The sequence below is a fragment of the Platichthys flesus genome, chromosome 7 (genome assembly GCF_949316205.1).
Source record: "Platichthys flesus chromosome 7, fPlaFle2.1, whole genome shotgun sequence".
Taxonomy (NCBI): Eukaryota; Metazoa; Chordata; class Actinopteri; order Pleuronectiformes; family Pleuronectidae; genus Platichthys; species Platichthys flesus.
In genome coordinates this window covers 3976716-4120894 of record NC_084951.1, presented here as the reverse complement: position 1 = coordinate 4120894, position 144179 = coordinate 3976716, and the positions used below count along the sequence as shown (strand labels likewise).

At 40.9% G+C, this 144179-nt stretch overlaps 6 protein-coding genes across 10 annotated transcripts; 5 read left to right on the top strand and 1 right to left on the bottom strand.

Annotated features, from left to right (window-relative positions):
• The first annotated feature begins 7038 nt into the window (after positions 1 to 7038).
• On the top strand, positions 7039 to 19474 carry rbbp8l (retinoblastoma binding protein 8-like). 2 transcript variants are annotated; one of them, XM_062392979.1, is made up of 15 exons: positions 7039 to 7145; positions 9097 to 9190; positions 9342 to 9384; positions 10930 to 11025; positions 12029 to 12141; positions 12398 to 12473; positions 12566 to 12747; positions 12835 to 12878; positions 14029 to 14114; positions 14429 to 15003; positions 15118 to 15161; positions 15264 to 15363; positions 15450 to 15514; positions 15966 to 16077; positions 16741 to 19474. In XM_062392979.1, exons 2-15 carry the CDS (start codon positions 9130 to 9132, stop codon positions 16800 to 16802), a joined length of 1659 nt encoding a protein of 552 aa, XP_062248963.1. In that variant the 5' UTR covers positions 7039 to 7145; positions 9097 to 9129; the 3' UTR covers positions 16803 to 19474. The 2 variants fall into 2 exon arrangements, with proteins under 2 accessions (XP_062248963.1, XP_062248962.1); XM_062392978.1 differs by having other exon boundaries at positions 14429 to 15161.
• Positions 19475 to 21661: 2187 nt separating this feature from the next.
• Positions 21662 to 39802, top strand: hck (HCK proto-oncogene, Src family tyrosine kinase). Of its 2 annotated transcripts, XM_062391804.1 has the most exons (13): positions 21662 to 21842; positions 26891 to 27024; positions 28232 to 28256; positions 28735 to 28831; positions 28972 to 29067; positions 29346 to 29449; positions 31188 to 31331; positions 32015 to 32167; positions 32261 to 32443; positions 33053 to 33129; positions 34401 to 34554; positions 34875 to 35006; positions 36684 to 39802. In XM_062391804.1, exons 2-13 carry the CDS (start codon positions 26896 to 26898, stop codon positions 36884 to 36886), a joined length of 1497 nt encoding a protein of 498 aa, XP_062247788.1. In that variant the 5' UTR covers positions 21662 to 21842; positions 26891 to 26895; the 3' UTR covers positions 36887 to 39802. The 2 variants fall into 2 exon arrangements, with proteins under 2 accessions (XP_062247788.1, XP_062247789.1); XM_062391805.1 differs by lacking the exon at positions 21662 to 21842 and having other exon boundaries at positions 24989 to 27024.
• A 532-nt stretch (positions 39803 to 40334) lies between these two features.
• Positions 40335 to 62060, top strand: tm9sf4 (transmembrane 9 superfamily protein member 4). The gene is made up of 18 exons (XM_062391631.1): positions 40335 to 40386; positions 45496 to 45606; positions 47205 to 47304; positions 47471 to 47627; positions 48180 to 48330; positions 48878 to 49001; positions 49090 to 49211; positions 49617 to 49728; positions 50557 to 50627; positions 51941 to 52073; positions 52386 to 52467; positions 52585 to 52660; positions 54910 to 54993; positions 55322 to 55497; positions 55628 to 55691; positions 57613 to 57732; positions 58381 to 58470; positions 59041 to 62060. Exons 1-18 carry the CDS (start codon positions 40369 to 40371, stop codon positions 59188 to 59190), a joined length of 1941 nt encoding a protein of 646 aa, XP_062247615.1. The 5' UTR covers positions 40335 to 40368; the 3' UTR covers positions 59191 to 62060.
• A 4991-nt stretch (positions 62061 to 67051) lies between these two features.
• plagl2 (pleiomorphic adenoma gene-like 2) lies at positions 67052 to 107300 on the bottom strand. The gene is made up of 4 exons (XM_062392236.1): positions 107090 to 107300; positions 75169 to 75334; positions 74591 to 75084; positions 67052 to 73428 (listed from the first exon to the last, which is right to left on the bottom strand). Exons 3-4 carry the CDS (start codon positions 74923 to 74925, stop codon positions 71976 to 71978), a joined length of 1788 nt encoding a protein of 595 aa, XP_062248220.1. The 5' UTR covers positions 74926 to 75084; positions 75169 to 75334; positions 107090 to 107300; the 3' UTR covers positions 67052 to 71975.
• Positions 107301 to 115319: 8019 nt separating this feature from the next.
• Positions 115320 to 122763, top strand: pofut1 (protein O-fucosyltransferase 1). Of its 2 annotated transcripts, none has more exons than XM_062392618.1 (7): positions 115320 to 116845; positions 118472 to 118593; positions 119602 to 119784; positions 120053 to 120165; positions 120322 to 120514; positions 121207 to 121449; positions 121706 to 122763. In XM_062392618.1, exons 2-7 carry the CDS (start codon positions 118525 to 118527, stop codon positions 121898 to 121900), a joined length of 996 nt encoding a protein of 331 aa, XP_062248602.1. In that variant the 5' UTR covers positions 115320 to 116845; positions 118472 to 118524; the 3' UTR covers positions 121901 to 122763. The 2 variants fall into 2 exon arrangements, with proteins under 2 accessions (XP_062248602.1, XP_062248601.1); XM_062392617.1 differs by lacking the exon at positions 115320 to 116845 and adding an exon at positions 117445 to 118246.
• A 244-nt stretch (positions 122764 to 123007) lies between these two features.
• LOC133957156 (kinesin-like protein KIF3B) lies at positions 123008 to 137557 on the top strand. Of its 2 annotated transcripts, none has more exons than XM_062392612.1 (9): positions 123008 to 123265; positions 123834 to 125312; positions 125504 to 125605; positions 128549 to 128671; positions 129062 to 129180; positions 130651 to 130767; positions 131974 to 132079; positions 132820 to 133031; positions 133899 to 137557. In XM_062392612.1, the coding sequence occupies exons 2-9, from the start codon at positions 123912 to 123914 to the stop codon at positions 134002 to 134004; spliced, it is 2286 nt and encodes a 761-aa protein (XP_062248596.1). In that variant the 5' UTR covers positions 123008 to 123265; positions 123834 to 123911; the 3' UTR covers positions 134005 to 137557. The 2 variants fall into 2 exon arrangements, with proteins under 2 accessions (XP_062248596.1, XP_062248597.1); XM_062392613.1 differs by having other exon boundaries at positions 123831 to 125312.
• Positions 137558 to 144179: the final 6622 nt, after the last annotated feature.

The following is a 144179-nucleotide window of genomic DNA, read 5'->3' as shown; positions in this document are numbered from 1 at the left end:
GAGATTAACAAGGATTTTGCCTCGTACAATCGGTCCTAAAGCCAAAGATGAAGGTGATTTACAAACATTGTGCAAATGCGCCAGTTTATCATATCTGGTCCTGTTCAGGGGTCTTGTTCTTCCTACAGTGACATTACCACAATGCTCATGCCAGGACAATGTGCTGTTATATGTGGTTTTGAGATTGTAATACTAATGACACTAAATTATCCTTTAATTTATCAATTATTTAAATATGTAGTTAACTTGCAAAATTGTCAGGGTTAGGGTTAGGTTTTTTTTCCAGCGCTCTGCGTTGTGCTTGATGTTTCCTTCCACTTCACCGTGGGGAGTGAAAATATAGAATGTATTAATACTGGCTTCATACAGAGGGTTGACTAATTAATAGTAAAATAACAAAATGAGTGGACAAACATATCCAATCCAGATAACAATGAAAACGATGTGAATAAAATGCTGCAGCCTTTACAGTCACCAGATAAGCATCTAAGAGATTAGAACAAGCATATGAGATAAAGCTAGCCACCACCATCATCATCAATGATATAAAGTAATAAAAACATTTATCTCCACATATGTTTAGTTCTGTCTGTGGCTATTTCTGACGCTGTTTGTCCTTCTGTAATATCTGGCAATATTTGTTTACCTGCTGTAGTCAGGTCACTCCCACAAATGAGATATTGATCTCAGTTCGATTACCTGATTAACCCCTTACTACCTGAATTAATTTCCAATCATATAAAGAAGTTATTATTTGTGTTTTTGGCTGTCGTACAGATGCTAAATTAAGTGGAGATTATTAATTTCAATATAGCATATTCAGTACAGTACAGTACAATTAAGGTATGAGTCAAATTAGCGACATTAGGCATAACGGGGCAAAACTTTAATTTAACAAATTTTCCAGTCTCTGGTATGTAGATTGATGCTGCTTTGATTGAAATTGAATAACAACATATGTTTCTGTACAATCATTGCTGTTCCATCATCACAGTATTTAAAATACAGCTTAATACCTTAAAATAACTTTGCTGCACAGTCTCAAGGGGCTAGTATGTATTTTACACTCCGACCACTAGATGGCGGCAGAGTGTTTCCAATACCTTCCTTGGTATGTGTAGTATTTGCAACATCAGGCACAATCGTCACCTCAGCGGCATTAAGACCGGAATGGTGACGTTCGTCAACAAGGGGTTCAAGTTTGTATTTTATAAATGGGGGAGTATCTTTTTGAAAAGGTTCATCTCTCTGTGGAGTTCCACAGACTTTGCAGGGAACATTGAGGCTGGATTGGAGACCCCCCCCCCCCCCCCCGCCCTCATTCAGTACTAAGACACAAAGTGTTTTTTCCTAAAATGTTTATTCTAACTGACGTTAAGATATGATCATTAATGCTCAACTCTTGTTTAATAAGCATTTATCTGAATGGGACATGTGTCTCTGCTGCGTATCCCCTTTAAGCATAATAGTAAGAGAAATACTTTACAACATAGTTTAAAGAGTTTTTAAGTTCTTTTGACTTTTGTAATTCACATGAAATGTCCTTAATGTGAAAAACTTTTTTGGGATGTTGGCTTAACAGGATAATTCCCCCAAAAAATAACACATTTAGATTGAAGAGCACTTTTCTTCCACACTATTTGTCCATGTCCTCAAGTCCCAAATTTACAAAGAATAGATTTCTTTGGTTCCATAAGCACACAAAACTAACACTGTATAACACTTGCTTGTTTAAAGACCCTGAGCAAGAGTAGACATCATTCGTTTGAAGAGTTGTCGACCACATAGAAAACCTGGTGATGTCCAATGATAAGGATTTTATCTGTAGTACACTACTGGGATAAGTACGACCCCCGATCATATTTCATTTTTTTTTGTTACATCTAACAGTAGAAAAATCTCCTATCTCCTTTTTCAGATTAGAACCATGTCTTAGAACATATCGGTGCTCGCCACTGCCTGAGAGCGAAGTCAAACATCAATGTTGTAAGCCGTGAAACCAAAAACATGAAAAATACTATAAAAGCTCTACAGAACTGATGGGAATAAAGTAAATTACTGAAACGAGTAAGCAAGGAATTGTTTTTTCTTTGGCCAGAATTAGTTGCTTTAACCTTTGATAAATGTGTCAATAACACTAAAAGCGAAGTCCAGACAGGCAAACACCCGCTCACACCCACGTTCAGTCACTCGCAGACCGAGCTACAGTCTGTGTTTTGGTACCCGAAAGCCCTTGAGACAGACTCACCCTGTAAAATACACACATACTCTGATAGGATTGTGCTGTTGCAGCTTTTTGTTTGTTCATGTTACTCATGTTCCTCTTGGATTGGCTATGCTGAACAGAGGACCGGCCTCACTGAGCTGAATTTCACTTCTCCCCTATCAGTTTATTCCATGCACAGCCTAAAACTGGATGGAAAATAAATATTGCACTGTGCACAAGAAGTGACACAATCGACTGTGAGGTGGCTACAGATTTCTGGGAGGAAGAAGTCTTTTGCAGCGTTAATTATAAATAATCAGAATTTTCTCAGATTTTAAATATGATCATCTCAATCACCGATAGGTAAGTAGTTGAGTGAGGTCACCGGAGAAGACCAAACTGGAGAGCTTGATCTTTCACCTCTGGGTCACTGCACACTCCACTCACAACCTGATCCAATTACCAAAACTGCTTCACCTTTCTCAACATGATGTCCGTTCACAGGTTCGATCATTTATTCATAGCCCTGCTTAGTGGAGTATGGGTACGTTTTGAGTCATCATAAACTGAAGAGACCCGAAAAAGAACACATTCTGAGCAGACCTGGGTTTAGGTGCCTCTGCTGAAGGCTCGATTAGGCCCTCTTGTGGAGGAATGTAAAGATTACATTATAATGCGATATTTGTTATTGTATTAACTGATGTAATTTCAAAAGAGCTCCAGATACTGTTGCTAGAATTTGGACAAAAATTGCTAAATCTGACCATTACATATTATGTTAATTTCACATTATTTTATTTTTCCGAATCCACATTACATCAGTTTGTGTTCTAAGGTACAACTAATGAGTCATAAACTTCCAGATAATTTATCCGGCCCCCTTCTATTTATAAATATTTAAAACTTAAATAATGTACCTGTTAACATAATCACTCTGATTTCAGGTTGGTCTCAGTCACAAACAGAAAGATAAGGACACATTTTGTGACTCTTTGTCTTCGCTTTCTGGTCACTCTTTATGGTAATTACCATATCTTCATAGTTTTTGGTGATTATTTGGCTTATTTTGGATTTTGGGTTGAATTGAATGATAAAGTACATTCAAAAGTAAATGGCAATAGTATATATTCATATTTAGGGCCTGAGCACTGACAGGCACTGACAGGCACTGACAGACGTGAGGCCCTATTGAAATTGTAAGGATTATTATTATTATTATTCAGGCAGATGAATTGGCTTTTTTGTTGGCTTTAACATGCTCAAATTCTTACAAAAATTTGCGGAAAAATAGAAAGTGGTGAAATGTACGTGTTCTGGAGGAATTTTCAATGGGCGTTACAAAATGGCTCAACGGTGCCCCCCGAGACCCTCGGAACGTGTTCACATTGACGATCTTCACGCCATAAAAAAACAATGATCTGTATCATGGACATGCATGGACCTTGATGCTGTGCTGTAAAAAAAACAACTCCACTCCTGCAGAATCAGTGGTCAAATATTAAAGGAATCTATATGTCTTGCAAAGGTTATGTCTCTCTCCCTCTCAGAATTGAGAAATTTCCTCAAACCTTGTAAACATTGAGGTACGGCAAAGGTTCATCCATCGCCAAATGGTAAATGGTTATTGGCTTTGTATTTACTGGACAGGTGTTTTGAAAGATGGAGGGAGATGGGTACAGTGGTACTGGACCAGCTGTTCGCGGGAGGTGTATTGAAGTCATTTGAACAGCTTTAAGAGAAATATGAGTTACCAAACCAAGACTTCTACAGATATTTACCAATAAGACACTATTTACATACACATCAAGAATGGGAAAAGCTCTGCTCACTACGATCCAAAATGGAACACTTCTTCATATATTGGCGATTGAAGGAACAGTGAAAGCAAAGCTCATATCACATTTATACAGGATATCACAGGAAGAACTAAAGGTGAATAATTGAGATATTAAAGAAAAATGGGAACTAGAGATGAACATAATAATTTCTGATGAACAATGGGAAAAATCATGCGAGCAGGGGCACAGAGTAACCAATAGTCCTAACTAGAGGAATTTGTATGGAAGATTAAAATTAGATTCTTCAGAACTCCACTTATAACGTCTAAATGGAGCAATACTTAAGCACAATGTTGGAGGGGTTGTGGCAAGGTGGGAAACCACACACATATATTTTGGGACTGTCCAAAGTTAACAGAATACTGGCAAAAAATACAAAGGGAAATAAAAACATGTTTATTTATAGACATACTGCTAGAACCATCACACTTTATTTTAGAGATACTGCCTGATAACCTTGAAGAAAATAGCCAGACAAAACTTCTGAGAGCCCTACTTTTATTAGCAAATAAAGTTATAACAGCCTCCTGGCTGAAGCCACATCTCCCCATAATAATTCAATGGAGGGACAGAATACAAGATATGTACAGGATGGAATACCTGACTTCCCTATTACAACTGAAAACAGAGGTATTCAAAAATAACTGGTCCCCCATTGCTCTACACCTCCATTTGATATGAGCAGAATATATAGATATATTTCTTTTATATTTCTTTTATTTTCTTTTAAGCAGTGGACATCTGCAGGCCATCCTCTTTCAGAATATTGTCTCGATGTAATGTCATTTGAGATGTACTGTGTTTGTGGACAATGTAAATGTGTAAACTCAATTCTGATATGCTTGGATCTTGAAGGCTTGGGTCCGAGACGTCCATGGACAGTTAACCCCACTAGCCTAAGACTTGTACCTGTGGCACCTAATTTCATGTTAAAAATGGCCGGATGTGATGTACTCTATGACTGTATTTGATAAAAGGAACTAAAGAGAAGTTAAAAAAAATTGGCTTTTTCAATAAAGTCTGAATGGTGGCTTTATGGTGGCTTTCTTAAAATAGCAATTCTGAGAAGGCTAGGGCTAATAGTTCTGATTATTTATTTTAGGAGTGATGTGGGTGGGATGTGAAGAGAGCTTGAAGACTAACGCGTGTGCAACACATTGTCGATGAAATCAGGAATTGAAACTTCTATGGGCAGTAGAATGGGACAGGCATTTCACTGTCAGTATGTAAAGTGGCTATAAGGGCTGAAGGAGCAGGGTTTATAAATCTATTGATGATTTCAAAAAGTAATCTGGGATTATGTCGATTACTGGTGATAAATTTGGAGAAGCTCTTGCAATTTTACTTTTGATATTATACTGTTATTTTGTATTGATGTATTTTTGGGCAACGTGGAACAGGGAGTCAAATAAAGTGCAGAGATGGTCAGAGACAAATACATTATCTAAGGTCAAGGAACTGATGCTCAGACTGAGGGTAAAGACTAGATCTAACGTGAAGCAGTTATGAGTTGGACCAGTCACAAGTTGGACTAGATTAAAGGATTCTGTAATGTTGAAAAATTCATTGGTTGGGTCATCAATGTGTACATTAAATTCACAAACAATGACAGCTCTATCATAAAATTAAAACTTAAATTTTCAGACAATTCACAGGCAAAATAAAAACTTGGACCTTACATTGAGGAGGGCCAGTTGCACAGGTACGCTCTGGCCAGCAGAGGGAGATATGGGGACAGAGATTAGGTGTTTGGACCTGCAAGCAGTATATATACGTTTTTGGTTTGGCCTATAGTTAGTAGGCCAAACAAACCCGTTGTTACCTATAGTTAGTTACACCAGGGACACTAAAACAGTTGACCAGTCTGCATGGATGCGAGCTGGATTTGCTTCTCCTGTAAACACTGTAACTTGATTCAGTCGTGCTTCTGTTTGTCTGTTTAGGGGACACTTTCACTGGGCTCTGCAACACCCACAAAATGTATCTAAGCAACACGTTACTGAGAACAAGAGAGGGAGGAGCTGTCGCCAAAGGTGAGACCAGCAAAGCATTTGTTTTTTTCATCTCGCTAACCAGAAATCAAGATGCTTAACCCCCAAATAGACCCTAACGGCTGTGCACAGAGAAAGAGTGCTGTCAGACTGTACACCAAATACGGCATAAAGTTATTTGTGTACATGTTCCTTACTGTAACTTTAAGTAAACTCAGTGGTAATGGAAACAGGTCGTCATACGTCTCTGCAGTTCGTCCGCTCATATCTAATGGAGGTGTCGAAGGCATCCGTGGCATGAGGGAGCGGCAGGAAGAAGATGAAGAGCGACGATGAAGACGCCGCCTCAGCCCTGTCAGGCCAGTTGTGAGGAATCTGGTTCAGCAATAAGGACGTGGAGTTTATCAGATCAATCACGTATCATACTTTGTTTCCAGTGTCCTTGGCTTTCCATTGTATTTACATATAAGTACACGAGTCACTGGGTCCACCACACCCTGTCACATCAAGGTGGTTCATTACAAGCCTAAAGCGGCCTTCATATATGTATTGTGCAAAGACAGGGTTCAAGGTTTATTGTGGATTAAACAGTTAGTATCACACGCCATCTGATCAGGGAGACAAAAGTTTCTCATACAATTTATCCCATTGTCATGCACTGACAGCCATGAATCACACCAACATTTTACGTTTATTTATAAATCTGATTAAAAAGGAAGAAAGTTTTTCTTCAAATTCAATTGCACCATTAAAGAATTCTGCTTCAGACATTTCTCCTCCAGTCAGTTTCTGTCCCTCTATCCCCACAGGGCTTTATGGGGCTGGTTAAGCCGGTTATGTGGGATTTCAGCTGAACTGGAATATCAAGGGAGAACTTGCCCAGGCCTCACTGTTTGTGTTGCTCAAGGGGACAACTGCTCCGACCGGTTTTCTGGGGTGGAGAGATGAGAGAGGGGAGGGTGTGGGGCGTTCTCCCACACCTCATTCTCCTCTCTCTCTCCATTATCGTGCTTTTTCTCCTTCTGTCTCTGTATCACTTGGTTCATCTCTGAAGTCAGAGCGACAAAAACAGCATCCTGCAGTGTCTGGAACAGTCTGCAACCTTATGAGGTAAGACTATAGGATATATTGGATAGACTGGCTGACAGGTGGGTAGAATAAGTGCAGGCATAAGTGGCTGGGAGAGAGGCAGAGGCCTTTCAAACCTTCCGTGGTCATTTTAGTGTGTGTGTGTGTGAGAGAGAGAGAGATAGGGAGAGAGTGTGTTTCAGAGAGAGAGAGGGAGCAAGAGTGTGTGTGTGTGTGTGAGAGAGAGAGTGAGTGTGTGTGGGTGTGTGCGTGTGAGAGTGTGTGAGTGTGTGAGCATGTGTGAGAGAGTGTGTGTGGGTGTGAGTGTGTGTGTGTTTTTTGAGAGTGTGTTGGACTGTGTGAGTGTGTGTGAGCATGTGTGAGAGAGATTGGTGTGTGTGTGTGTGTGTGTGTGTGTGTGTGTGTGTGTGTGTGTGTGTGTGTGTGTGTGTGTTTGTGAGAGTGTGTTGGAGTGAGTGTGTGTGTGTGTGTGTGTGTGTGGGTGTTTGTGTGAGTTTGTTGGAGTGTGTGCGTGGGTGTTTGTGTCAGTGTGTTGGAGTGTGTGTGTGTGTGTGTGTGAGAGAGAGAGAGAGAACGTGAGAGCTTTAGAGCCAGGTACAGCACTTTCTTCACACCATGTTGTTATAGAATTTACTCATACAACACTTACAATATTCAACAAGTCTGCGTAAATCTCCTTGTCATTGGTATGATATATGGAGACTTTTAATTTAGCAAACACAGTGCCCAACGGTGCAACTCCCAAACCATTTACATAATTTGAAGGTCTGATGACATTAGGGATGAGAGTTGTATTTCAAGTTTGTGTGTGCATAGGGTGCAGCTCAAGTAATCGTATAAAGTCTTAATAATAAAAACCTCAACTCATACACTGGACTCTGCGTTTAATCAAACAACAAACCTCTCAAAGGATGTGTCTGTGTGTGTGTGTGTGTGTGTGTGTGCGTGTGTGTGTGTGTGAATTTGCGCACATGTGTGTGTGAATAATGATCTAGAGATAGCTGAGCAGGCACATAAAGCAGACAGGTCTTTTCTTGCTCTGCTCAGGTGATCTGAACACCCAGTTGCCTGACATATCCCGACATGTCGAGAGAGCCTAATCCACACTGATCAAAATGTTTAATAGTATTCAATGCATCTATTAGTGTTTGTGTGTGTGTGTCTGGGTGCATTTGTCTATCTTTAGTAACGAGGGCCAATTTTGGTTCAATATCATCATTCTGAGGAAATGCTGACGTTGTGAGTACATTTTAGCTTGACCTCACAAATTAAATTGGCTTTTTGAGGATTAAGACTTGGTTGTGGGGTTAGGGTTAGAATTAGGTTTAGGTTGGGTTAGGGTTAGGGCTAGGGAATGTATTGTGGCAATGAGTTATCATGTGTGCGTGTTTGTGTGAGAGATGGATGGCAGAAGTAACACACATTAAACATGTTGCACGTTTGTAGTGAGACAATCAACCAATGATCTGATGTGATTATACTACTTTATGGCCTCACTCTTTTTACTTGTCACCTTGTGACGCACATTTGTACACACACAAACACACAAGATGTAAAGGCTTTGTTTAATGTGCTTGTAACACAAACTGCTGAATTCGGTCCCACACCTGGAAGGACCAGTCAAACTAGTTTTTATCATCGTCAATATAACAACGCAATTTGCTCCCACCATTGAGCAACAGAGGCGGCTTGCGAGAGTGCCGTGCCAGCAGTGTGTGTGCTGTACTGTACTCTTTGTCCTCAGATGCACAACAGACCTCAGGGTATAACGCTTGTGCACATGACAACTGATTTGCTATGTTTTCACTTGGGAGTTTTATTATTTTGTAAAAGTGCTGGATTTACACAGTGTCAAGTTGAGTGCAGTCAAGTCTGCTAGATGAAAAATGAATTTGAAAGCATTCAGTAAAATGTTGAGCTATCTATCCAGCATATGGGAGAGCATTTTAAATCTCTCTCTTTTCTTCTACAGCCAGACTCAGGGTCAAAGGTCATCGCAACAGCAATGGAGTGCTTCAATGAACTGCTCCTTAAACTGCAGGAGGTTCGCGAAAGAGAAGTGGAGGGTGAGTGGACATTTTGATTAAAGACCAGCCACTACAGGAAAAACAAACAAGACCATCAATTGTCATTCAACTTGAATAAATGTGTTTAAGAGAGTTTGCAGAAACAATTTCACCACAAGTCCTCCCAACCAGATGTTTCTTTGACTTCTAGGTTGGCAATTGAAAGTCCAAGAGCTGTCCAACAAGAAAGGATGGTGAGTGGCTTCTTCACCTCCTCCAGATTTGGATGGTTGTTGTGAGAGAATTTGTGACCATCCTCATACATTAAAAACTGTTCACCATGAAGAGCATGGCCTAGGGGATAGAGTGGTGCTCTGCAACAAGAAGGTCGCCGGTTCGAATCCCACTCTATCCCATCTGCATGCCTAAGTATCCTTGGCAAGATACTGAACCCCTAGATGGCCCCTCATAAAATGATGAGTGTTCTAAAAATGTCGCTTTGGATAAAAGTGTCAGCTAAATGACATGTAATGTAATGTAATGTAATGTAATGAACAGACTACAGCCAGACTCATTCCACGGATACTCCCTTCTCTCTCCTAGTAGTACCAAAGGTCACGTTATGGATAAAGGGACAACCAGCAGTACATTGCATTATCTACGGCCATGGTCTTTCATATCTAATTCAGATGCCCAGACAGAGAGGCACCAACTCCAATTTGTTTGCGTATTACATCAGTGGCTAGACGTAAAGGTTAGGTATGCATGCTTTCATGGATGTGCTGTTGGGATGGGTGACGCAAGAAAAGGGACATAAATTGGGAAGCTGTGGGAGACGTCTTCAGACTTGGGGGTGACAATCGCACATGTTACTCTGATAGTGTTTGTATATTGTTCCACCTTCTTGTCTCCTGATGCATCAAGTCTACATTAAAACCGTTTGCATAAGACATCAGCTGCTGCCTGAATTCTCCTTTCACCAGCTTCCAGAAAACCTCCATCACAGTTGTGACTAGACAACACTGTCAAGATAATCAAGTTCAGCCATACACAGGTTCAACGGCTCTGTGAGCTCCACACAGACCTGAAGTTTTTGTTCACGAGGAAGCATGCTGGAGTTGCACCTGGCCCTGTGTTCGCTCATGTCATGTTTGGCTTGTTAGGAAGCTCCTGTCGTAACAAGTCATTCAGTCTGGAGCTGAGTCACATTAACTTTGTTGGAATACAATTGACTCCAAGGGGAATATGAATGTCTGACCATGGCCAATAGTTGCTTATTGCATATTGCAATCTGACACTGTTCACTGTTTTGCATTTCACATTTTACTTCACTTTTTAAATCTTTTATCATTCATATATTTTTATTTAAATGTGTTTATGTCTAAATAAATGTTACTTTGTATAAATATTAGAAAAGTGAGTAAACAAGAGGTAAATAGTGATCAATATATATTGTTTCTTTATTGCTTTTCTTATGTGTGTGGTATTTATTGTGTTTTTATGTGTCTATATTCATTGTATGCACCAATAACCAGATCAAATTCCTTGTAGGTGTAAACCTACTTGGCAATAAATACTTTCTGATTCTGATTCTGATTCTTAGATATTTTAGTCTGGGCTTGAGTAGTGATTCAAAACACAAACTATAGCTTCTGTGGATGAAGTTCCAGTACAGTGGAACCCACTTACAGTTTAACCACTCCAAAGTGATCACTATAAGCAGTTGATTACCATAAGCGAATTGTGTATCCTCTGCTCGTCCTGACCCTGCTTGCTCTCTTTCTCTCTCATGAAAACAGTGATACTAAACGAATGGAGGAACTGTTCACCAGAAACCAGCAGATGAAGGAACAGCACAGATTACTCACAGAGAACATAAAGACACTCGAAAACAGGTACCGTTTATCTCTTTCACTGTAGCATGTGTGTGTGTGCGATTGCGTGTGTGTGTGTGCAGCACAATAAGGGTATCAAGTGAGCAAATAAGGCCTCAATATGAATTTGGCATTGCTAAATAACCATGAGACCAACAACAAGGACAGGCAATGACATGACAATGGTACAGACAAAAAGAGTTGTAAAAGTAGGGAATAGTAGACAGGAGGGAAAGCTCATCAAGTTTCTTGATGAGCTTGATGAGCTCTTGCACCTAACGTGGTCTCTTTCCAGGAGTGGGTGTAGAGATGGTCATTCATTTAATTTGGTATTTAATAAAGTATTTTGAGGGCCACAAACACTGACAGCTTATTTCTTAATTTTTTCAGTCAACCTTATTATTATTGGTGGCCATCGAGGCACGAAAAGAATTTCCAAACTCAAAAAAAAAATACTACTGAAACAAATGACCAACTCTATTTTGAACTTGCATGCATCTGGTATTTAATAAGTAGGCTAGTAGCAGTAAAACTGTATTGAAATGAGCAATAGCGCGTTTTGTCACATATAAGTAACATTCTTCAGTTGTAAAATTAAACTTGTTTTATTTCTTCTTTCAAAACATACACATTCTCTCACATAGTCCTGCTCCAATGGATTGTCAAATCCAGTCGGCATTTGTGCCTTAGTAGAGAAAGAGTGTCGTCCACAATCCAGAAGGTCGATCCCTGGCTCCTCCAGTCTGCAATCTGAAGTGCCCTTGGGCAAAATACTTAACCCACAAAACTACCCTAAGCGCTATGCCAACAGAAAAAATGCTGTGTATAGAGAACGCTGTGTGAATATGACTATGATGAGACAGGAAAAGAACAGTAGAGTCTATTTCACAGTTCATTTAGTATCTTTCAAAATTCACAGGCTGATGCATTTTGTGTGTGAAAAATGTAGCATTATATTGTTTTCAAATGAGTCTTTTTATTGGTTGTGGATGTGATATTGTGTGGTCTTCTGCTGCCTGTGCAGGCTGAGAGCAGGGCTGTGTGACAGGTGTACAGTGACTCAGGAGGTAGCCAGCAGAAGACAGCAGGAATTTGAAGCGTCACAGATGCAGAGCTTGCAGCACATCTCTCGACTGGGTATTCTGCTTATGTCTTTCTCATCAGTGATCCAACCACACATATATCCATTTCACACCCACCAGTTGTCTTTTATGTAATATTTCAGTCAGTTTAGTACCCCTATTGAAACAACATATTTCTTATCAACTCTTTGCTTTCTGGCAATTGTTGTCTTTTGCACATTTCTATCAGATATTTGTTTCACCCAAACATGTATTTTGAGCCCACCTGTGCTGTTAAGTGCTCTGATCCTGACTTGGTTTCTGTATTGTAGTGGGAGAGATGAACAACCTGAAAAGGGAGAACAAGAGATTCAGAGATGAAATCAGGAGTTTGAAAACAGCAATAGAGTAAGTATAATATGTTTGATTATAGCTTAATGTTTTAGGGGGAGTCTTCTTAGATTCTTAATTAATTGTGGTTGTGTGTGTATGTGTGGCAGAGGTCACAGTGATCACTCCTCAAGCAGCAGCACCTTCACAGAGATCAAACCAAACAGCTCCCCAGACTTTTTGCCTTCTTCTGGATCTGAGGCACTCATCACTGCAGCAACCAGCAGGGCCAGCAACCTGTCATCAGACAGTGACATTGGGAAGAAACCCGAAAGGGACCAAAGAACAGAGGGTGAGGATGAAGAGAGCTTGCTTTCTGTGTGAAAAATGTCATGCCCTCACTCGCGCACATTCACATATTTTGTTTCTGATCTCACAGAAGCTGAACACAGACAGATGAGAGGGATGAGCAGAAGCCACTATGTAAGTTTCCACTCTCTTGCTGAGCGTTACATCAACAACATTCTCATATCTGTGTCTTAAATGTGAGGGTGTAGCTGGGAGATGGTTAGCTATGGTACGTGCCGGTAGATTCATGCTGCACAATATCAGGAGAATACGTCCCCTTCTCACTCAGAAGGCGGTGCAGTTTCTGGTCATCTCATGCCTAGACTTTTGTAACTCCCTCCTGGCAGCTCTACCTGCTAGTGACACCCGACCTCTGCAGCTCATCCAGAATGCAGCAACTAGACTGGTCTTTAACCTAAATTCACTCACACCCTTCCACTCCTCCGCTCCCTTCACTGGTTACCAGCAGCTGCCCGTATCCGTTTCATAACATTAGCACTTGTGTACCGTGCTGCGAACAGATCGGGTCCAGTCTACATCCAGGACATGGTCAAACGTTACAGCCCAGCCCGTTCACTCCGCTCTGCATCTGCCAATCGGCTTGTTGCTCCCTCACTACGAGCTAAACAATCTTCAAAATCACGACTATCTGCTGTCCTGGCTCTTAAATGGTGGAACGAGCTCCCCATTGACATAAGGACAGCAGAAAGTCTACACATCTTCCGCCGCAGACTAAAAACATACCTTTTCCGACTATACCCTGAATAAAAGTTTAACCTAACAATTTCGTAGCAATTAAATGGCACTTACTTATAGCACTTTGTAGTTTAGCTTTTTTGAAGAAACTTTACTTTCTTGATTCTTGTTGTTCTGGGTTTGTACCCTCATAGTTGAGTGCACCGATTGCAAGCATCAGCTAAATGAAATTTAATGTCATTCAAATGCTAATCATAAAGTTGCTTGAGACCGAGCCGGGCCAGGCTACCTGTTTCCCATATTTCTGTTCTTTCTTTTCATCTGCATGCTTAACTAAGCTCCTGGCTTCACATTTCAATAAGAGCGCCGAATAAGCCCAAATATTAAATTGTTTTTCTCCCAATGTCAAATGATTACCTCAATTTATGGAAAGCCATAAGAATTTCCATCAATCAATAAAATTCTATAGCATATATTTCAACCAACATTTGTGTCATTAAACTTAATGAGGTGTGCCGTCCTCTGACCCTAACCTGTAACAAGACATGAATAAGTTCTCTCTACTTTATGTCCATCTCCATTCTCCCAGGAGGCATACAAACCCCTTATATTGCCATCTCTTGCACCGCCACCATGGAAGGCAGAACACAGTGTGACCCGTGCTGGAGAAAGAAGGTGAGCCTGACAGACAAAGGAGATAGCAAAATGGACTGTTGTGCCAGTTTATGAGGTGTGACTGGGCTCCAGCCCTTTGCTTCAATTGTTCATCTTAAAGACCACAAACCAAGGCAAGAGCTATACTTTTATATTTTAGTCCTAGAATGAATTAGTTGAGCTACATTTACTTCTAGATCCCATACTCAGATCCTCAAGGACTTTTTTAAATGCTGCTTGCTCAGACTAAACTCAGAGGAGGTTTGCTCAAACTCTTGGGTACTGTGTGGACAATTTAACCTCTCCCTATCTGACCTGTGTTTCTCCGAAAATAGAGCTCAGAGTATGGAAGGACTGGACCCGCGATCCCAAATCGTTCCTCAAGCTCTCCTTCCTAAAACAGCTTCTTCTCCCACCGGTGAAGTCATCCCCAGTAGACATGTGCTCCATACTCCTGTCCCCTGCCGGCCTCAACCAATCAAGAGTAGCCCTCTTAGTCTCCCCTGGCCCTTGTCTGAATCCTCTGAATGGGTTTCTTTGGCAGCAGCAAGAGCCAGCCAGTTGATGCAACCTTCTTCAGAACCAAATCCACCACGCTATCCCAACCTTATCCCAAATAGCCAACATGCCAGTCCTAGAAGGCCGGCTTTTGGGTCTCCCTGGCCCAAACCAAGCACCAATCCGCCCCCAGTAAAAGAGCCAACTGTGGTGTTCAGGTTCAGTAATTTGTCAGACCACCCAGAGGGTCAAATCAAGCCCCAGGAAAAGAAGGACATTCAGCCAATTAAGAATGAGAGTGTCTCTGGAGAAGTGCATAAGGAGATGCATGAAGGGCCTCTGGACCTTTCAGATCGAGGAAAATCTAAATCCGGCCAAACGCCAAGAGATGATTCCCCCTTAAACTTACAAGGTGGAGAGAGAGTACGGATGAGCCCTGACAATGCACTGAAAACAAATACACTTGCACATGTACCAGTTTCCTCACCTTTATCTGTCTACCCATCTTCCTCTTCTAAATCACCAGTCAAACAACAAGAGGAAGAACCTACTAGTGAGCACAACAACAAGGTAATTTTTCAAATAACCATACAATTTAAAGACAAAGAAATGGGTGCAAGGGTACAAGAAGGGACAAACAGGTCTGATGGTGTTATGATGGTCTCATCACAGCAGGTAATCAAAGATGAGGAGCACAAAGAGGATGTGAATGTAAAGACAGACCAGACCAATGAAAAGAAGGTGCCTGTCCTCACCATATCTTTACGTCCAGGTGAAGAGCTTTGATTCTCATGTATCTGAGTTGTGTTTGCATCCATGGGATCAATAATACTTACTCAACTCATGTTCCTGTAACAGTGGTAGTGCTGGAGACTCTGAATTCTGCCCTGCAAAAGAAGGAATCCATATTGTCAAATGGCAAGGTAAGGTCATTCAGTCACTTTTTTATCTTTTATCTCTAAAGTGGCACAGATTAACTCCCGGGTATACCCAGGCTCCCCCAACAGGTAGAATGTGTAATTCACCGTCATAAATATGAGTTGCAGTCTGAGCCTCCACACACCCACAACTGAACACATGTGCATGTATTGACAAGCAGACGAAGAACAAACCCACAACCGGCTACCTCTGAAGCTAAAGTCGGTCGAGACAAGGTTTTTGGAGTCTGGCTGTAAAAATGTACTGTATGCAACTCAGATTACAACAGTAGCACACAATTAAACAAGCAAAATGACAACCAATATCAATTATTTGGCTTACTTGCTAAACCTCTATCGAAATGGGTTTACCTTGCTTCCAATGCTAAAGTAGCGACTCAACAGCTTAGTTTGCACATCCCAACATCATGCTTGTGTTTCCTCTGCCCCATCACAGTCGTCATCACCAGCAGCTGAACCAGGAAGCAGTTCAGACGAGGAGGACAAGGAGGGGATCCAGGGCTGCAAGAGGAAGAGGGCATCTGTTGAAACGGACTCAGACACAGACAGTAGGCATCAGTTCATATTTAATGACTTTGAGTGTCAGTCATCCGTTCTTCCTTCTTTTTTTTCTCTTGTGTGTTATCTTCAAAACACAAATACATAGATAGATAGATAGATAGATGGATGGATGGATGGATGGATGGATGGATGGATGGATGGATGGATGGATGGATGGATGGATGGATGGATGGATGGATAGATAGATAGATAGATAGATAGATAGATAGATAGATAGATAGATAGATAGATAGATAGATAGATAGATAGATAGATAGATAGATAGATAGATAGATAGGTGAGTAGGTAGGTAGGTAGGTAGGTAGGAAGGAGGAGAGAGATATAGAGAGAGAGAGAGATCCTCACACCTAACTCATTCTCTCAAGACACCACAGTAATGCTTTTCTCAAATTGTCAAACTGTTTTTAGAAGGCTTATATTTCAATTAGAATTACTGATAACCCAAAATATTGCATGTAAATAAGATTGTTAAAGGGTTAAATTGATATCAACTACTTTTAGATATAGACACTATATGTCCTTCAAACTACTTCTTTCTCCTCAGCCTGTATTTATATTTATAAATGAACAAAAGTAACCATAAAAAATCGAATTCTTTCACTCACCACAAAAAGGAGCTCTTCTGAACAATTTCCCTTTCGTCCTCGCAGACCTCCAGTACGAAGGAAGCCGAGGAGGGGAGCCCCACCAAAAGAAGATGACGTCCCATTGATTTGGCGATCACACTGGAACCTGTGTTGAGTGATGGTTTTGGCCACTTGGGGGCAGTACAACATGCTGAAAACAGAACTGAGAAACAGACAACAATGACAAATCATCGCCTTATAAAATTGATAGAGGTAGCAGATTAAGATTAAGATGCATTTATTAGTCCCAAACACATGCACAGACATGCAAAGGCACACTCATGCAGGTAGGGAAATTTAACCTCTGCTTTTGACCCATCTGGTGCAGGACACACAGAGCAGTGAGCGACCATGTACGGCTCGGGAGCAGATGTTGGGGGAGTAAGGTGCCTTGCTCAGGGGCACTAGACAGGGTAGGGAGACCCTTGGATTTTTGGACAGATCAATCCAGGTTCGTCTTTTGTTGTCTCTCCGTGGAGTCACACCAGAGACGAACCAGAGACCTTCTCTGCCCATAGTCCAAGTTTCTGCCACTAGACCACCGCCTCCCAAACACCGTTAAGTTTACTTATTGAAAAATGTTGAATTAGAGGATGCTAAACATCTCCATATAGTTCAGGAGAGCAATTAATTTCACATTATACATACAGATTTGGTCCACTGTTAATAAAATGATGTTGTGTATTGTAGCTTTAATATAAAACATATTGAGTAGAGTAGATTACATTTTTTCTTGACATTTTAAAACATCAGGGTTCTTTCTTGCATTACTCATTTACATCTGCTCAAGGGTTAATTAAGGGTGGAACAACAGATTATATTTTTATATTCTTTTTATAAATTCAAATGTGGTTAAGACTTTAGTGAGTATTTATATATTGTAAGTACTTTTCTTATTAGCTTCTCGTCACTTCCTTTACCAGAAAAAATTGGAACACACTTTCAATATGACAGAGAAACCCCAAAGTTCCCACAAAGTGTAACACTTTGTTAACTGTAGCGAGAATCAACTCCCTCATTAACGTGAAGAAACCTCTACCCATTTACCATATATAATTGTTGTTGGGTAGTGTCAAATCTGTATCCACCAGGTCTGGATTCAAAGATACCTGCAGAATATGAGAGAGAGAGAGTGAAATGTCTCTGTTGCCATAAAGTCTTATTGAGCCAATAACCGCCTTGCAGAATGAATAATTATATGTTTAATATATTCAAATGCCACAAATTGAGCCTTTAAAAAGAGACAGCTGTGCCTACTCCATGTAGTGTCTGCAATTATTGGTCCTGCTAAGATATTAATTTGCTATTTGGGACATTCCAGCATTAAACAGTTCTTTATTTCATGTAAGCATCATAATCTGTTGATTATTGGGTTTGTGGATTCATTGGTGAAAGAAATACCACCGTAATGAGAATGAACCATTTTATTTTTAAATGCCTTTACTCGAGTGACACATTAACCCTGACCAAGGCTCAAGAGTGGATGCAAATGTGCCTGTACCTAATCATAGTGTTTAGCAGTTTGTCACTGTTCGGTGAAGAACTGAGAACTACTCAGGCTGAGAAAGTCACACATTGTGCAAAACGTACCAGCCCATTTCCCCAATGTGCAACTCAAGCTCCATGTATGACCCACTGAAGACGAGTGCAGAAACCAAAAGACAAATGGTCAGATTCAAATGACAGTGTGAATCCTGGCCTGTCTCCTCTCAGTTGAGGATTGCTCTAATCTTTTCGCCACACAAATACAACTAGCATTATCAGCGCTATCATTATCTAATTCAACAATTCAATGCCAGTAACCAATGGTTAGAGTTTCCATTACCAACCAATCAGTGTTTGGGTCTGTTAAGTCTCCAACACTCATCACCCACACTAATTATACTATCCTACTATTTAGAGTTATTTCACTTAGCCGGCATTGCAGTCACTGCCTGGCTATTTTTTGCCACAGAGCCCCCACCACTTCCCTCCTCCACCCTTTCTCTAAGTGAACTAAAAAGAAAAAAAGAAGAGAGAAACCTGTTCCGCTTCCTCTTTTTCAGAATGCAGATATTTTGCAAGTAATAACTTTCCACCCACAGCTGCAACAGCTTGTCGTAAGCGGGGTGGATGGAGGAGATTGAAAGTGTGAAAAGTGACAGAGTCGGTTAAATAACTTAAAGGGGATAGTAATTAAAATTGACTCTATATCTACTCATCACTATGCTGATGGAGGGGTGGGTGAAGTTTTTGTGAACTATCCCTTTAAACCTTTGTGGCTACAGCACTGTAAGGTCAATGTGTTCCTTCTTCTGATAGATTAAATATATTCTCTCTGAGGAGATGTCTTAATTAATGGGCAGAATCAGACAATATTAACTTGAAATTAATTAGATATGTCTCTCTTTTCTTTTTCAAAAATTAGCACTTTTTACTCTCCTGTGTGTGACAACTCCAATGCGTGCAGTTCTAATGCATGTAAATTGATTTCTAATGTTTCTGTCTGTCTCTTTAAAGCCATTAGAGTCCATTAAGTACAGTACTTCAATTGTTCAATGGTCAATGTACAAAATAGCCTTCCAGCCACATATCTGTGTTAATTAAAATGTGATTGACTGCAATACTAAGTCCGTCCTTTTATGCTAATCTATCAAGCTGTGTTGCTGTGTGGTCTCATCGGATATTTTGTGCTCTAAAATTATCAAACACACACTTAGAAACCTCTGTTTGAATGCACTTCATCTTATGCTGAAATAAAAGTTCATTCTTAAATGCTGCTCCTGTTGCTTCTACTTTATATTTACCAGAAATCTACTACACACCTCTGATGAGCATTCTGGGAAACACAAGTAACATCATGTCTGACATCTTGCTTGAAACATCATGAAAAACTTGTGGTGTTATGTAGAAATCTTCTAAGGTTTGTCACGTCATAGTCAACTTTACTGTTACAAGACATGAGCATCACAGAAAACCTTTCTATTCCCTGATTCAAGTAACACTAAGACAGAGTGTCAGACGAAGCCACTATCACTACTACATTGGTCCAACACAGCACAGCACACATTGGGTTGTGTGCTTTAGTTGAATTTAAATCCTGGTACTCAGGAACATCAAAGCCATGTCACAGCAGTTGAAGAAACTGTTACATGTGTGGCTATGAAGGATTCACTATCTGTCAGTCACAACCAAATAAAGTCAAGACACAAATTCAAAGAGCAACACAGCTCCTGGTTTACAAGGCAAAAGTAAGTCTAATGAATAAGTTCAGACTCAATCAAGAGCAGCCAGTCTGAAGGAAGTTAGTACTGGGCAAGTCCCAAATAAGTATTGATGAGACCCAAGTCAAGTCTATGTCACTAGCTTTGTGTTTTGTATTGAAAATAAGTCACATTTCACTCAACTCAATACCGTTTTAAATGTTAAACATTTAATTAAAACATAAGATTAAGAAACTAGGAAATGATCTACAGGGATGTCAAATAGTCACCAAATGCAGGAAATTGGCAAAAAAAGCAACACTCTGTCCCAGTGAGCAGTGAGCAGGATCTCTATCCAGAGACAGCTGGGCTCACTAAATCACAGACAGTGAGCTCAGAGGACATGACCACTACTATTTATTTTTCAGCAAATGTGTGAATGACGTAATTTTAATACCTTTATTAGTTTGTGTGGTGTCCATTACTTAGCCAAAGCTGTGTCTTACATGCGGTCAACCTGAGAGGCCTTAGCGCCTCTCCATTGGAATGTTTTAGATGAGGGTGTTTTATTTTTTGTGTTAGGAGGTGCCATCCTGTGAGTGCAGCTCAGATAAGAGGCTTCAGTCATCTCCACTCTAAAGAAAACTCTAGTGAACCAGACTTGTTATCGGCTCCCTCTCATATAATATAATACCTCAACTTGTTCGGTTTGATGGTTTGCTTGTGAGCCGTACCAGGAACTTTTCTCTGTTGACATAATGTGTCATAATAAACTCATATTTTCATGTAGGAAACTAAGGCCCGTAATCAACTTGATTCTGTCAAAACCAGAACGTCATGCTGTTTTTTTTCTTCACCGTTCTGTTAGCCACATATGCTGCAATCCCCATATTAATAATTAAACCATCTGGATTTTCAGCCTGGTTAATGAGGAACTCTGCTTACCCTGAAGTCTGAATACATTGTGCCACGAACAGAGGCCTGTTTGCCAGTGCTACAGAATCATTGAGGCCGCGCCCACCAGCTGACATAAGGTCATCTGCAGCTGTGAACAGCTGCTAAACACAAATAATTTCTCTTCCATGATATGATTTCTGTCAATCTTGTAATATCCTTCACCATTTTCTCAAACAATTACATTCTTCCTTTCTCGGTTTTCCCCCTGATCTCTTTCATGCCCCTGTTATCCTGACCTTCCTCCCTTCATCATCACAGCCTGGGTTTCAGAGCAGACCTGGTTTTCTAATCCTGACTGTTGATTAAGGATTAAGCGAAAGAGCCGGGAGCTTCCTCTGATGTGATATTGCTGAGCTGCTGCTGTGGCTGTGGAGGAAGAACAGCCCCCCCCCCCCCCTCCCTTCTGTGTGCCTGCCTGCCTGCTTCCACCGAGAGGAGGCACAGAGGATGGTAGCTGTCAAACTCTCATTTGAATACATGTCAGGGTTGTCATGCATATAATGCAAATCAGACTTGTGTCCATCCACCCATTTGTCAGTTTCCTGATTATCCAACCATCGTCTCCTCCATCCGGCAGTGACATAAAGTTACATTTTGGATTAGGGAAGAAATGTTCACAATATGTTGGTCACATCACCGATTTTATACAACAGTTAGTAGACACAATGGCAGAAATGTGTCTTCATGTAATGAAATATTAACAGATCACCAGCTAGTGAAACCAAGAGTGCGATTGGTGTGTGCTTGTTCCTCTTTCCGTCGCCTCAGTCAGATGCGCACATCTCCAACTTCCTCCTAAGCGTCCAGTGCGCTGCGTTCTGCTGCCCCGGCCACATCTCCAACCCTAACCCGGAGGAAACAAGAGCGACTGTGAGGAGGATGGGAGCTTCTTAAATTAAAAGAAATGAGGAATATTCTCGCCGCAGTCCTCTGAGAAGACCACAGACCCGTACAGAAATAAGAGTCGAAGTGATTGGTTGAAGAGTGGTAAGTGTCCTGTCTTCATGTGGGTCTGCCTGTGAGGAGAGGGAGTGTTGAGCCGAACTGTCTGAATGTGGGAAAAAGAAAGACAGGCTGGGATGTCTCGGACAGATTCAGTAAATAAAGTTACGCTTTGATGATGGACCTATGAATATACAGTTTTTGCAATGAGGATGCCCACATCCAAAAAGAGGAACTTCAGGGTCAGTGAGTTGAGACAACCACCGCCTAAAAACGTCGCCTTGCATGTAGCTTACAGAGGACTTGATGAAATGAGTGTGTGTTCCTGTACTTGTATATTTCTGAGGACCATTTTAAACATAGTCCCTAGACAGAGTGAGGACACCTTTGAAAGTGAGGGCATTATGCCCGGTCCTCAATTTTTCAATGGGCTGTTTGAGGGTTACGACTTGGTTTTAGGGTAAGGGTAAGTATTGGGCATTTAGTTTGGATGGCTGACGTTAAGGGTTAGGGTTAGGGTTATTATTATGTCAATGAGTAACCTAGCTAAAATAGATTTACAAACATGTGTGTGTGTGTGTGTGTGTGTGTGTGTGTGTGTGTGTTAGACTTGACTAAAGCAGAAACCAACGGATGCAGATTACAGATACATGAACAGATACGTGAATATACATTGCACAGTATATGAAGATTAATTTGTGCATCCCTTCAAGAGATATAGTGTGTAACATGTATATTTCATTAATGCTATATTCCCTCATACCCCTTTTAAGTTAGTATCAGTCTATCTGAATATGTTATACTGCCAATCAACTGACTTTTTACTCTAAATGTTGAGGAATAAAGTGTTATCGCAAGCCCAAATAAAAAAAGACACAACAATTATGGTTGGTTGCTCAAGTGTTTCTTTGCTTTGACAGAGTAGCAGAAATTCAATACTGGAGTTAAACTCCGCTTCCTGTTAAGAACAGCTGCAAGAATTATACAGTGTATGTCGATGTATCGATTTGTTATTCATTATTCAGTCAATATAATGACAGAATGACAAACTGCCCTTGAAATATGTCTAAAGGGCCCAAGTTCACTTTTTTAAATGTAGCAGTGTAGCTTAGAATAAGACTAAATGAAATGAAAAAACTGAAAAAAGCTGCAAATCCTCATGTTGTTAAAAGCTGATGCTCATATACAAAATACTGAATTATACACTTACAAATATTTGTTTTAGGCATATAAATAATAGTGCAGGAGCTAAGTGATGTCTACAGCTGTTGAATCATATAATAACTACAAGTAGTAAGAGACTGACATGGAGACACTGTTTTTTCCTGATAAGTATCATAATCACAAATCATGCATCTTTCTTTCTTTCTTTCTTCCCGTTGGCAGGGTGCCAGACTGACAGATGACGTTGTTATAGCCTGAAGCGAAAAACCCAAACAGGGAAACATTCAGCTCAGCAGCAACAAAATCTATGAAAATATCCCCCTCATAACACAACCCATATAAATTATTACAGAGGACTGGTGGACTTCAGCTTGACTGCCAGACAAGAACTAGCAGCGGCCTGGTGCCTGCTCACTGCTTGGACATGGTGCAGATAAACAAGGATGCAGCATGATAGCTTACAATAATGTTGCATGGACATCATTTGTTTGATGGTCATGTTATGTTGCTATCCACAAACCCAGAAAGTTTTAGCTGGACGTGGTTGCCTTATGGTCCTGTCGATTTATGAACAAGCAGCCAGCAGCTTACAGTGGTCATCTATTTGCATTTAGTTATTTAATTTGATTGTTGAACTGGGTCTATATTTTGATTCATGTGGTGGAGTGGTGGTGATGGTATTTCATGGAAACATGGTATTGGGTGTATTTTATTATTTAACTTGTTATACGTTCACTTGTTTCTATCTTCAAGAGGTTAACCCTAGATCTTCCCACTTGAGTGCAGAATCTCACCTACTCTCAAAATTCTATAATATTAGTTATGTAAAGGTTAAGTATGCACTCTCTATACTTTGATCAAAATAGGTAGCATGGTTGCTTTCATTGTGGTTGACTAGAACTGCTGTCCTGTTTTAGACGTTAGAAGTGCTAAAGCATTTAATAAGGGGTAAAGCATATTCTTCCTCTTTTAAGATTGGAGTTGAATGCGTGAAAAAAGAAAATTAAACACACCCGCATATTTTGCTGATACAGACTGACTTGGACTGCTATGACCAGCAGCTTGTAGTGGCTCATTTAGCACATTTTAGACTGTTGCTGTGTGACTGACATTACTGGGTACATTCACTAGTATTATATATCTTGTTTTGCATGGGCTTCTGTTATAGTAGATTTTACTGTGTGACCCAATGATGTCTGTAAAGGTTCAGCAGGTAGTAGTAGATTTTTATATTGCAACTAAGTGAATACGTGTCACCTCACCATCCCCTCTCAAGCATGTAGGAGAGCCTTCAGGACTCAAACACGAAAGGCTGTTCCATCTGATTCAGAAACAAGGCAGACAAAAATGTATTTTTTAGGTAAAATGTAAAGATGACTTACTTCCAGGTGATTATACACTTGAAAAGCCTCAGCATTAACAGCTGCTTAGCGCTAGGAGGCTGCGGTAGGCAAGGATCAGGAAATCCATTTTATGCTCTTTGGCCATATTTACGGCTCAACTAATAGGAAATGAGGCCACCATTCTGAAGATCTGAACTTTCACAAAACGCTTTTGAATTCTATTCCTCAATGAAAAATACACATTCCTGCAGAGAGCTGAAATCCTCAAGTGGAATTTTAACACTTCTTGATTTATCTATTGATAGATTTCAGAATAGGCCAGACTTTAGTCCACAGACTGTTGGCACGAAGCATGGATGTGAGATGTCTATTTTTAAGGCTGATATCAATAAGTCACATGTCCGAAAGAGGTGGAGAACAAACATGAGAGAGGAGAAAACAGAAGCACAGAAATGAAACTAATAGCGCAGTCGGAAAAAAAGCTTTTGTCTCATAGATATTTCATTAAAATGTCCAAGAAGGGGGAAAACTGCTCAAGGCTGCATGAAAACACAAATTTACCAACTGGAGTCCGCTTTCTTAAAGTTGTGGAGTTCTCTTATCTAAAATCTCATGAAACCTCATCTGTTCATCAATGACTTTCGTTCATGCTCAATACCATAGAGTCTCATTATGCTCTAATGGGACTCTAAAGGCTTAATCACCTCAGTTAGAGTAGTGCCATTCCGCACTGGTGGTGTTGTTTGTAGTTTTGGTATTCTGCGCAGGGAAGAACTATGTGTGACCTTATTTCTACTGCTTCAGTCAAAGATTGGGCGCCTGCTCCTATCCTGCTGTTAAGAGTGGTACAAATGTCACATCCTGTGCCGATGTGTTTCCCCCTTGGTATGTGTTTTATACTTCGAAAGAAAGCTGGAGGTTTGAGAATTGTTTAAGGTTTACTGCCCCTACCTTCAGCTTAGTGCAGAGCAATGGGTTACGCTGTGTCTGGATGTGTGGGAATTATTGAGGATGCAGAATTTGAATCACATATTGAAGCTGTGTGCAGGCAGATTGAACAACAGTTTAATTTATACATAGCCAAACAACAATCAGCTTCATGTTTTGCATCAGTAATAGTATCTGGGCGAGCTTCATCCTTCTCATTGCTGAAGAGAAATTGCATCAAAGAGTTTTAGGTAGAGATCCAGACCGTCCGACGGCCTCTTTTAAATTAGACATTTAAAGAGGAACACGGTTTACGAGCAGAGCAAAAAAGGAACCAAATACATTAACACCATCAAGTCTTGACCTCAGAAACTTCCTGTGAGAAAGCATTAAAATGAAACATTTTCCATTGCTGACAGGCAACATAGCAAGAGGCGCTTGCAGAAACATTGACAGTGATGATGTTTCTTGTTGCTTGTGATTGAAAACAACCAACAGAGGATGTCCGTGGTAGTTTTGGTAATTTAATGGTGACATGTGACATCTAAAATAAACTTTTAACAATAATAATCTGTTTGTGTGATAACAGGGTTCTGCTGTGTGGCACTTATGATAAACATTACTGTCTTTGTTTGGTGCAGTGAGCCGCTTCTCTGAGTTAAAGAGAGATAGGTTACAAAGTATAACCCTCTTCTGTCCACTGCAAGAATGTGAGCGAACATGCGCTATAAAACCAACTTCTATCTCCCGTAACAGTTCCCTCTTTGTTTTGGATTCTGTTAGACCTTGTTCCAAATTTACATAGAGATTCAAAGAGAAAACTTCACTTGATGTCTCATATCGAATGTTTGGCTCCTGGGGTAGTATTTGTATTGCCACAGAGGCTAGAAAGACCTTCAAGTGTTTATTCTTGGAATATCTTAATAGTGCTCAAGAACAGGTCACAGCAGTTCTCCAGCTGGTGTGTTCCTGGGATCTTTAGAAATTCATTCAACCAGAATAAACACTGGCAATGTAGAGAATGCAGAAGCAGTACTGATCATCCAGGAAGCTGACTGAATTAGCTGTGAGGCATATTTGTCTTCTCAAAATTGTCCCTGTGGCAAGCAATGTCTAATGGCATCATGTGATATGCCATTTTCACGCCAGCTCCACCCAATGTTATAGACGTTTTTAAAACACATTAACACTTAGCTATAGCTGAAGGTAGTGATGAATAGTGATGATTCATTTCTGTGTCACTGAGCTGAAAGGGTCAAAGTTTGCAAAGAAATTCATAGTGGACAATGCTGCTGACAAGTCATAATCTGCATGTTCTAAACACAGTAAGCAGGGGGTTGTTCGATGCCCAATCCAAACAGACTGCGACACGATAGAGGGATCATGGGGCTGGATTTAAGAAAACCATATGAACACGTGTAAAAATAAGAGAATCTGAAATAAAAGTGGACAGTGGCATTATGTGTAAGTATGCTGTACAATTCCTATACAGCATAATTTAAGTGTATGTGTGACCTCCGATGCATCCCATTACTCTAAATAATTGAGGACACAGAGAACTTTGCCTGATTATTGCATTTAACAACCCAGTTGCCTTTTCCTGCTGCTGCTAACCACACGTGACTGGCTGTTTCTCCTCATGTCATCCTGCTGCTGAAGGCACCATGGGCTGTGTGGGCTCAAAGGAAGAGCATGAGCCTCAGGGCAAAGAGACGGGTATCGATGAGCTGCAGAACCGCGTTCAGACGGCCCACTATGTCAAAGACCCCACCGCAGGAAACTCAAGCAAAGCTGTAAGTGATAACATTGAGACAGTTACTCGTTTCTGTTGGTGTTCATCATGTAATTTAAAGTAAAGTAAAGGTATATACTTTGCTACATTAGAAAAAGTTAAGTTCAAATACAAACTGAAAGTGGACATATTATATTTACTTAAATAAATACTGTACTTTCATGACTAAACAAGATTTTATATCTTAAGCCTAATTATTGTATATTTAAACAAAAAGGTACATTTTGCCAATAAAAATGGCACACACACACACACAGTTGGGTCTACTGACTTTACGTTGACCTACATTCATTCCCTGGAAAATTACTCTAACCTTAGTTAACCATAGTTACTACTTGCCTAACCCTAACCCTTATCCTAGCCTTAACCTAAATCCTTCCTTAAAGCGTATCTTGACCCTAAAATGTTGAAATTTACATTGTGAGGACTTACAACTTACAACTTACAACTTACACTCTGAGCATGTTCATGTGGCCTTTCGTCAGTTTGCATACTGACCAGAGTTTCGATCTGTATCACTGCTGCATGTAAAGTGCGGTTCCTCTGGCTACTGCTTCCTGTGGGCTGACTGTAACGCCTCTTTTACCCTCATGAAGAAAGAGGAAGTGCCCGAAGCAGAACTAGAGTTCTTAGGCAGGGGATGTTTAATCAAAACTACAAGATTAACCAACACCTAAGACGTATCATGTATTATCTCAAAGGCTGTCCAAGTTCCCAGTCTGCTGCCTGTCTGGTGCACAGTTCAACTTAGTGGGCTACACCTTCGCACAAGCATTCCACAAGCATTCACACCTTCTCATAAAGGGAAAACCCAAGCAAAAAAATCTAAACTAAAGTTGCACCGACAACATCCTGATATTTGAAGTTGATATGACAAACTCGTACTTTACTTCCCTCCTTTGTTTTCTTTGCAGCGATTCAGGCTGAACTTGGGTCATAATGTGATGCGGACAAATAATGATCTTAGTTTGCTTCAGGGAGAAAGTAGAATTCAAGTAGACAATTCTCTCCTTTAAAGATGATGCTGTACATTCCATATAAAGTGTTGAATCAACTCATAAACATAACGCCAGATATATAGATGTGAATGTATACTGTATATTAACAAAATAAACAGATATTTACTGTATGCATATATGTCAATGTTTGGTAGAACTGGCTGCTTATCTTTGGTTTACACAACCATGTCACTGTCTATCTCTCCACAGAGCAAAATGCCATCCAATTCATCTGGTGAGTCAACACTTTATTTACATACTGCTGTACTTCAGCCTAGGCAGTAATACAACCTTTAATCACCTGCATTAGGTTATGCATCTTGTTTTTTACTGTCAATTACTCATGAGTTGTTATTGTCAGTGGACTGCAGAGCTGTTTCATACCTCGCACCATAGACAAGACAGTTTAAACAGTCTCATGCAGGTCAGTGCTGATTGGACACAGAGAAACGCTGAAGCGCAGCACAACATGGGAGAGAGAGTGAGGAAGGCGAGTCAGTGAGTGGGTACAGAGCGATAGTCTCGCTCTCAGCCTCACCACACAGCTGTACAGAGGCCTGACTGCTATTTATATCAGTCATACTGTACAAGGAAGTGAGTTACACAGTCAAAGTGGAAAGGCAGACGCAGTTCAGACAAGTGTCCACAAAAAAAAAAAAAATATTCACACACAATGAAAGCATGCTCACACTGTGCTTGTACTTCTTGTACAGCAGGGGAAAGTATTGCCATGGCGCTGTTTGACTATGAGGCCATTCACGATGGAGACCTCGGCTTCAAGAAGGGAGAGAAGCTCAAAATTTTGGAGGAGTAAGTGGAACGTCAGCAGTGAGAAAGATCATTTTGTCTTTGTTGCCTCAGTTCTAAATTTAATTGGTGGTTTTATTTGTCGTACATGAACTAATCACACGTGTGTCTTTGTCCCACCTCCTGTCTCTCTTTCTCTGTAGGATGGGGGAGTGGTGGAGAGCTATGTTAATAAGTACAGGTCAGGAAGGCTACATCCCCAGCAATTATGTAGCCAAAGATACTCTGGAGGTAGAGGAGTAAGTGGACTCACATCTAATTTTTTTCTGTCTTTGAATATGAAATAATATAGTTAAATGCCTTTGGTCTTAGGAAGGTGCAGAATCAAATCACAGTACATTATTACTGCTATTCTTAAATTAATTAATAAATGTACCTTATACTAGCAGTATCATGTGCTATATTTACAATAGGTTTTCATGAACTGTACTGTGATTGTCAATGGAAAATAAAGGCTTGCACAAGTTGAGCCACTTGAGAGGTTTCTGTACTAAGCAATCTGCTTCCTGTTGTTTAGCTGGTTCTTTAAGGGCGTGAGCAGGAAAGATGCTGAGAGGCAGCTGCTGGCTCAAGGGAACAAAGTAGGATCCTACATGATCCGAGACAGTGAGACGTCCAAGGGTGAGTAAATAAAGTAGATGGTTTGTTCTGTGGTGGAGTATTTTTTTCAGTAAGCATGTAGGAAAATGATTGACACCAGGGTTCGAATTACACAGTGGCTTTATGGTGAAAATTGGCCCAATTATATTTTTATATTTTAGGAACATAATGTACATAAAATTAAATATAATCTCGGACATAAGAGTGAACACTTATGAGAGCCCCCCTAAATATCACAGGGAAGGCCTCTGTCCTTTTTCCCCCACCACCACCACCACCCACCCCTAGCAATCCCCCAGCTACCCTGAAATTAGAAACCCTGATTGACACCAAATATTCCACCTGACAAATTATTCAGCTGGATTTTAGCAGTTACTGCTCCAACAAAAATGTTTCTACAATACAGATAAACTTTATTTTTCATTTCTGTTACCTCACAGATTTTGAGCCAGGGTTATGCTAATGTACAACACAAAGTGACAGTACTGCATACAACAGAGTAATTATTTTAACGTTATCTAGTGCACTGCACATTCTAAACTTGTGTTAATGCTCTGGAGCTACTTCAGAGTTATTCCTTGTCATTAGTGAATAAAAAGTTCTACACTCACTGTTTGTGTGCTGGACACTCTGTGCAGAAGGTTTAATAAAAGTCTTTGGTGCAGAATCAGGTTAGAAAACTGTGATCATCCTACCTGGTTTATCTTCAATTAAGATTTGACATCCCATTACATAGCATATCATTTATCTGAGGCTTTTATCCAAAGCAAAATACAATAAGTGCATTCAACCAAGAGGGTACAAATCCAGAACAGCAAGAATCATTGAAGTACAATTTACTCCAAACTAGCCAAACCAAAAATGCTACATGTAAGTCTCATATAAGTGCAACTAACTTTAAATATAAACACAAGAGTTGACGATGGTTATTAGAAATCATCTTCTCACCAAGGTTTAGTCAGAAGAGATGTGTCTTCAGCCTGCGGTGGAAGATGTGTAGACTTTCTGCCGTCCTGATGTTATTGGGGAGCTCGTTCCACCATTTAGGAGCCAGGACAGCAAACAGTCATGATTTTGTTGAGTGGTTAGCTCGCAGTGACGGAGCAGCAAGCCGATTGACCGATGCAGAGGTGGAGTGGACGGGCTGGGGTGCCACATACAAAGGAAACAACATTAGGATACTTTAATGTATACTTTTATCCTCAATGTTTTACATACTGAATTATGTGGGTAGTTTAAGGGGAACTTTACATTTTTGGCGAACAGAATTAAGTTAGCAGTAATGAGTAGTACTCAGCCTGTGAAAGCAGTTGTAACATGTTTTCTCTGGATTTAAGCCTCAAGTTCTGAACTACATAATGTTCACATGGGGAAAATAGTTTTTGGGCTTGAGACTTAGATCATGGAAAAGTAAGGATCCAGTTGTTTCCGAACTTGACTTCCGAAACCACAAGTCACAGTATTGGAGTTGGACCATTATTTTCTTTGTTTGTTTGTGAATATTTATGAAGTATAACACTTCATCACTGGAGTGGCCCTTTCAGAGCTCTGTGTTGGTCTGCAGACAATCCCAGACGTTTTTCTATCCTTACAAGAATAAACATCTTTGTGAAATATAAGATACATTTAGTTGGGTAACATATAAATACATTTTTTTTGTAATTTTTAACCATCTAAAAATATAAGCCAGTGTCAGTAAAATGGATATTGGTGGTGTGTATATTGTGTATCAGATTGTTTTTTTTCTATTTTACAACAGGGAGCTACTCTCTGTCTGTCAGGGACAACGATGTCCAACATTCAGTCAAACATTATAAGATCCGAACTCTGGACAACGGAGGATTCTACATCTCTCCTCGCATCACCTTCATCACGCTGCAGGAGCTGGTCAACCATTACAAGAGTAAGTGACCACTGTCAGTCTGCTCCTCTATAAGTAACTTGAGTGGTCTTGTTATCATCATTAAATTAATATAATGGGAATAATCGAGGAATCCAAAGTCATTATTAGGGATTAATTGCAACACACAACACACTCTGGAAAATATCCGTGACACATACTAACTTTATAGAATTTTACACCTATTTTGTACCACTTTCATGAACGCAATAAGACTGTAACACTGACAAGGAGTTTTATTAATTTTATTCAAGCCTTCAGTTGGACTCAAGGATGAACTGATTAGGATTTGGCGGTCAAGGTCTATAACCTCACAAGACATATTTGCGGCTTTAACTCAAACATTTATACTTTAATTATAACACAATTTCATTCAAATGTCTAATTGGTCACATTTTATATCCAAAAGGTCAAAGGTCAACTGCACAGTGACGACATATACTTAGCATCATTTAACGTCATGAATCAAAAATAGACGGGGAAATTAAGACAATATATCCTGCAATATGACTGGTTGGTGGAGGCAAACCACCGTGATGCAATTAGTACAAAACTTATATCGAATTGATTTATGATATTACATAATTTCCCCTAAAAAAATAAGAACAACGTAGTTCTGATCAATAATGTAATAATGTATAAGTAAACAAATTAAATCAGGAAATTTAACTTTCTGTTTATTCCAGAGCAGGGAGATGGCCTCTGTCAAACCCTGACCAGTCCGTGCCTGAGCCCCAAGCCTGACAAGCCGTGGGAGAAAGACGCCTGGGAAATCCCGAGATCATCTCTCAAACTGGACAAGAAGCTTGGTCAAGGCCAGTTTGGAGAGGTCTGGATGGGTGAGATAGATCAGAAGTGCTTTAGGATCCAATCATTTGGGGTAGCAAAATGAAGTTAGTAATTAATTTTCCAATGCTAATTTTTGTTTCAAGCTACATACAATAAGCATACCAAGGTAGCAGTGAAGACCATGAAACCTGGCACCATGTCAGTTGAAGCCTTTATGGGAGAGGCCAACCTGATGAAGACCCTTCAGCACGATAAACTGGTCCGACTCCATGCTGTGGTCTCCAAGGAGGAGCCTATCTATATCATAACTGAATACATGGAGAAAGGTGCGTGGGTGTGTGTGTGTACAGAGGAAGTACATTAAAAACATAGGTGTACAGTTGGTTTGTTCTTTTGTCTTAAGTCAATGTTAGCGGTTCATTCGTTCATTTATTTAATTTATTTATTTACCGTATGTAACAAATCACAAGGCAGTAATTTCCATCAGGGGGAACTTATGTCCCTGGGGGTCTTTTGTAGTTGGATGGTGTTAACATGAAAAGACTGTGGAATAGCTCAACTAAAAAAGAAATTAAAACGGAATCTGTATATCTAGTCATCTGCTACATCTGAACATCTGCATTAGAGAGTGTTCAAAAACATTATAGCTAACAGACTTCCTTAACAGTTAGTTTGAAGTAACGGCTACGAGAAGTAATAGTTTGGGACTCTGCCTCTCCCAAGTAATGGTGCAAATGCATTCATTGTGCACTTGCTTTACAAAACTGTGGCCATTTATATATCTCCATTACTAATGGACATGACATTTATTTAACATTACATATACCAGCTGAACCTTTTTATTTGTATATTTTTTTGCAACCAAGGTACAGATATTTTCTTATAGGGTGAGTGTTGCATGTGTTTCTTGATGTATTTGTGTGTGTTGCCCACAGGTAGTTTACTGGACTTCTTAAAGAGTGATGAAGGAAACCGTGTCCAGCTCCCCAAGCTCATTGACTTCTCTGCCCAGGTGAGAGTCATCTTCAGTCTATTCCATACCTCAACTTGTTAGTCCAGGTTCTCTGGTTGAAACTGAGATGTGTAATTCTGCGACAATCCATTTTTTGAACATTGATGACTATACTTGTATGCCAGACTGTCCATATCCATAAGCAACGAAGAGCTTCATTTTATATGTATGTGGTGGTAAAATGCAGTCCAAGCTGAAATAATGCTGAACTAGTGGAATATCACTGAATAATCATCATTGTTGGGACTGAATTTGAACTGCATCCAGTCACTCTGATCCAGCTGCAGATACACAGTGCGAGTACTTTTAGATTTGCAGTTCCATTCCAATCTGTGCCACCTCTTAGAAAGTAACAGCTCATCGCTGCGGATGGAGACATACAGTATGGGAAAAAATCTACAAGAAGATTCTTTAACTGGGATAAATAAAATAGAACATTTTCCAGCATACATATGGCATAACTTCGAAGTGTGAATGAGATTATGAGGGAGATGGCCCCCTGCTGCATGAAGAGGGAACATGAGGGTTATCATTCAGTTTTTTTATGTGAAATGATTCATCAGATAAGAGAGATTGATCTTATCCACTCTTATCTAGTCTTACTCTTAAAGGGGACATATTATGAAAATTCCACTTTTGTAGTGCTTCTACACGTTAATTTGGGTATCTGGCATATCTACCGTCCCAAAAACTCTGTAAAAAAACAACTCCCGCGATTTGTTGTGGTTCCTCTATGTAAGAAACGATACGCTAGAGTGCGTCGAATGGGATTACGACCGAAATAAACGTCATAGTCACACCATGCCCATGTAGGGAGTCTCGCTAGATGGACTTGGAAGAGCGAGCTAACACCAGGTGGAGCCCGGCTAGCGTTAGCTCGCTGCTGCTACCCGTCAGACATTTAAGTGGCCGCATAAACAAGGAAGCCCCGGGACACCTCTAAACGTTGACTCAACAGTGTGGAAGGATGCTGCTGCTGCACCAGCTCAAGCTCCCACTGCTCCCACTGCTCCCACTGCGGGGCTGCGCTGGGGAGCTGGGGCTCTCGCAGCCAGGCTCACCAGGGGTAAGGGGCGCGGGGCACTCAAAACAGGTCAATCTGAGGAGGACTGTTATAGACAGGGTAAAAAGGGTTGCTGTTTTAAATGCTCCTTGTGGTATTTTGGCCCAAAATATGTTACAGACATTTCATTAAGACCCCAAGGAACCATATCAACTGTGGTAAAATGGGCAAAATATGTCCCCTTTAAAGGTTTACCTCTTGTCTCCAGATTGCAGAGGGCATGGCCTACATTGAGCAGAGGAACTACATCCACAGAGACCTGAGAGCTGCCAACATCCTCGTCAACAAGGCTTTAGTTTGCAAAATTGCTGACTTTGGCCTTGCTCGTATTATTGAAGACAACGAGTACACAGCCAGGGAAGGTACAACACAATACTCTCTGTCTCACGTTGTGTATCCACATCAGCACAGGTTATTGAGAAACTGTTGATGAAGTGATGAAGAAGAAGCTCTCACTGTTCAGGGGAAAATAATTAGTGTCATACAGATTTCGTATTACAACATGAGGGACAAAACTGTTGAAAGAAGATGAGAATGACTTAAGGCTCACTAAATGGGCCGAGGAAGTTAAGTGTTTGAGGGGATGTGAGAGCATCTAGGGACCCTCTCAGCAGTGTTATTAGGAGCCAAGTAATGCCTCAAAACCATTTCTTAAGAATTTGAAATTTCCCCCAACAACTAGGAGCCAAATTCCCCATCAAATGGACAGCCCCAGAGGCCATCAACTACGGATCTTTCACAATCAAATCTGATGTCTGGTCCTTTGGCATCTTGCTGATGGAGATTATCACCTATGGGCGCACTCCATACCCAGGTTGGTGGAGCACTGATTTCAGATTTGAGTTATTATTTTCAGGAAGGCCTCTGAAGGAAAATGGACACTTGTATGTCATGTCCAATTGTATACTTCCTAAACTTTAAAAAAATGTTTTTGTTCAGAGCTATATTGTTGATATAGTTTAATTTTTTTCTCATAGATACCTCATTTTTGTATATTTTTGCCTCTCTAACGCAGGTTGACAGTACATAGGTTAAAATCAGACGAAGATGGTCTGAATACACCAAATATTTATTTTCGTCTCCTGAAGTACTAGAGTACTCAAAGGAGATATTATCAATATAATTCATTTTAATTACGTTTTAAAATTCTATGTAAATCTTTATTACATAAGTTATCCCATTTAATGAAGTGGTTTCTATCATGTTGAGTTGGTCTGAATAAATCAAATAACTTGAGTGATTTGGTTAAATAAATACATTCTGGGGAGGTCAAGAACCGCATGAACATCCTTGCCTCTGAAGACATATATCAATCATTCAAATCAATTAAATTATACTTGTAGAGCCCATATTCACAAATCACAATTTGTCTCATTGGGCTTTAACTACGTGTGACATCTTTTAACCTTAACCCTCAAAGAGAGTATAAAAAAGACGTAGAGCCACATGTGAGGGATCCCTTTCCCAGGACGGACAGAAGTGCAATAGATGTCAAGTGTGACAGAGAACATCAGCAACATTGGTTAGAATAAACAGTTTTTAGCATAATGTAAAGTAAATGAAGTGAGGAGTTATGTCAGTGATGGTAGAGTATCTGGGTAGGTATATTGTATATCAAGCAGTCTTGTTGAAAATAAGAGGTCCACGATCAGCTGCCACCAGGATCCACGATCCATCGTCATGATCCACTGACACTATCAGGATCCACCACCACTATCCGCCATCAGCTGCCAACACGATAACTCCCCTCCTGCAGGCTCAAATGTTTACATGTATATTCATTTTCATACTTCCACTCTGATCCATCTCAGAGGGAATTATTGTTTTTTCAACTCCATTACATTTATTTGTCAGCTTTAGTCCCTTTTAAGAAGAAGATTTTATATTAATATAGATAATTAATATTTCCTACACGTGGCATCTATTGCCCTTCTGTCCGTCCTGGGAGAGGGATCCCTCACATGTGGCTCTCTCAGAGGTTTCTATGTATTTTGACCCTGTTAAAAGGGTTTTTAGTAGTTTTTCCTTACTCTTGTGGAGGGTTAAAGACAGAGGATTTCACACCCTGATAAAGCCCTATGAGTCACTTGTAATTTGTGAATATGGGCTACACAAATAAAATTTGATTGATTGATTGATAATATAATTGACTTTTAAAATACAACACAATGTTGAAGACTCTACCTGAATGAATACGGTCTGTGCCTGATTACAGCGGAGAATTCGTTGGTGTTTTGAATGTGTTAGCTGAGAACCACTGCTGCATTGTGCACATGTGAAATGCAGACTAACCAATTGTGGAGAAAGTCCAGACCCAGTTCTGCAGAGATCCTGAACAGTTGTTTAGATATTGGAGTTTGATTGCTGATCCAACTGAAAGACATGACTATGGTATCCAAGTCATCTAACAACAGACTATAATTTGTTTCGTTTTTAAAAGATTGAGGCTCTGCAGCCTGTCCTTAACAAAATCCCATGCTCTTGTTTTCAGGTCAGACCAACCCGGAGGTGATCCGTTTCCTGGAGAAGAACAACAGAATGCAGCGAATTGAGAGCTGTCCCCGCGAACTCTATGATATCATGCTGGAGTGTTGGAAGAACAAGCCCGAGGAACGTCCCACCTTCGATTACCTGCAGAGCGTGCTGGAGGATTTCTACACAGCCACAGAGAGCCAGTACCAGCAGCAGCCATGAGACTTGACATCCACAGACAAGTTTTCTCAGAGTGATCTTCCAGTCATACTTAGCACCAGTGCAGTTCAGGGAGTCCTTTAAACTGCACTCAACCATCTTTTTTTCTCTTCTTAATCACATGATATACAAGGGACTGTACAAAACTTATTGGGGAGATTGATAACGTCTTTTTATTATATATTGTATTTTTTATCTAGCTACAGGTATCTCTATATTATAAAACTATGCTCTGACTAGCATTTTTTCAATATTTTATTGGGCCCCTCTCCTCATCAATGAGTTAGAGCATTATAAAGGTATATAATCACAGTTGAAAGCTCAAGACAATAAAATATATAGATTCAAAATACACAATAAATACTGTCTGATTATTATTACTGTTATATATAAATGTATAAACAAATAATGATATAAACCTTGGACACTAGAATGACTAAGGATGGAATACCTATGATTGTTCCCTAGCCAAGGACTGTGGTATTTCTAGTTGGAGAATCATCACTCCGTACAAGGTCCAAATAATCCACATCAAGAAACCATGTCCAATATTCCGAATTTGTATCTTCATCAGGTTGATACAATCCAGTCTAAGAAGTTAACCCTCTGATCCTGAGGTTTGCTGGAGTTTTGTTGAACTCCACAGTTTCAGCTGAAAGTTGTCCACTCGAAGAGGAACTCAGACAAAGAACTCACACAGCTCACATCTCTATTTGCATACTTTGTGGCCATGTCCCCCTCCATCACTTCCCTCCCACATAAGGTTAACACACACACACACTCTTACTGAAGCAGCCACACTTACATCCTGTGTTAACTGTACCATTACGTCATACCAGATGTTCAGCAAATCATCACTTCACAAAACAGCACGTTCTTCTTACAGTGACCAGGCAGAGGGGATTCAAATCTTCTGGACGATGTATATAAGTTAAAATAGTAAATATGCTTGGATAAGCAGACCAGAAACACTGGGATACTGAGAGTACCCTGTGGTAAATTAACAGAGGAAGGGCAGTGGTAAGTTTGGTGCGATTTGAACGTGAGATATTCACTGTTGATATAATTTAATAAACAGGCGCCCAGTACTCTTTAGCAGACAGTGTGCTCACAGTCAGTCTGTGAATAGAGTTGAAAATTTCTAGTTCTACGACCTCAGATAAACTACAGTATCGGGGCCAGATCATTTAAATTTCATTTCCAGAGGCATCAATATTTGTAGAATCACTTCCTGGTTGACAATTGGTTTTCAAAGTAAAAGCACAACTTTTCGTTTTATTGCTGCAATGCTTTATACTGAGCAGAATTACATAGCTTTTAATTAAAAAGTTGTGAGCTTGGGTCTGGAGTTTGTGTGGATGACCTCTGAAACAGCTAACAAGCAATGTATGAACAAATACCACCATTTAAGTCAATTATTCCAACTTTTATATAAGCCACACACGTGAACAGTAATAAAGCTATTTCTGATTCATTTTATGATAAACATTGACTATAAAATCTTCACTACAGATAAACTACAACTAGATTAAAACAGACTTTACTAACTTCCCTCTCAACCATAGACTGTTTATAAAAAGCTCTTCACACAAACAATAAAAAGTGACAAGGAATTGAAGAACTGTTTGAGGAATACACACTAATGACAATGAATAATTCTGATGTAACTCCAGAGCTTTAACACACGAAAAGAAAAGAAAACTGCACTAGTTTTAAAAAATCTGACAACTTCCTTGAATTGAAATTGATTAACCATTCTTCCATTTTTCCAAATCTCACCCACTGTATAATGTTTGTGCAGTCCCTAGCATTGCAACACCTTCTGTGTAACATAAAACGTCTGTGTAGAAGGCCAGACTATCCAGTACATGCTTTTGTAAAAGCACAACTATCTCAATACTTCAACATAGTACAAAGATCCAGTCAGAAAACTGGATTCTGCTGTTCTGCTCCAACACACATTTTTCATCCACAAGGTACAACCACAACAAAGATTTCCACAGTGAAATATGTACAGTAAGCAAAGCTGTAAATTGAACAGTGCTTGACAAAGTGAAGGAAAAGTGAATACTGTGACCTGATTCCATAGATATGTTTCCATTATGCTGTAGCTTGATTCCGCATTACTCCTTGATAGTGCCTTTTGCAGGGAATTTGTCAGCAGAGCAAAAATGTAATAATATATTTTATATGCTCCTTATATATAGACGTATATAAGGAAATAGAGTTATTTAGAACAGGGTCTGTGAAGCCATATTAACACTTGATTGTTGGTTCTTCTCTACCGCTATAAGGATAGTTTTATGCATACATACATGTCATCCTTTTTGTGTTTTTGAAAAATAATGGATGTGGAAATAGTAGATAAATGTGCTGTACATCCTTGTATGTGAAATGTAATGATCAGCTCAACTGTAAATGCTGTGTTGTTTTCTACACTGTTTGTGTTTCTCATATTTTTGTAAATAGTATTGGCTAAGATTTGTTTCACAATCACTCAGTGCTGGGATGATCATCTTTTCGAAAATGTAATTGAACACAAAGCAAATTGTGTGATTTCAACAATCTAAGTGTTGCTGTGACACACAAAGAGTTGATAGGTGACAACATTGTTTCAAATCCCAGCTCTGTACATAATCTACTATGTAAGGTGTCGAATATTTTTGTGTTTTTCTCCTTCAATAGAAAACCCTTTGTTAAGTTTGTTAGACGCTTGGTTCAATATGACTGGGATGAAAATGTTCTAATATATTGTTTTCAACTATTTTTAATAAATTCATACATATAATAGTTTACAAATAAGAAGTTAATGTTATTCAAAGAATGTTGTGGAGATTTTTTATCATTATGCTACCAGCAATGATTAATTGTCAGTCAAATTGTGTATTTTGGGTGCATCAAATAAAAAAAGTCAAGGCAGTTTTATTCATTTATGCAAATGTCCTACACAGAGGTAGATTCAAGGTTTCAAACAGGCACATTCATTAACACAGAGATACAAGTTAAAGAAATCTATTTAAATCAGAAAGCAATTTTCAAGTTAAATAAAAGATTAAAAAGAGCCAAAGAGATTACAAAATAAATAAAAAGCTATAGGTATAAAGAATTCGAAATACGTTGAAGGAGAACAAAATAAAAAGTAGATAGAAATGTGTTATAGTAAATAACAAATCAGAATCAGTATCAGCATTCTTTTATTTGCCAAGTATATTTCCACATACAGGAAATTGCCTTGGTGTGGTTGGTGCACTGTATATAAAACATAAAAAACAATTGGACAACAATATATACAGTAAGACAACAATATTTACAGTAAGACAAATTTCGAAAAAGAAATAGGATCAAATGCAATACTGTTATGACCTTGTAAGATAGTTTGGTTAAAAAGCAACTTTGACTTTTCGATCTGTCTTAAAAAATCTAAAAATTATGAGTTGATCGAAAACCGACACATCGCTCGACGTCACTAATGACACGTATTCAAAATGGCGGCCGCGGCTATGGTGAGTAAAAGCGAACTCTTTTCCTTCAAACTCCACATTTGTGCTGCTGTGGTCCCCCAGTATCTCTCCGCTGTGGTGGATCAGATCAGGTTTCTCCCCCGTCTGTCACCACCGAATCGTTCACGACTCGCTGGTTTACACGAGTTCTCTGCTGTTCGAATGTTGACGATCTGGCTAACTGCTCGCTGGAGTTAGCTAAGTTAGCTAACGTTGCCTAGCTTAAATGTCAGTGAGCCGTGGTTAAAACACTGAATGTCGTCGTTCGTCCAGTATATTGCAGCGCACTGACTGAGTGTGGGTGAACACACGCACAGTGTTCGGGCTGTCATTCAGACTACAGCAAGGGCATATTGGCTATGCTGAACTTTGGCTTGACGTTAGCTGTTAGCAGCGGAACCATGGAGCACCGATTTAAGGTTGTTGCCGGTGTTCCAGTTTAACTGTGGATGAAGGCAACTGGCGAATTGTTGTCTTTATTCCAGATGGTCGCAGACTCAGTCGCCGATTCGTCATTTTCACAAAGCGCCCGTGTGTGAAGTGAGGTAATCTACTAAAGTTGTCGTTGAAATAAACATCAAACAACATAAATCATATGGGTTAACAAATTAATATATTAGAAAAACACTTGAACTGGACTCGAAACGACATGGTAAAGCAGTTTTAGCTTCTGGGCTGATGAAGATCGCAAAGTCCCTTCGTTGACGCTTGTGACCATTACAATGCACACACCCAAAACACGTGTCATGTTAAAACATCCCTTAAAGAGGTGGAGGCTTTTGTGATTAAAGTTGGAGAACTTGCATTTATTGGATGGGTGAAGCTGCATGTGTCCTCCTGACGCTGCTGGATTCATCTTTGTGGGTTACTGACTGGGTAATTATCCTTATGATGGCAATACCATGTTCAGTGAGGAAGAGGAAATGCTCCTCCACACTTTAACCACTTGATACACAAGCTATGCAAACCCCTGATAATGCCCAACATAGGTCAAAAAATTGTGTTATTTCATGCATGGCTGGGTGTTTCTTTGCTATTATTCCTCCTTCGTTCTGTAGAAGGCTTCTTTGATAGAAGACTCTACTCCTGGTCATCAATGGAGCCATATCAACCTAGCAGATCTGGATTCCAAGCCACACCCACAGCTTCAGTTTGATCCTTTGAAACGTCAGAGATTTCATACTCAGAATCAAGACCCTGTGAATTGCTTCCTCATTTTCCTCATCCTGTTCCTTATCCAGCATCTTTATGAACATGTCAACTGTGCGCACTTTACCAACCAAGTCTGAAATGATTGTGACATGCCATATTAACAGTCGGGATAGAGAAAATCAAAAGCATATTTTCATAGTTTTATTGTGTTGATCTAGCTTTGGTTAGCTAGCCAGAAAATAAGCTAGCTAGCAAACAGCTAGTTAGTATTGTACATATTCTATTCTCACTTGTAATCGATTGTAAAGTCAGTCTTACATCAGATGTGCAAAGGCAGCTGTGTGAAGTTAATGGTAGGTGTTCAGTAGTATTGGTCTTTTTTTTTTAAAGTGGTGATGTAGAAATACAGAAATTACATTTGTTTATAAAGTAAGAAATGGAAAAAGAAAATACTGATTTGTGGTAATCAAAACCAAGTATTTAATGAATACCCGGAATTTAAATATAGCGAAGAAACACTCAGCAATGCATGAATTAATACTACATTAATACGGGCCATTTTTGACCCATGTTGTGGATTAGAAGGGTAGTAATACAAAAATGAGGGGATTGTGAAGGGATTTGTCATGATCAAAAACAAGTTAATCGGGGAATACCTGAAATACTGAATGATGAAATTCATTCACTGCAAAGATCTGGAAAATATAAAGTGAGCATGGTCACTTATGATCTATTTTGTGTATAAAAGGGTTAAAATCACGTCTGCTAACTTAAACCATCAGCGACAGGAGTCTCTGGTGTATGCACATTGTAATGATCACCAGCGTCAAACGAAATATTTTTTCTTGGAGCTGGCCACCTGTGAGTATTCTTCATAACTCCCTGTGTCTCCAATGAACGATGAGCATCAGTTTGTGAAGCTTGTTATAGGTGTGCAGGTTTTATTCTGTGTTCGGACTCTCACCAGATAACATGGGCGTTACCGTGAAGCACATCTGGTGTTATAAAGCTGACAGAGTAAAACACAGAGTAAATACACCGATCATCACAGCGGCTTGGTGGCATAATAACATAGTCATCAGGCCAGGAGCTCATATCGCTTTAGCATGTCATTTCGAATCCCGTTCAAGTTTTTGTACTGTATTTATTTTTTTACCTATATGATTTATATTGATGTCTAAACGTGATGTTGATACAGACACATTATATCAACTCTCGTTAGGTTTTTGTTTTATATTTATTTCAACGAGACCTTCAGTGTTTCAACGCACTTCATGAAAATAACAAATCTGTGACAGAGTCTGCCACCGACAGACAACATCTGGAATAACAACAACAAAATTGGCAGTTGCGATGATCCCCAGTTAAACTAGAACACCGGTGGAAAGTGTTGAAATATGTCACGATGACCAAAGCAGACCAGCAACAAAGTACAAACACAATGGGAGGACTCTCTTTGTTCTTTAACTGTGATCGTAGTTTGCGATGAAACAATGGTTGTTTAAGTAATTAGACATGCTTGCTAACTTCCCTTAGGGCTATTTCATTAATCTGAGTGTCATTAATCCATGTGCACCTCTGTTCATCATGTGTCATTTGGTAGAACTAAACCAAAGGGCTACAACGTTTTTTTCAACACGGAACAATAGAAAGTTATTAATTGAAACCACATCTCTTGGAGGCATATCATGATTGGCATATATCATTTAACTCCCCTCCCTTTGCATTACTATTTGTAAATGTACCCATGGCATTACCTCAAGCCTCGTTTACAATAGGGTTTAACTGTAATGCAGATAAGTACAGTCCATACCTCACTCAGTTTAGATTGTGCATTGGATTTAAGTGTGGACTCTGTCACTCTAAGGCTTTTAATGTTGTTGTCAAACCCTTTTATGCTGCTCTGCTGCTGCTTTATCTTTGCGATTGTTGTCCTGTCAGAAATACAATCTTCTCCCTGGTATTGGTTTTCCACTGCTGATCTCAGCCAATGTTTTTGAAAGGAATAGGGGGAGTCTGTCTCTCACACAGCCTAAAGGCCTATGTATGCTTCTCCGTTTTGACTGTCACGGACTGACATGGACAGAGAAGCGCCCTCTCCGAGAGCCTCGGAGAGATTTTTGTGCACCTCTGATTTTCCTAACTACATGTCGGCATGGCGGAGAGCCTACGGATAGCCCTTGGCTGGGATTGGTCCGCTAAAGTCCGCTTACGACATTTCCGGACCTCAAACTTCCTGTTTCATTCCCTATAGCACAATAAACCCAAAACACAACTACGACTCTAGGATTAATTTGACAAGTGTGTTAAGCCAGTGGAGTTGTCCGGTTGACGGTGGCTAGTTAGAGCCCTCACGGCATGTGTGTACGATCACATACAGTTATAACGCCCTGTCATAACGGCGCTAGCGGGCTAGCCACTATGCTAACTGCGGTGGTAACAGCGCAAAAACCTGCTGTCGGGACTTTAATTCCACGGCTGTTGAATTACAAATGCAGTTTGGAAACAAGACCGGGGTACCGCTGCGCTAAGAAATGATAACATAAGCCTTTTGACTCGCTGGGTGTAACTTTATTTCATCAAAATCTGTCCTTTCTACGCGTCATCAACAGCCTTTGTTTGTTAGTTGCCATCGTTGACTGTGTGTGAGGAGCCGGGGGCACGTAAATAAACAAACGTGGACTTCTTCTACATACCTCATGAGGAAGGCTTCTCTAAGCTCGTCTTCCGTTGCGCCAACTACTGTTCTGGCGGTGAATTGTTTTCAGCACAAACAGCTTCTAGAACCATAAATGAAAAACAGTCTGTTTGATCCGCGCGTAACGGACTCTGAGAAACATACTTTAGCCTTTAGGCAAACATGGGCGTGGAGGTTTTAGGGTCTGTCTAAAAAGGTGCCATCACGGAATCACCTGGGCAACAGATGCTTAGAGTCTCCGTTCTCCGTTTGGAAAACTGTAGCTTTGTCAGTGTCAACATGCTGTGGCCTGTTTCTTACAGATACAGCCAATGATCCGCATTTGGCAGATTTACATGCTTATAGTGCTATAGTTTTTTCAATTGAGGAAGTACTAGGGAATCCTCGGTCAGTGTCTTACAAATATCCCTTTGTTCTTCCTTAAACCTGAAACATGCTTCTTCGACTGCGTCTGCGTCTTTTCACACCGCTGTGGCGCAAGACTCGTTATCATTCATGCTTCCCCAACCTTTGCGCGTCTTACAAAGCAATTCCGCGCCAGAACACTAGGCAGAGTAATGCTTTTTGTCGAAGACGACCTGAGAGACGCCTTCTTTGTGGGTGTGGCAATCGTTGTTGACTGTTTATTTACCTTCTACCAGTCGTGTTCTCCATTGCAAACACACGGTGAACCATGGCAGAGAGTGTATTCGCGATTCCAACCAAACAACATTCTTCTTCTTCTTTTTAAAATCTTCCGTTGTTTCTGCCTGTATTATGGGGCATGAAACCGGAAATGCAGCTCCAGAAGGGATGTAAGCAGACCAATCACAGCCTTGCGGGCGGAGTGAGCTTGCGGAGCTTTGCCGTAAATTTTAGAAAAATGGGGCGACGCCCGTAAGCACGTAAGAAGGGATACATAAGCACGTAAGGGACCCGGAAGGGCTCTTGCACTTACGGGCCCGTGAAAACGCAGAAGCATGTTTCAGGCTTTAGAAAGTGCTTTTAGATTATTTCATTTGTTCAGAAACTTGTTTGACTCCATGATGTAGTTATCCTTTGCCAGGAGCTGTGGTGTAAATACTTTGGTATGCATTTTATGTAAGGCAATCTATATACATTTTTAATCTAGACAGCTAGCTACTTTTTATTAATTTGAATAAATCTCTCTCCATTAGTGGACTAATTTTGTGCTATGATTTTGACACATACACACACCCGCTATTATTAACTTGTTGTAAGCGTCTATATGGTGAAAATATTTGGTTGTGTGTGTTTGGCAGGAGACGTGGTTGGCCTTGCTGCTGTTGTCCTTGTTGCCCGTGGGGCGGCCCTTCTATGTTCCCGGAGTTGCTCCCAGGGACTTCCACGAGGGTGAGACAGTAGATCTTAAGGTAAGATTCAAAATAATTTGATCAACATTTCACAAATTAGCCGGTACCTATATATTGATATAGTTGTTTATTGGTGGCCAATCAAATCAAAATGGTACTGTGTTTAACCAAGCCAATGTTCTTCTCAAAAACATCCAGCTTAGGTAGATTTTTTTTTTTTTTTTTTCTAAACCGTGAAATAACGCAATATTGCTTTTTAGTCTGTTTTATGTTCCCGCTAACTTTTTACACATTAACAAGAGCTGTATAGATGAAAATATATGGTCTAGCTTAGGCCTCTCACAATAACTATTTCTTGGACGATATATTGCTCCAGAAATAATGTCAATACATGATAATGTTGTCATTCTAAGATCTTTTTGTGTACATACAATTTCAAACCTTGTATGTAGAAAGTCCATTTCAGTCTTCCCTACAAGCAAGACACAATTCAGTTCAGTCCAATTAAATCAAGGCAGAAACAAATACAACAAAAAAAGTCCACTCCAACAACTCAGGAAAGTTAATCGAAAGGGAAGCCTCCTTGTAGCAGTTTAATAAAACAGTGTTTGTATATACGATATGTACAGGATACTCACAGTACCGTTGATGGTCGGGTTAGTCAGTCCGGCATACCATGGCATCTGCCTTCGGGAAAACAGGGAATAAACAATCCACCAGATGATTCCTTGCTGATGGCCAATTCATCGTTCTTTGTCGGAGCTACGCCGTAGCCTACATGTAGAAGTGTACCCTACACTGAACCCTAATGTGCCACTCCCCTAATATGTAAATATGTGTCCAGGCGATGCAGACCACATAAGCTGTGATGGGTCCGCTTGGAATTTCCGGCAGAGTCTGTGACATTTTTGAATTGAATTGAGGGAATGAACACAACTTAATTAATCATTGTGGTCATGTCCATTTATGTAGGATAAGACAATGAAGTTCTTTTCGTGACAGGCCTAGTCCAAAATGCAACATATTTATTGAGTTTTAGTGACTTCTCACGCTACATGTGCCCATGTGGAGAAATCAAATTCTGGAGAATGATTTTTGGTCTAACTGCCATAACTCAACGAAGTAGCACACAAGTACGACACACCCAAACAAACTCTAGCCACTTCTCAAACCACTAAGATGAGCACAGAATCAAATCAATATAATGACATATCCAGAGTGTGGGGCCTAAAATGGTGGAGCTCCGACCAGACCAGGCTTCCCCACCAGCTGAAACACTGAACCTAAACAAAGAAATACCAGACTTGGTTTGACACAAGCAAAACAGGTTAGACAGGAAAGCATATATGAGCTGTGCCCCTGGCTTTTGTCCTTCAGCATGCATTCACAAAGGAAAGGCTGTCTACTGTCTAGTCCTGTAAAATATGTAACAATATATAACACTAACATTAACTTTATATTCCAACACAAATACTTATTTTGCCAGGCTTCACTGTAATTGGGAAGTTACCAGTATTTATTTCAGGTTATTAACAGGCAGATAGTTTTAATAACCATTGATTGTGTTTAGAATCAGTTACCAGTGAAATTCCGTAGTTTTGCATATCACATTGCAGTATCTGGGACCCACTCAGCCTCTCAGATGATTTGTTTTTCAGGCAGTGAAGCTGACCAGCTCCCGGACCCAGCTTCCTTACGAATACTACTCACTCCCTTTTTGTAAGCCAGAATCGGTTTTCTACAAGGGAGAGAACCTGGGTAAGACATGTGTGGAAATTGGCCGTGGACGTTTTTATACATATTTCACCTAATATTACCTAAATGTTTTCAGTGTAATCTTACAATGCTGAAGTTAAACAAACACAAGGATTTAATGTATATATATATATATTCAGCATTTTTTTTTACTGTTTTCTCCTTGTAGGTGAGGTGTTACGCGGGGACCGTATTGTAAACAGTCTTTACAATGTTGAGATGAACAAAGACAAGAAATGTGAGATGATGTGCAGCAAGAAAGTCCTCAGCATCAAAGAAAGCAAGCTGATTGCTGAGCGAATCCAGGAGGAGTATTACGTTCACCTGTGAGCATATCTTCATTGTTGTTATTGTGGAGAGTTCCATGCATTACACCCATTCATTATCTCTAATGCTTATCCTTTAAAGGTTGCATGGAAGTAGACCAATCCATTATAATCCTTTCACTAATATGAATGCACATATGCAGGTGTTTTTTAACATCATAAACCTGCTAAAACAAGTTAAATGATTTCTATGGAGTTAATACTAGGAGGCCAGGTGGATAAAGTCTGCAGAAACTACAGACTTCTAACTCTGACATTTGTGTTAGAGTGAGAAGTCTGTAGTTTCTGCAGACTTTATACACATGCACCTCCTCCAGAGAAAATACGGAGGAACTGCGGAGTCCAGTGCATGTCTGTAAGCAGCGTTAGTGACTTCACGTGCCGCATTTTTTTTTCCAGCGACTATGGGGATTTTTTACTCACTTGAGTCACTTCAAACACAAGCCGAAGCTACTGCAAGGACCCTTTGCAGCGTATGCCTAGGTTCTCTAGCATTTGTGTTTTTTTGTGTTCATTATGCAAACTTATTGAACCCCTCCCTGTGCTTTTCAGTATTGCAGATAACCTGCCAGTTGCCACCAGGTTAGAGTTCTACCCAAACAGAGAGGCAGGAGGTGAAGAGGAGCAGAAGAGAAGAGAGGATGTGGTGAAAGATGTCCAGTTTGAACATGGCTACAGACTGGGCTTTGTCGACAACAACAAGGTAGATTTTGTTTAGCATTGTGCTGTCATGAGCACAATGTTCAGAGGTGGAGAGTAGGCGGAGAGTGCAGGACTTACGTTTATAGATTATGTTTGCACGTTATCTCTTGCATTGCTGACCTTCACTGATCTTATTATGAGTTATTGTGTCCTACATTTAAATAAACTAATGAGTATTTTTATTTTGGTATGTGGAGATTGTCAGTCGTCCAGGCACTATCAAAGTGATAAAAATAGGTCAACTGGACTTGGTTACATTTTTTAAATTTCTTTGAAACTCTTCAGTTCGCTGTTGGTCATATCCGATCAAACCATTCATGCCATCACAAGTGATTTTGAGAATTCAAATTTTAACCGATATCACTGAATATGTTTCAGTGATATCCAAACTTTAACTTTGATTGTTGCATAATTTTAGAAATGTTTTAATTCATTTGAATATTTGATAGAGAAACATATTTTCACAACTACATGTTCAGGGGCTTAAAGGTTAATTCCTACATTAGGATGCTAATTGTTGTCTTGGCCTTTCTTTTTTTCCCTAACAGTTTTATCTACACAACCACCTGTCCTTCATCCTGTACTTCCACCGGGAGAAGGTGGAAGAGGGGGAACTTCACGACTATAGGGTTGTGCGGTTTGAGGTTGTACCCCAAAGTGTAAAAGTGGAAGGTAAGTGTCAGCACATGCTGACCCATTGTGATTAAAATCTCTAAAAGTAAATATTGTAATCACTTGTTATGTATTTATTCATCCTCAGATCTGAAAGCAGTGGAAAAAGACAAGACTTGCACCTTGCCAGAGGCCAGTGGCTCTGCACCCCAGGAGGTTGACCCAACCAGGGAGAACGAGGTTCTCTTCACCTACTCTGTCCACTGGGAGGTCAGTGATGCTACACAAATTCTCACTAACCAGGAGTCAGACCAGTCTGAACCCAAATTAAGTCAGAAAATCTGACAAAATATAGTTTTATTAAGTTCCCTCTTCTCTACATGTTTTTTGGGCTGTTTGTTGGTTGAAGCTCATGGCCACTGTGATCTATTTTAACATGTTTTTGATCATACTTACGTTGATAAAATTCACTAAATACTTAAAATCTTAATCAAAGTCAAAACAATAGAAAATATGAGACAAATAAATGCAGCCTATAGTTAGGAAAAATTATGACCAAAGTCGAGATCAGATGCTAAAGTCTAGGCATTTTTTCAAGCTGTTGTCTATTTAAGAATTTGGAGTTAAATAAAGTGTGGTTGAGGAGCTGCTGAGCCTCTTGTCTCCTGTGTGCAGGAGAGCGAGGTGAAGTGGGCGTCTCGATGGGACACTTACTTGACCATGAGTGATGTCCAGATTCACTGGTTCTCCATTGTCAACTCTGTGGTGGTCGTCTTCTTCCTTTCTGGTACGTCCAGTTTTTCACAAATTCTGCTCTGCTCAACTCTTAAATGTCTCAACAGTAGAGCACTGAGAGTTGTTGGGCACATGGACCCTGAAAGCCTGTGAGTGTATGTAAGTCCATTATATAGCTCTATATTTTATCCTGCACAGATTACTATCAGTTACTGAATAAAATTTCATGTCACTTTTGTAATAAGTAACATAATCTTTCGAAGTACCAAAGAATGTAAATCATTTGGATATTTCATTAACCTTGAAGATATCGCACATGATCATTTTGATGTTTTATTTGTTTAATTTCACCATATTGGACTGAAAGACATTTAGTGGTGTCCCATGCTGTAATGCTTTATATTGAGCTGAATTGCTATTTCTGAGTCGGTTTCTCTACAGACTCAGAAATAGCTGATATGCCATGTATGAAAAAATAATAACAGTTCATAAATCATTCAAACTCATATATAAACCACACAAATGAACAGTAATAAAGCATATTCAGTTGTATTTTATGAAAAACATTGACTATGAAATCTTCATTGCAGATAAACTCCACACAAATAAAAAGTGACAGTATATTGTAGAACTTTCAAAGGAGGACTCAGTAATGATAAGGAATAATTCTGAAGAAGCTCCAGAGCATTATCAAGAGAACAGCTCATTCTTAACCGGCACATTACAAACAGGCACTGCACTAGTTATCCAGATTACACATAGCCCATTACTAGCCAACCTGATTATGCCATACATTTAAAAATATACTTGTTTTTTGACAGCATGTGAACTGTTGCTGTTCAGTTTTTCTTGCTGAACGACATCTTTCTTGTTCTCTCAGGTATTCTGAGTATGATCATTATCAGGACCTTGAGGAAGGACATCGCTAACTACAACAGAGAAGATGACATAGTAAGTTATTACCCACTTGGTCTGAAAAATAACAATGAATATGATGTTTTTCAGTAACAATATAGCTAAAGTCCAATATATATATGTTTGAGCTGTCAAAATTAACTCGTTATCGCGTGCGCAGAATGATCGCTCCATACTCCCATACCTGCACCCACTCACTTGCTCAGGGCAACACACTCAGTGAGATCAGAGCTCGTTCACGTGAAGCAGCCGTTCAGGGACTTTGTAGAAGAACAGTGAAACACAGAGTTTCTCTGGTCACAGCTGCTCAGTGATTGGCGCGGCTGCTTCATGATCAAAGCAGAAACTGCTTGGTTTGTACCGAGCTGGACTATCTGTCCTCCTCCACTCTGCTCCTAGTTGAACTAACACTCATCACTAGTTATCAGGACCTGATCTGCTTGTTAAGTAACTTGGTGTTTATTTGATTCGCTCCAGAGTTTTTTAGGCTGCATTTAAACATCCTGAAAAATGACTCGTCAACATTAACACTGTGCTCAGTACAACTTGTGAAGTGTCAGTCAGGACTCAAAGAGCGGAGCGACAAGCAGACATGATCCCATACCATCGATCCATTTCCAATCACATGACCGTACGTTTGTCACCTAAATCATCCTAATAAAAAATTAACTATGAACGTGCACTAGTTCATTTTCATCTGCTTGAACCGAACTTGGAACTCGTTATTTTTAAGTGTAAATTGGCTCAACACTGCTTCTACAGATGGGCTCAGATTCAGAGTCCACACTCACATTTAATTGTGTAAAGGTTTGGTTGCTCGTTTTATTTTTTGAAATCCCATATTGCTAAAAACAAGAAGAAGAGCAAAGGTTAAGAAGCCCAATTTTTATAGGGTAAAGGTTATCTTTATAAAAATAAAAATAAAAACATCATCCAATGTTTGCTCAGAGGCAGAGCAAAGAGATTTAATTATGGTCTGGTATGCTTTAGTTTGATTTGATTTTTCAATCTTAATAACTATCATTTGTCCTAGTCATCAATAAAAACAACAATTCTTAAATGTATATATCCGCCTTCTGTTATTATCTTTCTGTACCCGTAACAATATCCAGAAGAAATGGGAATTTTAGTTATAACACATACAATTATTTTGGATTTTTGGCCTCATATTTTTGAAATGTTTCACTTTTATAGGGGTAGTCTCCCCCCCCCCATAAAAAATATAGATTTTGACAGATATGAACATTTGTGACATTTAAAAAATACAATTTCACCCAGCCCGAACACAGCCAAACACATCAGATCAGTATATTCCAGGCACCTCATCCCATTTCTCTGCCCCTCACCAGGAAGACACTATGGAGGAGTCTGGATGGAAGAATGTCCACGGTGACGTATTCAGGCCGCCTCAGTATCCTATGATCCTCAGCTCTCTGCTGGGCTCAGGGATCCAGCTCTTCTGCATGATCCTCATCGTCATCTGTAAGTGTTTCTCTATCATTGGTTACTTTACACATAATGACTTGCACCTCTTTCATTGTTCATGAGGTTAAATTAACATCACTCAGTGGTTGTAATTCAAACAACTCAAAGAGTGTGAAGAGTCTTCTCTACTGCTCACTTCAGTTTCAGGAATCAAAATCTCCTGGTTAAACTTCCATTCTTATCAGATAAATTGATTAAATTCTAGTTCTGCAGTAGGATCTTGAGTTGCCGTAGCAAGTAGCTCTTGAAAGATAAGCTCTAGGTAATCTTTGAAACATTCAAACTGCCATTTTCTCCTCTGTGTCACAGTCGTTGCCATGTTGGGCATGTTGTCTCCATCCAGCCGAGGGGCCTTGATGACCACTGCTTGCTTCCTTTTCATGTTCATGGGGTAAGAGCCACATTTATCTCTCTAACAGCCATGAAGAAATTCCCAAATATGTTCTTATTTAAAAAGTGCATTTCTTTAACTGTACACTACTTTTTCCTGTGCATGTGTTTCCTCCAGTGTGTTTGGTGGTTTCTTCGCTGGAAGACTGTACCGCACACTGAAGGGTCATCGGTGGAAGAAAGGAGCTTTTTGTGTAAGTCTAATAAATCAAGCCCATAATGTGAAAGAAACAAATATCTCTCATAATAGAAATAATAATGAACTTGAGTAATGCAGTGTATATAGGATTTATTTTGGCAGTTGGAGTTCCCCCAAAAGGAGGGTGATCTGACCCACCCCCCATTTTTTCTTACTGCCTGAATTAATTTCCACTTAATTTGTCATACAAATGCTAAATTAAGTGGAGATTGTAAATTCAATATAGCATTTACAGTAGATATAAAATTAAGGTATGAGCAAATTAGCGACATTAAGCATAATGGGACATAACCCATGGGGAGAGCGTGGCCACAAGAAGGTTGCCGGTTCAAATCCCACTCTTTCCCATCTGCATGCTTAAGTGTCCTTGGCAAGATACTGAACCCCTAAAATGGCCCCTCATAAATGTTGAGTGTTCTTAAAATGTCAGTCGCTTTGGACAAAAGCGTCAGAAGATCATGAACATCCAAGAAGTTGTGTGTGTGGAAATCCAATGATCAAAGAAGGGAAAACATAATCATCACATAATTACACCAAGTCAGTTAAACTTCAGGTTTATCAATCTGTCCATTAAGAAACACAAGTGATCCGAAACTATTTCACTTGCTTTGGTGCAAATGAAAGTGACAACAGGTGCAACGGAGAGCCTAATGCAGGTCAACCCCCGAAATGGGAAAGGTTTCTGGATCTGGTGGCCACAGACAGCTGCCCTCTAATTACCCGTCCTGTTTGTCACTATGGTACCATGAGGTGGTACCTGCAGCCCAATCAGGTTGCACAGGTAGTCCAGCTCCTCCAGACTAACACATCCATACGTGTGGTCGCAAGTAGGTTTACAGTGTCTCCCAGATCAGTCTCATGAAGCACTGCCAGAGCCCGACAAAATGACCTCCAGCAGGCTACTGGTGTTTATGTCTCTGCAAAACTGTTAGAAACAGACTCCATGAGGGTGGCATGAGGGCCCGAGTGGGACCTGTGCTCACAGCCCAGCATCGTGCAGCTCGTTTGGCATTTGCCAGAGAACACCAGAATCGGTGAGTCCGACTCTGGTGCCCTGTTCTCTTCACAGATAAGCGCAGGTTCACACTGAAAGAGAAGCTATGGTGAACGTTAAGCTGCCTGTTACATCATCCAGCCTGATTGGTTTGGCGGTGGTTCACTGACGGTCTGGGGAGGCATATCTTTAAATAAAAAATGTGTTATTTAAAGAGTTAAGAATGTACTGTTTTTATTTTTATGTATAATTTGTATTTGTGAATTTTATTTTGTTATTATTTTATCTTGTTAACGTTACCTCTGGAAGTGATGTTGCTGTGTAGCACCTTTTGTGCTCCCCAAAGTTCTTACTTCCTGTCGGCCCTTACTTCCCTCAGTGAAATTTTGTGACACTGAGGGTAAGACACCTGTTGAAATGCTCCGTGCTGCTTTATCGTTTTCTTTGATAAATGACCTGTGTAAATTTCATGTTGTATATATAAGTACATTGCGCTGTTGTTTTGAGTGTTTATGTCAATTTCATTTCATCCTGATTTTTGGAAAAACTGACAGCCCTAAATGCCCTAGCACCAGTTAGACTAATTATAGTAAAGAAAAGACCAAATTGAAGTCAAAGCAGGACCATTACGATAGATAGATAGATAGATAGATTACTTTATTCATCCCTGAAGGCAAATTAAGTCGTCATAGCAGCCGGTATATTTGAATACAATAAAATACAATAGAATAGAATAAAATAAAAAAAAATATTGAGCTAGAAGAATAAAAACAGAAACACAAGATAAATAGGTAGATAAGGTGCAGTGGCAAGATGATGGTAATAGTACTGATGATATGATGGTAATGTTATTGTTAGACAGCACACAAAAATAGCACAGTACACACAAAAATAGGTACTGAGCCATTTCTTACAAATGGCTCAGTCAGAAACTGCTGAACTGTGCTTTTAAACAGTTGGTATGTGGCACGTTTAGTAAGCCAGCACTGAGCCACCTAAACCAGCAGTATGGAATATACTCAAATCGACTCTAATGTGAGAGATATGACAATGCCAGACTACTTCTGTCCTTAATATAAAGTAGAAGAATTTTAAAGTGATGAATTGCTCCTGTGTTAATATATTCAGTTATATACAATGCAAACCCAATGTTTCTTTTACAATTTCTACATGTAAATGAATGAGCATTGTCCCTTTGGTGACACTGTAAACAAAGAGGCTGAGTTCATCTTCTTTTCTCTCTTCTGCAGACGGCAACTTTGTATCCTGCAGTGGTTTTTGGAATTTGCTTCATCCTCAACTGTTTCATCTGGGGAGAACACTCCTCTGGAGCGGTGAGTCTCATGCCTCACAAACACTGTGCATTCATTGCAAATAAGGAAACAACAAACCAGGTGGTTAATTACTGGATTTTAATAACCAACCTAATCCCTTTGTTAAAAGGAAATTTTCCCTCAATCCCCTAAAACGTGTTAAAATGGTTTTTGCAGGTACATTAGAGTTCAATAGCAGAAATAAAACTTGAGAAGAGTAGAACAGTTACGACACATAACATGCTCTGAGCTATTGTCTGATTTAATCCAAATGAAGAGCATATACTGAGAATCAGTACAGTGTCATGAATTGTAAAACATGGCCCTTTCTCTTCTCTTGCCTCATCAGGTTCCCTTCACCACAATGCTGGCTCTGCTGTGCATGTGGTTCGGTATCTCCATGCCCTTGGTCTACCTGGGCTACTACTTTGGCTTTCGCAAACAGCCATACGATAACCCGGTGCGCACCAATCAGATCCCTCGACAGGTCCCAGAGCAGCGCTGGTACATGAACAAGTTTGTTGGGTAAGTTTTCAAGCAATCTAGGTTCTGATCTTAATCGTCTATCAGTGACTGGGATGGTTATGTTGAAGCGGTTTGAACATTCAACTTGAGGCGTGCTGTTTTGTGATATAGAAACTTTTCTTTGCACTAGAATCCTGATGGCTGGGATCCTGCCCTTTGGGGCTATGTTCATCGAGCTCTTCTTCATTTTCAGTGTGAGTACAGCTGCTTTGCTTACATACACTGTGTGTGCCAGTTAGGGATGGCACAATATGAAATGTTGGTGCCATGACGATTTTCAGAGCAAATGTGACGGTTTCCACGATCACCGATACTAAAGATGGGAAAAGACACACGACAAGCAATATATAGCTAATTTATAGATTAACATTTGGCTATTTAAAAGTCATTCACCTAAGTTGTTCCATTAAGTTGCCTTATTGTCAAAAGATTTGTCAGTGAATTTGAATTTCCTGTCATCATAAGCAGTGTATCTGTTTGGGACTTTAATTGTAAACTTGGATTTTGCCATACTGGCTTTACTGGTGAATAATGCACGCACATTTGCTTTTAGATCACAACAGCTGATTCCCACAATTTAAGGACAAACTGTTACCAACAAGTTGGGTTGGGTATTGTTTGAATTTCAACAATTCAGATTTTGCTTATCGATTCAGGTTGTTAATGATTCTTGATTCCAATTCTTTAAAGTGCTGGGTCAAAACATTTCACATGCTTGTTTCACGAAAAAAAAGATAGATTTTTACAAACCTTTACAAAAATCATATTCATTTTAACTGACTTCAATGCAGGGAACCTGAAAATACATTTCTGTCATTAAATTATATGATTAATTTTAATTTAGTAGTATTTAATATAAAGTTTATTTGTTTCATTCAATTCACAGCAACAGTCGATTAGATAACAGTTAAGAGAGTGTGTGAGTGTGGATGAAGTAGAAACGTCTCTGTGTGGTGCTGGTGCACCTGCTATTCCAACTGAAACAAATAACAAATAAAAAACTCTAACCTTGGTCCGGACTTGCAGGCACAAAAAAATCCTTAAATTTAGAACAGTTCTTGTTGAGATGTGTCTTTTTTAGGCACTATGCACGAGCGCTCATCACAGATTGTGTCTCCTGCAGTGGAGAAAACCCGATCACTAGGTTTAGAGGAGGCCTGGAAACATAAATATGAAAAGACCATGTCTGCCAATAAAAGATAAGTCGCAGGTTCCACCATCAGGCGACAGAGTTTCAGATGTAAGGATATGTCTGCTTTTCATTCTCTGCATGGTCCTGGATGGACATGGACCACTGCTCTGATATTATCTTTTGTTTGTCTTCATCTGCAAGAGGCGCCTCCAGTGGAGAGATCTTAGAACGTTTGCAGGGAGGTGGTTGCTACAAAGATAATGAACAGGCTTATCACTAAAAAAGTGAAGACATCCATTAAATCTGAATTTCCCTCGGGATTAATAAAGTATCCATCTATCATCATCTATCTATCTATCTAAAGGCAAAGGTCATCACTCATGATTAAGATACAGAACCTTTCAAATATATTTTCAACTAGTATGACATTCTCCTCTTCCTCAATCTCCACTTCTTCCTCTTGGCTTTTCTCGGGCCACATTGCGTCACCACCATGATGCTCTGGTGACTACAGACAATGTAACCTTTTAGATCACACATGTTAATGACTGGGCGGAGGCAGTATATTTGTGTATGGATGATGTTTCCCCTGCACAAAGTCAGTCAGCTTTCCAGCCAGTGGCACTGTTGTCCTTCTTTCTGTCTTTCTGTCTACCTATCCCTCTCCATATGCTTTCTCAGCCATTGATCTAGGCTGGCTTCTTGAATTGCTGGGTATTGTTTTAGGAATCTCTCCAGCATTAGATAAAGAGAACTCCAGTGAGTTTTGTCGTCGAGAACTAGTAATAGTTGAGGCAGCTCTGACACCAGCATGAAAATAACAAATACAAACAAAGAGGTAGAATCATAATCTAAACCATATATGTATATATTTAGTTTTTACAGTATATATCATCACTGTAAAAATAAAATATACTCTTAAAACCCATGTTCACTGAAATGTCATCATTAATGTGTGTGTCTGTGTGTGTCGCCCCCTACAGGCCATCTGGGAGAATCAGTTCTATTATCTTTTCGGCTTCCTGTTCCTGGTGTTCATCATTTTGGTGGTGTCCTGCTCTCAGATCAGCATCGTCATGGTTTATTTCCAGCTCTGTGCAGAGGTGAGTTCAGCTGGGTTTACCAACATCATTAATTTAATGGATGATTATTAAATGTATAGCCTTTTGTTTGCCCAGTTTGACCAGTGGGAGTTTCTGAAGATTGGACTCTAATAAAACAGAGACTAACTCTAAAGACTCATTATGAAAAGATTTAAGAACAGTGGCTCGCCTAGCAACACTGCAAGTCTGAAGAAAAAACCCATGATGTAACAATATCTGTTCAAAATGAACATCTGATGATGAGAACCTAATTTCTTATCATAAAACCCATCTAAATTAAAAACATATTTGTGTTGTTTTACTTCTCTTGAAAAACAACAGATCTCATGTCTAGCAAAGACGTGTAGGGACTTTGAAAAGGTACAAATACTGAGGTTTAGGTAAAGAGCATAGTATACGTAAAATACATAGTATAGAATAATTGTTTCTGCTTTAGGAGGAAAACTGGTTGACGTATATCTCATAACCAGCTCCCCAAAAAGTATTCCTGTTGAGGGCGTATCGCTATTTTACTATTTCACCAAGAAATCCATAAAACAGTTGTTTGTTTGCTCACATTATCCTGCAGTACACAGCTCTACTGGTGCTACCGTAACCATATCTAAATCACCTGTGTTCTGTGTTGTCTCCATCTCTCCTCACAATCAGGACTACCGGTGGTGGTGGAGGACTTTTCTGGTTTCAGGAGGCTCAGCTTTCTACGTCCTTGTTTACGCTGTGTTCTACTTTGTCAACAAGGTAAAGAGTAAACCACATGTTTGATTGCACTGCAGCTGATTACATCAATGTCCTAACCCTGATTGTTTCAGCAGGACCTTTTACGTTTGGCCTGAGTCTTTAAATGGTCTTTGTTCTAATATTATCTCATATGTAATCATAATTTTCTGCATGTCAACTTCTGATTGTCTAATGTTTTAAAGTTTTAACTTTGTTCAGGTTGAGGCTTTGAAATAGGCCAACTGGGGTTTTGCCTCCCCCTGCACTGTATATTATTATTTTTAATTTGTTGTGCTAAATACACATTTAACACAACAATTCTATATATAAACAAACAATTCTATATATCACCAAATCGTGCTATGAGCTTGTTATCTTAAACTCAGATTAAGGTGATATTTAAAAAATGTTAAAAGAAAACTTTACCTTCGGCAAATGAATCTGAAATTTATTTTCAGATTTTATTTAAGTCAAATTTGTGACATTGCTGATCATACAGAGTTTTCTTTTCAAACATGTTACACAAAATGTATAAAAGTGAGCAAAAAAACCCCATAAGAATGAACTCCTCCTCTATGTATTCCTTTCCAGCTGGACATTGTGGAGTTCATCCCCTCTCTCTTGTACTTCGGCTACACAGCCCTGATGGTGCTGTCGTTCTGGCTGCTCACAGGCACGATTGGTTTCTACGCAGCCTACATGTTCATCAGGAAAATCTACGCTGCAGTCAAGATCGACTGAGTAGTCACCACCGCTGCTGTTTTTTGGGGGTTTTGTTTAACTTTTTGTCCCATTTCCTTTTGTTTCATTTTTTTAATATATATTTTTATCATTCATGTTGAACAAGCACTGACTTGTGTTAATAGGGAACAAGAGGGGTGTTTTCATGGTGCAACAGCCCAACCCACTGGCGTAACGGGGAAGAACAGCCTGTGGCAGAGCTAAACCAGCTGTCTCTCTCTCTCCCCCCTCCCTCGCTTCTCTCACCCTCCTCTCCCCAGGACAGAGGCTCAGAGGCGATTCTCCTCTGATGTGACAGTTTATGTCTTCTGCTGTTTCACCTTGCACACAACACAGGGGGCCAAAGCTTGTCTAACGTTGGTTTCTGCACATTTTCGTCTCGTCTTTTCATTTTGTGAATCTAACTTATCCGGGTTTTTTATTTTTGCCATCCCAGAATTTATCTCTGACTTCATTTCTCATCGCCATCGTCATCTCGTGTGAAGTTATTTTCATCTGGCGTCTTCACATACATTTTGTCTTTGCTTTATCCACTGTTTCAAATGTGGAGGAGACTGGATAGATCGCGGAAGGATCGGAGAGTATAATTGTGGTTATGGTGTTAACTTTGTTTTGTCCTAATCATATGGATGGCACAATTGTGCTGGGGAGTCCTACCTTGTAACACAAGGAAGGCTAAATTAAATTTTATTTTATTTTTTAACTTCAATTTCCATGGCCTGGTGTGACCATGTTACCCACCTCTGTAATCGAATATTAGCTTCTTTCACCAAATCAAAGGGTCTTTATTTAAAGTCCAAATACTGGTCCATTGTTTAAATGATATACAACAGCTCTGAAGTCAATGCTCTGAAGCAGCGAATTGAAGCCACTGGATTTGGAGAACAGGAAAGGCTGCGGTTGACACGGCAACGACAAGGAGCAGAAACTCGTGGGATAGATAGTCTACAACACAAAGCCCAGTTTGAAGCTTTTGCAGTTGTAACGTACAGAGCGCTCATTGAAGCGGTCCGTCTGTACCCTGAGTGTCGCTGGATGTCTGCTGAACTATGCAGCAAAGGAGGGAAGTGCAGAGTCGCTGGCTGCGGTGCCTGTTTCAAAGAACTGCTTTGTCGGGAAAATTCATGTTTGGAACTGATGCACGAGGCATGTTGTGTGTTATCAACAGCAAGATCACCTGTGTGTCTCTAGCAGACAGATTCTGACAGTGCCCTGGTGTCATGAGATGAGCTTTGAAATGTTATCCAACGTGTTCTTATCAGCGTTTTACAGCCGAGGTCTTTGCGTAGATCCACAACTCATCCTTGCATCTTGCACTTTTTCTTTATTTTTCAGCTGAAAGACTTAAAATGTGTGGAGCCTGATAAAATGTGACTTTACAAGCTGCTCTAGTTACGGTTTCTCATTGGCAATCAATCTGTTAGCTTAGCATAAAGACGGGAGACGGGCTGAACAGCTAATCTAGGCTGGGTAAAAGTAACAAAATCCAATCACTGGTAGCGCAAATGCTTACAAATTTAAAAAAGAATGTTCTATCTCTTGTTTAATCTGTCCTGATGTATCTCATCATGTCTTGGCTCTGCTCCGTGACTGATAAGATGGTTTTTATTTAAATTAGGAAAGTTTGAAGATGCTAGACAGAGCCAGGCTAGCTGTCCTCTTCGCAGCCTTAATGCTATGCTAAGCTAAACGGCTGCTGACCAGCAGACTACACTTTTTGCAGACTATACTTTTTGCAAGAAGTGTATTTTGGAGAAATGTCAAATAGATTTTCTCGTGACGACTCAGTTGAATTCCACTACTCTGTAAATCTCGACTCTGTCTGCTAACAGGTGAGACGGGTCCTGCAGGTCACTTGCTCACTGTGGCAGGTTACTAGTTATTGTTAGAGGCCAAGATGTCAGTGCTTATACAAAGAGAATACTCTAAAGACTGAATGTTAACACAGACCCGGGAAGTACATGTTTTTATCAAGCGTCGCTCCTTCTACACAAATGCATCTTTAAAATTGAACCAAGCTGAGCGCTCTCAACGTGCAGCATCAGTCCCTGAGCCCCTCCCCATTTATTGGACTTTGTCCCAGACTTCATGGAGACCATCAGACGGTCTTAGTGAAGAATTGAAGCTTCACTCGATCTGTCTTTTGTTAGTTTTTCCAATATACTCGTGGCAGGTGTTTTTGCACAGAAGTAAAGGTGACATGTCGTCGTGAGGCTTTACAGAGAAGGAACAGGTGCCTGCATCAACCCTGATTCTCCAGGGCTAAATAAAGAAGAAATGAATGCCTCCCCCCCCCCCAGCCCTCTCCCCCTGTCATTAACACCTAACGAGCGGCTTGAAGAGAGCGAGACGTTGCCAAAAATATTTAAGTTCCCCCTGCCACTTGCTTCGAGACACACCAGCCTCTACTCAAATGAGTGCATTCCTGTAACGACCATGACTGCCCACACCGTCTGACAGCATCATCTCTGTACCACTGTTCCACCCTCTGTATTATGTCAGAGTCACTGAGCTCTGACAATCGAGCTGCTGTTTTTGGCAGACACGGCTCTCCTGCTCTTTGGAAGTGCACACGACAGGGGAGACTTTTTTTACAGACACTCTTTAACGTTGCCCGGGTCATGCGAACGTATGTATGATCGAGGGGCTTACGATGTAAATAATAGAACATGGCTTTGTATTTGTTTGGCTGTTTGTGGCGCTCTATAATGATTCCTATCATAGTTTTAGCCAAAAGCATGACGCTCATGATGACTTTGAAAGGAACCTGTTTCTGTTACTTCTCTCTGTGTTGCTTTTACAGAATGTACAATAACAAAATGTACAATGACAAAAACAATAAAGTAATGACAAGTTGAATATGAAGAAGAGCTTTCCGTTGTGGGGTGGTTTTATTTTCGTAAAGGGGAACCAAAGTGTCCATTTGTCTGCACAAATGCCTGCAGGGTGGACAAAATGGAGTGACTGGCCTTGGTTCATTTTAGAACCAAAATGACAGAAACTAAATTTATTTGACGTGCACTTGGACCTTTTAATTTGGTTCACGTCCCATCCATTAACACAGAAAGGATTTATGAACTATACCACAGCGAGTCCCAGAGGGCGATTAAAGGGATAGTTCACCGAAAAATTATAATTCACTCAGAGGTCAACTTTGCAGCAGCCAAATCCGATACAAGTGAAGTGAATGGTGATGTTTTGGCACCCAAGTGTCCGCATGCCCCACCATTCATATTCAAATCGAAACAATGCCATTTACACCATTTCTAAAACCTAAATGTCCACTGGCAGTAGCTACACTAGTGGAAATAGTGTGTCCAAGGTTCTGTGAATGCACCTAGTAGGAAGATATATTTTCATTTTTCTTTGAACTATCCGTTTAAGGTGTTTTGGCTTAACATTAACATGTCGTCCAGATTTGTATACATACATGGGTTGAGGTCAAGAGGCTGCTAACAGGATGGTTATACAATACTTACTTACTGGCACAACTTCACCTGTTTCCCTGGAGGTGAAAACTGGAGCCACAGTTACAGTAAATTCAATAACACGTCTCGGCTTGTAGTTCTCACCAGGGTCATCCACGTACACTGCTTGTTTCCCTGGTGGAGATGAAATACCTCACCAACTTGAGTAGGCTTGTTCCCAATAAATGTTTTGCACCTTACATCCAAGCTACTCCTTCAAATTAAAGCTGCAGCTGCTTTCAGACATGCACTGAACTCCCAATAATTGCCAGACATTCTCTTGAAGAGCTGTATGTAAGAAGACAAATGTCAAACTGAGAAACGGCAAACATTCACTGGAGTTTCATCTGCAGGCCCCCTAGAAAGAAACTCTCGAGAATGTCCAAATGAGCCAATGTGAGAACATAGCAGAAGATCTTGAGGAGGCTTTTCTAACACTTGACAGATGCAAAAAAAAAAAAAGCAGGTGAGTACCATACACCTGGAACAAGAAGTTGTCAGGAGAGTATTTAGAGATAAGGTCCGATGCCAGTATCGGTGTGCTGTATACAAAAAAGAAACGGGGGATCCCTGCAGCAGAATTGATTCGTTATTGAAATCAGCTGCTATTAATTTTACAACAAAAAAGCCGTATTTTTACCACAATGAAGTCGTAATGTTCTGAGAATAAGGTTTGAATTTGACAAGAATAAAGTAATCTGAATAATATACGAGAATAAAGTTGTAATATTACAAGGATAAAATCGTAAAATTTTAACACACAGTGGTAAAGTTGAAAAGATTTGGACATTTAGGATCAATAACTAATAAGCATGAGCATGGAAGAATTGGGAAAAACAAAAAAATAAAAATAAAGACCGACGACCTGTCACTGGCTAGTGAAAGCTCCCTCAGTGGAGAAATGCTAGGGGCTGGACTGACACAAACAAATCAAATATTGTTTCATTCCTGATCCACCAATCAAAACAGGAGTGTTATCATTTGAACGCGAGTTGCACGTACGCTTCCAAGTATAAAAGTAACTGCAGGCATGGTCAGCGCTCACCCTCACTGAGACGACACCCTGCAGAGCTTGTGCGCTTGCTCTTGTTTCCTCTATAATTCAGATATTCATTGCTTTATAAACAGTCTTTTTAAAGTCTCACTCCTTCCTTAGTAATACCTTCCTGCACTTGCAGCAGGCCTATTCGTAGCCTGGTGTAAGGAGTAATTTGCTTCACAGTCTTTTTTTAGAAAGCTCATAGCCCCAAATACCCCTAACCAGCTTTGGGGGGGCCCAGCTTGCAAAAGTTTGAAAACCCCTGACTTAGTGTATAGGGGCTTAAAGTTGGCTGGAATATCAAACCTCACCATTACACTGCTGTTTGCAGGACACGTATACTGATGAGGTTATGTATCATAATTCTCATTCTCATCTCATCACAAGACCCCTTTCACCCCAGCCATAAACATTTTTGCCTGCTGCCGTCTGGCCAACATTACCGCAGCATCCGGGACCGCACCACCAGGCTCAGAGACGGTTTCATCCCCCAGGCCATAAGACTTTTAAACTCCTCTGAACTCCAATAATTCCAAACCACCACTGTGTCATATTTGCATATTTGCACCATTGCACAAATTGCACTATTGTTGTTTTATTTTCTCTTTAGCTGTTTTTATATATATTTAGATATATATACTTTATTTTCTATTTTAAATTTTGATATTCCATTTTATACTATTTCTATTTTATTTTTTAGGTTGTAATTACTTGAGCATTGCTAGAAGAGAGCCTGTGACTCAAGCATTTCACTGCCAGCGACTGCTTAATTTTATTGTTGTGCATTTGACAATACAATTCTTGAATCTTGAATCTTGAATCTTGAATCATCCATCCTGTTTGTAAGGGACGTGGAGTTTGCTAGGAACAGACTCGGGAGAGCTGGTCTCTATGGGTTAGCCTATAGCCTATAGTGCGTAGCCCAGCTTGCTTAGTTCCCTCTCCCTTCACCTTAACATAGGCGTCTTCAACAGGCTGCCGTAAGTCACTGCTCTGACTTTGTGGGTAATCTGCCCTGACCATGGACATTGAGAATAGTTTATTGAAAAAGGCAATTTTCTCCCTGATTGTCTCCTTTGCTGTTGTTGCTCGTAAAAAGGCAGCAATATTAAAATGATCAGCCATTGCTGTACTTCGGTTAATTAGCGATGTTAGCACACACGTGAATCGGCAAAGTATGATTATCCACTCTGGGCCAATAAACAATTACAATATTGATCAAAACTTTCTATGAATCATAAGGCTAATAATTACTTCGCTTGATGATGAGATGACAGTCAGACTGGTTGTAGCTGGTAGTTGCAGCTGAAAAGTTGCATCCTCTTGCACAACATTGACGTCATCGCATAGCAGACAGAAACAATCACTCATTTTTCCTGAATCTCCCCCTACTGTGAACAGTTCAAGGTTGTATCAGTGACTGGAGACAAGCAGTTTGGAGGATGTGGGATTTAACCAGACAGTGCAGTGGAAGACACTAAAGAGATGTGATGTGTTTATATATATATATATATATATATAGGTTTACTGCATCACTACACACCATTTTTTCTTTTAATGTGTTTAGTGCAAACCTCCCAACTTGATGGATGTGCCGCTGAAAATCCCTTTAAATGAGATGTCCTCTGTGTGTGTGTGTGTGTCTGTGTGTGTGTGTGTATCAAGGTCCTAATTCTTGCTTTCTGGTGTTTCCTAAATGTTCAGAGTCTGCAGGCAACTGATCAAATTATAAACTCTGTGGTGTGGTGTCTGGGTTCTCTCAAGTCCTTTTTACGAACTCTCTGGGTTCCTCCAAAGAAAACTCTACAAACCCAAAAGAGTTTCTATTCTTGAGTTATTGCCCAGTTGGCATCCCATAAGTGTATGCGTGAGAGTCAGCCAAGTTGATGTAATTATAGTGCCGCTCCATAGTACTATAATTAGGGCCGTCTTGACACTCAGCTCTGCATGCAGGCTAACTGGTGCAGCTCTCTGAGACATAGTCCAGACCCTGGTCCAACATGTGGGTTAGACACACTGTGGGGACACCAGCCACCAGTCAGATAGTCCTGATAGATTCAAGGATGCCACAGTAAACTGTGTTTGTTTGGTTTGATGATTCTCTTTCAGCTTTATTGATTTCTGAAATCACATCCAAAAACTGTGAGAATGAAATGGGAGTCAGCCTCCCCCAGGGCAGGTTTGTGATTGGAGGTCAAAAAATATATTGCATGAGTTGTGAAAAGGAGAACATGGAGAACACATAGTACAGAGATAGTCTTTTTGGGGAAATGTTACTGTTTTTACCAAGTCCTCTCATATGTATCATGTGTAGACTGAACTCCTTGCCTTCTCATGCACAATGCGGAAGATTCTCCGCTCAGACGTTTTCACATCATAACAGAAATGTCTGCCGAGTACGGGTGAGGGCTGGTGCAGCAGGCAGAGGCAGGATGTAACATTAACTCAACTGCAGAGATTATGTGTTTTTGTTAACAGTACATTGACACCGGCGTCGGACCTTATCACCAAAATCTCTCTTGGGTTAGGGTTAGGGCTATGTTTGTTTGTTTGTTTGGCACCACTTTTTCATCCGGATGTATTTGTTTTCTTAGCTTGATTTTTGTCTGTCTCGTGTCAGAACCATCATCATACCACCACTTGCAGGTGGTGAATCCTGTGGAAGACCCCCTGCTGTTTTTCACATCTGTTCCCCAGTTTTTAATAGAGGGCCGGATGGAGAAGCTCAGGAGGCTCTCCCTCTGACATGTGCGTTCACAAATGCAGCCCCGCCGGAGAATGTTCGGGGTTCAGTGCTTGTCTGAAAGCAGCTTATCTTTGCTCAAGCATTGTCAGTCAATGGGATCAACTTCCAAAAAGGGGCATTAAAAACAAACGAACTAAAGTGTGTGGATTTTTCAAAGATTTATCTGAGGGCGGCCCACAGTCTCAAAGTCTGAATCCTCTGATCACCCCCTCCTGTAGCTGACATACAGTGAAGCACCACTCAGCTCCATTCTGATCATGTTTTTAATGGGGACTCGGTCCTCGGCCGAGGAGTCTGCTAAAACCTAAAAGCAAAAATAAAAATAGAACTCCTGAACTGACGAGAGACCAGGGAGGCACGGTGGAACAGTGGGTAGCCGTTGCTTCACTGTAAGGAGATTCTGGGTTTAAACCCTGGATCAACAGAACTGACTTAGATTTATTTTAATGAAACGGATTAATGTGTAGTGTCCTCCACGGTGGTTATGTATACATTCTTCTGCTACTCAGCACTTTAAATGATATTCAATACGTTTTTTAAAGAGGAATTTTACATGTTGCAAAAGAAAATGAAGAAATATTCCAAAGCAGAAAGAAAATACAATGTACGAAACCGCTGGTTTGTCTTTTAATCATTTCAACATAACACATGACATCTCAAAGATACACTGTACTGTACAATAAGTCAATAGTTCTGTTGTTGTGTTCATCTCTTTGGATCAACCAATATACAAATCTGTCACTTTTACATTGCAGCAACTGATTGCATGTGAGATATGTAACAAAAAAGCGAGACTTCTTCTCGTTTTCTTCCTTTCTCTGAAGCACATTATTTATATAATTCTCCCTGTAGTTGATGAACTCCATGCTATATAAAATAGTGTCAGTGAATGCAAAATATTCTATTTTCGTTCACCTTATTTCACCTTTTTTTTTATTCCAGACGTGGCTGTTATAGCAAGTGATAAAAAATAAAGGGCTATGTCACTAAACGAGATACACAAAGAGGTTGGAATGCAAGACTTACATTAAGCTAGAAATATATAAAACTACACATGGATGTTGTCTGCATCAGACAGTACCCAGTTTCTTACTAAAAGCAAAAAAGAGAGGGAGACAGGAGAGAGGAGATAGGAGAGAGGAGAGAGAGAGAAAAGAGAGCGACAAAGCATTATTAAAATCAAATCAGTTTTTCAGGCTTAAACTGATAAAAAATTCCCTTAACTTTTTTTATGTTCTGCACCTACTAGTAAAGAGGAGAAGTTGAGGATAAGTGCATCCCTAGCAGGTGCAGATCGAGGTAATGGATCTACAGCCGAGCCACAGAACAGAGCAACATGAGCGTCCATCTCATATGAGGTGTTTCTGACGCGCACTGGTTTTGTGTGAGCTTTTTTCATGTTAGATTGTGTATGGAATCTTATTTCTGCAAAAAATTTCAGAAATGCTACGTCAAATGTTTGTCTTCATTACATACATTTTTATAAACCAAATCTAAATTATGATACCAATAATTTTTATTTTTATTTTAAAGCAAATTTCAATTTTGTAAATAATGATGATTTAAAAACAGTCAATCATTTTAACTTAATATTGTATTTTGTAAATTCGAGTTTGATTTTTTTTTTTTTTTTCTTTCAGTAATTGGTTCCCATACACATCGGGATGTGTTTTATTAATGACTGACCCAGTCCTGGGTCAATATAAAAATAAAATAAAGACCATAGCTGTGAGTTCTGCTGGTGTCGGTGTTTCCAGCTATGAGCACAGCCTGACCACACACTTTCACTTCCGTCTTAAAAAATATAAAATTATATTTGTTAGAACAGGAAGTGTCCTCCTCTGCAACATGGTGGCCTCAGTCACACGATCGAGCCATTAAAGCAGGAAGTTGCTCCTGCTATCAGGGACCAGGGCGGTCTGCTTTAAGTGCTTATATTTTGGGGTCACTCCTGACAAGATGTTTGTTCAGTTACAATGTATAAAAATGGCCTGCAGGTGTGCCTCGGTTGCAACAGTCTCAGTGGAAGCTTGTGGTCAGGTTGTGGCTTCGACAACTATCGTTTGTCATCGCCTCAGAATAACAGACACGTCGCTGCTGCTCTCTTCAAGAACTTGGCTGCAGAGTTTGATTCTATAAATTTATGAAAAAGAAGGCAAAGCTGGTTTCCCAAAACAAAAGCTTCAGAAGAGAAGGGCCAGGGGGCTCGTATGAAGAAGGATATTAGTGAGAAGTCTATCAAAAATACTGTTATTCTTTTGGAGAAGAGAAATACACAAAGGTTGATAAAGTCTAGACATCAAACTAATGGCACATACATGTACAGGATCAATACAAAATTAAAAAACATATGAACATATAAGCTGAAATTTTAAATGAAAAAAAAAATACTCTTTTCTTTTTAAAGGTTGAAAGTGCTAGAATTCAGATTAGCTCACAGAAACCCAGGGAGGACAAACTTAATACATGCCCCATACTTTTTCTTAACCCTTTTTTTAGGATTAAATGAGTCTTGTTACAAAAACATAAATGCTCAATTTGATTGCTACAAATCTGGCTTAAGCCAGGAGGATTTTACACATTTTAAACTCATAATAAAGATCAAATTTAAATCTTGGCTCTTTTTTTTATATATATCAGGTAAATTTATCAGAAAGGTGCCGACAGCTAATTTATTTAGGATCAATGACATGTTTGATCGTTTTTACAAGAGTCATCATCAAAATAATGACCTTCCAGGGGGGAGATTAATAAGGTTCAATTAGTTCAGAACTCTGAATATAAAATCGACAATTTCAGCGATGAAGATGTGGTTAAACAGTCAGACTGTTAGGAACATCATTGCTTGGTGATTCTGAATTTTCAGTTGCTCCGAGGGGAATATTCACCTGTCTGCCACGCAGGGGCCGTCAGGTCATGGTTGGGCTTTCATATCCTACAGTATACAAATCGGATTACAAGTAATTGAGCAAAAGTGTGAGTTTCTTCTCCCGAGGTTTTGGTAAGAAAAAAAAAATAAAACAAAGAAAAATGAGGTGATGTGTTGTGTTGTTTTTCGAGGTCCTGTTTTACACAAACAGAAAATAATATATCATATGACAACAAACAAAACAAATATATGACTATGAGCGATACTGCAAGTCTCGCAGTCAGTCGCGTTTCCCCCTGTGCTTTGAATGTCAAAGCCTCGGGAATTTCAGTGACTGCATTCTTCCAGATATCGCTGTAATTTCAGACCCTTTTCCTTTGACTCTACAAAGCAGCTGAGAGAAGAGGAGGGGGAGGAGGAGGAGGAATATGGGGGGGTGGGGGCTGATGAACACTTCATCGGGTCTGTTTGTGCATGTTTTCAGCTCGCTGTTAATCTTGCAAAAGATTGAAATGATCTAGTGGTCTACAGTTGTCGTCCATCAGCAGCCGTGGCTAAAAGCAGCAATATGTATTTTATTTGTCCTTGTTCATGTGCTATCTTTTTTTTTCTTTTTCTTTCATCTCTTTGTTCCTTTTCAGTCAACATTGAATGTCTGCTAAAGGCGGATTGAGCGGGGCTCCTCCTGTGACAGATGATGTCACAGGTGATGCTGATGCTCCGCCCTGTGTGAACTCGTCACTATGTCACTTGTGTTTGTCATGCCACGGACAGGACAGTAGCTAAAGGAGCACCTGTTTCACTTTGAGGTTTAGGGTTAACTTTGGGCTCAGGTTTTTAAAGGCTGGTGGTGAATGGTTAAAAAGGCTCTAAACTCCGAGATATCCAAAACCACTGAGCTCGGAGTGAAACCTGCTCTGTGATCTACATATTCTACCAAATAAAGACCTACAGTCATAAATCCATAGGCCATCCACGTCAGCATGCCTACAACACAATCTAGTTCAAATCCTACTTGATTATTAAGCCACTAACAGCCGTTTATAGATATTTCCCATCCACAGTTCTGATCCACTATACTATCTCAAGTACATGTAAAGGTAAAGACTGGATATGACGGAGAAAGCATAAGGGAAAAAGCTAATACTTCATCCATTTGTTTGATCAAAAAAAATGCAAGATACACACAAATGTAAACCTGCCAGACATCATAAACATCATCACTTAGTTTTAATACATCTACCTAAAATACACCTTACTGAGATAAAAGCAATTATAATTCATTTTTGAGATATTTCGTACACTGCAATAACATTCTTTACCACATTTTTCCTCATCTGTCACTGTTATTCTTGCTCTTTGCCATTCACATATGTCAGGGTTCACCATTAATATGATGATGATGATGCATCTTTTTAAAAGACTGCGTAAAGATGTGTCTGTGTTATATTCCAAAAATATAGCTTATGTGATATGTCAGGCAGCCGAGTGCCGGCTGCAGTATGTCGTTATCGAGGGAAGTTTAAAATTATAAAGATTACTGTTAGAGGGAAGACGGGTGAAGGAAGAAGAGTCCTCACAAAAGGACCCAGGGGGATTCTGGGTCTTTGGAAGAACCAGGAGTCTCAGGCAGTGAAAACCTCTGGAAGTCACAAGTGAGGAGACTAAAGGTTTCCTGGGGAGATTCCTAAAGGTGAAGTGCCGTCTGCTAGAAAAAAGTGCTTCTCTTGAGGAAAAGTTAGAAAAATTAAAATAAGCCAGCATGATGATACAACCATGTCAACCATCTCACACACTTTCACATCTCTTCCTGTTTTTTTTCAAAGTGTGTGTGGGTCTCTGTGTTTGGCAGCAACCAGAGGAGGCAGGTCCTCATTTTTTTTCATTTAGTGAACTATTTCCATCGAAACTGACCTGACTCTAGGAGCACATCAGTTGTTCAAAGAAAAGAATTAGGTCTTCTATCAAATTGGCACTTTTGTGGCTCAAGCCTGATACTTTAAGAGGAGGATTTTAGAGCAAAGGTTCAATCTCACTTCATTCCTTCACTGATCTCTTCCTCTCTGTACTCGTCATGACAGCGGGTGGTTCAACAGTCAAGATGAGACACATTCTACAATGTTCTTACATTTGGAAAGGAAAAATAAAGTAAAACTAAATATCCACTTCAAACTATATTTTTTCTGGGTCACAACAAGACAGACAATCTTCACTAAAAAATATCTTTGACTTTTTTTAATTATAACATGATAAAGTATGCAGTACCATGCCTTTTGGCCTACTGATCCTGCCCTCTATACTACTAAATAGGGGATGGAAGGGGGATAAAAGTTGAGGTAAAAGTGAATTAAAAAAGAAGGGTAAATACGTCGTTATAACTATAGGATAAGGGGAGAAAGCCCAAATAAAAGCTGCTTCATCTTCTTTTCTCACCTTTTCATGTTTTGCTCAGAGGGGTTTCACTTCCTTTTAAGGCTCAATCAAAAGCTTCTGTGCACTTTCATTTAAGGCTTCTAAGTGTTCATTTGTTTGTTTATAAATTCAAATTCTCCAACTTTTCAATCAGGCTTTGTGAAGCGCCACACCCAGAATATCCAAGCTGAGCTGAGGCAGGCAAGGAGGCCGTCATGGCTGCGCAGGGCTGAGCCGAGGGCCGGCTCTCTCTCACTGGAAAGCCTGGTGGAAGCGAGGCAGTGTGGTGGTACTAAGGCTGGAGCTGAACATTGGGGGGAGGGGGTGCATGGGTCCGAGGCCCAGACCCCCACCGGAGCTCTGCTGCTCCTGAGGTTGCGGTTGCAAAGAGGTAAGAGGTGCCGCCGCATGAGGCTCGGCAGCGTGCAGAGATGAGGAGGAGGAGCAGGAAGAAGAGGAGGAGGTCGCAGATGAGGTGTAGCCCATTACCAGCCCTCCCGTGTTCATGGGGGCATTGTAGGGAGGCAGGTTGAGGGGCAGGAACCCCAGCAGATGGGAGAAGTCCATGTTAGCAGCACACAGAGACTCAGCGATCATCGCAGGACTCTTGGACAGGAGGTGATCCCCGCAAAGCTCATCCGTCAGGCCCGAGGTGGGCTCCAGTCCGTCCTTGGGGGGCGAGGCAGCAGCGTGGGGCTCTACAGAGGAAACCGGACATGGCAAGCCACTCTGCAGATCCATGAGGAAGCTCTCCATCTCCACTTTCAAGGGCTTGTCCAGCAGGTATGAGGTAGATCCCAGCTGGTATTTGTGGGCTGGCTGGGGCTGGTGATGCTGCTGGGGAGCCGGAGACTGGTGGTGGGTAGGCAGTGGAGGGGAATGGTGGTGGTGGTGATGGTGGTGATGATGGTGATGGTGATGGGAGAGTGGGTGAAGAGGTCCAGGGGATTCCATGTGGCAGCCCATGCCCATATTTGCAGACAAGGTACTGGGCATGAGGGACGGGTGTGGGTGACCCGACCCCGTATTAGACATTGCCTGGAGATGGTGGGGGTTGTACATGCCCATTGGAAAAGGGGCCCCACTGGGGAAAGGTTTGCCCATCATTGGATCTTTGTTGGGACCCATGCCGCACATCATTGGACTGAGCTCCTCCTTCACAGAGCAGGGCGGGGATCCGGAAGCTAAAAGACCTAACATGTCTGGTGGCTCTGTCTTGATCTTCATCAGCTCCTGCGAGTGGCTCTTCTTCACATGGCGTGTCAGGTGGTCCTTCCTGCCAAAGCGCTGGGCACAGTACTGGCACAGGAAGTCCTTGCGGCCTGTGTGGACCACCATGTGCCGTCTCACATCCTTCCTTGTGTAGAAGCGACGGTCACAGTGGTCACACGGGTGTTTTTTCTCCTTGGTGCCACCTGACGACTTCCCGGAATGGCTCTTCAGGTGCTCCAGCAGAATAGGCGTACTCTCGTAGCTCTGCATGCACACTTTGCAGGTGAGATCCCCTGCCGTGGCAGAGTGCATGGCCATATGACGCTTGTATCCCAGCTTGGTGTTGTAGTGCTTCCCACACTCCTCACACTTGAAGGCCTCCTTGTTGGGGTCATGGGTCTGCAGGTGGTTTTTCAGGTGGTCTTTGCGGTGAAACATTTTCTCACAGAATGAGCACTGATGGGTCTTCTGTGGAGAGTGTGTGGCCATATGCCTGCGAAGGAGCAAAACAGAGACTGAATGATAAAGAAGCTTTAGGACATGTAACATTTCTTAATGTTCCCTAATGACTTCCTTTCAGCCGGACCACTTGTTTTCCATTTATCAAACCCTCACAGTGTTTCATAGTCAGGACCCCAACAGTAGCTTAGTTACCTATCCAAAACGTACCAATCAGTATTGGCATGTTGTTTGTGTTGCCACCTGATGGATATACTTTAAATCGCATAGTCAGCTTTGTCTTTGGTCTCCAGCAACTGCTTGAGAGAGATATCTGGCTCTAAATGCTGCACTGTATTCACTAGCTTGTCGCTAACTCTTAGTGTCTGCTGTTTGGATAGGAGCTAACAGGTGAATGGTCAGTGTGCCTGAGCCTTTTCACTGAAAACAGCTGCCTGCTGCGTCTGAAAATGGTGCTGATGATGCTAATAAAGTTGTCGGTTGTGAAGCACTGAGCTGAAAGACATTGTTTTCAGACATGACCTCACAAACTTTCTCCAGAGTTTTCCTGTAACAGCCCCCTAACCCGAACCCATAAACAACATTGCAGGAGATTCAGACAACAATACAGACATGGGTGGCGCAGCCTGCAGGATGTAATGTATTATTCCATTGTGGAGATCAACTGTTTTTCGTTAGCCGTGCATCAGCACTTGTGTCGGCCCTTAAACTCTCTTAAGTCAACGACTTAGTTTTCTTTTTGCGTAATAGAAACGTCATCAACAGACCCACTCAATAAATCCTGCTGAGGATCTCCTGCTATGTTCTTACATGGGCTCATTCAGGCATTATCCAGACTTTTTACAAGGGTGTTGGTTGGAGTAGCTCTGGAGCCCGGTGAATGTCCATAGATTATCAGGAGTTCAGTGCATGTCTGAAAACATCTTAACAGTATTGAGCAGAACTGCAGTGTGGTTTCTGAGGCTTTGTAACTACCATCAATCCCTCTCCCTTTAGTGATCCAGGTGATCCATTTTTAGTCAGAAAATACTGATTATCCTAAACATTCTTTAGGTTAACTCTAACCCTCTAACTCTAAATAATTATTATATCCTTTCTGAAATGACTAAATCTGGATTGAGAGAAAGCTGAAGAATCTTTGCATCACACTGTATTTCAAAGGAAGTGACCTGATCAATGTGATGGAGGCTTAATACCTGAAGAGTTTGTATTTGGAGCTGAAGGCCTTGGGACAGTGTGGATGCGAGCAGCGGAAGGGTTTCTCTCCCGTGTGACTCAGGGCGTGGACCCGCAGCTTCTCCTCTGAGGCGAACAGAGCCCCGCACACCAAACACTCGTTCTCGCTCGCTCTCCCTATCTCTTCACCCTCTCTTCCCCTCTCCCTCTCTCTCTCTTTCCCCCTCTCTCGCTCTCTCTCTGTCCTTGGCAGCGGGGCGGCGCTCCCAAACAGTTTGACGGCGGTCCGTCGTCCCTCTTCCTCCAGCGTCAGTGCGGTAATACGGTGTGAGGCATCGGCGGCAGCAGCTGCCATGGCAGCCCTAGAGTGCCGCTGCCATGAAAACTCACTTGTGGCTCCCCTGCCTCACAGGCTCAACGTGGGAAGTTGTCGGGGTTTTGTGGGAAAAGAAGGCGTCTGACAGCTCACAGGAAGGGCTGAAGATCAAGCAGTAACATGGAGGTAAGCCAAAATCTGTGATGAGATAGAGGGAACACTCTTTGACACTTATTGTTTTCAAGCTTGCAACATCGTTATACTTTAAGGCCTAAGTTTTACCTCTTATAATTCTACTTGTCTTTCTTTTGTCTCTGCACTTCCCTTCGCTCAATATGCGTCAGGCTCTCCTCTCCTTCTCTCTCCTCTTGTCTTCTCTCCTCCTCACCCAGTCCCAACAGCTATGGTTGGGGGTGAGTGGGAAATACAGCTCTGCATCTTTATTGTCCTGTGAGGAGAGAGCACACACGACGAACACAAGGTTAAAAGTGACTCCAGTCTCCCACTGGATTACAGCTTTTAAATGATAGTGTAATAGATTCATGTGTAGTAATCTCATAATCCACACACACACAAAAATTGAACCTCTCCAGCCCTTTATTCAACATGCTTAGCCTGAATCATAATTCCACCTCAAAAGCAGATGTCCTCTGAGCTCACTAGGGGGAGCCGGAAGACAGTCTGATGGACGTGAAAAAACTGTTTTGTGAATGACGACTCTCACTCACAGTCACAGCACGGTAAGTCTGTTTTTATGACAGTATGTAAAGACTCAATGTAATTACACAGCCTTATCCCTCATTATGTGTTTCTTCAGATGACACCGCTGTGCACAAATGCAGATTTGTGTGTGTGTGTGTGTGTGTGTGTGTGTGTGTGTGTGTGCACATGTATGTACTTGTTATGAAACTTGATAAGGCTCCTGAAATCCTGAGGAAAACACACAAAAGCTTCAGGGAAGAGAGAGGGTTGTGTCGGGGGTTGAACAGTGTTTTGCCAAAAACTCAGACTTCCTAGAACTAGCACTACCTGTCAATCTGAATTCAACAAATTCCTGACTACAGCAGTGAAAACTGACGCAAACAAACCACAGAGTCACACGAAGACACACGCACGGCGTAACTGAAAACTGTGTTGAAGCAGTTACTGTTGCTGTTTATTCAAATGAACCCCACACACTCATGTTTCTGAACCCTCTCCCCCTCTCATCTCTGCGTTCCCTTATTTACCCTCAGTGACCTCTGCGACCCCTGCTAGCTAACACACCACCTAAGTCCAAGGTTGAGCGGACACAACAGTGATCGCCATGTCAGTCGCGCTCCCAGCGTCAGTCACGTGAAATGAGTACCGTAAACACATGTGGGCATATGTGACAGAATGCACACACACAACCACACACACACACACACACACACAGACACACAGCTCTGTAATGGCATCCTTTCTGTGTGAGAGGTCAATGAGTTAAGAAAGACAGCAAATACTCTGGAATCTGCTCTTGCAGTTGCTTGTTATTTTCACATATTTACATACTATACTGAAAGCTGTAGGTGTGAACACATGTGTCTACATGTTGGTAAGTGTGGCTCAAATATACACATATGAGCGTTTTGTGTGCGGTCATGTAAATGTTTTCAACAGAAGATACCCTTGCGTGCCGATGGCTCACACATGTCTTTCAGTGTCCATGTGCATACATGTGTTTTTGATCCCACAACGTGTGTCATTACAGCGGCGGTTAAGAGGACCTGACACCTGTAACATAGTGAAATGGTCATCACCCAGCGGGGAGGGTGCAGGGGGGTGACACCCGTCCCATTGACCACCCTCAGGGAGCCCGGCTCTATTGTACAGCCTACCCACCACGCACATTCCTGGCCCGAACCATGCCGTGTTGCCCTGCCTCTCTCCTGCGCACACAACAGCACATACAACACGCAGAGTTCTGGTCACACCGAATGCAACATCATGTACCCCGCCCCCCCAACCCCCCAAAAAAGCCTGTATGCTGATACACACACACAAAGGCACGCACAGAGACAGGCAGACACAGTACAATGAAGAGGGGTCACCACCGTCAAGTCAGAGAAATAAACCAAATGGAGCTTGACCACAAAGGAGGCACCATGACAGACCACGTGGAGATGAAACCTCACGCATGGACGCCCTCAGGCCTGAACACGCCAAAATGACTCATACTGACCTCTGCAACATCATCACGTTTTCACTATGCACCACACATCCGTAAAGTTACCCTCACATCACTGATGCTTTGTTACTACAATGCAGACAAAGTGTTACAAAAAATATTCATATAAACCAGTAATTACTCATCTTGGCCATGTCAAGCAGTGAATGCTGGGTTGACACACAAAGATCAAATGGGATTTTATGTCATGTGTTGTCAGTGATTGTGAGAAATAAAAAACTCAAGACCACATTTAGCTAATTATTCAAATAAAGAGTGGAAATAAGATGTCTGACATTTTTGACTCATAAGGTAAAAGTAAAGTACTTATAACGTTAACATCAGCACAGTTCTACTGAGGTTCCGCAGTAAGTCATGACAGTGGCAGAGAGCCAGCACCAACAACACTGGGACCAGGAACTGAGGCAGCTAAATGGGATTCGGCCGTTGTTTGGTTTATTATTTGCACCCGTTTTAAACTCTACATAGATCTAAAACAATGAGTTATGATTAGTGTTATATTCATGTTTCCTTTACAGAGAGCTTTATCAAGTAATAACCTTTGCTTGGTTAAACCATAAATGTGGCTTGTTTTCTCATTTCAGTTTTGATGGGCCGACATCTAGACTTTACCAGTTAAGTAGCGTTGCAGTAAAAAGAGAGCTTGAATCGAGATGGAATTACGTACAGCACAAGTATGACGTCTAAAGAGAAATAAAATAAAATATATATAGTAAAACTTCTGTCTGTTAAACAGTTTTGCTGAACAGCCTGAAAGTTATGAATGAACTACTATGCCTTTATAGGGCTAAGTACATCAAGTGACCCTCTACAACTCCGAGAGCTCATGATGTCTGGGCTTTAGGATCTTTCTTGCATGTGTCACTGCTGCTCACTCAGCCTCACTCACACATGTGTTGAAGCGCTGGATATATTGGATAAAGAGATTGAATGTTAAACACTAACAGTGTGTTTCTGTGTGTTTATCGGTTGCTTAAATGATGCTTAGCTGAACATCAGGCTGATAAACTCATTACGTGAAGGAGTAAATGCAGAAGATGAGACAGAATTCTTTCTCGAGAGCTGTTCAAACCTACGATCCATGCAAGTCCAACGAATATTTACATCATCAAGAGAGCCACATAACCTATAAGATTATAGGCGTATCGTTTTGGTGACTGTCCATCCCCAGGTTTTAAACAACATCCACACATACTTTGCTTTCCCTCTGAAGCGTGTAACAAACTGACAACATCAAGTTATGTTCATGGTGGTTTAGAAATGGAGCTCTAACTTATGCAGCTCTAATTCTATTCGTCGAAAGTGGGTGATCAAAATAAAATGCATGGATTTTTTAGCTTCAAGTAAACGACAGTGAAAACCTGTTAAATATGATCTGACACTGACTCCTCAACCAGCTGATCAGGTTGTGAACTAATGTTGAGTTGAAGTGATTAGTCGTATGATAGTAAACTGAATATATTGGAGCCCTTGTCTGCATAAACAAGCACATTAAGGCATTCTGGGTACTATTTTCAGACCTCTTATGGAATAAAGGATTAATTGATATATATCGTGAAAAACCTACAAAAACTAGTGAATGTGTCGCCTGTTACATAAGTCCAAACATATTATTCTGGTCGTTTAGGTTCTAGTTCAGCGCACAGTGCCTCGTAACCAGGGTTTTCCACCAGCACAAACAGCACAATTGCAGCCATTTCCAACCACTAATCACACTTCACCCTCCCAGTAGTGATCACAAAGTATCCAGCACACTGCAGCACCGGGGAGCTTCATTCCAAAATGGCAGATGCCGCTACGGCAAACACTCCACAGCACATTCACATGGAACCTCTGCTTACTTCCCCTAATCAAAAACTTTGAAAGCAGAATTGAACTGCCACTTTCCAACCGCCCGGGTGTCTTTGGTTTCTGTCCTGGATGAAAGAGCTTCCACATTCCTTTCCTGAGGGGTCAGGGGTCAGCCTCTGCACTGCCTGCCTGCCCGCCCGCCACGGCTCCCGCATGCTGAGTGAGGGGTATTAACCCCTTCACTGCCCCCAAAGCCATCACGCAGCAGCATGTGAGACGGGCTTCAGTGTTTGCGAGATTCTTCATGCTGCTGATGGCAAACCACAGTTCAGAGCCAAACCAGGCTAGACCAGAGCAGGCCGGTATCATCTGCAGGACCACGGCCCACATGGCAGGACGCTGTGGCTACAGAAGCTTCTTGACTTAACTATACGAACAAACTAAATATAGAAAGTGAGTTCATCGTGCGGAGCTTAGGTGACAACAGCCGCACTCATAGCGAGTGGGGGAAGTGCTCTGTGGGGGGGGGGGGGGGGAGACATGTTGCAAAAACATTGGAGCTAAATAATAGAAAATGTCATGAAACTTGTGAAAAACTTCTGATTTATCAAAATGCAATCCTTCTTAATAACTCAAAATTATTGATTCACCGATTTATTTTAAAGTAATGACGTTCATCTGTTTCCTGGTTTGAAAGTGCACATGTAACTACTCATGTTGTAAATGTGTCGATCATTTTTATAAACAAATACATCAATGCACTAAAATGTTCTTTCTCAGACGTGTTGTGTTGTCAGGGCATTCTTTATTAGAAATCAAATGTTTGGTTTTCAACACACATTTCAGTTAAGTGCTGTTTTTGTGGCATTTTTTGTATAATTGGTCTTGAGGTGAATCATTGTTACTGCATGATAATAATAATAATAATAATAATAATACAATAATAATAGTATTAATCATAAAAATAATAATAATAATAATAATGAAATCGGTTAAATGGGGATTTTCTCCTTGGTCAGTCTATGAGGGGGACAGTAGTGAGGTAAACGAGTGTGGGATAAAGGGATGAAGAGGAAAAAAGAGAGGGAAAACAGGATTCATTTGCAGTGGTGGAGTCAGGGGTCTTTGCACCAGTCAAGTGACTCCAGAGAGAGGTGCTGGATGGGGGTTGGGAAGGTTGGGGAGTTGGTGGTCGAGGGGGTGGGGTGGCTGGTGGTGTAGGTCATGCTTTACTAAACACATTGAACAGAAGTGGCAGATGATGACAGCATGGCCGCCACCAACTCACTCCAGCCAAGTCCAAAAACACTTCCAGCAAAACTCATTTCTTTAAATGTTATATTATATTACATAAAATGAGATTATTCGATTTTGGGGGGTGAAATGGGCTCATTACCCAACATTGAACAATGTACGTTTCTGGTTCTCGTGATGGATAAATAATTGAACACTTAATTCAATGTCAAAACATTTGGAGGATTGTGTTTTTTAATCAAATAATGTATCATTTATAGAACAAGGAAATGTGTCCAGTCCAACTTTTTAGATTAAGGAACAAATAACACCATGTTATCTACCAATAAATGATTCAGTTGAAAAATTAATCATGTATTAAAAGTTGATTTTTTTTATAGAAAGAAAATAACTAGGGTTAGGGGTTAACCATTTGGCCACAATTTTGATAAGCGCTGTATTTTTCAAATGAATTACCCACCACAATAAGGAGACATGTGTTTACAGCTTCTCATATGTGAGGACTTTGGTATCGTGCTTTGGTTTAGTTTTATTCACTGAATTATTAATCTAAACAATGATCAACACTGAAGATATTGGTAGAGGCCGTCAGATTTAGAGAAACAGCTCTGGTGCTTCAACTAAAGGGACTTGAGGGATATGCAGTAGAGACCAACGTGTAAATAAACAGGGTTTAAAAGCACTTTTTAAATGGCAGCATGCAGTAATGAATTACTGTCCAATAGAAATGTTTTTTACTGTCGGTATTTTTGTGAATGATTGAATGGAGACTGTGTCATTATTAATGTGATTTAAAATGACTTACGGGGTGATTTTATTATCCTTTAACTTGGCAGCAGGCCGGAGTTCTGTTCTGCACCAACAACACAGCTCAAACTCTCTGTCTGTTTCAACCTCTGCCTCCATCCTTCCTCCCACCTCCCCTCCTCCACCCCCAGGTTTCAGTTCCTCTTCAGTGTGTTTTGTGACCCGGGGTGCAGCTCTGCACACGGAGGGGCGGATGGAGGGCTGATGGGGGAAGAGGAAGGAGTCCTCGCCCACAGCCAGAGCTCGGCTCTGCCAATGCCAAACCCTCACCCATCCCGACAGTTAGTCCCAGCCGCCACATCGCGTCGGGATGTGGCAGTGAAACCAGAACTGCTGCCCTGGCTAAACATAGCCCAGGCTGTGGTCTGTTTGGAGGGTGTGTGTGTGTGTGTGTGTGTGTGTGTGTGTGTGTGTGTGTGTGTGTGTGTGTCATCTAACTGTCACCAGGGAACACCTTTACTTCACCAGTGCACGGACATCTTCTCCTGACTTCACCCTGACACTTCCACCCAGTGAAAATGTTCCTTCATTTTTCCTTTAATGGCCACTGGTTTTCAACTGATTAAACTGATCCTCTGTCAGAAGACTAACTGCACAGGAAGCGGTGGATTTTTGAAATTATTAAATAGAATAATTAGATACTGTTTGCTGCTGGTGTCTGGGGGTTCTGTGAAGATCTGAATCATTCCATAGTTCGTTACAGAGCTATTATGGTTTATAAATGTCCACCAGTTTGTCATCTAGCGTGACGTAGAATGGAATCCTCCAACTATCAGAAAATATATGTAGCATGAACAGTGAGTCACTGGAAACTATTGAATGGATATTCCTGCAGCGAGGATAGGTTTATCAATATTATTTTATTAATATTAGTATTTACTATGACAGGTTACATGTTATTTGTATGAGGAAATAAGGTCTACTGTTGTTTGGTATAAACTCAAATTTGAAATATAACGTCTCATGAAAACAGCTCCAGTGAAGAGACTAATGTTGAATTAAAAGAAGTCACAGCTATATTCACATGTATTTCTATTAAGCAAAAACAAGGGAGTGGTTAATTGTCTGAGGAGAATAGGTCAATTTCATATATTATTATTGATCATTATACGGTGATTAAAGGCCTAAAATCCTTGATAAAATGCCAATATCCATGCTGATTAGACACAAGACTCCAGCCTCTATTTTACAGTTTTAATTCTCCACTCCAGTGCCATGTTTGTGCCCATTGGAGTGTTACTCTTAAATGAGGTGTGGTCAGGCCCATTTCTATCTTGAGGCGGAGGAAAGGATGGAACGTATTACCAACACAACCCTGGTCTGAACCCTCAGGGGTATCTGAAGGGCACATTATGAAGACATTTGTCTATAGCACACAATGCGTGGACACACAGGGGCGCACAGCAGATGGTAGATGGTCTTAGAAGATCGGCTCCTCTGTCCAGAAGCGTTTTCTCTTACCACCTTGCAAATCCACCATTATTGTCCCAATCCAGTAAGATGAAACCTGGCTTTTAAAGGCAAGATTTACTGGGACATTATATATAACCCTTGTGAACCATGAACCTGCCACTGTCACCCTTTTTGTGGATTTGGATGAAGCCTAAATGCACTCACTACACTACATGCACTTTCCACCATGTGCTACGATTGTCAGCTCTGTGAGGCCTTACTTACAAGAATGCTATGAGCTAAATGTTACCATTGTTCTTAAATGCTATTGTTATGGATTTTATGTACAAATTTCCCATGCTCCTAAAAACTCATGATGAGGAAAAGTTTACGGACTTATATTAGCCTGAAGAAACATTGGCAAGTGTTCTATTGTACATGTGTATATGTCTCTCAGGTGGACAAACCACAGAGCAATTGGCTGACCCCAAATCAGATGAATATGTGACTCCAAAGCAACAATCAGGCAATATTAAGGGTAAATTACATAAATAATTCTACATTGCAATGATGTTAAGATAGCATTTAAACATAAAAATGTAATCAACGGAAAAGGCGGTGTTAAGGACTCTGTGAATGGCAATGCACAACAAACCACAGCACAGTGAGAGTGGAACCTAAGACGTCATACGGAAACATTGAAGTCAACGTTTGACGACACCGCTAAACTTGGAAAAGAGCAGATGTGCTTCAGGGCCAAGTGCAAACATGTGTTTATATCTCCAAAACAAGATGATCTACAGAGAATGTGAGTCCACAGCCATCCATCTGCAGCACAACAGAGGAACACATTGCTGGTGCAGCCAAATGCACCAGACACGGTGTCACTAGTAAATCTTCTACACAATGTTTGTGGTAAAAGAAACCAAAACAGACACAGACAATGGCGCAGTATGACGGTGTAAGTGTATATTAGAAACACATCAACGTGCATTATTTTTTTTAAACCTCAAATACATGTGAGTGTGTGTGTGTGTGTGTGTGTGTGTGTGTGTGTGTGTGTGTGCTATGTTGAGCTGGTGAGGAGGACGCAGGGGTCAGTCAGGTTGTTGGAGGTGGCACTGAGTCCACTCTGCTTATTTTACACTGGGCAGGTCTGTTAAGATATTTTCAGACATGACCTGTGGGTAAAATGCGCTGAACTGGCTATGTTGTTTACCCAGAGTTTGCCTTTCACACATCCACAGCGGGTGGATCTCGGCTCAGACGCAGCACAACATTAACAAAATCCTCATCTTTATTCAGGCAAGAGGTGGAGCAGCCGAGTGCAGCAGGCAGAGGCAGGAAGTGACGTGTAGACTTTTCACTTGGAGATATTTGTTTATCTTTTTGGTTTTGTTTCTCATTTTTGCATCTGTCACACGTTAGAAGCATCATTTATAAATATATATATTAAAATAGTCATCATCAATTTCTATTAAAATAATGTTTGGACACTTGTTCAAGTATCCAAGTGGCCTGACAAGATGTATTCCCTTGTTCGTAAATTTGATAAGGAAAAAGCTTGTCCTGCACAGGATTTCTGCAGAACTGCATTAATGGACTGAGGATGAATAATAATGAACCATAAATGATCCCTAAATTTCAGGATATAGAATAAACTTTAATAAATCCAATGCTTGTCTCCTACATATGACACCAACCGCAAACAATTATAATTATTTTCCTTTACACTGGACGCCACAAGGTTCAAAACATTTGGGAATAAAGACACCACATTACGCTAATTTGCTATAAGAAAACTATATCCACTTAAGAGATCTAAATGGAATTGTGTAAATGATCCACTCCACCACTGTTCCTGTTAGAATGAATAAATGTAGTAAGAACAAATGTTCTTCCAAGATTTAATTTCCTTTTTCAAATACTGACATGTTGTTCATCGACAGATTTTAACTCTCTTAAATGTTTAGACTAGGGTATAAAACAATTAAAAGATTTGTTTAATTCAAATATGCAAATAAAAGCCTTCGTTGACTTAAAATCTGTTAATGGTAATCCAAATATTTAATGATATTCAATCTAAAGGATGTCATTCATCTTTTCAGCCCTTATTAAAAATTTGGTGAAAAAATTAAGCGATGGTCTTGGATGGAAATATTTGGCTAAGCATATAAGAAAGAAATAAATGCTCATTTACAAGTAACTAAATTATCCAACTTCAAATCTATATTTAAATTCTATCTTACTCCTATAAAGATGCACGATTTCCAAAGACGATTTACCAACTTGTCCTGGACGTAAAACTAGAGAAGGAACAGTTATGCATCTACTTTGACAATGTGACGGTGGGAGATAGAGTTTGATTTAAACGCCTGTTTATATTTATTAAATGTAATGTGTTATTGAATGTGGATTAAAAGTGCAATAAAATGTTTTGCTAAGAAATGCATACTTTTATTTTGGAAAAATGTATCTCCTCTTACCTTGACGCTGTTTTTGGATCAAATAGCCGAAATGTTGCCATTAGAGAGATTAACTTTGGAGAAGTGGAGACTTTTGGTCACCATTATTTTCTCACTTGGAAAACCTTTCTATAGATGATGAATAATGGACATGGAAGCTTTTTTACCCTGAAAACATAAACTATTATTGTAAATAATAATAATAATAATACTTTGTTCTGTATTTGTTTCTTTTGGCTGTCTTCTCTACCTGGGTGCATGGGGTGGGATGGAGGATTTCAATGACTCATTGTGGCCATTGTACACTTATAAATAAATAATAATAAAAACATATTTTTATCAAAGTGGTCTTTGTGTTACATTAACATTGTCAAATTTACTGTACATAAATAAATACAACAAATTGGAAAAACTTCTCAAAACAACAACTTCTTTTTGCAGCCCCAACTCATTGTCCCACTTTCATCCCCCTCCTCCTCTGTTTCTTCTGCTCATCCTCCTCCTTTGCCTCCATTCTGACCGACCCTCTGTCCCTCACTCCTCCTCTTCTTTCTTTCTGCCATGCATGTCAGTTCAAACACCCAGAAATCAGCCATGCACTCCTCATCTTTCCCTCTTGTCTCTTGCTGTTTCCCTTCCTTCCTCTCCTGCTGTGGTCGCCGCAGACGGCACGCGTTTGGGAGGCACCTATCAAAATAAGCAGTCTGTAGTTTCATGCCGTCCACTGTGCATGTGCTAGTGTCTGTAAGCTGGCACACACTGTAGAACATCTCCCACAACCATTAAACAACATCAAAGTCGAATGTCGTGTTAGCAAAAACACAAAACAGCAACATTATCATTATCATTATAGTCATCCTCATCCTCATCATCATCATCATCATTATCATCATCATCATCATCACAGCCACGCATGTCCTGCGTATCATCATCAGCCTCACTTCTCTTTCTCTATGTCCCTCCTTCGTTTTGTTAGTCTCTCCTAGGCCCAGGCGGGGACCATGAGACCAGGGGAGACATCTGTGTAACACACATCCTTCCTTTAACGACTGCTGGGGTTTGGAGACAAATTACAAATTTAACTGGCTCCACAAACAAAAACCAACAGGGCGTCCCTATTGACGCTAATTTAATATCAACCACAGTTGGTGGTGGCTGTTCTTTGAAGGAACTTTCTCACCGACCACTGTCTTCATCAACACCAGCCCATTGGCTCGAGAACTCTTAAAATAGGATAGGAAGGTGTATGTGCATGTAGGACACGTATCATCCCACTATGTTCTACTTTGTCCAGACTTCAGTAGAACAAGCAAAGGCGGAATAACAAGGGGTTTTCTTAATGGCAGTATCAGGCGAAGCAGGATTTGTGTGCAAGTGTGTGTGAGTGTGTGTGTGTGTGTGTGTGTGTGTGTGTGTGTGTGTGTGTGTGTGTGTGTGTGTGCAGAGGTGATTCTGGGGAAAGCCCTTCTGGCAGGGAGTCCTGACCGTGACACGGAGCTCCACAGCAGCCGGAGATGTGGGCACAGTGCCAGTGGGCGTCACGCCAATTGCCCTCTTTCTTTCTCTCTCGCTCACTCACTCACCCTCCATCATGTTTAAGGAGCCGAGCTCATACGGACACTGCAAACTTGCACACTTTTCCACAACCACTGGGTTCCCCACTTGCTGTATATACAGTAAACATATCCAATAATCACTGCATTAAACATGCAATGTTGGGTCCACATTTAGAATTCAGACAGCTGATGACAGCAACAAAGTTAAATGGGCAATCAGAGGATTTTGTATTGTCATCCTTCTTGAAGATGTCCAAACCATTTTATAAATCATAGCGGTTTTATGACAGATAATCTTGGTCAGGTCAATAATGTGGAGCCACACGATGTGTTCACAAACCAGAATGATTACCTGCTAGATGTCTCTTTTGTGTGTGACAAAAAACAATTCAGCCTGAGCTACAAGCATAGTTAAGGAGGAACGGGTGCCACAAAAAGGCAGTCGGTGTTGTCGTGGCAGTGGTTCGGATCTGTCTGCACTGTCAGATGTGTCTTAAAGCAAAGTTTCCAGCACTTATGAAGGTGATAGGACAAAGGGTTTCACTCGGTACATCCTGCGCTAAAAGCAACAATGGAAATGGAAAATCAGTCAGATTCTATCTATAGCTAATGAAATGATTGGTAATTACTCTAAGCACTTAAAAAAGGTGACATGATATTATGACCTTGTAAAGTCGGTCCGTCTGTCTGCAACCAGTGGTCCATATGAAACAGATACATAGGAGGGCCAGCTGTCTCTTTTTTGGTCTCCTCAAACTCAAAAGGGAACTATCTGGCTCTTTGGCTGCTAAAAGCTCCACTATGATCCCCAACGGCTGTCTGTCTGTCTGTCTGTCTTAGAGAGGTTGTGGGTAGTGGGTTTATCAGAGTTTCATTGTCAACAGCTTGATGAGTGGTGAGGCTGGATTAAAGCCAAAACCAAAACAATGAGTTGAAAGATTCTAAAACTAAAGTTAAAGGGGAAATGATCCCCAGGAGCTGCTTATTTCATAATAAACTCAGTTATACCATCCATTGTTTAGGAAGATTTAAGGATTTTCCAATAATTGATGTGCATGACAGTGACCTGGCTTGTGATCCACAGGACTAAACTACATACTAGCAGCCACCAAACTGTATTTTTCTGCAAAGATGATGATGATGATGATGATGATGATGATCATCATATCGAGAATGATGTATTTTCTCCCTATAACTGTGTAATAACTGTCTGAGACCACATAGGTTGATGTTGCTGCTGCTCAGCTTAAGTTACATCATCTCATTTGAAGTAACATTTTAAATGCAGAACTTTTACTTGTAATGGAGTATTTTCTACAGTGGGGTATTTTACTTTTACTTGTGTACAAAGTGGAAATCCAAAACTGACTTTAAAGGTCTTCATATATTGATATTATTATAAAATTCCTAAATTAGTGGGTCTGCGTATGATATTTTATATAGCTCTTAATTCTTCTCCCGTCCCTTTTGTGAGATAAAACAAGTTAATACAGGAAATAAATGTTGTGTCATTGTATTGTTTGGCGATTCTTCACACTCTTGAACATTTTGTTCTCTTGCTGTTACACTTAATAACTGCTTCACAGCCCCTGTTCAGCTTTTGACTGAGGTTCTATTTTATGTCCTGATTTAAATGTAGACTGGCTTACGTATGATGCTATTATTTGCATTTCCCTTATTTCCACAGCCATTGTACTAAGATAAAGAAATGGTCTTTTCAACTGCATACTCCTCAACAAGCAAAACGCACACACTGATGGTTTAGTTGCTCTGGTTGGAGCCTATGAAGCCTGTGGTTGGTGGGAGCCAGTCCATCCAGCCACTGGGACTCGGACACTTTTGTTTCCCGTGGCTGCCACTGGCTCTCTCTGAATCAGATGGGGTCAGCAACAAACAATCTCTAAGTTTGGCAACGTCAGCTCAGCTTAAAACAACAGGCATTGTTTGACTGGCTTTTGTTTACAGAAATCTACAGGTTTCAACAGACCCCCACAGCCTTTACCCCTTTTTTTGTCCTCTTTCCTTACCCTCTCTCATTCTACAGCTGATTTTCCGCTGGTTTGTTTCTTGTTTGCTGGAAGCCCCCGTGCCCAACCACACTCCCTCTTTACCCAGTCTCTATGTGTTTTTGTGAAGGATGTGCAGACTTATGGAAGGGAAAAGGAGGAAAGTAGTGTGTGTGTTTGGGGGGGGGGGGTAAAGGTAGAGAGTCTTAAAAATAACAATCTTGCATAAACAGGGCCTTGAAAAATGGGCAGTGGGCAGCTCGCATTCCTCAAATTTTTTTGAAACTTGATCACGTTGCGAGAATCGGGGGGGCTTGCAGTCACCTCCAGCAGATGACAGCCGTGCGAAAAGCGAGGAGGGAAGGAGAGAGATACACAGAGAAAGAGAAGGAAAGAGAGACAACATAACAAGAATGAGATGAAAAGAGAAGAGAAAGCAAACAGCTGACCGGAAAAGAGTGAAAAAGACAAAGAAGGGCAGAAAACAGCAGCCGCTGGGTATTTCAGTTCCAAACAGCAGTTTGGAACTGAACACCTCAATCAGCGAACGTAGTTCACTGCAATAAATGACATTGCACAGTGATGCCCCAGATTCACAGGCCTGACAGAATCATATTAGACCAGGCATCCGCTCTGGTGCTGCAGGGACATGGAGGGAGTCTCTTCTCTCCAGTGTCAGAGCTCACAGATGAGTCTTTGTACTGAAGCAGAACAGTACCTACTGGGTAAGCAAACCACGCAGTCTGGACACAAAGGAAGAGGCAGCTACAGTAGATCCACAGCTAAATCTGTGCAGCTACAGGGCTGAAGCTAACTATCTGTATTTGTTTTCTTCGATTGCTTTTCCTGTAAATATAAAAAATTTTGACATGATTGATTGTCATAGAAGCTGGTTAATTTTCAGATTTATCGGTTAAACGAGTATAGCTGCATTCAGAATTACATGGAACGCAGGATAATCTCCTGACATTCTCTGGAGGGGCTGTATGTGTGAACACAAATGCTCACGTAAGAGGTTCCAGATATTCTCCTGAGTTTTTCCTGCCAGCGCCCGGACAGGATAATGTCTGAGTGATTCCATGTAGGAAAACGGCAGGAGATTCTCTGTTTCAGAGCGAGCGTGTGGGTGAGTTGGTGACGTATGGAACAAACAGCAGGCACAAAACTGAAAAGGATACAAACAAGTCAGGATGAAAAAGCGGAGCCATACCAGTAGAAGACACATAGGAAGATGTCAAGAGAGCGTTTGATGATAAGGGCTGACCCTATAGTGCCAATCTGCTGTCAACAAAAACAATCAACTCTGCAGCAGACCTAACTATTCTGTTGGCCATGTGTGACAGGCAACCTCCGGAGAAAGTCCAGACCCAAATGCGAGGACATTCTACAGAGTTCATGTCTGAAAACATCTCCTGACCGACACTAAATGACACCAGGAATCAGGCATGGCAAGACATGAAATCCACTTTCTATGTCAGTGTCATTGTAAAGCCCTGTGTCCTCTTCCTGCAACCTTTCTTAAGTCTCTGCCAACACAGTGTTTATGTCACAGAGGCCCTGGCCTCATGTTACCTCTGTAATAAATGGTCCCAAAGGATTACACACAGTGTGGCCCTCACAGCTGAGGTATCAGAATAGTTGGATTGCTCTATAGTTCAATAAATCAAATAACACTTGATTAAGAACACCTTATGTAGATAATATAATCTGAACATATCTACACTGTGACATTTTGACCATCAAAAATTAACTCCCGGCTATAATAGCTATAAAAAATCAGCTGTCTATCATCATTTATTGATATATCAGCCATTTTCAGACATTATAATGTCCGCACAACTTCCACCCAGTTTTCCTCTCACATATGAACATTGTAGCAGGAGATTCTCCACCCAGACGTATTCACAACATCACGGAAATCTCCCGAGTAAACAGGTGAAGGGTGGTGCAGCAGGTAAGAGGCAAAAAGTAATGTCTAAATTCCGGTACTGAAATCACATGTTTTTTTCTCCAGTACGTCGACACACCATGGATCTTGTCTTTACAAGTTGACATCTTCGTGTCTTCTATGTATTTGGCCTATTTGTATTTTTTGGGGGTTCTTTTTCATGTTTGCATCTGTCGCGTGCTCACTCTGCCCTGCATAGCACAGGGGATGTGGGAAAGCAGTTTTCCTGGTTCATCATGTATTAATATTTCTGACCGTCCAGAAAGTGTGTAAGATATGCTTCTTTTATATTGTCTTTGACTATTTGGATTCACTGTTTTTAGCTTTGTAAACCTGCACATGGCAATGATAGCTCAGCTATGTCCCAGCTTACAATGTAAAGCTGAAAATATAGTTTTTAAAGAGACAAATGTTTCACACCTCCTTCTCAAGTCTGCTGGTCTCTCCTGAATTACCTGGAAGAAATTGACCACTGTCGTTTTGAGCAAACAGGAGAAAATACAACATTTGTCAGGGACTATTTGCAGCTGCGGATGGATCCACATTTGGAGCATTAGTGTGTATTTGGGCCATCAGGGTGGTGTATGTGTGAAAGACTCAAAATAAACTGCAGTGTGTCCGTTCATGGGGATGATGGAACATGTCACCGAGTGCAACAGTGTGACTCACTGATGTGTTTTAATAGTTATGACAACAATGATGCTCTGTGGCACAGAGGAGTAAGCTGTAGCTATATCAGGCTGTGATACACACACAGCACTTGTTACATTAATCTCATCTATATTTGTTACAGGTAGGAAAGAATATAGACTGCCTTATACCTGAGAGCTTTACACACGAAATACTACAAGTAATAACCTGTAGACTTGTGGACAGAGATCAGAAAAAGAACAGTGTGACACCAGTCCAACATGGTGGAGGTGGTGTTGTGCGTTGTTTCATCTATGGTTGCTATCCACTAATGATGTCACTGCTGAGGGCAGCAGCAGGACGGATATAATGTCTGTAAAAACACTCTGTGCTTTCATCCAAAGGATCAGCACGTTACATACAATTGAATGCAGAATAAAAAATTAAAATCAATAATAATAAGAAGAAGTCGGTCTGTTATTTTCAGGTAACTTGCATTTACATTTATGTTTACATGTCAGTGGGATGTCACATGTGACGTGTTGTAAAGGCTACATCCATGCTAAAACTTGTTTGTTATAAAATACATCGACTGATACAAATACACTACTGCCAGAAACTGAGACTTAGAGGACTGACATAAAAAAGCAAAATTTCTCCCTGATGGGTTTAATCATTTCATCAGTTCAGGAAAATAAACCCCTGGTCTTATGGTTCTGTTTAAAAACTGCGTTAAAGTCTGGACGAGCAAAAACGGAGATGTTTTGGAAACGATGATATAGACAGCGTGTCTTCTGTCAAATCAGCTCTCCAGGTTCCTGTCACATGACCCCCTTCCTGAAGAAAATAACTGGCATAAGTCTCTGCTACCGGGGTAGAACGCAACTAGGGTTATCAATTGCAAGCGTTGCTTGTCCCGCTGTTGCACAGTTAAATTCTGCATTGAACAATAATACCACTGTTAACATGTGTTGGAGACGAGCTGCAATCTGCGCAGTTCTGCAAGTAACAACCAAATGCTTCCTGTTTACACCAGTACACACATGCCCAGAGATGGTTTTTGTTTGAAAGCAGTGTAAGTTTTAGAATGGATGTTATCTAAGCAAGCACCTGGAGCACTTGGTCTAACAGGAGGCTAAATGTCGAAGGTTGCATTCAATAGTCGTGGAAAGTCAACTGATGGGGTCCCTCCATCAGGTGTTTGAGTAGTGGGCTCAAACAAGAACTGCTCATGTCAGAATCAACTGATGTGAATTCACTTGAGACTACAGTTTGCTAAGAGCTGGTATGAAATGAAGGAACGCTCATGCAGAATCCCAAGCCACCACATTATCACCTGGATAATGCACATTTTCCATCATGATTATTAAGGGTAGTTCTCAGCTGTTTTTACAACAATCTTGAACTGGTTAACATATTTTGCAGGGAAACAGTGTTGTGTATTCTCCGGTATTATCAATAAGCCAGTTCAATACAAAACACAATGCAAGCTAACAAGACCTTGAGATGTGTAATAAATGCATAATGGAGAGAGAAAGAAAGAAAGAATTGACAGGGAGTCTCTTCAGAAAGAGTGTTGAGCTCAGGAGTTATTCATTAACACATTTTAACACAGCACTTTCCATCTCCCTCATTTGAATGACTGGGAAGCCAGAGGGTGGTCTTCCACCTCACTACCTCTCCAACACGTTTTTTTTGTGTGTGTGTGTGTGTGTGTGTGTGTTTGTGTGTCTGGAATGTAAGGAGCTCTGTCTTTCTCTGGGAAAGGTTTAGGTTTCAGATGGAGGGTAAAATAGTTAACAGATTGCCCAGCATCCGTAGGCCAGCTCTTCACTGCACGCCCATCCTCAGCCCCTCTGTGCCTACTACCTCCACTCCCCCGTCATGTGCAGGGGCCCCCATCAGCCACTGCACATGTGGCAGGTCTTCAACTGCAAATCACAGTGGGACTAAACATTAGATGAGCTAGTATGAGCCAGTATAAAGTATTGAATGGTAAAGTATTCTTGGTGGCCATGCTGTCATCTAGCTAAGATCCGCGGGGGATCAAGCGGCCATCTCCGCGTCCTCACAACAACTAGCACACGGCAGGTGGATGACTTCACACCTGGTCTAAACAACTGATGGATGAAAAAGACAATAATTGACCAAAGCTCAATGTACTTGTGTTGATAATTTGGGTTAGGATGTTGAGTCATGCTGACTGAGCCTATGCAGCCCATCTGAATCACCTACGGATCAGAATATAATCGCTGTTAATTATGTGTATGCAAGACGGCTGCTTTGAGTATCATGTGGTCATTTAGTATGTAGATTGTGCGATTAACGGGAAACCTACGTAACATGTGAGCAAGATTCAACAACCGCACCTTGAAAGGGTCAGTTGGCAGGTCATCAGCAACCGAAATTGGCAGAACTGTAGGAGTAAACTCAGCATCAGCCAAATGTTAATCTCTGTGAGTGTCTCCATCTTTTTGTTAAATGTACGCAACTCTGGAAGTGTCAGAAATATCGGATATATTCGGATCAAATGTGTGTGCGGCTCTAAACACCTGATCTTGTACAATCCTATCCCATGTAAACAGTAAACACGATTTAGTGGTCAGTCTTTGGTGATAAATCAAGTGCAGGAAATGTCCTTGATATTAAAATGCATGAAACCAGTGACCAGCAGTGCCTCATTTCTTCCATTTGACTGAGAGGAAACCTCTTGGTGGTCCTTCAGTAAATAAAGTTTATTAAGGGTCACAATTTGACCTTAATGCCCAAAAAAAAGCTTCAAGCCCTCATCAAAAACCATTTGGTGACATCTTATTTTGAACTTGGAATCTGTGAAAATATCAATATAAAACAGTTCATTTAACTCATTTAACCAGGGCTTTTCAGGAGTTTTGAAAATTAAGAAAACTTTTCTTTGTCAATTTCAACCAGGAGTAGAAGGAATCTTCACTTTGACTTAATACACAGACACACACACACACACACATAAACACACACAAATAGCTTCTACTGAAAGTCACCCGCTGTCTAAATGAGACCATCCAACCAAACAGGCCGAGTGAAGAGGAGGCTGACGATGTGACGGGATTGGCCGGGCCACACTGGGACGGGGGAGACAGGAGAGGGAAGCGGGGAGGGACAAACAGGGAGGGGAGGAGATGGGGGTGAGTAGCAGGGAGCGAGGCAGCGTCACGTGACTGAGTCCAGCAGAGAGTGTTATAATAGGCCCCCTCTCCGAGTAGAGAGGCAGAGGCTGGATGTGAACCAAAATCCCTCTACCACACACAGGCTGGCCATTGTTGGCTATTCACTGGACTCCATCTCGGGGCACTTTATCATTCAATTAGGACAGCTTTCACACCGCACACCACAGAAAAGAGGCCTTCAATCAAACTGAAAACTTCACACTAGCCCTGGAGGGGACGCAGAGAGGGGACTCGCAGTTGTCACCCCACTTTCATTTTTCCAACTTGTTGTTGTTGCTCACCGAGACTTGGAGCCGAAAGACAGAGAGAGAGAGCAGAGAGAAAGAGGGGGAGAGAATGGATGGAGAGATGTGAGGAAAGAGGAGGAGAGTGGAGGAAGTCCCTCTGAGTACCATTACATGTTTGGTAGCATGTGTGTTTACGAAGCTGTTGGAATGCATTGGAGTGGGTGAGGGGTTAAATTTGGTAAGTGGGAGGGGCGGGGTGGGGGGGGGGGGGCGTAAGAAAAGAGGGAGAGTGAAGGAGAAAAAATGGGGGGAATTCAAAGCTCTGAGAGGAGAATGGCAACAAGGAGTATACTTGAAGGAAATAATGAGAAAGAGAAGTACGCTTGAGAAAAGAGAGGGAGAAGGGGAAATGTGCGGTGAGGGAGGGGCGAGGGGAGGGGGGTGGGCAGCTCCGCAACTGATCAAAACACGGCGGTAAGAGTGGGAGGCAGCGGGGGAGGGGGGGGGAAGGAGGGTGCAGGCTGGTAAGCAAGTCAGAGGAGGGAGGAAAGCAGAGGAGCGAACAGGTGAAAGAGGACTAGGGGAAGACGTGTGTGGTCTTACTAAAACTGAGGCTACATCTATACTACTAAGTATTAATTTGAAGACAGTGTTTTCAAACTTAAAGGATCTCTGTCCACACAAGGGCGCATGGCGCCTGACCATGTATATCACTTGACCACTCGGGTACACTGGGGCAAGCACATGCTGCTGTAAACAGGAAGCACTTGGTTGTTAGTTGCAGAAATGTAGCAGATTGTTTGAATTACAGCTTTTCTCCCACACATTTTAACAGTTGTATCCTTGTAAAATGCAGAATTAAATTTTGCGACAGTTGTAAGCAAAGACAACAAGGTCATTAACGCTTGCAATTGATTACTCAAGTTGAGTTCTACACTAGTCGAGGCTAAATCCTCTTGTTTTCTTCTGGAAGGGGTTCCCGTGTTGGACGACTGACAAATCAGCTAAGGCTACGTCATGACCGAAACACCCAATCAAGTGGTTGGGGATGTCATCGTTTTCTTTCAGCTTCATTTCTACCCGTCCAGACGAAAACGCAGGAGCAGGGACCAGCAGCGTTTCTAATCTTCTCTGTTTCAGAGTAGTACTCTATGTGGAAGTAGCCTAAAGTGAAACAGGGATCCCAGAAGACTGTGTTTACTCTCAGTGACTCATTCATAATACACTGTAATGTAGTTATATGGAGATACAAGTGTTTAATGTAATGTGTTAGTCAACTATAAATCCTCTCCTGAATGTTATCATGAGTTATAAGGTATGTGCCTTTGGTTTGTAAATCTGTATTATTAGTAAATAAATTCATTCAAACATACGTATGGATTTGTTCATGTGTGTTTGCAGCTTTTTCATACTGTTATTCATTCAAATTCATATTCAATTCAAAGTAAAAAATGCTTCACTTACAGCTATAGTTATAACTATTGTATACTCTTCTTCTCTTCTCTTCTCTTGTATTTGTATAGCCCATATTCACATATTACAATTTGTCTCATAAGGGCTTTAACATGGTGTGACGTCCTCTGCCCTTAACCCTCAATAAGAGTTTACTTCCTACTGATGTAATGTAAAACAACCTGCATGGCTTCATAGTGCATAATTGAGTGATAACAATTTAGAGTATTTGCATTTCCACTCATCACACACAGGGATGTCAGAAACTGTATTTGATATTCTTTTGAGTTTGCTATTTTATAGCGCTCTCTAATGAGAATTAAATGGGTTTACTAGATCTATACATATATATATATATATATATATATATATATATATATATATATAGTAGACTCATAGAATCCCACACTGGATTGCACAAAAAAATGTGTGTGCAATCCATGGTCACTAACCGAGCAGTATTGTGCCTACACTGAATGAATAGTAAATGACGGAGGGACAGAGCAGCGTGAAATTGTAACTCGTCATACAGATGTAAGAACAAGATTATTGTTTTACTTCATCTTTTTACCCCAAACTTAAAAAGCATTGAAACAAAGCATTAAAGAAACACATATAAACAGACATTCAGTTACAGTTACACACTGTTATTACCGTCATGAAAACAGAGTAAAAATAAACTAAAATAGAAAATAAGACGGACAAATAATGAGAATTTAATTTACAGTGCAAAACATGATAACATTTTTGTAATTTCAATCAATAAAAGGCAGCAGTAAAGCATCAAACTAAATGTTTTGTATATATTCATTACGTTCAGTAGCAAAAACAATTGACATTGATATGGTATTTTAACTTGTGTGATCATTGCAGGTAGTGAAATAACACTTTCACTGATAATACCTATGAACTCTGATTGAAGGACTTACACTTGTGATTATTTATTTATCCTCATTATTGTAATTTATCTATTACACTAGTGTTACAGTGGACTGTAACAAGGAACCAAGCATGCATGCAGTAATGACACGCATGAATATTTAACAGTGCTGACAGAGTATTAGCATGTAGAGACCAAATGTCAACCATGCTCCTCTCTATATTTAAACTATTATCACAATAGTCTTAACCACCAATCTCAACAAGGGAATCAATCAATAATCTAAAATCAGTCATCTCATTATTTCCTTCATGCTCAAATATTGGAATGCACTCCTCATCTCCCTTCTGCATTTCAGTCAGCAAACACTCCAGCTGCGAGTAATGTTCTTTTGTCTAGCGAGGGAGTTAGAGGTTTTGCTTGGCATTATTTGGTGAGTATAGGGAATTGTTGAGCAGGGTGGGACGGTGGAGGCGCTATTAAAAATCACTTCAGAGGAAGGAAGAGGGGATGTGTCATCAGACACTGTGGCAACATTCTGCTTTCTTCCACTTTCTCCCATCTGCTCCCTGCTCACTGGCTCCTGAGTACCAATCAGGGGCAGCACAATCATCTGTCACTTCTACTGTAACCATATGTGAGGGAGAGAGGGAGTGAGGGAGTGAGGGAGTGAGGGAGTGAGGGAGTGAGGGAGTGAGGGAGTGAGTCAGGAGTTAGCGCTCTCTCTCCGCACAGATCAGGTTTCAGTCACTCACTGACTCACAAACGGGTATCTCTAGACTGTGCTGGATACAATATTCCAGATATTACTGTTCCGGAAACACACACACACACACACACACAGACACACACATAACTCTGTGCTGAGTCACATGTTGAACCTCAACATGCATGCATCAGTCCTTTCTCTGCATGTACATACTAGACTGTCTAGTAGTGGTGCATTCCTCGGCTACAGCGCATGATACCAGAGCACCACAACACTTCCACTGTGGCTCCGATCGCAGCCGAGCACAATAATGGATGATAACAGGAAAAGGGATGATTGTGAAAACAATTATATTTTATAGGGCTCAGTGTTTAAATCTTTTTTTAACCCAGTTTTTAATTTGTGATTTGTCACGCAAATCGCTTCCAGAGAGAAAAATACCAACACAACCAAAGAAGATCTAAAAATGAGCTAAATCTGGATAAGTTTCTGTAGCTACATGAAGGGATTTAAAAGACTTTAAATTAAAAGCAACAGATGAGATTAACAGTGGAGTTTCTGCGTCACTTCATACATGCATCTCAGTCTGTGTTTGATATGAGCAGCCTCAGAGTACAGATACTTTTGGTAAACACAATTCTTGTTCTAAATCTAACATTAGAGGAAAAATCCCAAGTTTCAAATGCTTGTTACATTTATTTACCGTTTGAAAAAATATGTCACTCTGTCAGGCAACCATTCTTGATGACAATAGGTGCTAATTATTTCACAAAAGGCTATTTTTGATAAGGATTCATCTTCTGGAGTTTTTTTATTAACTATATAGTATAGAAAATATCAAAAATTATTTCAAAATAAACCTATTTTCGTTTCAAACAAGGAAACCTCTGTGATGAAGTATTATAGGCAATGTCAAAAATCATGTCAAAATTTGACAAGCTAAGGCAAAGGGATTGGTATTTCCTGAAATCTATTTCCTGAATTGTCTATGTCAATCAATGATTTTCTTTTTTCAGCCCTAAAATAATTATTACATCTCAGCTACATTATTTGATCTAAGTCGAAAACAGAAAATTAATAAGCAATAATTTAGACAAATAAATTCATCAGGTGGTTACAGCTGCTTAACTTTAATGATAGTCAGGAGAATATCTTTGTGTTTGAACTGTTCTTTGTTCAACACCAGCAGTTTGAATATGTCAGCCCCGGCCCTGCAAACACTTTTTTAACATTTTCTGACATTTTAAAGGGCCAATGTCTAACAGATTCATTTCTAAAATAATCAGCAAATTAATTGTTAACGAAAACAATCATTCCAGCCTGATGGTCGCTCTGCCCGTGAGCCAGTCAAAGTCATTCTCTGCTGTGACACAGGCCCCAGATGGGCTGACTGTGGAACTGGCTCTAACAGAAAATAGTATAAATATATAAAAAAAAGAAATACAATTATAAAACCCAAAGGAGTTCTGTATTATAGGGAAGTAACTGAATTATTAAACTAAACCTACAGATTTAATTTAACTATATTTACTTGCTGCTCAATCTGCTTAATTTAATATTTAAAAACAAACTTTCCCAACAGTTGCCCACTACTTTAAATAAATAAAAACTCAACAAAATAAATTTGAATGGTTTATATGACACCTTCATGCAAAAGCATAAAACAACACTCTTGTTTTTCTAAAGTAAGAAGCATCTGTCTTTGCAGTTACCTTACATAAAGCCCATCACTGTCATAAACAATATTTTTTGGCCACAATAAAATGGTTTGATAACAAAATTCCCCACAATGCAACACCAATCTCCACAAACATGATGCAGCTAAACTCTGAGCTGATTCTCTGGGCAGATCCATCAGGCAAGCAACGCATGCAGTGGTAAGAAGAGCCCATTAAACGCTGCGCTCCATCTGTAATAACCATGAGGACATCAGTAGATCAGTCAAGGAGTATGTTTTTCTCCAAGCACTCAATCCTGCATGATGACAGGCCAGCACAGAGTTAGGTCATGTTTCATTGGTCCGGTAAAACTCCAGCGCTACTTAAATGGCCAATTCAGCACAGCTCTGATAGTCACTTCATCTCAAAGTGTTTTCATTTTACCAACATGCGCCTGTATTGGGGACAAAAATCCCAATTTAGGGAAGAGAACAAGATATGATCTAAATAAAGGTGCTGAGTGAAGATATGTCTCTGAAGTCTACAAACGTATCCTCTTTTACATGCATCTTGAATTTATAACTTATACTCAGGCAGAGCCTGAACATTCACTCCACCTTGAAAAAGTAATTTCTGAATATTCTCACAAAATACATCTATTTGGGAATCTGGAGCTTTTGTTGAAATTGCACAAACTTCATCAACAGATGGAGTTTTGCCTTGATCTGTCGAGAGACATGATCAAATGCTTGTGGGTGGTGTGGTTGTTTTAAGACTAAGCAGTACCGACAGCAGCAAACTAATGCAGCATTACTTCCAAAGCCTAGGAGCATATCCGCTCAATTATTTTGGGGGGCTACAGTTTGTGTTAAAGCAACTTTCAAGAGAAGCATATACACTGTGCAGCACCTAATGTGTCAAACTAAGTCCAGGAAGCCACTCTATCAGAGTTTAGGGTAGATTTGGCAGATATTATGATTGTCAACCTCACTCGTCATCCTTCCTCTTTTCTCCAACTAACATTAAAGGTGAAAATCTTTGATAATCACTCTAGACTCCCCTCGTGAGTTGGCCATTTTGCAGTGTTGTCTGAATCTTTAGTGACAACTGGAGTCATTGAATCCCACGGTGCATCGTAAAAAGTCATGTACAACCGATGGTCACCAACCGAGCAATATATATCACGCACTGCCCTTGACGGGACCAAAAATGGAGAAGAGACGAGAGCAGGGCAGCACATCTTAGCCCAACCTGTTTGAATTTATTGTGGGATTTTCCTCAGGCTGATGCTGTTGTGACAATAATGTATAGTTACCAGTGCAGAGCAAATACGCCATGTGTTTTTTTCTTTTAAAGATGAGCTCACTATATAGTTATCTCCCTATATAGTGAGAAGGGGATAAAAGGATGATTTCTGACATACATCCAGATTTTCTTGGGTACGGTTTTAGTACAAAACTAATTAAATCTTCTGAAAGTTTAAGTTTAAGACATTTTTACAAGGTTCACATTTTCAGCAGAAGATCAACCAGGAGGTAGGGAGCCAAGTCAGATTAATTCTACAGCTGCTAAACTCTGCTATTGACAGTCTACATTGTGGTCAAAAGTGTCTGGCTGGAAATCACACGCCTGCTTTTGGCTCCCAAATATAACACTTTAGATTGGAAAATCTGCCTCTGGTCCCAAAGTGAACTGTAAGAACAGACAGTTGACAGTTGTAGCATCAGTAACTAAAGGGGGTCAGGGCTTCGTGAAATGCGACCTGTTTAGTCAACTGCTGTTTCCAGGGTCAGGAATGACCTGGACCTTGCGGTGCGACTGCTTTATCAAGTCCCTTAAAGTAAGCATGTAACAGTGGATAAGCAAGCTGAGGTGCACGCAGCACGTTTGAAATACACCACAATTCTACCACTTGTCTTTTCACCTCACCAAACTTTTCCCTGAAAATGTAAACAGGAAAATACCACAAATGTATTTGGCTCTTTTACTGCAATTCACTTCATCTTCCTACTTATGTTTATTTCCCATTCTCCCTCTTTGACCTAATCTGCAGTGGATCAACTCTGAAACCTGCAGGCTGCGCTTTCTTCCCAAGTCAGTCAGTCAGTGCTTAAGTTTAAGTACAAGTCTATCAGTGTCTGAGAGACGACCCCCCCAACACCGACGCTGTGTTTACTGCAGAGAGAGAAAGGCCTATTAATAAATCTGTTGCAGACAGCCTGGCGGAAGTGGCCTGGGGGCTGTAAACTCAGTTTGGGAGAGAAGGATGGATGAAGGGCAAAACAGAGAGGGATGGGGAGACGGAGTATGAGAAAGAAAAGGGGATGAAGAAAAAAGAAAAGGAGAGAAATTAAGATACATGGAAAAGGACAAAGCAGGGAGGGAACGGGGAAGGGAAAAGAGGGAAAGGAAAGAGGGTGTGTGCGTGTGTGTGTGTGCATGTGCGTGCGTGTGTTTGGTGTAAATCATGGGTGCCGGTTGATGGATGGAGCTAGGTTCTGAAAAGCCACAGCTGCCGCTCTCTTCCTAGAAAAAAGATCCACAAGCTAAAGTGGCATTATGTGGTTCAAGCATCTAGCATCCTCTTACTATTTCTGACCGGCATACTGCACGAGCCGTCAGAATGTGTGCTGGTCCAGGAACCCTCTGCCACACTGTGGGTATATGAGAGCATGTGTGCCAGTAATATTACTGTGCTTATGCATAATACAAGTTAAAATGTGAAGGTTATTTTTTACTTAAATAAGCCTTGTAAATATCTGTGTGTGTGTGTGTGTTTGTGTGTGTGTGTGTGTGCTACAATGAACATTTGTATGTCTGTTTTCAATCAGTCTATTACACAGTAAAGCATCATTCTTCTCTCTGTCACTGCTGCCAACTGTAAGTAGTAAATGTATATAAAGTGCGCCATTTACTGTAAAAACGGGGGAAAGGATGATGTTTTGTGCACCCAGCACATTTTTATCCTAAAATAAAAAATCCCATAATAATTTAAAACGAAACAGGGATACAAAAACATTGAATATCAGAAGATGATTTCCAGATCAAGGATAGAAACCTGCATCTAGCTGCTTTAGCAGCAAGTACAAATTCATCCAAATTCTATTTCCGTGAGAAGACCACTATGTGCCGTTCAAAAAGGTAGTAGAGTAAGTAGACCTTGAGTTCAGATTATCTGGTCAAACTAACTTTTCAGTCGCCACAACCAGATTCTCAACCTTCTAAAAATCAACATGTTAACACAGTGACACATTTTACATAGCAATTTCTATCTAGGGCTACATCCTCATTATTATGTTTCATTCCAAAACGCATCAACTCTGCTATGGATACAACTGACCTCCACACTACTGCAAAAACTTTAGAGCTGCTAAAATGGAGAAGTTTAGAAATGCTGGTGAACCAGAGACTGCTTGATGGCCGTGGGCAGAAAAAGAGAGATGTTTGGAACTGATGACATAGACAAGCGCTTGCTGATTGCATCTTTTTGGTCACAATGTAGCCTTCGCTGCTACGTAAGGCCCCTATCACATGACCCCCTTCCAAAAGACAAAAAACAGCATTAACCTCAGCTACCAGCGTAGAACACAACATAGATAATCAATTACAAAGGTGGCCGATCCTGTTGTGTTTGCTCAAAGGTGTTTTACAGCCATATCTATTTACGTCTATTCTAAATTCTATATCTTTTAATACTATTTTCTAAAGTTAGCTTTGATAAGCTTGTGCTCAAATCAAAGTTTGAGCTTTAGCAGCAAAACTCCTGAGTGTGTTGAAGTGGGAAATGGGTTTTACTGGCAGTCAACTTCTGTTTTTAGTCTGCCACTATTGGAACAGTGCTACATTTTGAACATGGTGTAACAGCATCACAGGTACAGAAGAGTTATGAGTCACAGACTCTGTAAAGACAGATTGGGAACATAACAATACAAATCTAAAGTTTGCTAATGTGACAAACATGAGCCCCCGTAAAAAGCTATAGTGTTCATACCAGACCATGTAGGTCTGTAGCAGCAAATCCCCTGCATGGACTGAAGTGAGTGGTTTCTTAGAGGATACATAGTCTCACTTTCACAGTCTATGGTGACACACTCTTTTTCTACATTGTGTAAAAAAGACCAATAAAATAGCTACTACATTAATTACACATCAGTTCTATTTAATCTTATATACACTACGTTTGAAACGGTTGCAAGAACTTGAAATAAGAATTGTAAGGATAAAACACAACAAAAAGGAAACAAACAGGGGAGAGAACCCAACTTGATGCATCAGCTATGAGGGAATACAAATGGGTAATGCTATATATACTATATACATTTTCATGGAAAATATCTGATAAAAGAATAAATAATAAAAAATAAAGAACTATGAATCTGGATGGACATTCAGGGCCAGTATTTAGGACTTTGTACAGATAATAATGAAAGTGAGCTCCTCAAACAGCTAAAGCATTTCTCACATGAAATTCATTTCTCTCCCTCGGGTTGTAACTTTCTCCCTGTCTGTTGCTGCATCCCTGGCTTCCAGCATTCCTCTCATCCTCGTCCCTTCTCTCCTCCTCTCCAGCCATCCTCCTCTCCCACTGACCTGAATGACCAGCAGCCACTGTGTGTGAGACCTCAAATATTACAAATAAATAGCTTTTTCCCTGCTTGTCACATGACACTGAACACACATGTGTGTTAACACCCCAGTGTCAATGTGAGTACACAGAAAGCTCTCAGATACACAAACTATAACCGCACGCACATACACTGCTTCGGCGTTGCCCCGTACTCCGTTCAGGTTCTCAGCTTGCCCCCCCCCCCCTCCCGCTGTCTTGAGAAAATAACAAATAGTACAATCTCCTAACAGCCCTTTAGCGAACAACATCCATTCTAGCATGAACCCAGTGTCCCCTGCTCCCTCACCCATCTCCTCAGCACCCCCACCCACCCTTCTCCATCCCTGCCTCTGGAAGGTGAAGAAGTACAAAGAAAGGGATCAGAGCTTTTCCGATTCTTCCCTGGTTATTAACTACCATTTGTCCCCCTCGGAGGGCTGTCCCTCCCATTAACCCAACTGATGCTCTTTTCTCATGGAAATCAGCCTGCTGTTGCCGCTGCCGCCGCCACCGCCTCTGCTGCCACTGCCACCGCTGTCGCTGCCTACAGAGGTGCAAGGAATTGTGGGGGATTTTATTCATAGAAGAAGACCTCCCTCTAGCTCAAAAACATCTCTCTCTCTCTCTCTCTCTCTCTCTCTCTCTCTCTCTCTCTCTCTCTCTCTCTCAGGCACACACACACACACACACACACACACTCATATACCGTCTCAAAAACAGCCATGTGTGCGAGCTCTCACAGGCAAAACACATTCACTCAATCACAAAGGCAAACATGAAACGTGCTGCCTCCGACCACAGGGGCATGGAAGTAATGGAAGGCAATGCATGGAAGTTAATGAGAAGAAGCTGGCTCTGGGACCGTGGCGCAAACTATTTTGGAGAGAAGAGCAGCTAAGAATGCTCGGGCAGCAGGAGCACACGCATAAATCATCAGGAGTTTATGGCTGCGAAAACAAAGTTGCATTGAGGTTTTTGCACTACATGAAAATGAAATGTTCAAAATTATAGTCCTGAACATTAGTGTTTGCTCCATTTTCTTATGAATACCTTATGAAGGTATGAATGACATTTTCTGTCATTCACAAATTCACCTCTGATCTTTTAAAGTTTGATGGAACTCTTCCCGGGCTTTGCACCTCGGTCCCTGCGTCTAAAAATAAAACAGGTGCACTAACATGTCACCAGCCTTTTCTGATGCTCTCTAAATGTTTGGGGTCTCCGGAGGGAACTAAAACTGCTAATGTCCGTGCAGCGGATCCAAAGCTAGCAGGGCTGTTCCGGCGAGAGGGTGGCAAACATCAACACATGGGTCTCGACTTGCACTTCAACTCGCAGCAACAAAGGCATTGTCTCATGACAAACTCACTTCCATTTCCTTATTATGTAGCTGGAGGCCTTGATGGGAACACACAAAACAAATGCTGCAGCAGAAATTGTGTGGTGGTCGCCTGCAGGGGTGAGGCGGAGGGAAGACTCGCCCTAAAGTCACACTTCACCAGACCCCATCGATCTGCAACTTTGACATTGATCCTTTTTAGGTGTTGACGAACTTTGGGGTTTTAAGTGAAATATAAAAGCAGGCACTTTATTAGTGTTGCAGCCTTTAGGTCATAATTAACCTCTTTTCTTATTTATTCACCACTACATTACTGACTTATCCCGGCCTACACACATCGATAGCACATCATTCTCTTTGTCGAGCATTCATTTTTTTTAACATTCTGTGGTGTCTGTCAGTGAAATGATAGGTTCACGTTAATGTTGCTGTTATAGGTTATTCGTACTATGAAGAAACCTGGCACACCATTGCAGGTCAAACCTAGAGGTGACACAACTAGCTAATTAATCAAATAGACAATGAACAACTAAATCTGTAGCTATTTAATTTGTTAACCTATGACTCTGTCGGTTTGTCTTTGCTATGCGATGGTAAATCAACTTTTGGGAGTTGTTGGTCAGAAAAAACAGATACCTGAAGGCCTCAACTTTGCTCTAAGGAAAAAGAAAATGTATTTTTTCTGCAGGTATTAACCAAGATTTACTTTGGTGGCCAGGTTTTAATTTTTGGTTTCTTTCTATTATTATTATTATTATTATTATTATTATTATTATTATTATTATTATTATTATTACTTCTGTATTTTAACTATTTCCTCTCTTGTTGTGCACCACTTTGTACTTTGTGTTGAAAAGTGCCCTTTAAATAAAGTTATTTTTTCAAGCTTTATGGACTTAACAATAAACAAAGTTGAAGATTTGATAGGGTGCAGTAAGACCACATGTTTAACTCCTGTACAACCACAGGAAGTCTGCTGATAGCTTAGAGCCGACAACTGACGTAATGAAAACAATTATACAATGTCAGTGGAGTAACAATAACACCTAAATACCACATGCATGTTATAGAGAAAGCTTAGAAAAACAACAGTCAACGTAAACTCCAACTGAAGCAGTGTCTGGCTGCTTTTCTGTCACTTCAGATCACTGCTCTTTCTCTCTTATTTCCACACTCCTGATTGAAAACAAATGTGTGAAGAGAAGAAGTCCGCTATCAATAACAAGTGCATAAACCGAACCCCCACATTGTGACCCCTGGCCCCCTTTCTGCTGGGGTCTTGTTATTTACCCGCTTCCAAGGAGAAACACACACACTCACACACACACACACACACACACACACACACTTGCAGCCAAGAGACACACAACATCCGATCAGCCATAAACATGACACAGGCCATGTAAATAACCCAGTGAAAAGGCCAAACACAGCCATGTACATGCAGCCACCGACCATGGCTGCACAGCTTCAGTTGAATTTCACCCGCAGCCCTCCCGACTACAGGATGCACGACACCGAGTGGCACAACACGGATCGATCCGACTTTTATCAGAGTTTTCTGCTGTGGCACAACAACACTAACAGCATGGGACGTCCCCAGAGCCGCCCTCTCCTCCGGCGTGCCACAACGGACCAATGCCCGGAGAGGAGATCGCACCAAAAACTCACCGGATCGCCGAAAAGTCGCAAAGAACATCAGCCGTCAAGATCCACTTCTCACGAGCGGCACATTTATCGACCAAACCAAAATAAAAAGCGAAGAAGAGGTGGAGAAGGGTCCCGAGCAGCAGAGGAGGCGTAATTCAATATTAAATGTCCAGATCCTTCCCAGGCTGCCGCAACAACAAAAAAACAGCAGAAATTACCCAAAGTTGGATCGCGCGACAGTAACAACACATTCACAACAATTCAAGTGTCGCGCACGTCGATGTGTCATTGTGCGCGAGCTGGGAGTCGATACAAAGCTCGTAAATTGGTTTCAAAGACTCGTGCACACGCATCAGGACGTGCAGTCGCATTATGCAGAGGAGAGAGAGGGAGAAAAAAAAGCGAGCAGTTAACCCACCGAAAAGTTTCCAGCACCGCATTAGTCAACCTCACATGGAGCCCCGGGAAACTTCCATCCCCCGCACCGGAGCACGAAACCCGCCGTGGGAGAGCCGCCGCCGCCGCTCCCCGCTCCCTGCTCCGCTCGATCCGATCTGCGATGACTTTCACCGATTTCTCGCTCCTCCGGTTATTAGTCGCTATTCGGGCCTGAGAGTGCGCCTGGCTCCTCAGGCTGCAGCAGAGTTATGGGGCGGTAAGCATTGTGGGAGTGTGACGTCAGGCCACTTTCACAAACTTTTTTTTTTTTTTTTCAGGCAGGGACCGTGTACTGGTTCATCAGTCCTCCCAGTTCACAAGATCCACTTCATACATGTATAAACACACACCTGCGTATATGTTGCACACATTCATCTTGTGAAAATGATATCTTTAGACATAATCATACACAACCGCTGTGTTCGGTAAGTTGTACAACATTTTAATGGATTTCCTCTTGTTGCTTATAGCCACATGTATATAATTCCATTAAATATTTTTGATGATTTCAGTTTATGTTTCTCTCTTGAGAACTATTACATTTGTTTAATATAAGGAAATCAAAATTAGAATACATTTTTTTTAATTCTTGCACTATTTTGGTAAACATGCCTTATCCTATCATCTGTAGTTATTGGTTGCTATTGTTGTTTCCTCGTCTCTTATTTTACAGTGATCCATTTATATCATCATTATAGATAGATAGATAGATAGATAGATAGATAGATAGATAGATAGATAGATAGATAGATAGATAGATAGATAGATAGATAGATAGATAGATAATAGATAGATAGATAGATAGATAGATAGATAGATAGATAGACAGACAGACAGACAGACAGACAGATAGATAGATAGATAGATAGATAGATAGATAGATAGATAGATAGATAGATAGATAGATAGATAGATAGATAGATAGATAGATAGACAGATAGATAGCTAGATAGATAGAAAGGTTGTGGAAACTTGTATTAATTCTTCTGTCATCCTTTTAAAGGTGAAAAGAAGATAAATCCGCTTCAGTCCTGACATGTCAGCCTCACACAAACATCCATGAGATGTGAGAGGTGCGTTTGTTTCATCCCTGGGGACGAGCCGGTTTTAATGAAGTTGAAGAAGAGAAAATCCCACTCGCAGAAAGAAATCAGTGAATTCGAATGAATGAGTCACCTCAGCTTCTTCACACGATTTTTCACAACGGAAAAGTGTGAAAAACACACTTAGGTCAACAATATGTAGTTTACAGGGAATACACGATGTATAATACAAAAGTCTCTATATAGGTAGTAGGGTTTTGACACACATTCTAATTTTTCTTCCATTATATTTTTTTATTTTAATCGGAAAATAAATCGTTTAAAATGTCTATGAGCTAAATAAATATTTTTTAAACATGTGTATATATCAGGCGCGTTGCCATTCAATATGACTTATTGGTTAATAAATGTAAAAGCGCAGAGGAAGAACACTTCCAACCCATCAGCAGGAATGTGGCGGCTCGCCCCCACGTGTTGCTGCTGGTGGTGGGTCCCGTTTCTCTCCCACCTTGTGTTATTGTTATTTTCTTTCCTAAGGGTGGGGGGCGGGAGGAAGAAGTACTTCCAGGGCACATCAACTCGCTTCCTCATCACCCTAAACGCCCCCCACCCCTCCACATGCAGGCTTGCAGCAGGGCCGCAGGGTGAGTGTGTTTGTGCATGGTGAGAGAGTGAGGGGGGTGGGGGAGCAAGACTCTTCACTAATGCTGCATTCAAGTGCAGCCCGCCGCCTCACGTTTTGCACTTACAGAGGAAAAACACCTGTCTGTGCATTTATGTTAAAGCATTTTAAACGAGGCGGGGTTCATTTTTATCCTTGCTGAATTATTTAGTCAATTGATAACTTGCTTATGAAACATAAAGCCTAATACATGTTTTAGCACGGTGGGTCTCATACTTTTGCACGTCAAGGACCACTAAACTCATTGACCACGGACCCCAAATGTTAAACACTTTTAGATTTTTTATTTCAGGAAGGATATGGGATTCATGACCATAGTAGGTCAATTTGTTACTTAAATTATTAAATTAAATTATTGTGAAAATAAATTCTTCCCTCAAGACCTTTCAGGGGTCCCTGGACCCATTTTGAGAGCCCCTGTTTTAGGAGAGCTAGTGGTTGGTGTTTTAATTAAATTGTTGAATAAAAAAACAATATCCCCAAAAATACGCTTTACCTACTAACTGCAGCAATAAATAATAAAAACCACACTAGCCTACAATTAACGTGAAAAAACTCCAGTTATACTATTCATGTTTTGTTTTTTAACCATTTGCGCCCTCGGTGTTTCCACATTTCCGACCGAACTTGAAAGCATCGATGGTTTGTTGATGCGTCCCATACAGAGAAGAGAGAGGTGAAGGGGGGGAGCTCCTGTCGTTGGTGGAGGGAGGGTCCTGGGGGGGAGTTGGGGGGTGTTTCCTGTGACACCTCAGCTGACTTCACCTGGACCTGCAGCTGTCAGTGAGCCCGCGGCGGCAGGTCCAGCTCCCTGCATCACTGACACCGGTCACACTGGATGAACCTGTGTGAGCTCCAACATCTGGAGGGACACACCGCGGCTCCACTCCTCCGCTGCCCGGCCTTAAAGGAGTCTGTGCGAGGCCATGACATCCAGCAGCTGAAAAACAAGGATCCAAATCCAACGTGCTGTAGATCAAAAATCACAGGAAGAGAGTCTTTAAGCTTTTAATCACTCCTCAAAAAGTTCCTTTATTTTGCCTTTTCTTGGAGCAAATATTAATTTGATCGAGGCAGTCTGATTAAAATAAGGCTATAAATTAACTACATTTAATTATGAATAAAGTTTTGCTCTAAAATAAAATGAAATAGAAACTCTTTTTGAAAAAAATGCTATTATTTAAGATTTTTCTCATAAGTTGACAGGTGGCACAACTGGTGATAAAAAAACATGTCAAATATTAATTTCAAGGACTGAGTAATAGGTTAAAGTAAACAAATGGTTGATAAAGTAATGTAAATAGTGACTGTAATGAACGTATTAATCGTTTGTATTCGTGTTATCCTTTTTTCAACTTTAAATGTAAATTTGAATGCTGGATACCTGTCAATAGAATGTACAAACCCTAAATTAGAGTAAATCCAAAACACAGCCACAAAGTAATAGTTTGTTAGGCGGTGTTGACACTCTAAGGGAAACTTGCCAAAGATTTCCCCTGAAATAAATTGTAACAAAATACATTTAAATATATATATATCTTTATATGTATATTTATATGTATATATATTTGGTTGCACCAGCTGGCCTTTTTTGAGTGGTGAAGTTGAAATTGTTATTACAAATGAATTCAAGCCGTTTAAAAAAGTTTAAGCACATTTTAGAAGTTTAATTTGTCATTGACCCCAAAATAATAATAATCAAAGAATTGAATAGCATGGTTTTATGAATAGGGTTTTAATTATTTCCTTACAAATAACCTCTATATATTTTAAAAAATAACAAAATCTGATTTGCACATGCAAAGGCACATTCTTAGTGTTCTAAAGAACTTATTATTACAACAATAAAATAACTACTCATAATTAAACTACAGAGTTGTCCGAAGTAAATAGTAGGCTAAGAATGAAATATTAAAAATTATGTCATGATGACGCTGTTGAGAAACTAACCATTTACATCCAAATATGAGTCTTTATACATTGTATTAACAGACAAACTAAAATATTTGTTTCGAACTGATGCCCATCTGACTGATTTTCTTGTAGAATTACAGGGTTAATAAATTCAACACAGATTATAACACTTAAACTCTTTTTGATTCAAGAATCAGTTGAGAACTAAAGCTACTTAATCTCCTCTGTCTTTGACTTGTTGAAATTGACATGAAGGAAAGCAAATCATAACGTTTCTGAATCTTAACAAAAACAAATAAAGATCCTTATTTTGTCTGTAAAAATGTATGCCTTCAAAGGAAGTGAAAATATGTCACATATTTTCCATAGTAAGAGGTTTAAAAATGTATAGAAGCTGCCCATTGTCTCCGTTCAGTCCACAAAGAAGATGTGGTGGTGTTATATTACAGTGTCATTAATTCCACAGAGACATATGAATGTCTAACATGAATGATTGGTCTGAGAATCAATATGTAAGAAATACCAAAGTGATGTATTTCCGAGAACTCCTCTCTCTTCAGACCAGCTACAGTCTGGTGCTCTGTTTTTAAAGTGGCTTTCCTCCAGCAGCAGCTTCTCATGTGAGGATGCTGCAAAGCAAACAGAGGAGGACGAGGACGCAACGAGGGAGAGAAACAGACGGTGGAAGATGGATGAGGCGTGGCGAGGGAGACTTCTTTTATTATGCCCCAGTTTATTTATTCAGATGACAGTGTGGTTGCTGCGACCACATGGGAGTTGATTGCAGTTGCATGTCTGTTATCGAGAGTCTTATTTAAACGCCATGCCGTGGCACTGCTCTTCTCCTGATGTCCCTTCTGCCTCTGTCATGTGTTCGGAACCGGCTAGGGAACCGTGCGTGTGCAGAAACCTCCTTGAGAGCACAGCGGCAGGAGCAGCCCCCCCCTGCATGTCTCTGCCCACCACACACCTAATCAGCCCTGATTAGATGCACTGTAAGGGACGAGGGAGCCGGCCCCTCAGAAGTTATGATGACAGGACCGAAGAAAGCAATGGGCTCGTTTAAATAAAGCCTTCATCAGGCTTGAGTGGAAACATCTGTGTCTGCTTATGCCTGCTGGGTCTAACAGTAGTAAGATCTCCCACTATTCCTCTGGTGTCATCCCAATTTTCCTCTATCTCTCTCTCTCTCTCTCTCTCTCTCTCTCTCTCTCTCTCTCTCTCTCTCTCTCGCTCTCTCTCCTTTAACACCCCCCTCCCTTTAAGGCTCTTCTTTTAACACCATCAGCTTCATAGTCATATTTTTTTTTCAGCGTCCCAAAAAAATACACACTCCCATAAAGTTCTGGCAAACACTTCTCATCCCCGTCGACACATACCTAAGAGATCCAAAAATCAGCATCAGCGAACACAATTGCAAATGAGTAAGAGGGACAATTTGTTCACATCTGGAGTGTATTTCCCTGCCACCAAAATAAGCAGCAATCCTGTTTTCCCCTTTAGTGTCTGGTGGTGGGAAATTACTATGTGTGTGTTTTTATGTGTTTTGTTTAAAGCAGATGGGCGGTTTACATTAGTGGAGATGGGCGATAAACAGCTTAGAAAAGGATGGGGCGGCTGGTGGTGGACTCAAAGAGAGTTCCAGTCGTACAGACATGGGACTGAGGCACGAGCGTTTCCTTAATTACAGTTGTGTCAAAATAGGTTGCTGCCCTGCAGTGTGTTTTAATGAGCCTCTCAGTGTGAGACTGCATTTATTCTGTTGGGTTCATGGGCTGACAAGGCCGAGGAATCTTTTTATTTGACTTTTTTGGGTGTAATTCAAGCCTAAACGCCCAGTGGCACAGCACAGCCGACTCTGGAGTGTGTGAAGTTGTCTGAAAAACCCTAAAAATCGATGAGATCACTGTTTAAAACACAAGTGTCACACGAAACGCAACTACCTGGTGAGACACATGCCAACATTTGTAGTGCTGCACTGAGAGATATGCAGCCTATGATGACGTCCTGCGTGTGTTATGCAACTGCGGAGCATCTGGTGGGTGATAATCTCAGAGTGTAGAGCACAGAGGAGTGGAGGTCTATCTCAGCTGGGACTGAGTTCCCCCGTGAGGATGTGTGGTATCAGGTCACAGACAGCCCGCCCCAGTGCTCTGCGGCAGGTTGATAAGGTGGATGGGTGGGACGCGGAGTGGCCCTGTCCAGCCACACGTCCACGTCACTGGGCCACGGCAGCTGCCGGGGGGGGGGGGATCCTCGCTGAGAAGGAACTGGAGATGAAGACAGGCACTTTGTCAACATGGTTTTGATGATTAATAGATCTCTGCATCTTAAAATGTATTTACGCTTAAGAAAAATGTGTTACTTCGCTTATTAATTTTTATTATAAATATCCAGAGTTTTTTCCCCACTTTTCAAATTCAGTTCAATCTTTACAACCAAAATAAATATTTCCTGTTTGTCTTTTTTGTGTTAGAATCTCTCTCCACAATTAAACAAGGTGAAAAGTGGAGTAAACCTTCAACATAACTTTTTTTGTTTACCGGACAGTTAAAATTAAACAAGCAAAGTTTAAACATGTTGCTTTCATGTATCCATGTAATCCTTCTACAGGGGAACCTAGCAGAGAGAAAAACTTTGTTTGAAACAGTTTTGTTTTGGCTAGATCAACTCTAAATAAATCTAAATAGATGTGTTAGTGTTCTTGTGTGTTAGTTCTATTTTAGGGTTAGTCTTTATCCACGTCGCTGAGGCACACCCCAGACAAAGTGGAGGATGTTTTTTAAATGAAAAAAGGGTGTCATCATCATCATTTATTATCTAAAACCTTTGGGGACACGATGAGGTAGAACCCAAATAAAACCAGTATCCTTGTCAAATTAAAAGCAGCAACAGCTACAATCAATCGTATCCTTAATTAACTGCCTCAACAGTTTTAGTGAAATCAACTTAAAGTTTAGTTGAAGTCTTTTCCATGGGTTAGCAATACAGCGCGAAATTACATTTGAATATCTTTGGCACCTGCAGGATAAGCCATGTTTGTGATGGAGTTTAATGTTTCCATCATTCCAGTGCAGCAAATCGGTGGAATGAGGTTAGATTAGAGTTCAGTTTTTTGAACACCTCTACATTCAGAACGCTTTTTTTTGCCGTTAACTTTTCATTCAGCTAGATTCTGGTTTTGGCTCCATCATAAAAACAGGCCTAAAAAAAGAGTTAGACTGAGTTATGGGGGAAACTGAAGAGGTTAAAAAGAGGCATTTTCAGCTCTGCTAGATTTAGTCTCTTTTCTCTGCATATCCAAATGTTATTTATTTGAGATAACTGCTCACTGTGTTCAAGAGTTACAGCTGAAATTGAAATGAATATAAACATTTCTGTGGAAATATGATTTTGTCTTAACAAATCTAAACACAAATACATCTAAAACAAAGTTAAATTCATTCCATTAATTCCTTCCCTTCCATTTCAGGAAGACACTCTGATGCGACACAGGAAGAGGACTAAAAATTAAAATAGGATCTTTTTAAATGGTGTTTTGTTATTTTCAACTTGTTTAATTATGTTCTATATACAATAATTTCATCTACACGACATGCTGCTGTAAAAGGGGAATCCTGATGAGAGAAAACTGAAAATTTGGATTTTGTCAACAGAAGGACAGTTTAGTTAGTTTTTTTGTTTCAACATGGGATTTCAGATTTTTTTCTATAAATTTAATAAAGATACTTTTCAAGAACATGCTTTACATTGCACTCTGTTTAGTTTCTAAAGATCCCTTATAGAAAACCTGTGGACTAGGAGGATTTAACAGGAACTCAGATGTAAATGCATTTTGTATCTGCGTGCTGAAATTGGTAGATTACAAAAAACATGCCAGCCTTCAGTTGAACTGAAAGCCATGCAGGTTGTCGGTATCAACACAGAAAGGTCAACAGGGGGCGGGTTGTTTGAGGTTGACTGCCTTCTTTCCCTCCTGTGAAAAGGCCACAGGCACAGTGTTGTAGGCCTGTTGCAAGAGGAAGGGAGAGGTGAAGAGGAGGGGGGAGAGGAGGAAACGTGAGTGACGTTCATGCATCTTTAGTGCAAAACTTCTCACTCTGCAGCTTTAAGAGTTCGTGTCTGAGGAACTTATAGATTCAAAAAGGGAAAGGAAATTTTTACAACAGTGAGTCAGAGATACATTAAAACTAAATGCACAAAGTGTGCTAGCTACTGATTAATTTATGATTTAATAGCTTTGCCGGATGTGACTCCAGAAAAATCTAAAGACAATAGGGAGATATTTGATAAAGTATAAGGTGTGAATTTGCTTTCATTTTGTTGCTGTGACTAAAGTCGTCTGTTTTTTCACCTGAAGGAAGTCTCTCTCTCTGTCTCTCGCCCCATCTGTCTCTGCCTCATACTTCGGCTGTGAGTTGTGGTTCTTCGCATTGTTATCGTTGCTGTCATCTCTAACAATGAAAAACAGTGTGTGTTCAAGGGATGGGGGAGGAGCGGACGCAGCGAGCGACACAGGAAAAGAAGGAAAGAGCCGCCAGCTGCCGAGCATCAGAGAAAAGAAAAAGGAGAGTGATTGAGTACAAAGAGAGAATATGTTAGACTGGGTTGGCTGAGCTGGAGGATATGGAGGGATTAAGTATCTTTCAAAGTAAAGCCCAGGGTAGAAAAGTTCCCAAACAAAAAGAAAAGACATTGAGTTGTCCACAAACTTTATCAGGTGTTGTTCATGGTTTTGGGGTGTTTTACTGTTTATTAGATCACAATAATGATAATAATCTATTATCACTTTCGAATTGGAGACACTAAAACCCTTTTTTTTAATTTGTTTTTCTAATTTAATTTCCCCTTGTGCTGCCACCTCCTTTTCCTTTTGTGTCAATTGTGGATTCCTCGGTGATGAACTATTCACTGTGACATATCTAACCGGTTGATTCAGGCTGGCAGTGAGTCCACACAGCTAAATGAAAGTAACAAAGGTTTGAGACCACATGTTGTCATGCCAACCCAGCTCATTGGGTCTAGGCATGTTGAGCACACATGTGAACATCTCGTGAAGAAGCTGTATAATGATCGAGCTCTGTGAACGCCGCTCCTCATTTTGCCTGAGTCTTTATCATTGGACGTTGCTCTGATTGGCTCCATCTGACTTCCACCAGGGAATCAGAGGCAAGGCAGAAAGGCATTTTTTTTTTTTGTGAACTTTGAGTGACCGCTTTGTTTGTCTGGAAAGATCATAGGGGAACAAGCAAGTGATATGTTGTGATTAGTGTTTCATTTGCTGTTAAGTTGTGATTGACTTTCAAACTTTAAATATGTAGTGCTGGCACCCATTAACTTTTTTAACTACTGGGGTAGCTCAACATTTCAAGTTTATGTTGTTGCTGTAGCAATGGATTCTATTGTTTGTTCCAACCAATGTTTGGGTGCCACTGACCCGCAAGTCTTTGAGGAGTCAAATCAGTACTTAAATTTATACTTAGCTTTCAGGTAAAGGTTGTTTTTCTTCTGCCTGGCTGCAGAAAATGAAATAACATATAATATTCTCACATCCTCTTTATTCAAGTTGTCACAGTGGTTCATGTCTCAGTTTGGAATAAAACGTTTCACACTTTATCCACCCTGATACAATATCTCACCTCACACTGTTGCACACAAATACGTGGTCTGTAGTAGTTAGCAGTGTCTTTCTAGTGATCACACTGTGTCATATGTTTATTATTCTAGAAAGTTGAGCTGCAATGTTTAGTAAGTATCCCTAAATTGTAGAATTATTACACTTATATTTTTGATTATGTACTGTAAATTTTTTTAAATTTTTTTGTGAATCCAAAGATTTCTGCATTCATGTTATCTTTGGTGCATACACTGGTTTAAAGTGAGAAGGTTTGTCCCAGAAAGCAAGGTTATTTTCAGAACCTGAATCAGACTTTTTATAAAGGGTAGATATATGTATATATAGATGTCGCAGCATCTCAACCTCCCCTCCTTGATATCTCGTCTCTCCCTTCATATTCTCAGCAACGTGCTGCTGCAGTCAGTGGATGGTGTGAAGCCTAGGGAAAGAAGCCTGTAAGCACCCAACCAGAAGCATTAGGTGAATAACCTTACGTACAAAAAATAGCTATAGCTGCTGAACAGACGGATCAAATGGATCTGTCACTTCCATCCAGGTTGGTGTCATCCAGCCTTCATGTGAGACCCTTTGGTCACTTAATGTATGTAAATAAAACCTATTAAGGACATGCACACAACCTTGCAGCACAATTTCTGCTACATAATTGATTACAATCTTGTATATATAACCTTTCAATTAGTGTTAGTTCCAGTCCCACTGATTTTCCAACATCTCAGATTTGCACCAACTGTGCAAGGTGTTGAATGTCATCTTACAGAAAAAGGCTTTTAAATCAACTATTAAAGTATTTATTTTGTCAATGTGAAGCAAACCAATATGTCTTTAAATACTGGATTACTGGATGGTTGTGACCAAACAAAAAAAACCTCAAAACAAGAAATCATCCTAAATAAAATGTGGGCTGCAAGAGAGTCGTGCCTCACACCTGCAGTACAGTAGATGGCAGTGTAGGCAGATTTACATTCTTTTATAAAGTTAAAGAAGAAGAAGAGGAGGCGGCAGGGTTATTCTGTTTTCAGTGGGCGGAGGAAAGTGGCTAGACCAATGAGATTATCATTACATCCGACGGCATGTCAGCAAATGCGAGTATTATCTCAAATCCTCATGCAGACAGTATATTGTCCGTTTCATGTGCTCCTCAAACTACAACGGAGAGGGAGTAAAACCTCCTTCCTTTGGGTTCCTGCTCACGTGGGAATGGAAGGCAATGAAAAGGCAGACATATTAGCAAAACAGTCATTCCACAATCGACATACAGGTAGCATTAAGCAAAGCACAAATAGAAACTATTATTAACAGTCACAAAACATGGCAAGAGCACTGGTGAGAGGAGCAGAGGAGACAGAATCATTACCCGTCTGAGAACTGGTCATAGAGGATTAAATCAAAAAAATGAAATTAAACTGTGAATGAAACTGTCACTAATGTATTGATAGAGTGTAATATATATTGTAAATAAAGAAGGGAATACATATAATTTGTTTGGAAAGACATTTGGAAAGGAATTTACATCCTCTTCTAATTAACTAATTAAGCGAAAAGCAAAATAATTGAACTTTAGTTTACTTAAATGTAGTTTGATGCCAATCTTCTGCTCCACACTCCAGTCCGGACGGCGGCGGTAATGCTAAATAAGAGAACGTTTGCTAACCGCCAATAAACACAGAAGAAGAAGGCGGCGGCAGCAGCCAGTGCATGCTGGGACCATGACATGAAACACAATGGCGGTTAAACAACAAGTGTCCCTTGCGCTCACTCTGTCATGTTTGGTTTCATCCCTTCTTCTCCACACTTGTCGGACGTTAGCCGAGGAGCTGCAGTGGGATGTGAACGGCTACGTGCTGTACTGCCCATGCATGGGTAACTCACTCCGCGTAGATCACACTCAACGTTTGTTTTGCAGGAGCTAGCGAGTGTAAAAGTTCAGTGGTGGTTTACGAGGCCTTCGAGTCCGCGGAACATTGCAAGCTGCTGTGGTGCTGCAAGTGCAAAACATTAAACGGGTGTTTCCATGTGATGAGCTGGAGCAGTGTTGTGTTACAAGTTGTCCGTGAGGCGGGTGAAGTGACCTCTGCTGTTGTTCAGGTCGCTTCGGGAACCAGGTGGACCACTTCCTGGGAACACTGGCCTTTTCTAAGATGTTGAACCGAACCCTGGCCGTCCCTCCCTGGATAGTGTACCGCCACCACACGCCCCCTTACACCAATGTAAGTGCAGTCAGTGAGCAACGCGGTGCAGTCACACAAGTGAGAATACATAAATCACAGGAAACCAATTAGACAGCTAAGAAATACATAAATATAAAAATACAATAGAGTCCCTTAAGTCCTTGTAATAACCACACAGTAGGTATCCTGTTCCCACAAGGTAATTATTAACCTTGTGGGAACAATTTAATGTGTAGCAAAGTATTCCTGCTGATTTCTATCTAGTGTCTCCGTATAAGAGCAACAAGAATTCCATTACTTGACATTCCAAGTTGAAAATAAAACTTCCGTCCGTCACCGTGGCTGTGAGCATCTGAAGTCAGTAGACAGATCTTATGCCAACAAGATACACATTTTGTGCAAAGTAACAACTCAATATCTTGTGCTTAAACAAATACAAAATATTACCTAAGCAGAATGAACACTTCATTGAACATATGTTTACAGTATGAATGAGTTATTCTCAACGTACCTAGATTTTAATGGTGGGGTCTGAAAAATGCAAAACAAAAAATAATGGAAAAGATTGTCATACAACAGATATCATGAATTAATGTAATTATTAAATATGTTAAGTTCTGCTGGAGTAACGTCCTGTTGCATGTAAGAATGTGTTCTGATACTTGAATCATTTAAGTTATCAGTGTCTTCAGGAGACATTTATAATCTGTCATAACAGCGACAGCACAGTTGTCCTGTCAGTGTTCCAATGTAACAAGGCCTTTGAACTGGTCAAACTTATCTGAGTTCAGCCTTTGATTATATATAAAGCTTCCAAAGCAGATTACTGATCCTTTCTTAATCATGAAAACATATTTGTGGCCCATCATTTATGATTAACATCTTCAGAAGAAGAAATGAGGCGAGTTCCTCAGGCTGCAATATATAAGAGACACACTAACATATTGTTGGTTTATTTTTTTCATCAGATGTCTTGACAGTTTAAAAAGTTGAAATCACCAGCTTTGGGTAGTAATGTTTTATTCCATTCTTTTCTTTTGTATTCAGGTCCATGTTCCCTACAGTGAGTTTTTCCAGTTAGAGGCCTTGTATGCCTACCATCGTGTGATCAGTATGGAGGATTTCATGGAGAAGCTGGCCCCTAAACACTGGCCCTTAGGACAGAGGAACGCCTACTGCTTTGAGACTGCTGCACAGCGGAGTGCAGACAAGAAATCCTGCCCTATGAAGGTGAGAGTCACACATGACAGGCTATTTGGTTCATAAATGTGGACTAACTATTATCTGATGACAATTTACCATTTCTCGCTCCTGAAAGATTTGAAATAGTGAATAACGTTGAGGGTAATGAAGTGCAAGGCTGAGGGTGAAATGCTGCCTCCTGGTGGCCATACAACCGTTGTTTTAATCAATTAAAATGTATAAACCACATGAATATGAAGCATGTGTCACTGTGTCATTGCTCTGAACTGTACAGATGGGTCTGATTCATTTATAGGATGGGAACCCATTTGGTCCATTCTGGGACTACGTTGGTGTGGACTTTGACAAGTCTGTCCTGTTTGGGGGTATTTCTTTTAGTGCCTACCACCAACCTCAGTGGATGAAAAGGTGAGTAAATGTTTGAGCAGCCCCACTGGACTGAAGATAAATGAGACACCTTCTTATGTTTGTAGTTTAGAATATAATGCCTGATTGACAGCTGGGACTTCTGAGGTTTCCATAGGTTTTCAGTTTCCTCTCTTCATGCTTATCCCGCTGTTACAGGTTCCCTCCCTCTGAACATCCTGTCCTGGCGCTGCCCGGGGCTCCGGCCCAGTTCCCAGTGGTGGAGGAGCATGTTGCCCTTCAGGGGTATGTAGTGTGGTCGGACAAGATGGTGAAGGAGGGAGAGGAGCTCATCGCCACCTGGCTGACCCGGCCATATGTTGGCATTCACCTGAGGATTGGCATCGACTGGGTGAGATGAGCCATATGATGTATGAACTCAGGCTTACACAAACATGGCTTGTTTTCTCTCTTCATGTTGTCATTATGCAGTATGCACACACTCGTACTTTCAATCACATTAGTATCAGACAAAGGATAATAAATAATCAGCTTTATACTTGTCAGGCTCATATGCCCGCATATTATAAAATTACATCAATTTATATCATTGATATATGTAAGGAATGTTTTGATTGCTCATATCAGTTAATGATTGAAAATTTAATTTACGTTTTGGAGGTGTTTGGTATTAAATATTCATTACTGAGTAAAAAGTAGATCTTAAAAAGTACATGACTGGTGATATTCTTCTATGTTTTTCTTATTGTTAGGACAAAATTATAACCTACAACACTTACTGGTTTTCCAACACTGTAACTCCCTAGGAGGACTCAGTAATGACAAGGAATAATTCTGAAGTGGCTCGGGAGCCTTAACAAAGGACAAGAGAACAGCCTATTCCCAACACGCAGGTTTACAACGTGCACTGTGCTAGTAAGACAAATAACATCACAGTCACTATTCAAAACCAGAATAGACGTTGAGCGACTTTTGCACCATCACAGGCTGCGGGATTGTGCAATGCATTTCTAATTGGTTCTCTCCCCCCCTTCATCAGCGAGTAGTTAGATCTAAATATTTTCCTCTCATCCGCCGTTACAGCAAAACGCATGCAAAATGCTGGAGAGTGGAGATGCAGGGCCTCACTTCATGGCCTCTCCTCAGTGTGTCGGCTACAACCGCCAGAGAGCGTTGCCTCTCACCATGCCCATGTGCCTGCCTGACCTGGCGGAGATTCGCAGGGCTGTGAAGCTGTGGGTGAAGAAGACCTCTGCCATTTCTGTCTACATTGCCACCGACTCAGAATCCCACAGTAAAGAAATTGACAAGATCTTCAAGGGCAAGGTTGGTATTAAAGCCTTGGTCATGCACTCACAAGTATGTAAAAAGAATTCCAGCTTTAAATTGGACTCTAGTTTCTTGCATGTTAAATGAAAGTGCGACTGACACGTTTTTTTATTGTCTCTGTAGTGACAAGTCATAAAACAGGTTTTGTCACATTTGACAAAGTATCAGAATAGTGCACGTCATTCTTGTGATCATCAACATTTTTTAGGACTGATAAATACTCTTACACTGTGTTTCATTGTGGCTACCACAGGTTAAAGTAGTGACTCTACAACCAGACTCAGCCCAGTTGGACCTGTACATCCTAGGCCGAGCTGACCACTTCATCGGCAACTGCGTCTCCTCCTTCTCTGCGTTCGTAAAGAGGGAGCGGGATGTGCATGGCCTCCCGTCCTCCTTTTTTGGCATGGACAAGCCTGGGATACCAAATCCTAAAGTTGAGCTATGAGTATGACTGTTAAACAGTTTCCCTCATGGCGCTGTTGATGGATGACTGTCACAAGGAGGCAGGACAACATGTGAAAAGCAGAGAAAATGTATGACAGTTCTAAATGAGTGAAGCAAGATGAGAAACAGGGTCATGGATAGGTTCCATTTTAGGATGGGTTTTAATCTGTGAGAAAGAAGGGCCAGGGTGTAGCAGGTGGGTAGTATTCATGTTTGTAAAATGTTGCTGCTGCCAAAAGTTTGAAAATGCAATTTGCTGTCTGTTCTCTGCTTGAAAATCAAGTATCTGAATGTTCCCTCTAAAGTTTTGGCCGTTTCCTTTACATTTCCTTTGGTATAACTGCATTCTGCTGCTGCAAACATTTTCTACAGTACAGACATGAGCAGGAAATCTGATGATCTCAGTGTACTCTGGAAAAGACTAATTGCCTTGTCAGCGATCATGATCTACCTCTATCTCTTTGGCGGTCTTCCTTCTTTTTCTCCCCATTACTTTTGTGTCCCTCCTTCTCTTTGCAGCTTGCTCTGTTCTTTCCCTCTTGCTCCTTTCCAAGGAGAGAACAGTAACTGATCCTCCTGTTCATACAATTATGGGGAGGGGAAAGGAGACAGTCTTTCCACAAGTGTAATCGTCGACCAAAAACTGATGAGGTGGTTGAATGTGACAGTAACAGTGTTGTTATTCAGTGCATGTGAAACAAACATTTTAGAAAGACAAAAGAGTTTAATTGCGCTTGATGAATTTAATTAAATGTAAATAGTAATGTGCTGCAAGCCAATTGTCTTCCTCAATTTGAATGCAATGATGTTGAAGTTTTTTCTATAATGTTTTTCAGCAATAAAGTATGAACACTAATGTTGAAAGCAGGGGCAGTCTGGTCTTCACTGGAATTGTTGCAGTGAGTAGTTGAATCAGCTGATATACTCAGCTGTGTGGGACAACCTTGGAGATGCTGGGTTGCCAGATAAGTCAGAAATACTCAGAAATTGTAAAAGATAAGTCATGTATGTGAGTTTATATGCATGCATTAATATGAAAAGAAGATTAATGTTACATATACTAAATTTGTATACATATATATAGACACGGTAATATTTACTTGGTTTAATGCTTTTCCAACTTGTCAATATTGGGGGATGTTGAGGCTGAACCTGGCAACCCAGCCCAGCACAGAATGATGAGTAGCGGTGACTGGGAGTCATGGATTAGCTCACATTCTTCTCCTCTGAACGCTATACGAACTTTGTGTGTCTGTGGTGTGAAGTTGTGTTTGTTTCGCTTTTGTTTCACGAGTCCAACGAGTTTTTAATTTTTGTCGGGTGATGTCCTGAACCCATGTTGGTCCTCGCCACCAGCGTTAGCAAGGTAATGCTAGCAGACTTGTAGCGGAGGTTACCGCTGTGTTTGCCGTTGCTAGGCCGGTCTTGTGGTCTCGTTGTGGGTTGTCGTTGGCATTAGCTCACGTCGGTTAGCTGACACGCTGCCTTGCTAGCAACAGCTGGACACGTTCTGTAAAACGCGTCGGTTATCGACATGTTCCGGCTGGTGGAGTCCCCATAGAGGCGGCCACTTCACAACCTGAAGCTCCACCATAGAGTCGTTTACATGGCAGCTTGGAGCTGCAGGTTAACCAGCTAACTTGAGCTAAATTAGGGTGGAGGCGTTCACCCAGGACATGGAGCTAATTCCTGTTTAATGACTAAGATTAACCTCACCAGCTCTAATGCTATGCTCAGTCTCATAGAGTTTCAAACCATGGACGTGTTGACCTGCAACACAGGTGTTAGCATCAGGAGAGATGTCAGGGCTAAAGTCTATTCATAGTTTAGTGTTGATGCATTTGAGCCGGTTTTCCAGTTTGTATGTAAACGTGTGTTTTATCGGGGTTGTCATGAAGGTTGGTACTAAGCATTGCATGTGTCTTCACCAGCAGATTCTGATGAGGGCATTTCTACAGGCCAACTGTTCCTGACACTGCACTTGGAAGACGTGTGAGCTGCAGATCCTCACCATGTCCAAGAGCAAGGGTCCTGAGACAGTGAAGGTGGTGGTCCGATGTCGCCCAATGAATGAAAAAGAACAGGCAAACAAATTTGAAAGGGTTGTCTCTGTGGATGTGAAACTGGGCCAGATTGTGGTCAGGAACCCCAGAGAAGCTTCAGCCAGCGAAACTCCTAAAGTCTTCACTTTTGATTCAGTCTACGACTGGAACTCCAAACAAATAGATCTGTACGATGAAACCTTCAGGCCACTGGTGGATTCAGTTCTTCTTGGCTTCAATGGGACCATCTTTGCCTATGGGCAGACGGGTACAGGGAAAACGTACACAATGGAGGGGGTGAGAAATGATCCAGAGAAGAGAGGGGTGATCCCTAACTCCTTTGAGCACATCTTCACACACATCTCACGATCCCAGAATCAGCAGTACCTGGTGAGAGCTTCATATCTGGAAATTTACCAGGAGGAGATCAAAGACTTGCTATCCAAGAACCAAGCCCATCGCCTTGAGCTGAGGGAGAGGCCGGACACGGGCGTTTATGTCAAAGACCTGTCGTCATTTGTCACCAAGAGTGTGCGAGAGATCGAGCATGTCATGAACGTGGGCAACCAGAATCGTTCTGTGGGTTCTACGAACATGAATGAACACAGCTCCCGATCTCACGCCATTTTTGTCATCACCGTTGAGTGCAGTGAGTTGGGCGTGGACGGGGAGAACCATATCAGAGTTGGCAAACTGAACTTAGTAGATTTAGCCGGCAGCGAAAGGCAGTCCAAGACTGGCGCTCAGGGGGAGAGGCTTAAAGAAGCCACAAAGATCAACCTGTCACTCTCTGCTCTGGGGAACGTCATATCAGCTCTGGTGGATGGCAGGAGCAGCCACATCCCCTACCGAGACTCAAAACTCACCCGTCTGCTGCAGGACTCCCTGGGGGGCAATGCCTGCACCGTCATGGTTGCCAACATTGGGCCGGCATCCTACAACATGGAGGAGACCTTGACAACACTGCGCTACTCCAACAGGGCAAAGAACATCAAGAATAAACCACGCATCAATGAGGACCCCAAGGATGCATTACTGAGGGAGTTTCAGGAGGAGATCGCCAGGCTGAAAGAGCAGCTGCAGAAGCGCTTAGGGGAAAAAAAGAAGAGGAAGCAAAGGAGGAGAGCTGGGGAAGGGAGCGATGGTGAGGATCTGGAAGGAGAGACAGAGGATGATGATGAAGATGGAGATGACAAAGGAGATTACTGGGGGGAGCAGCAGGAGAAGCTGGAGAGAGAGAGGAAGGCCATCATGGAGGATCACAGTCTGGTTGCTGAGGAGAAAGTTCGGCTGCTCAAGAAGAAGGAGAATAAAATGGAAGACTTGAGGAGGGAGAGGGAGGCTGGAGAGATGCTTACAGCTAAAGTTAAGGTAGGCAGACTTTTCTAGACAGGGTATGTATCTGTCCAGATAGAATGTTACTGTTGCATAGATTTGTTTAAAATGTACACACAGGCCAATGAATCTGTATGTTTTATGTTTTTCTGCTAGTGAGATGGAATTGCCTTTTTATATCCTGTGTGATCTGAAGTGTTATCATCAATTTATTCTTCCTCATCCAGGCGATGGAGAGTAAGCTTCTGGTTGGGGGGAAGAACATAGTGGATCACACCAACGAGCAACAGAAAATGCTGCAGCAGAGGAGGCATGAAATCGCTGAACAGGTATGTCAAACATCTGAAAAGTAGTGGTAAACTGTTTGACGGTCTCCAGTCAACAACAATATGATGACAGGTTAAGTCTAGTTCACACGCACGATTTTGACCCCGATTCTCCAGTCCTCTACGAGATTCAGAAGTTGCAAAATTAGGCCTCAGATCTTGCTCAAATTGTTGTGTGTGATCTCTTCAAAACCTCATATGAGTTGCCAACGCCTCAGAGACTCAGACTAGATTCCTAGCATGCCGAAGTCTAGTCTGAGTCTCTGGGCTTTCTAAAATCTATTGTGCCAATCCCACACATATTTATTTTGTGTATCTTTTTCAAATGTTCAGAAATAGTCTATTCTCATATAGAGAGTAGGGGCGGAATAATAGGTTGGAAAGAGTTTTCTCTATATATAAATATATATACTAACATACTTTTATATCTTGTATAAAAACTTGGTGCCATTAGTTTTTCCACTAAAGAAGTCTAATTTTGGCTGCAAGTGTATATTTAAATCACCACAAACCAATAGACCATCTTTTTCTGCTACCATGGTATTTTCTGTCACTCTCTTGGCGGCAGATACATTCAACAGAGTAACCCAATTCCCCATCTATTTCCAATTTCATAAACTTTTAAAAACTGTAATATACTCTATATGAGAATAGCAACTCTTCTCTTCGGACCAGACTTATAGGAAGAGAAAATCCCAGAAGTGAAACCCATTCCTGTTAATAAACTATACAGGCTTGTTCTTTTTTAATTTTAGATAGAAGTTTACTGTTTGATTTGGTTCAACAGCCCATTTATAAGAAATATATTTAGTCAGTAGCCGTTAGAGTTGTGGAAATTTCTCGATTCTTACCTGCGCTCACTTTACACTTAAACATTAAACACCATCACTGATCAAAAGTTATTAGGACAAGAACAGTACTTGATGTTTACTTTGTGTTTGTTTGATTTGCTCTTGACTTTATAAGGCACATGTTTAAACCTTCTAAACAACACAAGACGGTACGTGAAGTGCACAGTCAGGACAAAAGGGTTAAAGTGACGGGAATGATTAATAACTGTGGGGGGGGGGGGGTATTTTTTAAGCATTAGGTGCACACAAGTTTAAACTGAATGAATGTCAAATCAGTGTGGAGATCATTGACCCCTCTAATAGACTTACTGTTGTATACTGATTTTTGAATTGAAAACCTTATTTTATCTTGCAGCACAATTGTCACAACAGTAACAGCCTGTACTACTTTTTAAAGCGCTTTCATAATAAAAACAGAGTTCATATTTGTCTGACTGATTTTGAAATGCATCATTATGCATCGTTATTGAATCATGAGGGGTAGTGAAGATGCACACATCGACTAGCCATGTATATTCAACTGTTTTGTTTTTAAGATTAGAAAAAAAAACTTCCTGAACAAACAAGTAAAAACAGATAAGAAGAAACAACCACACCATTTTATACAACAGGGATGTTCACTGAAACGTCACCTTCTCCAGCTTAATGTGTCGGTCTGTGAGCGCCTGCTGCAGAAAAGAACTGGGGCATCATCACTATAACTCTTAATTTCTTATTTTTATCAAATGTAGTTTGGGAACCAGATAAACAGTTGTGGAGTTTGAACTGTACGCGAGCCGACCACTTTGAATGTCATGTCGTCTGAACTTGGCTTTACAGAATAGTTGTAGGCCTGCAGTCAATCCCAGCTGACATTGGGATAGAGATGGGGCATACTATGGACAGATCAACAGTGCATCACTCAGCTCACAGACGCAAACAACCATTCACGCTCACACCTATAGTCCACAACCAAGGTGGATCATGTAGATGGTGAAAAAAGGGGGGCCCAGCACTGAACCTTGCGGAACACCTTGGTTGACTGGGGCTGGAGTGGAGCTAGAACCTTTCATGGTGATGAACTGTTTCCTGTAGGGATATTTTTGGGGTTTATAATGACACTAGTGGGAAGAGCAACAAGTGGAGGTCATAATACGTTTGTTGATTTAGTGAATGTAGTTTTTATTTTATGATTTAACAAAACCTTAATTAAGTGTCATTTTTCCAACTGCATTAATCTAGCAATCCGTACACCTGGTCTTAGATCCTTTGTGTAATACTATATTAATAATAATAACAGCTTATATTTATATAGCTCCTTTCACGGGATCCAAGGGCGCTTTACATATGTTTGTGAGGGCAAAACAGTAGAGAAAAGGCAAAGTAATAATATAACTACAGAACAGGATAGAATTTAGCAGCAGGGTGGAGCATTTACAGAGGCCGCAACTATGAGCTCTGTCCTATTACTGTTTAGTTTCGGCAGTTGGATGACGTCCAGTTTTTTATGTCGTGCAGGCAAATGACTCGTGACTGGGGGGGGGGGGGAGCTGAGCGGATTGGATGAGTGCTTATGTAGAGCTGGGTTTTGATGAAGAAAGAGTTGTAATTAAGGCACGTTGACGGATGATACAACCAAGGTGGAGCATGTAGATGGTGAAAAGAGGGGGGCCCAGCACTGAACCTTGCGGAACACCTTGGTTGACTGGGGCTGGAGTGGAGCTAGAACCTTTCATGGTGATGAACTGTTTCCTGTTGGAGCGGTAAGAGTGGAACCAGGTGAGAGCTGTTCCAGTGAGGCCGATGTATTTGGATAGGCGGTTGTGGAGGATGGTATGGGCGCCGCAGAGAGTTCAAGGAGGATGAAGATACTGATGTGGCCGGAGTCACAGTGATGAGGAGGTGATTGGTGATTTTGTTGAGGGCTGTCTCTGTGCTGTGGTGGGGTCTGTAGTTTGTCAACAACATTACAAAAGTCTGGGACCAAAAAATATCTATCTCTTACTTGACTATAAAATTGAGAACAACGTAACAGGCTCCATTTAAGTCAGGGACCTCTGTCTAGCCTGGTCACACACAGAGCACAGTGGTCTAAAGTGAAAATGTGTGTTTGCAGAAACGCTGCGAGCGAGAGATGCAGCAGGAGATGGAGAGTCATGAGGAGGAGACTCTGGAGCTGAAGGAGACCTATACTTCTTTGCAGCAGGAGGTCGACATCAAAACCAAGAAGCTGAAAAAGGTATCAGCACCAACCTTGACTGGTTGACTAAATGTCTGTCGTTCCTGTCCGTTCACTTGTTTTCAGGATGCATCTCCAGTCCTGGCCACTGTAATCAACGAATTTATTCAGACTTGGACAAATTCACTCATAGTGTAAATATTCATTATTTGTAGATGCTTAGGTCAGCATTCCTGTTGAATTTTCAAATCTGATATCCTTTGCCTTAGAGAATTTCTGTCTGGAAATAAAAACCCTTGCAAGTAAGTAGGTGGTACTTACATCTGGTAAGAAAACAGAAATGCCTTAGTTGATCGATTTAGAAATATTTCATTACTCATGACAGTCACTGTTTCAGCCAAGTTCTAAGACTGAAAATATACTTGGTTTCTTTCCTCCTTTGTGCTTCAGCTGTTTGCCAAGCTGCAGGCAGTGAAGGCAGAAATCCACGACATCCAGGAGGCACACATCAGAGAGCGTCAGGAGCTTGAACAGACCCAGAATGAGCTCACCAGGGACCTCAAACTCAAGTAAGGAGCTTGCATATCATAGTGTTGGCCATCAGCATTATATCCATGATGAACACAATCTGTCCTGCTCCAGGACAGAACACACAGTAATAAAGTTGTGCGGTTGCATACTTAGGACCTAGTTCTATTCAACCAGATTTTCCTTTAAAATACCGTTCAAAAGTTTGGGGTCACCCAGACAATTTCGTGTTTTCCATGAAAACTCACACTTTTATTTATCAAATGGTTTGCAAAATGAATAGAAAATATAGTCAAGACATTGACAATGTTAGAAATAATGATTTTTATTTGAAATATTAATTTTGTTCTTCAAACCTTGATTTCGTCAAAGAATGCTCCATTTGCAGTAATCACAGCATTGCAGACCTTTAGCATTTTAGCTGTTCATTTGTCGAGGTAATCTGTAGAAATTTCACCCCACGCTTCCTGTAGCCCCTCCCACAAGTTGGATTGGCTTGATGGGCACTTCTTGTGTACCATAGGGTCAAGCTGCTCCCACAACAGCTCAATGGGGTAGAGATCTGGTGATTGCGCTGGCCACTGCATACCAGCTGCCTGCTTCTTCCCTAAATAGTTCTTGGATAATTTGGAGGTGTGAGTTGGGTCATTATCCTGTTGTTGGAGGAAATTGGATCCAATCAAGCGCTGTCCACAGGGTATGGCGTGGCGTTGCAAAATGGAGTTATAGCCTTCCTTATTTAAAATCCCTTTTACCTTCTACAAATCTCCCACTTTAACTTCACCAAAGCAGCTTGAGACCATCACATTACCTCCACCATGCTTGACAGATGGCGTCAGGCACTCGCAATTTCTCGAATGGAATAGCTTTCATTTCTAAGAACAAGAATAGACTGGCGAGTTTCACATGAAAGTTCTCATTTTCTGGCCATTTTGAGAGTATAATGGAACCCATGAATATGATGCTCCAGATACTCAACTAGCTCAAAGGAAGGTCAGTTTTATAGCTTCTCTCACCAGCTAAACAGTTTTCAGCTGTGCTCACATAATTGCACAAGGGTTTTCTAATCATCCATTAGTCTTTTAAGGCGATTAGCAAACACAATGTACCATTAGAACACTGGAGTGATAGTTGCTGGAAATAAGCCTCTATACACCTATGTAGATATTTCATTAAAAACCAGAAATTTACACCTAGAATAGTAATTTACCACATTAAAAATGTATAGAGGCAATTTCTGATTAATTTAATGTTATCTTCATTAAAAAAAACTGTGCTTTTCTTTGAAAAATAAGGAAATTTCTAAGTGACCCCAAACTTTTGAACGGTAGTGTATGTCACTGATTTTATTAATTAATATGCGGTTAAACTAATTGTATAATTTCTAATCAACATCCTCAAATAAACAGAGCTCCTGGTGTCATAAATGACCCACATCTGAGTGTTTGTGTCTTTCTGTCATTCACTGCCTCGTACTGCCTCCTGCTAATTGCTTGTCTTTTATCTTTCAGACATCAGATCATTGAGAACTTCATTCCCCTTGAGGAGAAGAACAAAATAGTCAGCAGAGCTTACATTGATGAAGAGGATGAGCACTGGAAAATGCAGCCCATTACACGTATAGAGGAGTAAGTTACACAATATTCCTAGGATGTTTTTACGTAAATTCTTCATCTGGGTAGAAGCGCTTTATGTGTGTAATCATGCCATTTGGGATAAATCACACATCCAAAGACCCAGACAACAGTCTAAGGACTACAAGGTTAAATGTGGCAAGACAAGATAGTGAATCCAAAATATAATACAACATCTGTGAAGATGTATTCAAGAACAAATGTGTTGTGAAAATTCGTAAAGGCCAGTTGAAGTGCAAAGAGCAATAACAGCAAGGCAAAGCACTTTGTATCAGCCAAAGAGTTTCTTAGTTCTGCTTGTCAGTCAGCGGACAAACAGGACCAAGATGAAAACCAGCAGTGTCCTAGACATCAATGCTTAACCTGCTCAGAGTACAAGAAAGAGGGGTTTATCTGAAAGCCCGGAAAACTTTGATCAGAAACCACGGCTGAATCTACCCAACTGGAAGAAGATCTGAATGTCATCCTAGATAACACCCTTAAAGGAGAGGCAACAATAAAGCTCAAGATCACGGTGTAAGTTGTGTTTCAGGCACACTGGCTGAGGGTTGTTTTGATCCTAAAGAATTGAAGTCATCAAGGCTGAAACAGTTTAAGGAGATCTTCCTGCTAGATGTTGAAGGGATACATATTCTGGTCCATCATTGAAATCTTATCTTCACCAACAAGCCCCAGGGTACTCTTGGGTTTTCTTGAGGATACATCAGTGATCTGCCAAGTCATTAAGGAAGCCAAGAGTAATAGCAACACTCTCAGTCGTATGGTCAGATCTCGCCAACTCCTAACAACCTAGAGATGTGGAGCAGTACAGAGCAACCATCTGTACCTTGCATTACGTCCTTACGGGTATCCTGAATCATTTGGAGAAGGTCTGTACAGATTGAGGCACAACCATGCAAACACACTAACCATCCTGAACCCCCCATCTAAGCATTTCCATGGCGACAGGTGGTATTAATGTTAATTCCGCTTTTTAAACCAATAAATTACTTCCTGTTTACACTTAATGATAAGAACAGAATACAGTCACTTTCAGCCCTCTTCATCTTAGAAATGCAGCAGAAACTGTGTTCTTTGTTCAGATCATCACACAAACGGTGAATTTGATCGTTCAACGATATATCATCATCCTGCAAAGCCCTAATTAACTTCATGTAAGATACCAATTTTTTTTCCATGATGCTTCAATTTCTGCTTCAGTGAACATCAGATGATGACCAGGCCTCTGTCTGCAGTGGGCTACAGGAGGCCTATCTGTCACCACGCTCGCGTGGCCATGATGATGAAGCCTGACACGAGATACAAAGTAAGCAGCACCTTCTCTTCACCTGTTTCAATGATGAACATATTCAATATCTCTACGCATAAAAAACCTACAGACACAGTGACTGTACATTCTTCATCCTCATCAGATGTTTCACTGGTTACACCACAAGGGCTGAACCTACATGCGCAGACAATCAATACAAACCTCACACTGAATGCAGCTTTAACAGCATAGTTAGGTGTAAATTTAATCTAAGTGATGAGTTTATAAAAATAAAAGAGCGCAGCACAGCTCTACTATGAAGCAACATCACAAGATGTTAGTCTCGTCTCTGAAGCAGTTTAGCTGCTTGAAGTGCTTACACCCTCGTCTATAAAGTTGTCATCGTCCGTGCGTACAGTCAGGGCTCATAGTCACATCTCTAGTTATGCACAAGAGGCATGCGTTGCAGTTCTCTCTCTCGGAGCTCACAACTTGTCTTTTGCTCTTTAGGCCCTGATCACACACACATGAATGTATGATTTGTTGCACCTTCATCTCCCTTTCACTTCCAAATTATCTATACATCAAATTGCACTTTGGTGAACTTTGACCCACGATAATTGCGTTAGATACAGATGTTTGACCGAGCCCTTTATCTGTGTACCTGTCACTCAGAATCTGTTGAAAGCGACGTTTGTGGATGTACAAACCTGCTACCTGTGCATGTGCATCCCTACTTCATTGAAAATGTACCTTCGATTTGTTTTTCTCAGATGAGTGTGCTTCTCTGCCCCCAGGCTGAAAACATCCAGATACTGGACATGGACCTTCCAACACGGACCACTATAGACTATCAGGAGCCGGAAATCGCCCCAACTGTGGCAGCAGCTCTGAGGGACGCTCTCAGGGATGAAGATGAGATCCAGGTAGATGCCTTTGGCTTTTACAGCACTTCAGGACCAACCCCACCAGCCAGTGCCATCTCCAGCCTAAAAAAAACAAAATCTGGGTGAGTTAATTCAATGAATCCAATTTTATTTTTATAGCCCATATTCACAAATCATTATTTGTCTCATAGGGCTTTGACAAGGTGTGACATCCTCTGTCCTCAACCCACAACAATAGTATGGAAAATTACTAAAAAAAAAACTTTTTAACAGGGTAAAATGAACATAGAAACCTCAGAGAGAGCCACATGTGAGGGATCCCTCTCCCAGGACGGACAGAAGTGCAATAGATGCCACGTGTAATGGAGAACATCAGAAATATAAGGTTATTTGCAGCATTGATTAGAGCAAACACTTTGTAGCATAATGGAAGGTCAATGAATTGATGGATTATTATCAGTAATGGTCGAGTATCTGAGGAGAAATATTGTATATCGAGCAGTCTTGTTTTGATCAGAGTCCATGGTCAGGATCCACAATCACGATCGGATGCCACTATAGCCCACAGTCATTGTCCACTGCCGCTATCAGGGTCTACCATCAGCTGCCACCTCGATCGTGGTCCGCCACCATTATCAGATGCCAACACGATACAGGATACAGGTGTCTTCACATTGTGTTCTTATGTCTTGCCACTGGTGAAATAAGCAAATGAGTTGTCGTTGGTGCCTCTCTGTCTGGAGCACCTGAGTTAGATTTTCACTAAACGTAGACACTACAATGTAATGTTGGTTGGTCCCTTATCTATAACCTGACCTTTGGTACTAGTTGGAGAGAGAAGGGAGTATGTGTGGAACGATCAGGCCCTACTCTCCCAATGGTGTACAGATGTAATGTTATATATACACAGATATAGTATATAGTGGTGTTAAGAGTTCCTCAACAACCACAATCTGTTCACCTCTCTGTTTTTGCTTTCTGTCCCTCAGTCGACCCAGAACTGGTAAGATGTCGGGCACCCCAACGTCTCCTTTCAGCCCCTCCAGTCCAGGATCTCCTCTTTACCCACAATGCCGCGGCCTGGTGCCCAAGTGACCGCTTCTGCCACTACTGTCACTACCACAACCTCTCTCATGCACCTCTCAACTTTGAGAGAATGGGTTTGGTTTTAGTCTCTTGCTTTTTACTACAGAATCTGGGAGGCTGTAAACGTTACAGAAAACTTTAATACTAATGCTGCTTTTTAGGTTTTAACTGTAGCCACACCACTATTAACTGTTGTCATGAGCTTTTTCCTTTGGAGATTTAAACCAACTCATCCAGAGTGTGAGCCAATACAACGCCTGAAGCCTCACATCACTCCACACTGCTATTAGCTGCTATGAATGTCTTAAATTTCACACTTACAGTGTTCTTAATGTATAAGAAAAAAAATGAAGGGGTGTGTTTATGTTTGCTGAACATTTGTATGTCTGTGTGTCTTTCTGTCACACACTGATTATTGAACCTTCTGTTAAACTGCACTGTCTTATTCTGATGGTTTTAAGGTGCAGGTGGTTGGCGTTCTGTGTCTTTAAGGAAGTAGTTCCACATTTTGGGAAATATACTTTCTTGCCAGATGAGAAAATCAGCACCACTCTCGTGTCTATTGAAGCCTGAAGTAATCAGCTTGTTTTGGCTGCCTTCCCTAGGGGCCTGGCAACCTCATGGTGACAATGACGCTCCAGGAAGTCTTAATGCCAGGTTGAACTAATCACCTACTGGCTGTGGCTTCATACTCTGTACAGACACTAGAGAAACAAGTGAGGGTATTTCCCAAAACATAGGGACTGTTTCTTGAGCTGTGTTTGATTGTAAATGTTAAGGCCAGAAAGTCGAACACATTACAGACTTGGCCTGTCACCAGTTGCTGTAAAGAGTAAAGGCTGTTCTTACTGGGGCACATCAGATGGAAGGCAGGAGCGGTGGGAGAGAGCTGCTCACATTCACACAAACGTACTGGGATTAGCGGCACTGCAGTAGGCCACCAGACATCCCAGCAGGAGATGAAGGCTAAGCACACCCTGAGTCACGGAACACTTTTCCAATAAGGCTGTGGCTCAGGTTCATCAGGGTTCCACGATGCCTTAACCTGTGCCCTTCAGCTCTGCTCCTTCATTTTAAGGCCGCACACACATACACACACGTTCTTCTCTGTCATTGTTACTTTGTTCGCTCATTCATTTTGACATATGGGAATTATTTCCAGCACAGTCCGGACGTTCCAGTCAGACTGTAGGTAAAACATATGGAGAGGCAGAGCATGTGGGCACAGCAATCAACTGGCCCTAGGTTTAAGGCTGAGGGCCACAGGAAGAGAAGGTAGAAGAGGGATGTCATGCTATAAGATACATTTATTGATCCCAAACACATGAACAATCACACAACATGCAGATTAGGGAAATTTGTCTTCTGCTTTTGTCCCATCTGGTGGACACATCACAGGACACACAGGGCAGTGGGCAGCCATTCACAGCCCGGGGAGAAGATGTTGGGGGAGTAAGGTGCCTTGCTCAGGGGCACTTAGACAGTGGGGGTAGGGAGAGTGCTCTTTGGACTTTGGAACAGAGCCAGGTGTTGTCCTGGCAGGTATGTTGTATTGTCACCGTGAGGAGTCGAACCAACGACCTTCCAGTCCGATGTCCGTAACTGTTGCCCATAGTCCAATGGTTCTGCCACTAGTCTACTTCTGTGTTGGTCTAACGGAACACTAAAAACCCAGCAAAGTGTTGATATCTTCACAGTATTGTGGTGGTGCCACGTTTTAACAAATAATTTAAATCGCAGACTCAGCTGACGTCTCTGACCCACTTCAGTGTAAATTCAGATTTCCTAAAATGACGCCACCACATCAACACTGATCAGTACATATGACCGAAACTTTTCTTAAATGCATAGAACCCGTCTTCAAAGCTGATCGCACTCATTTAGTAATTCAGCCCGTCCTGACACCACTCACTGTCTTTCTCTCTCGCGCCGATAATAGGCAGGTACACATATCTACACTTAGACTGGGCAAAAACAACAGAATTTGTCAATTTAATGTATGGTAACCTGGAGGAAATGGTTGGGCGCACTTGTGTAGCTGGTCAAAACTTTTTTACAATCCGAACCTTTATGAAAAGACTCCAAATGAACTCTGTAAGCGGACAACGTTATCACTTCACTGAATTACTTTAACAGCATTTGAATAGGAATAATTGTTCTACGTTATAGTAGACACTGAAATTATAGCCTTTGCCTGGAACGGGGGGGAATCATGGCTGTCAGCCATCGTCAATGGATGATGGGATAGTCCATCAACCCAAACCCTACTACTGAGTTAGCTTTTACTGCCCACTGTGACTTTTCAACAGGCCGGGGTCAATTGGCAAATTAAATCCTCTCAAATACTTGATTTGTGTAGTGGATTGTTTTAGAGGCGTCACTATGAAACTCAGTTAAAAGTTGAAAAGTAAAGGCTCTCCTGCTGTTTGGCCAAACGCCTACATACAGAAATATGTTATGTAGTTAGATATGTAACAGTGAATATAGACTGGTTGAAATGCAATCTTCAGTCATTTTTGCAGCTGAAAAAAAATCAAGTCTAACTTATTATAATGCCTTTTTATTATATACATATGTAGATATAATTTTTTATTCATTTTCTTGAAAATAAATTTGTAAATATTGAGCTTTTAAATTGTTTATTTTTGTTGATACATATATTATTTCCGTTTTTGTCTACAGTAAGGCGCAGGCTTTTGGGGTGTGTACGTGTGTGTACATATTTAAATGTATTGGTTGATAAGTCTGTCACAGATACAAGCGTGAGTCACCTGTAGATATATGTACTGAGTATTACACTACTGAGTATTTACACATTGATTGAACATTTATCTTCATTAACACAAACATAATCTTTCAAATAAGACCTCATTATTGTAACTACCACTGCAGTGTTGTGTACCTTGCGCATGATTTTAGCACGCTTGAGAATAATACATATGGTTGTGTATTCATCACTCACATGAATCTGAATAGGAGAATGTGAACATCTTAATTTAACTGAACACCTTTGTGTGTGTCTGCTGTCGCCACATCACTGGATCGAACTGCATAACTAACATTTAAGTGACCAACTTTGATAGTGATGAGGCTTTTGTAGCCACTGGTGCACTTCTGTCTTTGTTTGTTCAAGTCTTTTTACATGTTTAGTTTCTTTTAATTATTAAAGAAAATTCAATGATAAGATGGAAGTTTGTCCCGTCGCTGGAATATTTAAAAGATGGATATGTGATCAAATTTAAAAATAAACCTCAAGCCTCATGTTCTATGTAATTAAAGCACCTGAATATCTACCTATTGCACAAACGTCTGTCTGTAGAACGCATATCTCACGAACCTTTCATCTAATCAGCTTTGAACTCCAGGGAAGTGCAGTGTCGAGTTTGGGGGGATTTGGATATGTCAACAGTCTGTGGACTGGGTTGAAGATGTCTTTAACATCCTCAGAAACTCTACACATTGACCGGAATAACACAGCCTTAATTTTGAAAAGATGTGAACTTATTTATTTTTTACTATTTTAATTTAGGTTTGGTTTTCAAGTTAAATAAATGATTCAAACTGGTAAAAACTACACATGAGCAATAATAATACAAATTCTGTTTCGTTTTATGAAAAACATAGACTAAAAAATCTCCATTGCAGATAAACCAGTAAGGCTGAACATATAATGTTATAACTTCCCTCTGCACAATTTTTTCTAAAAGGTTTTTCACCAATAAAGATATGATTTTATAACATGGTGAAAATCCCTGTACGTTTGAAGGTCATCAGGTGTTTCGGCCTCTAAATCACAAGACACCCTGTTCTAAGACAGGCCCACCTGAGGCCCACCCTCAGACCTGGGTGTATGTCCCTGGCTTCTTGGGGCCCAGTTGGGATCTTTCCTCCTGATCCAGAGCCATCAGCTGCAGTGTTTTGCAGTGTGTGATGTTACTCTTATGGTTTGGCGCAGGGCCTGTCCATAGATCACCAGATCTCTGAGCAACGTGATTGTGGATGTTGCAATGAAACCCCTGCAGCCAACCTCCACAGGGTAAGCAATTACCTTCTAACCACGTTGCTCTGCCTGAAATGCCAGGTCTGCATAGGCTACTGCAGCTTTTTCCTCTCATTTGCTTTATTAACAGCAACATCCCAGGATATTGTCAAGAAGACCTGCAGGGTATTGGACCATAGTACCAGGTCAGGTCTTTAGGTGGAAGTGACAATATAAGATGGGACTTGAAGTCGCTGCTCTACGACCACCAACATCTCCCGGTCTCTGGCTTGCTCCAACTGACCACTCTTGGTCAGTGGAAGCCCTCTCTGTCCTTGTTCCCCTTCTTGGACCAAACCAAATTCTCTCATCAAGCTCATGTACTGACTGGAATGATAACACTTGGGCAGACCGCTCCCTGTTGCCAGTTCTGGGACACAAGTTACCCATAGCAATAACACATGTCAACAAAGATGGAACCACATTAAGTAGAATTTGCCCAAATCTGGGCTGAAGTGCATTTATAATCTGGCCCAGATCTGGCCCACTGTTCATATTCTATCCTTATCTGGCCCACATACCGATTGAATGATGACCCTACAGTTGCCCGCTTCCATTTGCCTGATCTGGGCCACAAGTAAGACTTAGCAATACCGCTAACCCTATGTAAACCAAGAATGAACCACCTTAACTATAACTGGCCCAAATCGGGCCACTCTTATTTAATCCATATTCTTATCCGGCCCACATACCGTGGTGAAGATTGCTCTCCTGCAAGATCTAAGCGACAAGTAAGCCATAGCAATGCTGCATTTCAATAAAAAAATGTGCAAATAGGCATCGAGACACATTTTTAAGCTATACCGTAGAAATATTGGCTAGTGATAACCTCAACAATATTCACGATTTTTGTCTATTGTTTTTAAGGACTGTCATTCATTACCGTGATGGCCGTGTGTCTTGCCACCTTGTCAAAGTTATAAAAAAACATCTCGTCTGGAGGCTGAAGTCAAATAGAAGGATAAGCTTGTCCTGGACTTCTCAGCCCTCAAAACAAAGCTTGCCCTGACACCAGCCAGATTTAACACATGAAGGTTTAAGGCTCCTAAACACCCTGTCAGATCAGTGTCAAGCTGCATGGACCCGCAACACATGAGGCACCACATATACCGTACCTAAAAAATAACTCTCACACTGTCAATATCAAATAACTCTGAGTTATTTGATATTGACAGTGTGAGTCAGAAAAGGCATTGTAGTGTTGTGGAGCTCCCAGTCAGTAAAATAAGTAACAGAACCATATATTGAGGAGATCAGCATGGCAAGTCAATTCATATTTTGCAAATATGCACCTGAAGGAGATGGCACCCCAAGCATAGTAGGGAAACTGATTAGCTTCATTGTCAGTGCCTGGGTTAGGGTCTATACTCTATACCACAATATGTATGAGATATTTCATCCTGTTCTACAAAAGCAAGGGTGAAATATGATTGTGGGGGCACCTCAGTGGCTCATCATGTAGTACAGTATGGGGTGCCGTTTGTAAAGCAGCTCACGCTGAAAATAACAGCAACATTTTGTCACATTTAGCTTCAAATCATGTTTAAAAAACTGGTTTGGAATTTTGAGTCACTTTTTGCAAATTTACAACAATATTTGGCAACTTACAGATATTTTAAATATTTAAATCCAAATGTTAAATATTACACTTAAAGGTTAAATGTTAAATCTAAATGCTAAATCTCAATCTAAATGTTAAATTTAAATTTAAATCTAAATGTTAAATCTAAATCTAAATGTTTTGGGTGAAACTAAATATTTAACTAATATGCAAATTCAAATGCCGGTAACAGGAAGTAACAAAATAAAAGCTCGAGGAGGTCAGAGTGTGTTTATAGTGACGAATAAATCTTATCTGGGGAAATGGACTCTTGGACATGGATTATCGTGATATTAACTACATAAAATAACAAACACGTTTAGAGAAACTTTATTTGAAGAGTACTTTGAGTTTGTCACTTTTATGAAGGATGCGGGACTTATGACATGTAGCCACTATAGCCAGCCACAAGGGGCGCACTTTGACTGATCTGTCATGTTTTTCTCACTGCAATGACTTTATCATTTATTTATAAAAAAAATGTATCTGTTCTAATTCTGCTCATCCTAAAATTCAGATATGGGTAATTAGAAATGTTAAGTACTTTGTTTCCAATTACTGATATATATTTTCCCCTCTTTTGTCCATAACATCATGTAATTTAGTTCATACAGTGTAGACTTCCACAAGTGAAAGTGAGCTCATCAGTCAAGGGAATTAAAATGACAGACTGCAAGAAAGTCCACCGCGCCAAAGAATCTGGACTTGGTTCCCGGGCACTGTGCTATGGTTGCCCTCTGCGCCTCTGCTCACAACACCCCTGAGTACAAGACAGTCGTGTAGTGTGAACAGTACAGTGATCTTAAGACTTTGAAAGTTAAGTAGTGTGACCAAAGCTTAACGTTAAATGCCAACCTGACAGAATTTAAGCACCAGTTTGTTTTTTGTTATTGTTTTGTCAGCCTCAATTGGATCACTGTAAGCAACCTGTAAACTGTATTTGGATTGGATGTCTTGATTCATCTACCTATAAGTCATTACAGGGGCGTCGTTAGGCCGCCCCTGTAATGAAGCCCCCCTAAAATGTTCTTCAGCCCCTCCAAATAATTATTGGGATTTTTTTTTTTTTAAATTAAACTATTGTTTTACACATTGACAAGTTATTTATAACTCTAACATGCTACATATTTGAGTGCGTTTCTGGTTTGTATGTTTTCTTCCCCTTCAAATTACAATCCAATAGCCTCTCATCATACTTAACAATAAAAGACCGGGCACTAGGACCTTGGGGAGTCTGCATCGCTGCTGCGCTGGCTTTCTCACTCTGCCAAGTAACGTTTCTCATCAAGACAGCAGGATTACAGCCAAGGAGTTCAGCTCATAGTAAACGATGCACGGAGTGAAATTGTAAGTGCAGGTAGTTACAGAATGTGGCTATCTGTAGTTGTTAACGATTGTTACCTGCTTAAATTTAGGTTTACTTGAGGCAAATGAAAGGGAATATTGTAATGAGCTATGTTAAATTCCAAGGAACTTTCAATCTCAACTTTTTCAATTTTGGAGTAAAATGTCTTCTTACATATGGCATTTTGTATGGGACTGCATTAGTTCCACTCAGTGTACCTACGCATTGGTTATGAAATTAGGCATTGCTGTATTTCAAATAAACACATTTTCAAGGTAAAACTGGAATTGAAGATCTCTCACTTAAGATGGAGCACAAAAATAAGGGACCATCTAAATTCGATGATATATTTATATACAATTTCCATAGTTGGAGGGCCTCAAAATATGTTGAGGCCCTCCATCGTTTCTGTCATTGTTGTTTAACCCTTGTGTGGTTTTCGTGTTTTGGTCACTCAGCCAATGTAGCAATACAGCTACAACAATATATGTAAAAATACTTAACAGATGTTGACTTTATCCCAATTACAAGGAATATAAACAGCATATATGGTTAATATTTGTCATTTACCCCTGTTTATGAATAAAGGTGCTTTTCGTTATTTGTGATAAAATGCAATTAAACAAATAAACATCAATTACAATCAAGATATGATTGGAAAAAACGAATATGAAACAAGGTTCGTCATCAGTATTGATGTCTATTTCTTGGACTTAATTAGAAATTGAACACACTCATGTCAGGCTACATGATAAATGATTTTTGAAGAGAGAAAATCTTTGGAAGACAACAGGCACGTGCACAGACATTTTGGGGGGCAGATGCTCAAACCCCCCAAAAAAAGGCACCCATCGCCAAAATTATTTACCAAATAAAAAAAAAAAACAAGGCCATATTGAATAACCCAATAATATGTAAGGGTTAGGGTTAGTGACGTGATGGGCTCCTCTTGACCAGGTAGGGTTAGGTACTGCAGTACAAGGTCGATCCAAGTGGAAAGCGCAATCACACGTATTGTCTGTGAAACAAAAGCCTAATACCAGACTAATGGATATAATAGTTTGATGAGTTATTTTTGTGTAACAGTCAAAGTTGAGGGGCTTGGCTTATTGTCACATCAGAGTTTCCATTGATCTATTAGTCCCATTAGCTTCCTTTAAACACCTCTGCTTCAATTCCTCTAACCCCCTTTGCTTCTATTCCTCTAACCACCTTTGCTTCAATTCCTTTAACCCCTTTTGCTTCAATTCTTCTAACCCCCTTGGCTTCAATTCCTTTAATCCCCTTTGCTTCGATTCCTTTAACCCCCTTTGCTTCAATTCCTTTAACCCCCTTTGCCTCAATTCCTAGTAGCCACTTTGCTACATTGAAGAATCAGTCTGAAGCAACCAGCCAATTTGTAGAACAAATAAGAACAAGAGATTTTTCATGCAAAACACATTTCGAACAGCGAAAAAAACAATCACAATGGAGTTCACTCAGAAAGTTAAACAAATGGACATAAATGCAGAGACTGTCCGCCCGTACTTTGAAAGCTTTTTTACGAAGCTCACAGCAGAGCAGTGGGAGAGGTTGAAGTCATGCAATCCGGATGAAGCTACAACATTTATGTTGGCAGAACTTCTGCTGGACCTAATGACGTCTGTTTCAAATGCCATTGTAAAGCGACGTCCCTGTTCACCCGTGTCTGAGGATAAAGTTCGGTCCATTCTGGGCGACACTCTCAACAACAATCTTTCACCAGGCAGCACAACAACGTCTGAGAGTTTGGATAAGCTCACAGACTTGGTTGTAGAGGAGGTGACGGGGACTGTCAACTCCACCTTATCTGCAAGCTCAGGCTGTGTGAGCTCTGAGAAGCCTATCCCAACCCGCCTCATCAACCCCGCTAAAGTCCAGAAAATGATTTGTTATGCCTGCGAGTCGTTAAAGACAGACAGACGAATCAAACAGTTGGTCAAGCAAAGTCGGGCCAGCTCCTCAGAGGAGCAGGACCCTTCAGATGATCCCATTCTGGTGTCTAGGACTTCTTCAAGCTCCAACTCTTCACGAGTAAACTCCAAGTCAGGTAGTTCCTCAGAGGGAGGTTCAACAACAAGCAGTGTGGACAGTGTGAAGAGGCTTGTCCAGGAAACAATCAACGAGAGTTTGACTGACATCACAGACTTCTTCAGTGAGTTCAAAAACAGCCTCTCTCTCAGTTCCTTGTTTTCTTCAGAGACTGATTTGGCTTTAGATGAAATAATTGAGTCAATCAGTGAGGAAAGCACAAATGGAAAGGAATCTCCAGAGCCAAACTTCTCAAACGGTAAAGCAATGAGAAAGATCAATAGGGTTTTCATAAGAGACTTTTGCCGCAGCAAGAACGCTCCAAATATTGTCAAAGGTCGCGAAAAAATGCAATGAGAATCCCAAAGTCACAAGCAGGAAGGCGATGCAGTCATTGATTGCTACTATTGACGCTGTGCTTCTGGAGAAGGAGAAGCCAGGTGGTGGAAATGAAAATTCTGCATTCAAAACACTGGAAAAGCCTAGATCTGAAAAGGTTATTGTATTCACAAAACAGCTTTCAGATCTCATCTATTCGCACATCGCACCTGGCAAGAATTCAGACAGGGGTTCAGGTATAGTGAAGAAGGTTTGTGTTCCTTCTTCACACAGGGGCATATATGCAGACATTCAGACCAGGGTGTTTTGTTTTCTCTCCTTGATAAGCTGGTGGCTGAACAACCAAGTTAACCGCCACACAAACAGAGTGTCAGACGCTTTAATGACCATCGACTCATCGCAGTCATCATCATTAGAGGTCAACAGCCTCGAGGAGAAAAGATCAGAGCAGTCGTCACCATAATCAGAGTTCACCAGCAGAGGGAATGACCGACTGAAGCAGTCAACACCAGCAGTGGTCACCAGCGGTGTGAGTAAAAGATCGAAACAGTCTTCATCCTCAGAAGTCAGCAGCGGAGGGAATGAAAGACTGAAGCAGTCAACCCAAGCAGTGGTCACCAGCAAAAGGAAGAAAATATCTAAGCAGTTTTCATCCTCAGAAGTCAGCAGCGGAGGGAATGAAGGACTGAAGCAGTCAACCCCAGCAGTGGTCACCAGCAAAAGGAAGAAAATATCTAAGCAGTCAACACCAGCAGTGGTCACCAGCAGTGGGAGTAAAAGTTCGAAGCAGTCTTCATCCTCAGGAGTCAGCA

Excerpts from the sequence above, each read along its gene's own strand:
- rbbp8l (XM_062392978.1), top strand. The coding sequence starts at position 9,130 with ATGGAGTGCTTCAATGAACTGCTCCTTAAACTGCAGGAGGTTCGCGAA. Across the intron at positions 15,364-15,449 it reads CACCATATCTTTACGTCCAG|TGGTAGTGCTGGAGACTCTG; the intron begins GTGAAGAGCTTT and ends TTCCTGTAACAG. Across the intron at positions 15,515-15,965 it reads CCATATTGTCAAATGGCAAG|TCGTCATCACCAGCAGCTGA; the intron begins GTAAGGTCATTC and ends GCCCCATCACAG.
- tm9sf4 (XM_062391631.1), top strand. Across the intron at positions 47,305-47,470 it reads CTACAAGGGAGAGAACCTGG|GTGAGGTGTTACGCGGGGAC; the intron begins GTAAGACATGTG and ends TTCTCCTTGTAG. Across the intron at positions 52,468-52,584 it reads TTCCTTTTCATGTTCATGGG|TGTGTTTGGTGGTTTCTTCG; the intron begins GTAAGAGCCACA and ends TGTTTCCTCCAG.
- LOC133957156 (XM_062392612.1), top strand. The coding sequence starts at position 123,912 with ATGTCCAAGAGCAAGGGTCCTGAGACAGTGAAGGTGGTGGTCCGATGT. Across the intron at positions 132,080-132,819 it reads AGCCTGACACGAGATACAAA|GCTGAAAACATCCAGATACT; the intron begins GTAAGCAGCACC and ends CTCTGCCCCCAG. Across the intron at positions 133,032-133,898 it reads CTAAAAAAAACAAAATCTGG|TCGACCCAGAACTGGTAAGA; the intron begins GTGAGTTAATTC and ends TCTGTCCCTCAG.
- pofut1 (XM_062392617.1), top strand. The coding sequence starts at position 118,108 with ATGGCGGTTAAACAACAAGTGTCCCTTGCGCTCACTCTGTCATGTTTG. Across the intron at positions 118,594-119,601 it reads ACACGCCCCCTTACACCAAT|GTCCATGTTCCCTACAGTGA; the intron begins GTAAGTGCAGTC and ends TTTTGTATTCAG. Across the intron at positions 120,166-120,321 it reads CAACCTCAGTGGATGAAAAG|GTTCCCTCCCTCTGAACATC; the intron begins GTGAGTAAATGT and ends CCGCTGTTACAG.
- hck (XM_062391804.1), top strand. The coding sequence starts at position 26,896 with ATGGGCTGTGTGGGCTCAAAGGAAGAGCATGAGCCTCAGGGCAAAGAG. Across the intron at positions 27,025-28,231 it reads CAGGAAACTCAAGCAAAGCT|AGCAAAATGCCATCCAATTC; the intron begins GTAAGTGATAAC and ends ATCTCTCCACAG. Across the intron at positions 34,555-34,874 it reads CGAGTACACAGCCAGGGAAG|GAGCCAAATTCCCCATCAAA; the intron begins GTACAACACAAT and ends CCCAACAACTAG.
- plagl2 (XM_062392236.1), bottom strand. The coding sequence starts at position 74,925 with ATGGCAGCTGCTGCCGCCGATGCCTCACACCGTATTACCGCACTGACG. Across the intron at positions 73,429-74,590 it reads TCCAAATACAAACTCTTCAG|GCATATGGCCACACACTCTC; the intron begins GTATTAAGCCTC and ends GCTCCTTCGCAG.